This window comes from Cyprinus carpio, chromosome B25 (assembly GCF_018340385.1).
Source record: "Cyprinus carpio isolate SPL01 chromosome B25, ASM1834038v1, whole genome shotgun sequence".
Classification (NCBI taxonomy): Eukaryota; Metazoa; Chordata; class Actinopteri; order Cypriniformes; family Cyprinidae; genus Cyprinus; species Cyprinus carpio.
Window position 1 is genome coordinate 23680818 of NC_056621.1, and position 144179 is coordinate 23824996.

Genomic DNA, 144179 nt, shown 5'->3' on the forward strand with positions numbered 1-144179 from the left:
TGACACAATGGGTTGTTATCCGTAACGACCACAAATTTCGCACCCAACAGGTACCCCCTAAATTTTTCTGAGACAGCCCACTTGAGAGCTAGCAGTTCAAGCTTCATGCTACTATAATGCCTGTCGTTTTTCTCCGCATTACGTAGCCGACGACTTGCATAGGCGATCACTCTCCTAGAGTCACCTTGCTGTTGGTAAAGGACAGCACCTAAACCGTCCTTGCTAGCATCCGTCTCAACTACAAACGGAAGAGAGAAATCTTCAAAACATAAGACTGGGGCCGAAGTAAGCTTCTCCTTTAACAGTTCGAAGGCTGTGCAACACTCCTCTGTCCAAAGTGAACAAAACTCAGGTCTCTTCACCATACTCTGTTGTCTCAGACAAAAGTTCACCAGGTCATGAAGAGGACTTGCAATTTTAGAAAACCCTTCAATAAATTTCCTGTAATAACTACAGAATCCTAAAAAGGACCTTAGTTCTTTTACTGTACTTGGCGTCTTCCATTTTCTGACAGCCTCTACCTTACCTGGATCAGTTCCAATCCCTTGAGCAGAGATCTGATGACCTAAGAACTTGACCTGTTCCTGGAGAAAACTACACTTATCAGGCTTAACTTTGAGTCCAGCCTCCCTTAACCTACCGAAAACCACTTCCAGCCTCTTTAGATGTTCCTGGAAGGTAGACGAATAAACAAGGATATCGTCCAAATAGACCAGCATAGTTTGAAATATCAAATCCCCCATTACGGACTGCATGAGGCGTTGGAATGTGGACGGTCCGTTACAGACCCCAAAGGGCATACGGGAGTATATGCCAAACGGGGTGGTGAATGCAGTTTTTGGTTGGTCTTGCTTTCGCACTGCTATCTGATGGTATCCGCTAGCCAAATCAATGGTTGAAAAGAATTTCGCACCTTGCAGCGCATCAAAACTCTCATCGATGCGAGGCAAGGGGAAAGCATCTCGCTTTGTCTTTGCGTTTAAGTGCCTGTAGTCCACGCACAATCTCAAGTTCCCATCAGTTTTCCGCACAAGTACTATGGGTGACGCATACGCACTACTACTAGGCTTAATTACCCCCTTCTGGAGCAGCTTAGTAATATGCTCCCTGACTTCGCTATACTGGGTTGGTGGAATGCGACGGTAGGGCTGTGTTATTGGTACATCATCTACCAAATGGATCTCATGCTGTACTTTGTCAGAAAACCCTAATTCCTCATCACTTAATGCAAACACATCCACGTACCTCAGTAACAAAGCTTTAAGCTCAGCCTGCTGCTCGGCAGTTCCACCCAAACACAACCCATTAAGGAAGTCTGGTAAGACCTCTGTCACCACTTGCCTCTCTTCTGTGCTTACTGTAATCTCCTCCACCCCAGCCCCAACATGCTGGAACTTTACTTCACAACTCTCTCCAGAACTTAAGGATTCAACAGGAGAGAGAATACCCAGCCTGGTACGAGGCTGCAGCCATACATCTTCTGTGGAGAGATTCACAACTCGTATTGGAAATAATGGTGTTGAAGTGGAAACAAGAGAGGGTACCACTATCAAACCCTGAGGGAGGGGAAACTTCCCTGGTTCCAGCAACAGGTTGGAATAACCCCCTGAACAACTATTCCCCCTTCCCTTGACTATCAAGGTCGACATTGACCAAGCAGGAATATGCACTGTCTCCTTACCAGCTATGTGTGCAACAATCTGTTTCTTAGCTCGACTGACACTTTGCATCTGCTGGAAAACTCTAGCTCCCCACCTAAAGTAGTATCGAACTCAGCATGCACTAACTGCCTACACCTACTTATAATATTCATGCCGATGAGTGCCGGCACCGCAGAAGAATTTCGTCCATCTCTAACCACCAGGAATCCACACTCAGGCAGGGTAACACCCATAGTTTCAACTGGTAGTTCAAGATAACCCAAATATGGGATGTCTAATCCATTAGCAGCAGTAATTCTTAACCAACCGGATGTGGGAAGCATATCCTTGTCTTCACCTGCCAAGTGCTCTTTAAAGAAGTGCTCAGTAATTGTACTGACTTGGCTCCCGGTGTCAAGCAGACATGACACATTCACACTTCCAATTTTCAGGTCAACTACCGGACACCTTCCCACAGCATGTCGGAGTAATCGATCACGATTTGAATCAAGGTGAGTTGAGCCAATAGCTTGCCCTCGCATCGCCTGGCTCATAGCGACCGAGGGTGTGCATTTCCCTGCTGTAAGGAGGATGACTCATCATCCTTGGCAGCTGGTTTGTTTTTTCTCACACAATTTCTCGCTATGTGCCCGACACCATTACACTTAAAGCAAATAGGTTGGCCGTCATCAGAAAATCTAGGCTGCATTGTAGATTTAGGACGATTTAAAGACTCTGGCTTAGGGCAGTGTAGAGTCAGCCTCTGAACAGCTTGAGTTAACTCCCCTATGGCTTTGCCCTGCTCTGCTACTACTTTCAGAACATCATCAAGTGTAACAGCGCTGGCTACAGGCATCACCATAGCCGCACACTGAGCTTCTGTAGTCTCAGAGCTTACACTACAATTACTGGCTACCTTACTAGCACGTAGTTTGGTATCTTCAAGAGACCACATTAATGCTTCATCCCTGACTTCAATCAAAGTGGACTGTGGCTTGTCCCTTACCAACTTACGAAGTTCTCTTCGGAGTGCTACATCCCTGACTCCCTCAATGAACTGGTCTCGTAGAGCAACATTAGCATTAGCAATGGCATTAGAAGACTGCTTTAAAACAGTATTCAATATCTGTGAAAGGGCATGAGAGTATGTACGGAGGTCTTCACCCTCCAGCTGTTTGCGAGTGTAGAATGTCTGTAATAGCTGGGCTGGACTACGTTTTTCTCTAAAGGCTGCTCTTAAATACAAGAAGATGTCTTCTGTTCGTGGAGGCTGCCCCCCTTGCCTTAACCTAACCTCTTCTACAGCAGCACCTTTTAGCAGGGAAAGAACAAAATCACCTTGATCTTCAGGTGTCTGGTTTCTTACGAGCAGTACTCTTTCCACCTCTTCAATGAACTCATCCACATTCCTACCATCTTTGCTAAGATCGCCACTAAAGGGCTGAATGTGACGTTCTCTGGGCACATACACATAGGACCTAGTTGGTTCTCTACTCAGGTTGGCAATAGCTGCCATAGCTTCAGCATGCTTTCTACTGAGCTCTTGTATCTGTTCTTGCACATTATCGGCACTAGCCGCACCATGTATTACCGCAGCCTCTTCCTCCGGCTGTGACATGTTGATGAAAATTTAAAAGTCTTTTCACAGTCCTTTCACCAGGACAAAGTCCTTGTTAAATGCTCTTTGTTTCTCAGTTCAAAGGATATGCTGTCTGTAATGTGTATATGACACTCTCTTCCTCTTCTGCAGAAGACCCGTCACTGGCTCCAGATCCGCAGCCACACTTGTAGTTCAGCAGCAGACAGCGATGTCTCCTCTTCTTCCAGCTAGCCTGTCCCTTGGCCTCAAACCCCTCGGCCGACGTCTCCAGCAGCTGGACGAACACTACACAGTTGACCACTCCCACTGCGAGTCCTGCAACTCAAATACCAGCCACTACCGTATTCAAAAAAACAAAAATACGCTCGACTCTATACTGCTCCCGACCGTCAGATGACCCCACTCCTGGTACCAAAAATGTAACCAGGTGGTCAGGAAAAAGAAACACACACGGCAACAGATTCATTTGTTTGTATAGGGGTTTTATCTGACTGCTGTTGTTTTTTTTTTACTTAAAAGAAGTTACAGCGGTCGGCGGAAACACAGCTGAGCAAAAATAAATAAATACAAATAATACGCAAGAAAATAGGAAAAGTACGAAAAATTACTAAATTCAAATTATTACTCCAAGAGTTACACAGTGTAATGACACTGAAGACTTACAGAAAGAAAAAAAATAATAATAATGAAATGTTTCACCAGTTCCAATGTAACAAAAACAAAAATTTAGATTAACAACAGATTAACACTGATTGAAAAGCAGTAGGAGACACACACTCCCAAATAATTTACTCTGGAGTGAGCACAACCAAAAATATCTCCTACTTGATCAGGCCGTGTAGAAAAAGTGCAAAGGAACACTTAGATAAATGTTTTTAGCTTCACCAAAATCCTGAATCCTTATGCTAACATGGTCAAAAAATGAGGTACTGACACAGTAAAGAATACGGTAGTGCTATGGTACAAAGAAGAGATAAAAGAAACACATTAATAAAGTAATCTCATCTCTGCTCTCACAATAACCACCTTTTTCACATGAAAGCACATTGTTAAACATTAAAACAGGAGTTTTAACAGGACTGATAGCATTTGTACAATCCCAGATACTAACACAAGAATAGAAGAAATACTGAACTTACACTGGAAATTTCCACTATCACCCGACGCGAGGTTCACGTGGATCACACACGATCCGATCTCATCTACAGAGAATTACACATCGAAAGTTAACACAAACAGGTCTCTGGTTCTCTCGGATATCGAAGAAAGGTTTTACTGTAATATTTACCCAGAAAGACAGCATCACTTCATAATAAATCTCCCCGATGCCAACAACACGACATGGCACTCGGCAGCTACATCGGATTATGACGAAATGGCGGTTCTATTCACGCACATGCAAACAGGAAATCTTGCGGGAAAGATCGGTGATCTCTTAAAGGGGCCATACACTGTTTTAACACACATTAAAAACATGCTGTATTTATACCTCTGGCCACACCAGATTTCACCAACAACCACACATTCCCTTACGTCCTTCACCTTACAGAAGGTGGACATCCAAAACGTTACTTCTACCGCCGCTCGTACCGCCGCCGCGGCGTCTGCAAAGTGCATTTGCAGCTTTTGACCGCTGAGTGGCGCTTTAATCACAAGTTTTCAAACAAGCGCATCAAAGCACATTTTCGCAAATAGACGTCAGTTTTGCCTCGCTGATGTGTTACATTTGACGGCTGCAGTCAGGGAAAATGAAAGAAAAACACTATAGTTAAAATATTTAATATTCACAGATGAAAGTTTGGTAATTATGAAGTTATGTGCATTTCTTAGAACGAATTTAAGCAGGATAAATGTCAAGTCTGTGCTTATATTTTCTCTAAGCTACACAGTATTACACCATATTTTAGATTTGACACATTTAATAGGTGTGCAGTATTATTTATATAATATGAATTATGTGTTATATTATTCAAAAGAAATTGTGGTTTACTTTGCATCAGAGCATTAAAAGTGGCTATTTTAGTGATCTAGGCTACATGGATTTATATGCAAAATGTCAATATTATCATATATTAGGCCTATATTTTAATTTATATTTTAAAATTCCTTTAATAAAACAACATGCATTTTTGTTATTCGTTACCTGTCCTTTATTTTGACAGACAACTTCTTGGGAAAATATATTTGTCTGTAAGAAATTGTTGCGTGTTTTATAAATTATTTTCTTTATTTTAGTAAAACGTGAGGCACTGTATAATTTTGTTCCCATTTTTTAGGCCTAATTAAAACAAGAAACGAATAAATTAAACCTGCACGATTTAGCTAAATCATTGAAATTCTAAAGAATGGACTGATTAATAAAACGTCCTCACGATTAAACTCAAGTTCTCTCATTATAATCACCAAAGTGCAAATGATGTAAAAAAAGAGCTTCATTAATAGACAACTTCAGTGATTTTAAAGGGAGCCGCCGTTACTTGCTTACATAGAATTTAAGTAAAAAATAAATAAAATTGCAGCCGCATTTAAATGCAGGTGTGTAAAATGTCTGCTTGCAAGAGTGATGCTGAGTGCATGCGCAGCATTTATTCTTATTTGTTTTATCTTCATTACAAATCTTGTTTGGTTTTATTTTGGATAATTGCATGTAAAAAATAATTTACGTTGTAATGCATATGCAAAATATGAATAATTATTCATATTTAAGTGTTTGTGCGAAAATTATTAATGTGCATGCAGGACAGGGAGGCGCCCTCTAGATCACTTGAATCTTTTTCCTGATAATGAATTAACTTAAAACTGTGGTGTCTCACATACATGATAAATATATCTACAGAAAGCTTGAAATGTCTTTTAAACGAATCAATTCAGAACGAAAGCATTATGTAATCTGTGAAGGTTGTATTTCTCTTTAAAGGCGCGTTCATGTGGAGAGGGTTAGCACTGTGAATTTCATCTTGCAGCCGACAAGAAAACATTTATTAATAAATAATTAAAATGTCTCCTTTTTTTACAATTATTGGGCTACTTCTGCTAATGCATGTGCTTGAGCGCAAAATATATTAAGGCTCATTATGGATTATAGATGTAAATGTAGTATAATCCTGCGATTAGTTGAATAATGACAAATGAACGACTAGTAACTAGAAAAATCTTAAAAACAGCTGGGTTATTTTTTAACCCAAAATGCTGGGCTGAGTCTGTTGGGTCATTTTGTTGGGTTATTTTATTACTTTTTAAACACTTTTGGGTAGTTTCAATTTACCAGGTGTTGAGTTAAACCTGCTGGGTTGCAACGCTGGGTTATTTAACGCGCCTTGAAGATGTTTAAATCGCTCCCCAACTGTCATTTTGAAAGAACAACGGGGCAAAGCCACTGGTTTCAACTGTTTTAAGGTAAATTTATTAAATGTTTTCATTAATAATTATTTTAAATTGGAATTATAACTTTATTTGCGGAAACAATACTATTAAACTTCTACAGGCCAACATTAGTTATGTTAAATGATGAACAGTTTAAGTTACCTCAAACGGCCATTCTATGTGTACTCGCATAATCGTGTTAAGGTATCTGAGACGACAGATTAATACAGTTTTATTAAGTATCAGCCAGTGACGGAAGGCTGAAATATGTGAATATCTGTGAAAATAGAGGAAAGAGTGTTTCTGACACTGAAAAGCGAATTTAACATTTAAGTGAGTCAAAATAAGTGAATACGACTTTCTGCTCTAATGTAAACGCCTGCAGATGTCCATATCGACATGTAAATCATACAAATTATGTACAATGTCGCTGGACCACAGGTCTAAAAGAACCGACGATCCGGTTCAAATAAACTGGTTCATCAATTCTCGGACAAAGTGATTCCCGGAAAAGAATCGACGTCTCAGGGCCTCGATACATTTCAAAGTGCGCGCACGCACAGCGAGTGCCATAGGCCGCGTTAGTGAGGTGATTTTTGATGCCTGTGTGGTTTATAAAGTCTTTTTACATACGTAAATAAAGGTTTTTGGTAAGTCATAATTCAAAATTTTGTTTTTTTCTTGTCAGAAGAGCACATGGATACATTGAGAGAAAAACTCGTCGAATGCAGTCTTATCGAGACGTCTAACGGTAAGTTCATGTTTATTATACATTTTACATACATAATTGTTTGTCTGTGATAATCAACTAACATTTGCTTGAATTAAACGCACATATAATTTTGTTTCGTGCTATAGTTAAAGCTGCACTTTGTAACTTTGTGGTCAGAATGTACATAATTTTATAATGAGCGAATACATCATATACCCATTTTTCCAGATCGTGTTTTTGACTTGTCCTAAATCACTTTGGTACACCTATAAGTGTTTATATATGGACTATTTTAAAGCTGCGGAGTAACCCAGTACCTGCGTGACTTGTCATAGAAATTTCTGTGTGACTATGCAGTGTGATCTCACATATCTGTGTGCCAGTGACTGTGATTGTGTGTTTCGATTTAGCCAGCATATTAATATAAAACTGTGATTATACTGAATGTAACATCCTATTGATTACACAGTTTGAAAGCACACCTTTCAGCCAATCACTATAGCATATTCAGCTTCTGTAGACCTACTCATAGGTGAATTTAACTCATAATCATGAAGAACTTCACACAGTTTATTGAACTGAATCACTGCTATTAAAAATCTGTATTTTGTTTACTTTATTTTATAGGTTGGAACAAACGTGGAATTCCTTAACCGAGCAGAGTCCACAAAACCCCATCCATTTGTCATGACAATTTGAAAATGGCAGCAGATCTATCAGACATTGATCATAATCAATGGACAGGTAAGGATATTCTGGACAATTTTCAAAAGGATTTGCAAATTGTATATTTAATTGCATTTTTCCACATAAATTGTGACATAGACCAAACGCAATTGAAAAGCATTTGAATTTCAGATGCCTTACACGGAAACCTGTCAATCCGTGTCAGGGGTGGAACTATACTATGGGACATGTTTGTATTGGGAGATATTTTGTAATTTTTACCCCAAATCTCTCACTGTTTGCACTCTGATGCACATCAGCAAAACAACCTTGCAGTTCTACTCTTATTTGCCTATTTGCATCTTACCCTTTATTGTATTCCTCAGGTGAAAAGCATTTGGTTAATGGTGAATATTGACCAATAGTACCCATTGTGGCTCCCACTGTTAGCAGGGGATAGTAGCTGCATTTGGGGTTAAAATGACTAAAAAGATTATTTATTGTGTAAGTTGCCAAGAATATAGGGAGACCCGGGTTGCACTGTCTGTTCTTTAACACGCATCTCTCGGAGTGGCAGCTGCCTTTAGTAGTGTCTTTACCTCCATTGTCCAAAGCATTTGGCACAATTGTCTTTGAGTGACGTCACCTCCCAATACAAACACAACCCATAGTATGGTCCCACCCCTGACACAGATTGACAGGTTTCCATGTGAGGCATTGGAAATTCAGATGCTTAAATAATTGCGATTCCATTTCAGTTTTGGCATGTTACATGTGCGACAAAGTGAAAAAGCAGACATGGTAATTAATAACACCCGATGTACTTGTTCTTATGATGCATCTAAGCTAACTGTGCGTTTCCTTCTTATTCCGAGGTCACCATAGCCACCCAGATCCAGTCCGTTTCTAGAGCAGATGGTGAATCAGCACCTAGAGATGACCCATACAGCCTTGAATGTCAGTGGAGACCATGTCAACTACTGTAGATGAGCCCCAGAGACAGATCCCCTGTGAAGACCTTGTCTCCTAGACGGACATCGGCACAAGACATCGAGAACCAGATGAGTCCACTGCACAATCAGACTGGAATTGAACCGCTGGTTTCGTCTGGCCAGAGGAGAACTTGCCCCCCGACTGAGCCTGGTTTCTCCCAAGATTTTTTCTCCATTCTATCACCGATGGAGTTTTGGTTCCTTGCCGCTGTTGCCTCTGGCTTGCTTAGTTGGGGACACTTAATATCCAGCGATATCGTCTACTTGATTGCACAGCTGGACGATAAATCACTGAATCAATGATGAACTGACTTTAACTGAAAGTTGAGTGTTTACTGTTGTCCTTTTGCATTATTACACACTATTTTCCTATTTAATACTGTAAAGCTGCTTTGACACTGTATTTTTTAAATATAACAGGCTCATTACTCATCATACATGGAAAATACAGTTGCAAATGGACTTTGCTTTCCATCTGAAATTTGGCAGTCACTGTGCGTTCGTGAAAACGCAAACAGTAATGCAGTACTGTAATGCAATTTGTCACGTGGAAAACGCAATAGAAAATATAATTTGCAATTCCTTTTGAAAATTGTCCTTCCATAGACAGGCTCTATAGCAGAGTTCACTGCTCTCAGCTGTAGATCTTTTCTTCAAAGCTTTCTAAGCGTTTGAGAATAGTTCACCCAAAAATGAAAATTCTGTCAGTAATTATTCACCCTGGTCTGAAAGCTCTTGGATTTCATCGAAAATATCTTAACTTGTGTTCTGTAGATGAATGAAGGTCTTACGGGTTTGTAACGACATGAGGGTGAGTAATAAATGAAAGTATTTTCATTTTTGGGTGAACTATATCTTTACTACCCTAAGCAGTGTACATCTACCTAGGAGTCTTTATATACTTGTTATAAATTTTAGGACATCTTTAAATGATTTTGCATTCTCTGTCTTTTTAAATTTTAATTGTCAATGTCATTTCACTTTGTATTTAAATAGTTAAACATGTCAAAATATAATAATTAAGCAGCTAGACACAGGTCATTCAGAACTAATTTTCTTATTTATTGCAACTGTATTTCTGTGATTTTTGCATTTGTTGAAAACAAAAGAAAGAAGAAAAATGCATGTCGTTTGTCATTGGTACAAATTTTGACACATTTGTGAATGTCAGATGGCATTAAAAATAACTTTTTTACAGTCTAAATAACCTGTATTCTTCATTATTTATTAATCTATGATTGTCTTGTTAAGCATAGGCGAAATTATGAGAATAACCCAGCAAGAATAACCCAGAACCACAAAAATGCAAACACACACAATGGTAAAAATGGCTATATCTTGGGTTTTCTCAACAACCCAGCCTGCTGGGTTAAAATGTGTAAACCAGCATGCTGGGTTACTTTAACCCAGCACGTGTTCTGTCCAATATTTACCCAGCGCTGGGTTGCCAATTGGGTTATTTTTAACCCAGCCATTTTTAGAGTGTGGGAGGCAGACCTATTAAATAGCCTCTAGACATCTCTGTTAAAGTTTTTAAAGCATTTTATACGCGTTTGCATAAATTCTTCTTTCAGAACTTTCAGATTTTTCCTCTGAAACACAAAAACGAAAATTGAAATAAAATTGATTTTTTTTTTTTTTTTTTTTAGAATCGCCAACCCTTCTCTGCAGATATTGCTGCTTCTGGTTTGTGCATTGTAAATAGGCTACAATAATAATAATAATAATAATAATAATAATTATTTGGTGTTATTGATCTCCAAAAAATTTTGTCATGTCTGTAACGCATGTGTATTCCCAAATCTAAAAAAGCCTATAAAACATCATAGACGGATCATACTGATGTCTGGACTCTGTTTGGGATTTAGAAAAACATAAAGAGATGGTTCAATATATTGGTTATAGGCTACATTCTGTGAGAATTTATATTTCATAGTCTAAAAAAAATATTGTTTAGACGAAACAAAATAAAATTAAAGCAACAGTTTGCGAATTTATTTATTTATTTATTTTTGAGTTAAGGCAACTTCCTCTGAAGTTATAATAACTAATAAACTATATTGCGCAATACATTAGTCAACATTTGAAGTGGATCAAAACCTTTCTTCAAAGTTGCCCTAAAACAAAAATGACGAGTCCTATCTAAACCTGTTCTGCAAGTTTGATACCCTCAGAAGACACTGTGCATATGAAAGACCAAGAGATTCACACATTTATATCAATCCCCACAAGCTATATATAACTACCCCAAAACCCCCAACCCCCTCCAGCTGAACTGAACTCGGTCTGTTTTTGGCTGTGAGGAACGGTGTGTTGTCATTTTACTGGGCTGAAACATGTCTGCACTCACAGCAGCCCTACTCTTTTTATTCATTATTTTCCCGCAGCCCATATTATTGTTTTCACAAGACCATAATAATAACAAATTATCAATTGATAATTAATCATTATTTTATGAAAATCATTGTTATTTGTGAACGTAGAGTTTGCGGAAGGCTTTAAGACCAACCGGGGTCCTCCATCATCTGCTCCCGCTTCACAGCGCGCGTGACTCGCGCTAACTGCACACAGCTTCAAAGTCCGCAAGTAGCAAGACAGAAAAACATTCAGTCTACCTGGAGGAAGACGTATTTCATTGTCAGTTAATGCTGTTAAATAGAGAGTTAAATAGAGAGAGAGAGAAAGAGAAAGAGAGAGAGAGAGAGAGAGAGAGAGAGAGAAATAAAAAAAACCCGTGTTGGCTATTCCTAAACTTGGAGCTCATTATATTGAAGTACAAATCCAAACACCAGAAGCAACCTACACTCTCAGTGTTCTTTCACTGAAAAGTATGCATTTTGTTTATTCACAGGCTATATGGTTGAAATAATATTTTAGTTCAAAACTTTAAGTGCCATTGTTTAAAAAAATGCTTTATTGGGTAACGTTTCATAGACCTTCAGTTGTTATGCTTTAACATTTGTAATTTCACAGTTTTTTCACCTCCTAAATCACTAACTTTTAAAGTCACAATTCAATAATGGTAAAATTTACTCAGGCCGATGGCAGTTTTAATTACATTGTTTTTTTTTTTTTTTTTTTTTTTAGAATAATTGTAGCTTGCATAAATAGGGGAAGCAAAACAAATATGAATAATATTTGGATCGTCCCTTATTTTTTCCCTTATTTTCTTAAAGAATAAACACTTATTTTCTACAAGAATAAACATGATAACATATTATTAATTCATAGAAATAATTTAAGCAATTAGAACCTGATAACATATTATTAATTCATAGAAATAATTTAAGCATTTAAAAACATTTTTTTAAAAACTTGATCTTCAATACTATTAAACTGACTTTAAAATCTCAAGGAGTTTATAAGTTAAAAAGGGTAAAATGTCACAGTGCATGTTAAATAGCCTAAATGAACTTGTGTTAACAATATAATTAGATCTAACAATATAATTCGATTTTTTTTTTAAATGAACAATTCCTGTATAAAATGGGACAGCAACCTTTATATCAAACATTTTTAAATCGTCTACAACTGAGCAACGCGCGAGGCAGGTTGAGCGTGCGAAGTGAATGTGCCGCACAAAGTCATTTTCTGATGCAATGAAAATAAAAAACCCTGGATAGCCTATATTAGGCCCAGACTCTGTTCCTAAGTATATAATAATTATAATTACCCCACAGTAACAAATTTTAACCGATTAATCGCCTATTTTCGTTTGCTGCATGTTATTTTATTTTATTTATTTATTTATTTTTTAAAACAGGCTAAAAAATTTATTACGTTTGTGAGAGGAAAAAAATATATATAAGTCATGTATAGGTTGCATTTTATTACATTCAGAAATAATAACGGCTGGCCTAATAATGTTATTATGTGCCAACAGGATATTTTTAGTTCCCTTCACTTTACAACAAATCCTTTAAATTTAACAAATTTATCAGAACAGAACAATAATTACAAATATATAATTCTAATGGATAAATAAAATTGCAGTATATAATAATATAGGCTTAGCTATAAACAAACAAACAAAAAAATAAATGAATAATAATATAAAGCGAACCATAAGGTAAGGTTGGGCTCTCATTCGGGAGAAATCCAAACGTTTCCATATTCGTGATGTTGCCTATTTCAAGCTTAACTATTATTCATTAGGAAAAATAGGCTTTGTAGTTCACGCGTGTTTCAGTATCGACGTAAAAAAAAAAAAAATCATAATTAACAAAAATATGCCAAAGTGAACAGTGAACGGCTACTGTTTCCAATGAATGTGCGCGAGGCACCAGCGCGATCAAACAGCTGAAACAGAAAATGCTAAATTTTTGGTCACACAGTAAAGGCATAATTCAAAAATGCAAAGTGTTAGCAGTTTGAAAAATCAAGAATAATAACAGAATTAATAATAATTATTGCTAAATGCTGGACCGTTCTCATTTCGATCTGCATATGGAACCTGAAGGATTTTTTTTTTTAAACCAAGAATAAACCGAAATGAAAACATTTAGCTTTTTATCTGTATATATAGGCCTTATATTTAATGACTGTTTAATAACAATAGCAAGCATAAGATCCTTTGTGTAAAGGTCTTCTTTTAATTTTTGGATGAGTAGACTGTAGCCTAAGACTATCCTACATTTTGAAATTAACTCACTGTACATTTTTTTATGGTTTTTTTAAAGATGGTACAATGTTATATCATAATGTTATTGTTGTTTTACCTCCTCCTTTTATCTCATTTTACAATTACATTCAGTTCGCAATCCATCCCTTTGCGCCACCTGGTGGTAGTTTCGCGAATGAATTTAACACACGACTGACTTGCAGTTAACGCCGCGGCGGCATTACTCATTTTGGTTGTCTACCATCTGTATGGTTGACTTCCTAACGTTACACTTCCATCGCACCACCACGATAAGGATTTCCACACTAATCAAGGTTTTCACCAAACTCAGCATTTCATTTTCAGAGCATAAAACCTCAGGACCTCATACCACCATAGAGTTTTAGTAATCATCCTTGACCCATTTCAATCTCCTTCATTTCAGGCATCTCCCCCCTCTACAAAATCCTCCAAATCTCACTGCTTCTTTCCAACTCTATTAACAGATAGATGTACAAGTGTCAGCTACTTGCACTTCTAGGCAACCTCAACTATGCCATCCGGATAATTCCTCAAGGAAAATCCTTCTTGTCCAACTTTCTGTCTAAAGCAGCAGTCATCTCATCTCTCCACAACAGTCATATTAGATGAAGCATGCAAATGGAAATGCGCCTCTGGCAACAGTTCCTCCCATCCCAGAACAGCATCTTCTATCTCTATAACAACTATATCTCTCATCTCGACGACTTCCAACTATACTGCTGCAGCACCCTCAATAGGCATCGATGGCTATTATGGTGGGCGATGGTTTCCTCCAAACAACCTCCGGAGTTCAGTTCCCTCAGTCTGCATTCAAGAGCCTCTCCACCAGATTTATGAAATATACCCCATTATCACAGCATCATCCTCTGGGGGCACGAATGGTCCAGAAAATCAATACCCATCTAGTCGGCCAATGCAGTGATAATTAAAATTATAAACAAGGGAAATCATGTTCCGCTGTTGTTATGCAATCATGTGCAGGCTCACCTTATATCGGCCTGACCGCAATTCCTCCTCCAATCAGCTCATATACTGGACACGTCATTCTCATAGCCCACTCATCGTCTCATTTCTCTTTTCAGAAATCCAGAGCCTTAGCCCAGAATCAAAATTCATTCTACTCCAGCCTCTGCTGATCAAACATCTTACAAATGCTTTTCAAAAGCCATACTTTATCACATTGCCCAGAGCGTGCTTCAGTGTACCTCTCCGGCTGGAACGGCTCCAAGCTCACCATTCCCTCTATCAGTTCCTTTCCATCAACCGACATGCTGCCTTTGCAACTTAATTTCTTACACTAATTCCTTAAAAGATCTGATCGTGCTCTATCCAAGCCTACTTATCAGTAATACACTTCTTCTATAAACTAACCACAGGCAACAATTGCTCTGCCATCTCTTATTCTCACACATCCAAGCTCGTTAAAGGCTTACGAAACAAGAACCTATGCCAAACCACCAAACGCCTTCCACTAACCATCAACCTATTTAGCCTCTGCATAATCTCAAACGATCAAACTTTAGACTTCATGTTCTCATTAGCATTCTTCTGCATCCTACTATGCTCAGAACTCACTCCGACTCCTCTACATTCAATCCTTCTATCCACTCCTGTATTTACAAGATTACAATTCACTCCTCAGATACTCTCATCTTCACCCTTCAAAAAAGCAAATTGACCTATTAGGAACATCTTCTGTCCATACTCCTTCTGAGTTCTTTCAGATCTATTTCTGAATATGTCTACTCTTGACATGCAGGCCAGGTACTTCCTAAAGATCCACTCTTCCTTTGGAAATCGGAAACCAGCCACAAGATTCATAACATCAACAACCAGATGTGTCACCATTGTTGAGATTCATATGTTGGTTCTTGATGTCTGTGTGTGTCTAAATAGTACAGGAGTCCAATTTTTAATGCAATTAAAAATTTAGTCACAATAATTATTAGATTAACACTTTGTTTGTATGTTGTGGTTTTAAAGGTTTGACAATGCAAAACCTAAATATATAAATGGGAAAAAAAAGACAACAAAGAAAAAGTTAATTTGGATATATTCAGAACAGCTCACAATGACTAAATCAAGTAAAACAGCTAATGGCTGCTCACTGTTCAGCACTGCTCTCTCTGCTTTACAACACCACATGCAGTGCTACAGAGAGAAATCTATCACAAGTAATCAATGCTCAAGAGCCCAACTAAAGCAAACATCTCCATGATGGTGGCATAATTTTAAAAAATAAAACATCAGCATCCGATCCTTTGTAATTCTCAATAGCAGGTGCAGATAGCAGAACAGCAGGTGTCCATCACTAATGCCCAACTTCATTTAATTAGTCACTTAATTATCTCATTAACTTTCAGAGGTGGGTAGTAACGAGTTACATTTACTTGAGCACATTTTTTGGGTAACTAATACTTTTGGAGTATATTTAAAGATGGGTACTTTTACTCTTACTTAAGTACATTTTTAGGGGGAAATCTGTACTTTTACTTTGTTACTGTGGGCGACGCTCCTCTTGTTACTTTATCTTAATGCAATAAAAGTTATAAATACTTCAGTTTATTCCAAACGCACCATCTACTTTTCTCTGGGCAATGAGCGATGCCCATTCGCGAATGATTCATTCTTTTGAGTCAATTCTGTTCAAAAGCTTGATCAAACCAGTTGGCAAAGCAGTGATTTGGTTCGTGAATCAGTTTGAATGATTCGTTCATTTCCCGCCGCGCGCACTGAGCATCTGAAGCGGTTCACTCAGAGTTGTAACAGAAAGTTTAAGAACATCAAGAGCGTTAAAAACGTGGCTTTGGCTCTGCACTGAATTGAAAGCAAATGTGCAAAGATTATTGTTTGCTAGCGATGAAGATCTTTATTAGATGAACACCGCGTGTGCTGTCTACGGTTCAACAGGTATAACTTGATTACAGTACACGATACCACTATGACATTAGTTTGTTGTACGTGTAATTATAACAGAGGGGAGCCAAGTTGAATGCAGCTTCCAAAAGACAAAAATAGGCAATTAATATTTTCTATATTTGATACAATCACACTGACGTGAGATCGTTCAGCGAGTCATATCATCAGCTGGTAAATTCAGATCTGCGTTCGCTGGCTGGCGCTGAGCCAGAGACAGACTGCGCATTATAACCAATCACACAAGATTCTGTTGAGCTTATGAATGCAATGGCCTATCAAAGGTGTACCGATGAGTCATCGCTAAAATGCCGGTGCTTCCTTCACTTGCTCGCTGACTGAATACCTGTTCCTGGCGAATTCTCTCGTCAGAAACAACAAAGTGTGTGTGTACGAATCTGTAAATAAGTTGATTTCACAGTGTTAACAGTTTCATGATTTTAATGGGAGTTTTTGAGAGTGATTGAACTCTAGGCTGTCAGTGAAAATTTGACCATCGCATATTATCTGACATAATCAGGTGAGAATCGAGCCATTTCATGATATAGTTCATGCGTCTGGGAATGTTTCTAATAAAAATGAACATAAATAAATAATGCTTAATAATAATTTGCCAATATGCTGCTGTGTGTCACATGACGACCCCCCCCCCACTCGTGCCCTCTCAAAAATAATGAGTGCATGACTCCCCTGCTTATACATTAAATAAAATATTATTTTTACATTAAATAAGCTGTCACAGAGTATGAAACCTCCAACCTCCAAACCCGCGTTAGCTCTGTTCCAGGAGGAATGCCTTCGCCTAGACACAGTTAATATTGATTTTCCACAATATTTATGCTTGCAGAAATATACATTTGTTTACATTTTGCAGAACAGATGGAAGAAGATCCGTCAATGTGCATTTGTTCAGATGTTCGTTAACTTAACCGTCGCGTGAGGAGTTTTCACTCTTCTCTGTGTCAGAGGTTATTTATACATATATAATACATACTTTAAAATATAATTTAATTCAGTGAAGCAAATCAGAATTTTCATCTGCTGTTACTCCAGTTTTGAGTCATGATCCTTCAAAAAATAATTCTAATACAGTATATTGATTTATTACCAGTGGTGGAAACAGTTTTGCTGCTTAATATTTTTTGGAACCTATGACATTTTGTTTAGGATTCTTTGATATAAAGCTAAAAAGAACATTATTGATAGTAAATCAACATATTGGAATGATTTCTGAAGGATTATGTGACACTGAACACTGGAGTAAAGGCTGATGAAATATATATATATATATATATATATATATATATATAATATATATATATATATACACACACACACACACACACACATTACATACATTTTATATATCTAAATAAAAATAGACAATAGATAATTCAGTATATGACCCAAAGTAACTAGTAACTAACTACTTGAGTAGTTTTTTATCCAATACTTTTTTACTCTTACTCAAGTAACTCTTCAGACTAGTACTTTTACTTTTACTCGAGTAAATATTTCTATAAGTACTTTTACTTTTACTTGAGTACAGTTTTTGGGTACTCTACCCACCTCTGTTAACTTTAACTCTTTGAGGATTTGGGATTTTACCTGAGACTTGATAGGAATGACTTGGTCCCAACTCTGCTGAAAAAAAAAAAAAAAAACTGCTAATTAGCAAATCCAGGTGATTGGAACAAAATACTGAGGAGGACTTTTACTTTCTGAACCTGAACATTCTACCTCTGGATTTAATGTTTTTTATCTTCATTTGAGTTTTTGTGCTGGTTATTTCAAACAAAATGTAAAGTCTGACTAATCTGTTCAGATTGATCAAAAATAACATATAACACATCTGACGCAAGATGTGTAACTATAACAAAGCTGTGTGTAAAGGTTTCAACACATTTCTGTGTAAAGATGAATAACACATTAGTTGAGTTAAAGGTAACACAAAATATATACACAGATATGTGTTAAGAAAAACACAGGTTGTTTGTTGAATTTGACACAACATGTGTTGTTCCTGAGCACACAGACTGCATGTGTTAAATTCTGCAGAAAGTGTCATTTTCAAAGCATAATTTTTATGAGTGTGCCGACATGCACTCACCATCATAAGGGCCTTTCACACCGCTTTAGTTCCAGAACTAAATGTACAGTACTAAAGTACTAGGACAATTTTCCGCAAACTATTTCTCAGTACCATTTTAAGGGTTGCATTCACACCGACATTGTGTACTAGGAAGTGACGTAAGCCGATCGACAGCGACATCATTTGTGTGCGGCGTTCAGCAACAAAAACAAAGAAGAACAACGTTAACAACAGGAGGATGGAGGACGCTGTGATCGGAGCTGTGTTTTTGTTGTGTCTCGCAGGTTTCACAATAATCGACATAGAATGTCGATGTATACGTAAAGCGATTGAAAGAACGGAAAGGAGGACTAAGAATCTCCCACAACAACTGGCAGTGCTGCATTTGCTACAAGTGCCTGCACTTCATCGTCCGTATATTTATTGCTGTTCGTCATACTTGCGAAATAAGTTGACACAAAGTTTACTGTATGTTTACATGGCTTTTTAAATCATGGCGGGTGAGGGCGTTTTCGTACATGTTTTGCCAATCAATGTCTACTTACGTCATGGGTAGTACCAGTTGTGCTGGTTACACCCTGCTCCGGAGTAGGAGCTAATTTGGTTCTCAAAAAAGGCAGTCTGGTACTAAAATCGCACCCAGTTCCAGTGGTGCGAAATTGCCAAAGAGTGGGTAGTTCCACAATTAGTTCTGGTACTATGAAAAGGTTCCCGCGGTGCGAAAGGCCTATTGTGCATCGTATGTGCTGTTTGCTATGTACTCAAAAAAGCAGGCCTATGTAAACATACCTTATTTGCATACAAGATTTTGCCAATTGCTACATTTTAATTTAATTTAAAGTGCAAGCATTAATAACTGTTAACATTTCATGACCTTTTCACAAAAGCAGTGTTGTCAATTAGGGGTTCAAGAATGTCGATGTATACGTAAAGCGATTGAAAGAACGGAAAGGAGGACTAAGAATCTCCCACAACAACTGGCAGTGCTGCATTTGCTACAAGTGCCTGCACTTCATCGTCCGTATATTTAAGAATGAGTAAATAATGTACATCACAGTGAGTCTGTCCAGCCATCGAGAAAATTTGCAACCTTTTATTGTACTTTGTGTGCACATGCATTCTGTACTCGACTGTTGATATTTTTACATCTGCCTGTTTCAATGTAAAATCAGACCTCTGAGTATTTAATTGCCTGACATAATGTGTGTGTTAAAATGGCTTACACATCTGTTGTGTTAAATTCAACACAACATGTGTTGTCCCTGAGCACACTCAATATATGTGTTAACATTCTACACAACGTGTCATTTTTAACACATCTCTTTTTGCAGTTTATCTGCGTTTGTGCATCATTGTCTGTAATGTGTGCTGTAGGTTTGAAACTTTTAGGACTCTTATTCAAGTTGTAGGCTAGTCAATATTGGTCAGTCAGTCGTATCTTACATAAAGGATCCGCGAATGAAACTGTGACCACAAACACCATTAACTTAAGTGAATTATATGATTATAATCAGCAATATGCTTTTACACAAATAACTTTATTTTTTGAATGTTTCAATATGTGTTGACACAAATTACTTATTAGATTTTTTCATTGATACAACATGGCATTGAGTGATGCGTAGAGACGTTATTGCTTGATGACGTCAGGAACCGGTGAATCAGCTTTTTGAACCGGTTCAATGAGCCGATCTGTCGGAAGAGAACCGGTTCCCAGAAATGAATCTAACTTCATCACTAGTGCAGGTTAATGATGTCCAAAAGTGAGCAAATACACAATTAATAAAGACTTGGCATGGCATGGAGAAACAAGAACTAGAACAAGAACAAACTAACCAAACAGTGGTTACATAAAAACAATACTCAATAAGAGACAAAGGAAGACATCAGGTCTATATATCAAACAATACAGGTCACATGACACAATCCCACCAATCAGAAACAACTGTATTTTAAAACACCCATCATAAATCAACCAGTCATAACATGACATATTAGGCACATTTGACTTCATTCTCTGCTGCACAGAACGATTGGCAAGAGTTGCTGCTTGCAGTTGGGGGCGGATTTGAAAGCAGAGACATCAACTCAGACAGTTTCTGCTCCCATTAGTGACACTCGCGTGGTGTCTGCATGCTCTGTATCACAGATGAAGTGAATTAAATGCAATATTTGTCAAATACACAGATATTTCAGAAACGTTTTCATGAGCAACAGAAACACTTTTTATATACTGCTTAATACAGAGCCATCTGTAGAAGAATAACATTCAGATAGAAATAACAAGTCGGACAGAATTTCTAAGCGGCATGCAGTGCTCCAAGTCAGCCGCTGTTCATTTGTGCAGCAGTGCATGGAGTTTAATACATCTTGATTAAGGGAGTACATGGCAAGATACATGAGGGCAAGGGAATACATGACTTCAGGAAAGAGGACTAAACTACAAAATAAAATACAACACAAAAACCCACACCAACGTGACAGACACAAATGTTTTTTCAGATGTTGAATTTTCAGACTCTTCCCCTCCAGCATTTGGTCGGTGTGTTGCGACTTCTGTCAAATGACAATTATGCACAACTTAGTGTATACACTGATTTTATGAAAAAAATAAAAATAAATAAATATTGCTTTTTCAACCTGCTGTATTATAGATATTTACACAAATTTAACCCAAGACAACCATCATTATTAGTTTGACAAAGTTTTTCTTGAAACTTGTCTTCAAAACTAGTAAAACTGATGGAGCAAGTACATAATATTTATATTATTTTTAGATTTTTTTGGTATTACTTGTTTATTGTTTTTCTCCTTCAGACATAGATTTTAATAGGTACTATGGAAGTAAAAGGTAAAAAATGAAATCTTTCACCTCTCCTGGTTATGTAACACTTTAAACATCAGCAAAACAGTTATATATGTCCAGGGGGGTATTCCAGAAAGCAGGTTATGTGACATACCCGGGTATGTTTAAGAGTAAGCGGATAACCTCAACTTTCGGTTCCAAAAACGGAGGTAACTTTCAGGGTATGTTAGTAGTCATAGCAACTCACTCTCTGAACTTAACCTGCTCCGGAGCAGCTTCTGTTCCAGGGTTAGTTCACTTCAGCGAGCCTTCAGTGTGCGTGACAGATAGCGCACAACATTATATAATATTACAATATGTAATATAGCCTATTTTATATATATATATTTGATATGTTAATGAGGAAGCGCTAATATAAGTAATAAATAAAGGTAATATATTATTCTAATATGATTATTTCTTTTATTGGCATATATAAGAGTTATCTGTATAAATTATAAAACACTATGACAAGGTAATGTTTAACTTTAATATATATATTTATTTATTTTATTATGTTATATTTTGTTATGCATTTTCTATAATGTCTAAATTCTAAATCAAAATACATATCTGATATGACTTAATATATAATTAGCATAAAACAAACAATATAATTCACATTCTCAAGGATTAAAGATTAAATGGGAAAAAAATAAAAATGATTGCACAGCCATTAATTAGGTGGCGATATGCACTAATCATGTAAACAACTAATGAACAAAAGAAGAAGAAAGAAACAGCATGGCTGTAACGCCACGCCAGCAGAGGGAGCCCTCGCCCGAGTACTGACTGTGTGCCGCTCCCTCTGCTTCACCTGTCATTTCCTGTTTGGTGGACATTTAAGCATGGCCTTAGCCACGGTTACTTTGCGAAGTATTGCCAGCCTGTCTGCCTTACCGAGCGTTATTCCCATTGCCATTGTTTGCCTTCTTGTGTATGATCTTTGCCTGGTTACCCTGTTTTCTGCCTTTTGGATTGCCCACTGTTTTGTTTCCTGGATTGGACTGCCTATCTGTGTAAGTAGTAGTAATTATGATACAGCTTGTGTCAAGATGATGTACGACTTTGACCTTTGACCTTTTGACAGGTTGAACTTCCGGTGACCTTATGATGGATGGGTTGAACTTTCCGAATGAGTTCATGGGTTAACCTATGACCCCTCCCCACGCATCGATCATGTGGTTTTGACAGAAGCTTTTACCCTATTGACCTAGTTAGTTCTAAATCATGGTTTTTGATGGTTAGTTTTACGATATACGAACCCTCCCCACGCATCGATCATGTGGTTTTGACAGAAGCTATTTGCCGGTTGTTTGAACTTTGTCCCAGTTATATGGTTATGCGTGTGTGTGTGTGTATGTGTCCCACTCCCATTACATTCATGAGCAGTATATAAATGGGATCGGTGTGTTCTACATTTATATATAAAACATTCTATAATTTATATAATATAATTAATTATCATGCTAAAGTTGAAAAAACATTTTAGTTATTTCACATTCATATATAAAACATCCTATCCTTTATATAATATAATATAAATTATCATGCTAAAGTTGAAAACACACCGTTCTTTATAGTCTATCCTTTATATAATATACATAATCTAAAGCAATTTAACTAAGGTTGAAAAAAACATTCTATACTTTTAAAAGGTTATAAATGAAATGGTTATAAAAAATATACTGAAACCAATCCGCCTACCTTATTTTAGACAGAAGCTTCAGCTTTGCGAGAAACGGGCTTGCAGCTCCATCTGTCAGACTCTCTCTGAATGACCTTACCCCTGTCTCAGAATATAGGGAGCCTCCGCGCTGTCAGACAGACAGAGAGTGCGCGTGCCCGCAAGCGCGAGTTCTCAGTGTCCATGGAAGAGACCCCCTCCTTTTTTGTGCCTCATTACAACAGGTCTAAAGTTGAAAACCATGCCGTTCTTTATATTCTATCCTTTATATAATATACATAATCTAAAGCAATTTAACTAAGGTTGAAAAACATTCTGTTCTTTTAAAAAAGCTTATAAATGAAACGGTTATAAAAAATATACTGAAACCGACTGTTTCAGATAAACAAAATCATAATATCTTTAAAGACATTGTTAATTAAAACCATCGTATCACATGCAGGAGTAGCATGTTTTTGACAGTTTTCTGATGGGTACATCTATGAATCATGGTTGGTCAGCCCCTAGCATCTCTCGTGCCCACGAATTTATGATGACACGGTGCGACCCTTGCTCAGTTCCCACCTATTGAACAAGTTCATTCATAGAACAAGGATGACACCTAGCGGTCACTCAACACCGATTTCTTTCACACGGGCACCTTTATAAATTTGACGTGTTCAAACGATCAATTGAACCAGAAAACTTTCTCGGACGGCTCTCCAAGACAATTGCTCTCCAAGACAATGGATAAAAGTAGTATTTGAGTAAAATGAGTATTTTATCATTTCATGTTATCTGATGGTAGTGATATTTTAAATACTATTAATTGATCAAAGTGTGTTATGCTATTTTTACAGTATATGATGCCTTTAAACCATATTACATTTCATTCCTGTAATTTTCTTCAAGTTTTTGCTGTCTTATTTTATTTTATGGTAGTGATATTTAAATACTATTAATTGATCAAAGTATGTTATGCTATTTTTACAATCTACGATGTTATAGCGTCTTTAAACCATATTACATTTCATTCCTGTAATTTTCTTCATGTTATGCTGTTTTATTTCAACTGCTGATAGAGATATTTTAACACTATATTCATAAAGTATGTGTTATTTGACTATATCGACGCATCTAATGTCCCAATCACCGCCAGACTGTTTGTATGAAAAAAAACACTTTTATTTTGAAAAGACGGTGACATCCTGTTGAAAATACTTTTATTTTGAAAATATGACGACATCCTGTTGAAAATACTTTTATTTTGAAAAGACGAGGATATCCTGTCGACATGTGCTTAGCTTTCCGTGCTTCAATTCAGTTCGCTATGTATAGGATTTCAGAAAAACAAGAGGAAAACTCTTTGTCTGACACCACCGAACAGCCCGGCGACCAGTCCTGAGACCGAGCTGTTTTATGGTAAGACTATCCACATTATTTGCATTTAAACTCCGACGGAGTCAAACCATTAAGATTTTTATTTTTACAGCCAGCAGACTCGAGTAGAAGCCATAAGGATGACGTGACTACCTGGGGTACGTCTCAGATCGATGCTTGGGTCCAGAGTACTTGGACGAGCGAGCGTGACGAGGTGTCAACCACCAACGTGGGTCAAACACCATATCCTTCTCACTCACCGTCGTTGAAAGAAGTAGAAGTGGAAGAAGTTCCGGCGCGTCAGCCGGTTGATGAACCATTCGATGATCTGCCTCCGACTCATAGGTCCATTAATTCGATAGAATCATTTGGTCAAGAGTTTCGCAACGCGCAGGTTGACATAAACAACAAATACGTCGAACTCCGTGACGTACAAGATGATATTAACAACAAATTGATTGCGTTGCGCAGCGAGTCTCGTGACAGACAAATCGAAACCCATAGCAGATTAGACGCGTTGCACGGCGAGCTCCGTGCCTATCACCTCGAGACACGCAGTCGATTCGATGCGCAGGATCGCTTTATTCACGATCTGGCCGATGAAATATTCCGTCGCGTCAGTGCTATGAGATCAACAATTGATCAGCAGTTTGATAGAAATGATCGTATGGTGAGTCAATACCAACGGGAATTGGTGCTCATTTTGCATCACCTTATTCTCACCATCATAGATGAGACCACAGAGTCAAATTGAATATAGATGTATTCTGAGTAATTCTTATATCGCACGTCTGCTATGATTTTTTAATATTTCATGTATGCTTTTTATACTTTGTTTACATATAATCCGATATTTCATTTATACTCTGATTTTGTAACAAGTCATATATGCTTTTCATATTCTGATTTTGTAATAGTTAATTTATGATTTTTTTATGCTATATGAAATTTGTAATCATTCATGTATGCTTGTTTTAACTCTATGATTTTGTAAATAGTACGTGTTTTGGTCTGAAATCTAAAAATGGACGGGTCAGACGGCTTATGTCAATCAGACCAATCCTCCACAGAACTGACGCCGGACGAGATCGAAATGCTAAGTATACTGCCGGACTCTTTAGAACAGTATTTGTTTAATCTAGAATCCCCTGCTATTTTGGATCTTTTTGAATTAGCCGTAAATCCAAATATGAATTTGTTTGATCCTCTGCTAAGCCTAGACAACGATCCCGTTGTACAACACGGCGGTGTTTTAAACAGCCCACCGGCAGCGTGTACCAAGGCTGATCCTGACAACACAGAGCACCCCGTCGGTAATGATACTTCGCAACCGTCCGTATCAGGTAATGTCGACCCTACTACACAGACTCGATTAAGCCGTACAGACGTTGATAGGTTGATTCGCGAGGGTGAGGACGTTAACGGATATCATGTTTTACCACAACCTCGTTTCAATATCCTGACATTGAGAAGGACTACGAATCTGAGAGAGATTAACTCTACAGATTTGGCCTCTTACCACATCCGCTTACATGTCATGCTTACTGGAATTGTGAATTTCGCTAGGGAATTTGACCAAAATTCTCCGGTGATCAATATCACATTGACGGCTCCCAGTTTACAGACGCCCGTTAGTGGGATTTTAACCCACGGTAATAATTACGACGTGGATGGGTTTATGGATCAAATTGAAAGTTTTACAGAGCAACGACTGGTTACTATCTGACCAAACCGTAGAATTTGAAGCTTCCGTAGCCATGAACAGACAAGGCGGCGGTCGTCGTCGGAAACTTGTGGACTTGGCTGTTGATGAGGTGATCAAATGGAAAAAGACGAGTTTATATTGCCCGACCAATATTTCAAATAATTTGTGCTTCTCCATCTGTCTCGCCCGTTTTCTTAACCCCCAACACCCCGAGAGTGAGTTAGAAAAATTGGGTACCGTCATCCAAAACAGCGTTGGCTTCTCAATCTAAGACCGAATCGGTCTCGGCGACATAGCCTCGTTTGAACAAGTGCTAGGCATTAAAATCATCGTATTTCACAGATCTAATGCCATGATCTTAGAAACCTACAAAAATTCAGACGAACCCCATCCAAAGCGGTCTTCCTGTATCTCCACGACGACCACTACTACATGATAACGAGTTTGAAGGCATTCATCGGTTCAACATTTGTGTGTCCATTTTGCTACAAATCTTACACCAACCGCAGTGCCCATCGATGTAAGCACGCCTGCAACATCTGTTTCAATGCGGAATGTTACAGGTCCCCTGTAAGAATCATACATTGCCCTGATTGTTTGCGTTACTGTAAATCGACTTATTGTTTCGAAATGCATAAAAAAACCCACCTCCCGGTCAGGAATACCCCGCATTTGATATGATCAAATACTGCAAATTATGTAACAGACGTTACAGCGTTAAACCGGGCAACGAGAAAAGCAAACACATATGCGCCCCAGACAAATGTGTGCATTGTCGAGAGCGTCTGATGGACGATGGGGCACATCAATGCTTCATACAACCTCTAGAGCCTAAGGAACCGTGTGAAAAATACATATTTTACGATTTTGAAACACGTTACGAAAACGGCCGCCACGAGGCTAATTTTGTCTGCGCACTGACATTCAAAGGTCAGAAATTTACTGCCTACGGTACGGACTGCATCGCTAAGCTAATCAAGCACTTCAGACAACCCCGATACAAAGGCTACTGCTTCATTGCTCATTACGGCTCCAGATTTGACGCCTTTCTAATTCTGGAGTATTTTTGCAAGGCAGGGATCGTGCTTGAGGTCATAATGCAAGGGTGCAAACTACTCCTGATGTACGACGACGCATTTGCCCAACGATACATCGATAGCTACTCATTTTTCCCATTCGCTCTCGCCAAAATGCCCGCGGCGTTAGACTTGACAACGACTGAAAAAGACTACTTCCCCCATCTTTTCAACAGGGTTGAAAATGAGAACTACGTCGTACCGTACCCTGACAAAAAGTTCTACAACTACGAGAACATGTCAGATAAAGACCGAGAAAAGTTCGACACGTGGTACAGCACGGTGAAGGGTGAGTTCTTTAACTTCAAGAAAGAACTGTACGACTACGGCGTTAACAACGTCGTGTTATTGCGTGAAGGATGTAAGAAGTACAGGACGTCATTCCTACACTGCACCCAACTCGAACCTTTTGGGTTCACGACGATCGCCAGCTGCGCAACGGGGGTCTTCAAAACACATTATCTCGCCAGAAACACGCTCGCCCTGACGCATAACAAAGCGTACATCTGTCAGAATAAGTCCTACTCAAGCGGTTCGATCCAATGGCTCGAGTATATAAAAAAAGACTCAAAACGTGGACGTTCATCACGCCGTAAACCACGGCGAAGTATCGATCGGTAAGTACTTTTTAGACAGCTACTACGAGCAGGACGGCATCAGGCACGGCTTAGAATACGGGGGGTGCGTCTTCCATGGACACTGCTGTAGCTTTGAACCCAATTTAGACGCACGCCCTGTCCGGAGTACCCTACGGGGTTCTCAGGAACCAGGAACGCATACGGTTTGCAAATCGTGGTTCTGTGGGAATGCGAATGGAATCGGATGAAAAAGACGGATCCCTCTGTGATAGAATTTATGGCCGATTATTCCGCCCCAGAGAGATTGAATCCGCGTGATGCGCTTTACGGAGGCCGAACCTATAAACTACACCACAAAGTGAGCGGCGATGAGAAAATAAGATATCTGGATTTCACCAGTCTGTACCCTTTCTGTCAGGCCAGGAAAAGCTACCCGATCGGACACCCCAAAATAATTTTCGCATATTTCGAACCGATTGAAAATTATTACGGACTTATCAAAGCCACCGTGTACCCTCCCCGCAACTTACTGCACGCTGTCCTCCCTTTCAGATCCCGAGGAAAAACTCACGTTTCCGCTATGTAGAACCTATGTAGAACCAGACCTTGATCTGTACCCACACGGACCAGGAAAGATCGCTCTCGGGCTCTTGGGTCAGTATCGAGCTTTTAAAAGCCATCGAGAAGGGCTATGTGATAGCCAAGATAGACGAGGTTTGGCATTTTCCACAACGGTCAGACATGTTGTTTGCCGAATACGTAAAAACCTTCTTGCGTTTGAAACAACAAGCGTCGGGCTACCCTTCGAACGTCGTCACGGATGCTGAGAAAGAGGCTTACATTCGTGACTATTTTGAAAAAGAGGGTATTCAACTCGACCTGGAAAAAATCAAGTACAATGCCGCCCAAAGGGCAATCACTAAATTAATTCTGAATAGTTTGTGGGGACGCTTCTCTTTAAGACCGAACTTACCTCAAACGATTCTGGTGAGCGAGCCCGAAGATTTCACCAGAATCGTTTTTGGCAACACCGACTCGATGGCCTATTTCTCATTCGTCTCAGACGACTTAGCTCTAGTCCAGCATAAACCCGACAAAGACGATGTTTGCAAGGTGCACAACGTGAATGTTTTTGTAGGTGCTTTCACTACAGCACACGCCCGACTGGAATTGTACGAATTGATGGACAGACTAGGCGACCGACTGCTATACTCTGACACAGACAGCGTCATATTCATGTTTAGGAACGGCGACTGGGAACCTCCTCTGGGTGATCATTTAGGGGAGCTGACGAGCTAATTAGACCCCGATGACCATATAACGACCTTCTGTTCCAGTGGTCCCAAATCGTATGCTTTCGAGACGGTCAAAGGTAAAGTTTCCATGAAAGCTAAGGGCATAACTCTGAATGCTAAAAATTCCAAAGCTATCTGTCTCGAATCCCTGATTGGTCTGGTTGACAGCTAAGTGACATCTCATGATAGATCCAAATACATCCTGGCTCAGACGGAAAACATTGTGAGAGATAAAAAGACTCTCACATTACAAAACAAATCAGTCGTTAAAAGGTTTAAGGTCGTCTACGATAAACGTCGGCTTTTAAGCGATTATACCACGCTTCCTTACGGCTACTGATCAGATGACGATGCACAGAGGGTCTCAGGATGTGTCTGATTTTGATTTCAGACTTCAACACCCTTTCAGCTGCGTTGTATCTGGACCGTCCAATTCCGGAAAGTCTTATTTTGTAAAACTTTTGTTGTAAGAAGGTTTGAATATCATTTCAAAGAAAATTGAAAACATTGTTTGGTTGTATGATTGCTGGCAAACTTTGTACGATGATTTACTTCAATTGTATGACATTAAATTTATACAAGGAATACCACCAGAGTCTGAATGATGATGATTTACTACCTGTTACCACCGCTAACCTTCTCGTGGTCGATGATCTCATGGACCAAGCTAGCGCTAACGTCGAACTGCAGCGCGTGTTCACTCAATACTGCCACCATCGTAATCTCAGTTCTATTTACAAAAGTCGAGCCGAACCATCAGCTTAAACGCCAATTATATGATCCTGTTTAAAAACGGGACGTCCATCAAGTGGCGATGCTAGGTCGTCAAATCTACCCCGGAAACACAAAATACTTTATGGAGTGTTATCACGACGCGGTCGACCGAACTTTCGGCTATCTAATGATAGACTATAAAGCAAAAACTCCGGAGCAGTACCGTCTCAGAACAGGATTGCTTTCAGACCATCAAGTGGTTTATATCCCGAAAAAAAGAAGAGCGTGATAACCATGTCCGCCAGACTTTGTAAGCATCTTCCGGTGTTAAAACGGCTACATAAAGCCACTCCTAAACAACAACGCCTTATTTTACAATCGGCGTTCGACGAATTCATTTAAGCGCTCTGCGAAGTGGCTCTAAACATCCTCTGTGGCGTCATTCCGGTCAGCAGGCAACAGTACCAAAAACTGAAAAAGAGAAAAGTGGATATTAAATTTGTAGCTGATAAAAAAATTGGCATAGCGGCCAAGAAACGAGTCTTCAACCAGAAAGGAGGGTTCCTGTTACCGCTCCTAAGCGTCGCCGTGCTGTTTCTCACGAGCTTGATAGCGAATCGTTAGGATGGAGTATGCCGAAAAGATGTATTTAGTCCCTCACCATCAACTGGATAAGCTCACGAGTGAAAATGCTCGCGAGAACATTCAACAGACCGTGGAGAGCGATTTGGACGGCGCCATAAGAAATATTTTACGCCGCGCTGATTTGAATCCTTACGATAAAGTCAAACTTTACAGCCATACCCTGAGCAGGTTTTTGATCATCGTTAAACAAGGGGATCGTGAGAGTGGTGTTTTAACGCTTTCATTACCCGATCTTGATCCCGGTCATAAAGACGAATCGCCGACTGCCGCTAACGTTGAAGACGGTAAAGCCAAGGAGGCTCTCGTCGCTGAAGTTCTGAAGAATGTGCCATCGAGAAGTGTGAAAAACAGCAGATACATATTAGACAAGATGTCTAAAGCTAAAGGACTAAGCTTGTGGAACGAATCCGGGGAGTTTGTGTTCAGGGGTAAACACAAGGTTCGCACATGGTCGATTTGTTAAAAAATGTTACGGCCCCGCAAAACGTTAGGGATGACCGGAGACCTCCAGGATGGTCAGAGTTTCTACGTGCCTTTGGCGAATTAAACATACCTTTTTCTACGGTGCTGAATCAACAGGTCAGACGCACGATTAACTCTCTAAAGAGTAAACCAGTAGACCCCGCATCACCTCCTGATAGACCTTATAAAAAAAAAAGACCCTGAGATATTCACCTCGCACGGCTCCGCAGTTCGGACACTCGACTCTAAAGCGTAAACCTGTAGAACCCCGATCGCCGTCTGTTAGACCTTATAAAAAAAAGGGGAGGAGATATTCACCTCGCTTGGATCCAGATTTTGAAGACTCGCCGTTTAAATCGCCGGCTATCAACCGAGGGCAATGGCTGGAAATGTAACGACTCCTTAGATTTTATGTGAGCATTAATTTGTATCTTATGATTAAATAAATAAAAGACAATGAGAAATATAATGGTTTAAGCTTTTTTATTTATACGTCAAACATGTCTGCACGCAATGAACGCATGATAACATTTTATCATTACAAACATGCGGTCTCAATCTCTTCACAAAGAGGGACACCATTTTATCCTTTTTAATATAATCATTGGTGTATACTTTCATCACGTGGTTATAGTCGCAACCTCTGGCTAAATGATATAGAAAAACACACAGTGCTGTCCGCAGGTATCCGATGAATAATCCTGGACGCGTCTGTCGGAATATAATACGTCGACGTCGTTGACGTCTAGAAAGTTATTGATGCTGATTGGAAAGTGGGGGCTGTTGGGCGGATTGCCGAAGCTGTCGAAAAAACAAGCGGTCCCCTCTCAGGCTAAATAAATGGCGATCCAATGCTCACCCGGCAATCGAGCAGGGTGGGTATTAACGACGCAGAACGACGGTAAGATCCTCACTGGTTTTTTGGGTAGCTGATCGCTCGGTAGAACCCCGAGAAAATGAGTCCCGCATGCTATTTTATCCACGGACTTGATGCACTCCCCCGACATGCGGTGCAATAACGCCATGTCAGAAAATGTTTTTTTTCGACTCTCTTGATTGACGCCTTTCGACTAACAGACATCTTACGCTTTCTGCGTACGACTGAGCGTTTCTTTGGTCCAAGTGTTGTTTTCTTCTTTCCCCACTGACCACGCCCTACTCATACCCGGTGGTTTAGACATCCTCTTACGCGCCATGACCATCAGACCGGATCCGTCTTGAGCTTTATCGTTATGAGATCGCGTCAATACGTTTGAGACGACGTCGGATACTATATTTTTAGCAGCCGATTTTAGATGGGGTTTCGCAATGCTAAATCCTCTTTTTAACAGAGGTATAGCCATCCTGAACAGGCCTCTGAAAAGACCCCCTAAGCCTGCTCTGTACATAACCCCTCCCCCGGCATAGCCCGACAAATCCCCGCCGGCCTGATTTCGGTAGTAGCTGACATAGTTGGCGGTCTCTCCGGGTCTATAATAAACCATTTTTTGGTTTAAAGTGTAGTTTTACAATGACTTTCCCGTAAGAAAATGGTACTCGGTGGTTTTGATCATCCTTCAACTCTATGGTGATGTCGGTGATGTGATCCTTGCTGATCGATGCGTAATGCGGGGTGTCATATCTAGCAATGACCGAGTCGTTGCTTTTACCCGATATATGTACGCATTTCAAAAGAGGGACGTAAGAATCACTGACCGCTTGATATTGGATAATGTCCGTGTAGACGTACATCGTGTAGAACCCCCCATTGATATCGCATTGATGAGGGGCGTACATGACGGCGTTTACGGTAAAATCTGTTTTTTTATGATACTTTAAACCTCTGAGAGGTTTTAGCGTCGTTCCGAAAGTAGTGGCTAGTCTCCCGCGAAAACTCACCGAAATGTTGGGTTTTGCGGTCAGAATCACCTTGTTTTTTAATTCGTCGTGACTCAATACGGCCGCTGGTGTGATAAGTTGATTTATAGCACGCAGGATTGTACGAATGTTTGCGTAGTACCCACCGCTTATGTGTAATTTCATAATTACAGAAAAACCGATATACGAGTCTTTGGAGGTCTAGCTATCCGGGGGTTCCGGGGCCGTATGTAGGATGAAATGACCGTCTTCGTCATCAAAGTTGTACCAACTTCTAGGATATTCGATTTCGGCGAGTCCGACTTCCCATTGTCCTTTCAAGTCTATAGCTTTTGCTAACCTGGTCGTATAGGAGGATATGCGATTTTCAGGATAAACCGACGATGACGCATTGCACGGCAACGTGACATAGAACCCGTGATCGTCCATGGTGGTCCTTCGCTGGTATGATCTCATTCGTTAAATGTCGGGGTGTTTTAAGTCCAGCAGAGTTTTTTTTATCTATGTAACTATTAAATTTTGAAGGCCACCCTAGCCATTTCACTAAAACAAGCGTAGATTTCCCTTGTTTTTTCTGACCTAAAATCTTTTCCACCTTAAAAGATTTGTTTTTACTCAAAATTATTTTTTGCAGCTCTTTTTCGTAAAAAACCCCCTCGATGACATCGCCGTCATAATCTGTGAGTCTGTAGACCGGGGGTTGACGCGGAATACGCGAGGATACTGTGAAAAATTCCTCCGTGTAGTTCTGCTCATAACCTTTGGCGAACAGGCCTCTCACTTTAGAAATTCTGACGACGTCGCCGACTTTGAAATTAAATACGGGTCTCTTGGTCTTCTTAATATCGCCGTACAAGTTTTGAAACACTTGATCCTCGTTTACTTTACCGTCGTCCACGGGTCTCATTCTGATACTTCGATGATAACTGGTGTTGTACCCCTGCATGATGTCTTGTAAAACATCTATGTATCGATGGGAATTTGTAGCTGTTAAAAATCTCCACATACGACTTTTTAACGTTCTGTTAAATCGTTCCACGACGCTGGCTTTCAAATCGGTAGCGGTAGCGAAATGATTAATGTTGTGCTTTTTCATCACATCTTGAAATTGTTTGTTAAAAAATTCCTTTCCTTGATCCGTCTGCAATTTCTGCGGCACACGGCCCTCTTCGAGGATAGACTCGAACGCTCTAGTGACCTCGAGACCGCTCTTATTCTTCAACACACGAGCCCAGGCGTACTTGCTAAATACGTCTATGCATGTCAGCAGATATTTATGACCGCCATTATCCTTGGCGTAGGCGATCATGTCGACGAGATCGGCCTGGAACTGAGTATCGACCCCGTACACGACCACTCTGTTTCGTTTGTATTTTATAGGCGCTGTTTTGTGTAATGTGTAAGCATCCTCACCAGCCAGCCATTCTGAAACCTGTTTATCGCTTAGACGGACCCCGCTGTCTTTCAAGACGGTGTCTTTTAATCGTTTTTTACCACCTAAAGAGCCCGGGTTGGAGGGCGTATAATAAGCCTCTTTCATGAGCTCCGACATGCTGCCGTCGCAACCGTTGGAAAAGAATGACGCGTACAAGCGGTTTGAATCAATCTTTTATTAAAAGACGTTACAGGATATAATACAAGTAAAATGGATATAATAAAAGATAGTAAACATGGATATAATAGAAGATAGAAATACTATAAGTAAAATGGATATAATAGAGGATAGAAAACATACATACTGTAAGTAAAAATGGATATAATACAAAACATAATGGATGTAGCAGAGATTAATATAATACAACATGCAAAAGGGATATAATGACGTTACATACACAGACTAAAAAGTAAAATGGTTATAACAGCGATGTTACAGGATACAAAATGGATTAATAATACCGTCAGTGGTAATCTAACCAGAAAAGAAAATCGCGGCAGGCCATCATGTTTTTGTCTAGGATGTAATCGACGTACATTACGACAATTTTTTCTACGTTTTTAATCACTTCGACGATTTTGACAACGTCGTCCTGATCATGGGAGTCATATTCTTTTGATTTCTTCATTAGCTCGGTACAGACATCGGCCATGTACGTACAAGTACACAGCAGATCAGTGATCCCGAGCGGGGATTGTGATTCACACAGCATATCTAGAACCATCATTACGATGGGTGGATCGTTACCGTCAACACATTTGTCCGTCATATAGTCCCATGAGCTAGCCAGTCCTCTTATATAAGCCATATTTTTCTTTAGATTTGCCTCGCGCGCAGTATTGTGACACAGAGTATCGGGGTGGGAAGCGTCCATAATAATCTTGCTCATGAGATCGGTCATCTGGTCTCTGTAATGCTCTTTAAACAATAATTCCATACAGCACTTTAGGCTACAGGCTACACCCATGTTGGAGATGGTTTGGTCACTGGCCATTCGCGTTGGGGAAATTTTCCCAGAGATCAACGACGTCGCAGACTATTTCCTTGCAGGGTTTGTCCAGAAGTCTCGCCCTGATTTCTTCCACCTTGGCGACGATGAATAAGGTTTAATGCAAGCTAAACTGTCAGCACTTTCCGAAAATTGCCAGTTCTATGCTGATTTTTCGTGACAGAAGCTCCGCAGTGCAACAGAATGACAACGACAGAACAAAAAACACACAATTAAAGAATAAAAAATACAAAAAATACAAATCAGTAGGTAAGGAATGACAATATACAAATTGACAATTGTATGGCAGATATATTACAATGAGCAGTTATGTATGCACAGGTATATTATGTGCAAAAAAATAATAATTTAAGTGTACACTAAGTATGTGTGTTAGATAATAAGTGTATGTGTCTGTAAATATAAATAGTGTAATGTGTTCCACAGTTATTATCAAGTGTTCATTAGATGGATTGCCTGAGGGAAGAAACTGTTCCTGTGTCTGGTCGTTCTGGTGCTCAGAGCTCTGTAGCGTCGACCAGATGGCAACAGTTCAAACAGGGAGTGTGCTGGATGTGAGGGGTCCAGAGTGATTTTGCCAGCCCTTTTGCTCACTCTCGATAAGTACCGATGATTCTCTCAGCAGTCCGGACTACCCTCTGTAGTCTTCTGAGGTCAGATTTAGAAGCTGAGCTGAACCAGACAGTTACTGAAGTGCAGAGGACGGATTCAATGATGGCGGAGTAGAACTGTTTAAGCAGCTCCTGTGGCAGGTTAAACTCCCTCAGCTGGTGAAGGAAGTACAACCTCTGCTGGGCCTTTTTTTTACAATGGAGTCAATGTGAATGTCCCACTTCAGGTCCTGAGAGATAGTGGTGCCCAGGAACCTGAATGACTCCACTGCAGTCACAGTGCTGTTCATGATGGTTAGTGGGGGGGAGAGCAGGGGGGTTTTCTCCTGAAGTCCACGATCATCTCCACTGTTTTGAGCGTGTTAAGCTCCAGGTTGTTGAGAGTACACCAGACAGCCAGCTCTTTAACCTCCTGTCTGTAAGCAGACTCGTCACCGTCCTGAATGAGGCCGATGAGTGTGGTTTCATCTGCAAACTTCAGGAGCTTGACAGAGGGGTCTTTAGATTGGCAATCGTTAGTGTACAGGGAGAAGAGCAGTGGGGAGAGAACGCAGCCCTGGGGAGCTCTGGTGCTGATTGTACGGGTGCTGGATGTGTATTTTCCCAGCCTCACTAGCTGTTGCCTGTCTGTCAGGAAGCTGTTGATCCACTGACAGACGGAGGTGGGCAAAGAGAGCTGAGTTAGTTTGGGCAGGAGGAGGTTTGGGATGATCGTGTTAAAGGCCGAGCTGAAGTCCACAAACAGGATTCTCACATAAGTCCCTGGTCTGTCTAGGTGTTGCAGAACATAATGCAGTCCAATGTTTACTGCATCGTCCACAGACCTGTTTTATTTGTTGGAGAACTTAATGGGGTCCAGTGTTTGTTGAGTGGTGTACTTCAGGTGGGCCAGCACCAGTTTTTCAAATGACTTCATGACCACAGACGTTAAAGCCACAGGCCTATAGTCATTTAGTCCTGTAATTTTGGATTTCTTTGGGATGGGGATGATGGTGGAGCGTTTTTTTAGGCATGAAGGGACTTCACACAGCTCCAGTGATCTGTTGAAGATCTGTGTGAAGATGGGGGCCAGCTGGTCAGCTGGTTCCTCTTTTAATTCGCCCAGAATAGTCCCGACTGTTCCTTGAATACGATGGGGTTGAGATTTTAACCCGCACCACTCCAAGAGGGTAGTGATGATGGAATGAAAAGAGGGTTTAAACAGCTTGCCTGAAAGTTCGTCAAAGTGTGTGTCGAAGTAGTAGTTGGGAGGGTCAAACAGACAGGAATGTTGCAGCTGGCTAGGATGGTTAATCGCATAGCCCTCGCACTCATCCTTCTGCTTGTCGTTGATGAGATGTTGCAGCAAAACCACGGTCGCGGCTTTTATGATTTTGAATCCGACGTCGCTGAAACATACGAAATTTCATGGAGAAAACTTGTCAAATGGATGTGTCCGAAAGGTTTTCTTGGCGCCATAGCCAGGCTATCCGCCATCCTGTTGCTCACCCCCCTCGTCCACAGGGTCTCATTCTGATACTTCGATGATAACTGGTGTTGTACCCCTGCATGCATGTCTTGTAAAACTCTATGTATCGACGGGATGAATTGTAGCCGTTAAAAATCTCTCCACATACGACTTTTTAACGTTCTGGTTAAATCGTTCCACGACGCTGGCTTTTAAATCAGGTAGGTAGCGGTAGCGAAATGATTAATGTTGTGCTTTTTCATCACATCTTGAAATTGTTTTGTAAAAAAAAAATTCCTTTCCTTGATCCGTCTACAATTTCTGCAGCTACACACGCCCTCTTCGAGGATAGACTCGAACGCTCTAGTGACCTCGAGACCGCTCTTATATTCTTCAACACACGAGCCCAGGCGTACTTGCTAAATACGTCTATGCATGTCAGCAGATATTTATGACCGCCATTATCCTTGGCGTAGGCGATCATGTCGACTAGATCGGCCTGGAACTGAGTATCGACCCCGTACACGACCACTCTGTTTCGTTTTGTATTTTATAGGCGCTGTTTGTGTAATGTGTAAGCATCCTCACCATCCAGCCATTCTGAAACCTGTTTATCGCTTAGACGGACCCCGCTGTCTTTCAAGACGGCGTCTTTTAATCGTTTTTTACCACCTAAAGAGCCCGGGTTGGAGGGCGTATAATAAGCCTCTTTTCATGAGCTCCGACATGCTGCCGTCGCGCAACCGTTGGAAAAGAATGACGCGTACAAGCGGTTTGAATCAATCTTTTATTAAAGACGTGACAGGATATAATACAAGTAAAATGGATATAATAAAAGATAGTAAACATGGATATAATAGAAGATAGAAATACTATAAGTAAAAGGGATATAATAGAGGATAGAAAACATACATACTGTAAGTAAAAATGGATATTAATACAAAAAACATAATGGAGTTGTAGCAGAGATTAATATAATACAACATGCAAAAAGGGATTAATGACGTTACATACACAGACTAAAAAGTAAAATGGTTACAGCGTTGTTACAGGATACAAAATGGATTAATAATACCGTCAGTGGTAATCTAACCAGAAAAGAAAATCGCGGCAGGCCATCATGTTTTTGTCTAGGATGTAATCGATGTACATTACGACAATTTTTTTCTACTACTTTTTTAATCACTTCGACGATTTTGACAACGTCGTCCTGATCATGGGAGTCATATTCTTTTGATTTTCTTTCATTAGCTCGGTACAGACATCGGCCATGTACGTACAAGTACACAGCAGATCAGTGATCCCGAGCGGGGATTGTGATTCACACAGCATATCTAGAACCATCATTACGATGGGTGGATCGTTACCGTCAACACATTTGTCCGTCATATAGTCCCATGAGCTAGCCAGTCCTCTTATATAAGCCATATTTTTCTTTAGATTTGCCTCGCGCGCAGTATTGTGACATGGAGTATCGGGGTGGGATGCGTCCATAATAATCTTGCTCATGAGATCGGTTCATCATCTGGTCTCTGTAATGCTCTTTAAACAATAATTCCATAGAGCACTTTAGGCTACAGGCTACACCCATCTTGGAGATGGTTTGGTCACTGGCCATTCGCGTTGGGGAGATTTTCCCAGAGATCAACGACGTCGCAGACTATTTCCTTGCAGGGTTTGTCCAGAAGTCTCGCCCTGATTTCTTCCACCTTGGCGACGATGAATCAGAATCAGAATCAGAATGAGCTTTATTGCCAGGTATGTTTACACATACAAGGAATTTGTTTTCGTGACAGAAGCTCCGCAGTGCAACAGAATGACAGCGACAGACAAAAAAAACACACAATTAAAGAATAAAAATACAAAAAATACAAATCAGTAGGTAAGGAATGACAATATACAAATTGACAATTGTATGGCAGATATATTACAATGAGCAGTTATGTATGTACAGGTATATACAAATTGAAAAAAATAATAATTTAAGTGTACACTAAGTATGTGTGTTAGATAATAAGTGTATGTGTCTGTAAATATAAATAGTGTAATGTGTTCCACAGTTATTGTCAAGTGTTCATTAGATGGATTGCCTGAGGGAAGAAACTGTTCCTGTGTCTGGTCGTTCTGGTGCTCAGAGCTCTGTAGCGTCGACCAGATGGCAACAGTTCAACAGGGAGTGTGCTGGATGTGAGGGGTCCAGAGTGATTTTTGCCAGCCCTTTTGCTCACTCTCGATAAGTACCGATGATTCTCTCAGCAGTCCGGACTACCCTCTGTAGTCTTCTGAGGTCAGATTTAGAAGCTGAGCTGAACCAGACAGTTACTGAAGTGCAGAGGACGGATTCAATGATGGCGGAGTAGAACTGTTTAAGCAGCTCCTGTGGCAGGTTAAACTCCCTCAGCTGGTGAAGGAAGTACAACCTCTGCTGGGCCTTTTTTTTACAATGGAGTCAATGTGAATGTCCCACTTCAGGTCCTGAGAGATGGTGGTTCCCAGGAACCTGAATGACTCCAACTGCAGTCACCAGTGCTGTTCATGATGGTTAGTGGGGGGAGAGCAGGGGGTTTTCTCCTGAAGTCCACGATCATCTCCACTGTTTTGAGCGTGTTAAGCTCCAGGTTGTTGAGAGTACACCAGACAGCCAGCTCTTTAACCTTCTGTCTGTAAGCAGACTCGTCACCCGTCCTGAATGAGGCCGATGAGTGTGGTTTCATCTGCAAACTTCAGGAGCTTGACAGAGGGGTCTTTAGATTGGCAATCGTTAGTGTACAGGGAGAAGAGCAGTGGGGAGAGAACGCAGCCCTGGGGAGCTCTGGTGCTGATTGTACGGGTGCTGGATGTGTATTTTCCCAGCCTCACTAGCTGTTGCCTGTCTGTCAGAAGCTGTTGATCCACTGACAGACGGAGGTGGGCAAAGAGAGCTGAGTTAGTTTTGGGCAGGAGGAGGTTTGGGATGATCGTGTTAAAGGCCGAGCTGAAGTCCACAAACAGGATTCTCACATAAGTCCCTGGTCTGTCTAGGTGTTGCAGAACATAATGCAGTCCAATGTTTACTGCATCGTCCACAGACCTGTTTGCTTTGTAGGGGTGTTGAAGAGGATAATGTAGTGGTATGTTTATTTCATTGTGGTGGGACATGTTTGGTTTGTAGGTGGAATGCTCAAAATAAGACGTTTAAAGCCACAGGCCTATAGTCATTTAGTCCTGTAATTTTGGATTTCTTTGGGATGGGGATGATGGTGGAGCGCGTTTTTTTTAGGCATGAAGGGACTTCACACAGCTCCAGTGATCTGTTGAAGATCTGTGTGAAGATGGGGGGCCAGCTGGTCAGCTGGTTCCTCTTTTAATTCGCCCAGAATAGTCCCGACTGTTTCCTTGAATACGATGGGGTTGAGATTTTAACCCGCACCACTCCAAGAGGGTAGTGATGATGGAATGAAAAGAGGGTTTAAACAGCTTGCCTGAAAGTTCGTCAAAGTGTGTGTCGAAGTAGTAGCTGGGAGGGTCAAACAGACAGGAATGTTGCAGCTGGCTAGGATGGTTAATCGCACAGCCCTCGCACTCATCCTTCTGCTTGTCGTTGATGAGATGTTGCAGCAAAACCACGGTCGCGACTTTTATGATTTTGAATCCGACGTCGCTGAAACATACGAAATTTCATGGAGAAAACTTGTCAAATGGATGTGTCCGAAAGGTTTTCTTGGCGCCATAGCCAGGCTATCCGCCATCCTGTTGCTCACCCCCACATCTGGCGATTGAGGGGAGGATAAACCATCCATGCTCATGTAGCTCATGTTTCCCTTTCTGGTAGTGCATGTAGAACACACCGATCCCATTTATATACTGCTCATGAATGTAATGGGAGTGGGACACATACACACAGACACACACACACACGCATAACCATATAACTGGGACAAAGTTCAAACAACCGGCAAATAGCTTCTGTCAAAACCACATGATCGATGCGTGGGGAGGGTTCGTATACCGTAAAACTACCCGTCAAAAACCATGATTTAGAACTAACTAGGTCAATAGGGTAAAAGCTTCTGTCAAAACCACATGATCGATGTGTGGGGAGGGGTCATAGGGTTAACCCATGAACTCATTCGGAAAGTTCAACCCATCCATCATAAGGTCACCGGAAGTTCATCCTGTCAAAAGGTCAAAGTCGTAAATCATCTTGACACAAGCTGTATCATAATTACTACTTGTGTATGTACCCCGGCCTGCCTCACGTTTCTGATTCACTGTCTGCTGTTTTGGATTTGTTTGCTGTGGATTTCATTAAAACACTGCACATGGATTCTAACGCTGCCTCAGCGTCCTTACAATGGCATGCTTTTTCTTAGCGTCCGTTTCCATAGTGACTCGTGGATTCTTCGCTCTGTTGAGAATGTCTTGAGTCTTAATCAGGAACATACTCAGAGTTGAATGAACTTACTCCCGGACGCGTTTTTGGAACCACATACCTCGAGTAAGCAAGGTTTGGGGTTTATTCAACTGAGAGTTCAGGGTTTAGTTCACGGTAAGTTAACCCTGCTTTCTGGAATACACCCCTGATCTCCAATTTTGCAGCCAAAATAAACATGATAGGCTTTCTTAACAATTTCTCAACTGTGCTTTTTGAATGCTAAGTAACTTCACCACTTTTCACACCTTTTATAGCTCACTTATCCTTCACCATTCCCAATTCAAGGGTCATATATACTGACTCAATAGTATATCTTGAAAATTAGAGCCAATCAACAATCTTAAGCATCATTTTGATTCTCAGTGACTTAAATATAATTAAATATAAAAGTGAACATTAAATCTAAACATCCTGTTGCACACCTTGAATATACTTTTTTTTTCATTCAAAAGTGTCTTCCAAATGCCTACATTTAAAATGTTATTCCTTGGCATCTGTCGTACCTGTAAATGCTGAGACATCTGTTTTGTTTAAACCATCAGGGTCAATCATAGCTGTGCAGTTCTTCTCTGACGTATCTGATTAAAATGCAATGCTTCATTAAAAAGATGCTTGATCATGTGTTGACTAAAACTTACAGTATATGGTACAAATCAAACCTTCAGCATCATAACAGAAGGCATCATATTTTTCACTGTCTTGAGTTATTGTGATGATCCCGGTTTGGTTGCCAGCACAAATTATATGTGGCGTGTGACGGAGTATCACCACCTCTGAGCTGTTTATCCATCCGTACCTGCAGACAAAATGTACATATTTAGGTGGAGCGCAAGGTATTAGGGAGTCTGTATGTTTAATTGGCATTTGGTTATGTTTAGCTGAATATAAGAACCTGCACGTCTCTAGTCCTTTATTGTAGGCTTTTTCCACCTGCTCCAGACTGGCTAATGAAGAGGCTAAATGCTCACACAAGCTCCTGGCCTCCTCAAACGTCAGACTATAGCGTTCTCTCCCCTCCACGTGAAACACTCCAGCATAGCTGCAGCTCCGTGAACGCACTGCTACAGGAGAAACAGGGCATTAACGATAATAATAAGTCAATATTATTCATACAGTCCCACTCTAGAAGATTGTTAAAATACTAAATGGAGAAATAGAAAACAGTGTCATGAATCAAGCCTCTGTGGTTCCTCCAGATTGGCACCAGAGGGCCCCATCACCTGAGTATTACCCTTTTCCGAAATCACCCCCATACCCATAAATAGGGCACTATTTGAGGGGACAGACATTTTTAGTGCTTTCCAAAATCTTAGTGAACATTATCAAATGAATCCATTCAATCCCACAATGCAGAGCAATAACGAGTGTACAACTGATGTACACTCAACGGCTAGAGAATACGCATAATGCACTGTGTGAGTCATGTGCCGATTAAATTGCCAGAAGATCTCGCCATTAGATGGTTGAAATGTATTAATGACCAGTGTCGGGAAAGTTACTTTGGAAATGTAATAGGTTACAGATTACAAGTCACCCTATTTAAAATGTAATAGTAGTGTTACTTTTTCAATCACTTAAAGTAATGTTACTGATTACTTTTGATTACTTTTGATTACTTTTCTAAATTTCTAATGAATGTTTATTTTCAACTGTAAGTCATTTTCAAACATTTACACCATGCAGGGTTAACCTTACAGTAGTGCTCAACACTGTCAAACTTTCACAATCCTTCATCACTAGAATTAAGATGATTAAATTTGAACACATCCACCACAAAATCAGACTTTAGTACCGCCTTTTACTTTGAGATTGATCTGAAGTTCAATGCAGATTAAAAATCATAAGAAACCGTTTACTGATACTGATTTTATAACCAAATATTTGCATAACTACAGGAAACACTGCTTCTAACAATGGTTTGGGAAAAAATAGTTAATTAAAAAATAATAATAAATAAAAGCACATACATCAGCTCAGATATGGTTATCTAATAAGCACGTGTCCTATTCTGTGTACTAAACTCCTGAAACATTGGTGTCTTTTTGAAACATTGCTGATACTTTGTATATGATATGAAAGATAGTTTTCTCAAAATAAGTAAAATGCTCATGAAGTGACTCAGAGCAGTTCTAAAGATGATGTTTATTTGTTCATGTACTCATATATTGAGGCTGTAGAGGCTGAAAACACAGTGAGCTTCAGTAGGCCTATGTGTAGTAAATGAAACCGCATGTCTGCGTCATTAATTTCCATGAGGGGCGGACTAAGAAAAAAAAAAAAAATTAATTTGTGGTTACCATGGTTTAACAATATTAAACACTGTCTTTGGATTTATAGTAAAATCATCGTTAATTTTCATTGTCTGCCCTAGCTCCCCCTAAACCTATAATACAATATGATTATTTGTCTGCTAAATTACTACTGTAACATTACACTAGATAATAATGATGTCCTTTATACAGTATTTTGAGTGATGACTGATGAGCAATATGCTGCTGCTGCTTAACTAAGTAAACAAAGACAAAACTACAATAGCATCTTTACAGATGAAACTGACCTGCACTTGAAACCCTGAACAGTAGTTTTTCTCTTCTGCTCCACCTGTGCGCTTCATTCTCTCTCTCGCATTGATTACTCTGAGTCTGATCCAAACCGTTTGGAGGAGCCGCGGAGAGCGCGCGAGCCGAAGCATTGCAGTCACGACTAACCGATTCATGATTTATTCGAGATTTAATTATCGAATGGCGGATTCGGAAATAATTGCTTTAGTACATTCGGCATGCAATTATACAATAATAATATTAAAATAGTGGGCCAATCGTCTGCCAGGCCAGCGGGAATTGTCCCGGTTCTCCCAATGGTCAGTCCACGCCTGATTTCCACAGACACGCAGAAAGTGCAGGATTCATATATTTTTTTTTGCGGTTTAATATTCAGACACGTTTTGATTCAAGTGTACTAACCTACTTTTCATTTATTCATCCAAAATGTGGCATATTCCATCTGCGTTAGGCAACAGGAATTCCGTTTTTTATGACTGGATTCTACGAACCAGACTCCCCAACACTGTTAATGACCTAATGTGGGGAACAGTGAATGATGGTCTAGAAGGCGATTTTGGATTCAGTCTTTTAGGCATAGTCCACACGTACACAGATATTTTTAGAAACTGAGTTTTTCCTTCCGTTTTAAAAAAAAATCTCTGTCCACATGAACACGCAAAAGCATGCTATGAAGTACTGTCAAGAGCATGCCAAGCCAACAGGTGGCGATATAATCTCAACTGTGAAGCCATGTTGGCCAATCAAAAGCCTGAAAAAGTTTCCAGTAGGTGGAGATAACAGCGCATGCTTCGTCACAAGCCAAAATCTCCGGTTTTGCTGTCTACATGATAACACTGCAACTGGAGTTTTTGAAAATCTTCACCCTGGCAGGAGTTTTCAAAAAGGTTCAGTTTTAGTGATCTGGTGTTGCGTTTGCATGTGGACGAATGGCCAAACCTTATAGAAAAACCTGCAATTTTGAAAATACCCGCGTTCGTTTGGACAGGGCCTTAGTTTCTCGCTGATTTTTCACAACCCCGGTACCTGGCGCTGATTTCTAATGCACCTGATGCTAATTCCCTGGACTATTTAAGCACCACACTCACGCCTGTTTAGTGCAAAGTCTTGTTGCTCCCTGGCTGACATTTCCCAGTGGTATGACCCTGGACTGTTTATGGATCTACAAAGTATTGCTGCCTGCCAGTGTGATTCCATCTTGAATTTTTGATCCTCCTGTGAGCTGTCTGCTGCCTGCCCTGTGACTTTGCTGTTTTTGCCTCTGGTATACCTGTTTTGCCTGAGATTGACCCTTGACTGATTGTACCTTGTCTTGTATTATTAATAAAGGTGCACCCTGATCCCAGCCCCGTAGACCCATCATAACTCAGTAATAGCAATCATACTTTTAGTGCAGATTCGAGGTTAAATCTTAAAGAGAGAAAGATGCTGACAACAAGCTGATCAAGAGCTTGGGTACCAATTAATAACACTTCACATCTGACTGGCAAATTTAGGTGTCACGCTGCCGGGGTGGATGGAGCAGGTGAGGCATGAATCTAATCGCAGACTGATTTATTTATACAAAACAACATGAGGACACTTTAGATAACACAGGAAGATGAAGCCAATACAACCATCAGTGTAGAAATACAAAACTATTTAACAAATGTTACAACATGATTTGACAAATGACAACTGAAATTAAGGGGTAAACACATAGATATGTATACATAGATGCCTCAATTAACCACTGCTTCTATGGACAAAACCAGTGGCTTTATTTGATGTTTGATTCATCGTGGGTTCCCTCTTACTCAAGCTGAAAACAGAGCCATCAAGTCGGACACTTTCTGCTCCCATTAGTAATGCTTGCGCGATGTTTGCATGCTCTGCCACAGATGAAATGAATAAAATGGAATATTTCTTAAATACACAGATGTTTCAGAAACGTTTTAATGAGTAACAGAAACACTTTTTATATACTGCTTAATACAGTGCCATCTGTTCAAGAATAAAGTTCAACATAATCATATACTATTTAAATATAATAAATTGGGGGTATATATGCATTTATCAGTGTTGTATGATAAACCTGACTCAATATAACAGTGCGACTACAGTAAAAAAAAATAAAAAAAAAAAAAAAATTTTTTACCATTCTAAAAACAGATTTGTGATTATTGGAATTGAAAAGGTTAGAATAAACCTGAAACACGTGATCATTGTCAGGCAGTGAATCTGGTTAATTGTAAAACAACTGTGTCGTCATCAGTCCTCCTGTAGCCGCTCTGGAGAAACTACGGCGGCTGAGTCTCATGGCACTTTGATGCCACACGCAGGGGCAGACTGGCCATCTGAAGAAATCCAAAATGGCCGTCAGCCTGGCTGGTTCATCATTAAAGAAAAAGTAGGGGCAGAATTGACGTTTTGGGGTTATGGAAGGTGTCGCTAATGTAATCAATTTTTGCTTCTAAGAAACCAAAACTGACACGAAGGAGAGTGGGCTCATGATCAGTGGCAGCCCGGCAGGGGATGCACAGCTTCCCCAAAATTTTGTGGTGAAAATGGGAGGAGGACGATTTAATGTTAATAAAATTCACAATTCATTTCAGTGCATGTCACAGAATGTGTATTTTTGTTTGTAATTTCACAGCTGTAATACCATAACACGTTACTGAAGTTGGATAGTGCCACTTTTCTATTGCGAATGTGCCAAATCTGGGGTCTCATTTATAAAACTCTCCATAGATTTCATCCTAAAAGTGTACGTAGGCACAAACGCCAGAACCTGCGCAAAAATCCCTTTATAAATCCCAGTCAGGGGAAGATTGTGTGTATGTGCATCTCCACCTCGTCTCCTCCCCGAAATCACCATATATGGAGCTTACAACGCCTAGTTTTACTATGCATAACCTCATCTGTATATCATTTCCATGCATATTCCCATGCACGTGATACCATGTTTAACACAGAGGCATTAAGGAAATATGAGATGGGGACTAAGCCATTTGTGCCATACACATTCATTTTTATTGCTAAAAATTATCCAGTATCCTTGTTACGTTTTATAATAAATATTTGGTAACACTTTACAATAAGGTTGTATTAGTTAACGTTAGTTAATGCATTAGTTAACATGAACTAACAATGAACAACGCATCTGTTCAGCATTAATTAATCTTTGTTCATGTTAACATTCATATACTAATGTAATAGTTAATGCATTAGTTAACATGAACTAACAATGAACAACTCCACTCTTCAGGATTACTTAATGTTTTGTTAATGTTAACTTACACATTTACTAATGCATCTCTTCACATTAACAGATTAACTAGTTAATGATGTGGTTAATGCATTAGTTCAAATGAACTAAAAAATTAACAACACATCTGTTCAGCATTATTTTATCTTTGTTAATGTTTAATTATTCGTATACTAATGCATTAGTTCATACAGTAGGTGGCCATCCAAAACGTTGCTTCTACCGCCGCTCGTACCGCCGCCGCGGCGTCTGTAAAGTGCATTTGCAGCTTTTGACCGCTGAGTGGCACTTTAACCACAAGTTATCAAACAAGCGCATCAAAGCACATTTTTGCAAATAGACGTAAGTTTTGCCTCACTGATGTGTTACATTTGACAACTGCAGTCAGGAAAAATGAAAGAAAAACACTGTAGTTAAAATATTTAATATTCACAGATGAAAGTTTGGTACTTTTGAAGTTATGTGCATTTCTTAGAACGAATTCAAGCAGGATAAATGTCAAGCCTGTTCCTGTGCTTATATTTTCCCCAAGCTACACAGTATTACACCATATTTTAGATCTGACACATTTAATAGGTGTGCAGTATTATTTATATAATATGAATTATGTGTTATATTATTCAAAAGAAATTGTGGTTTACATTGCATTGGAGCAATAAAAGTGGTGGCCTATTGTGAGCTAGGCTACATGGATTAATATGCAAAATGTCAATATTCTCATATATTAGGCCTATATTTTAATTTTATATTTTAAAATTCCTTTAATAAAACAACATGCATTTTTGTTATTTGTTACCTGTCCGTTATTTTGACAGACAAATTCTTGGGAAAATATATTTGTCTGTACACTGATTAAGAAATTGTTGCGTGTTTTATAAATTATTTTCTTTATTTTAGTAAAACGTGAGGCACGGTATAATTTCATTCCCATTATTTAGGCCTAATTAAAACAAGAAACTAATAAATTAAACCTGCACGATTTAGCTAAATCATTGAAAGTTTAAAGAATGGACGGATTAATAAAACGTTCTCATGTTTAAACTAAAGTTCTCTCATTATAATCAACAAAATACACACGATGTAAATAAGAGCTTCATTAATTGACAACTTCAGTGATTTTAAAGGGAGCCTTCTTTACTTGTGTTCATATAATTTAAGTTAAAAAATAAAATTGCAGCCGCATTTAAATGCAGGTGTGTAAATTTGTCTGTGTGCAAGATTTCTGCGGCGCGAGTGATGCTGAGTGCACGCGCAGCATTTATCCTTATTTGTTTTATCTTCATTACAAATTTTGTTTGGTTTTATTTTGGATAATTGCTTTTAAAAATAATTTACGTTGTAATGCATATGCAAAATGTGAATTATTATTCATATTCAAGTGTTTGTGCGAAAATTATTAATGCGCATGCAGGACAGGGAGGCGCCCTCTAGATCACTTGAATTTTTTCCTGATATTGAAATAACTTAAAATTGTGGTGTCTCACATACATGAGTAATATATCTACAGAAAGCTTGAAATGTCTACTTTTAAACGAATCAATTCGGAACAAAAGCATTATGTAATCTGTGAAGGTTGTATTTCTCTTTAAAGCCGCATTCATGTGGAGAGAGTCAGCACTGTGAATTTCATCTTGCAGCCGACAAGAAAACAATTATTTATTAATAAACAAATAAAATGTCTCCTTTTTTACAATTATTGGGCTACTTCTGCCTGTGCTTTGTGGCAAACTTAATGCATGTGCTTGAGCGCAGAATATATTAAGGTTCATTATGGATTATAGATGTAAATTTAATATAAACCTGCGATTAGTTGAATAATGACAAATGAACGAGTCTGGGCCTAATCTAGGCTATCCAGGGTTTTTTATTTTTTTTATTTTCATTGCATCTGAAAATGACTTTGTGCAGCACATTCACTTCGCACGCTCAACCTGCCTCGCGCGTTGCTCAGCTGTGGACGATTTCAAAATGTTTAATATAAAGGTTGATGTCCCATTTTATACAGGAATTGTTCATTTAAAAAAAAAAAATCGAATTATACTGTTAGTCTAAATGAACTTGTTGACAATATAATTAGAACTATTTAACATGCATTGTGACATTTTACCCTTTTTAACTTATAAACTCCTTGAGATTTTAAAGTCAGTTTAATAGTATTGAAGTTCAATAAAAAAAAAAAAAAGGTTTTAATTGCTTAAATTATTTCTATGAATTGATAATATGTTATCAGGTTTTAATTGCTTAAATTATTTCTATGAATTAATAATATGTTATGTTTATTCTTGTAGAAAATAAGTGTTTATTCTTTAAGAAAATAAGGGAAAAAATAAGGGACGATCCAAATATTATTCATATTTGTTTTGCTTCACCTATTTATGTAGGCTACAATTATTCAAAATAATAATAAATAAATAAATAAATAAATAAATAAATAAAATAACAAATAATGTCATTAAAAGTGCCATAGGCCTGAGTAAATTTGACCATTATAGAATCGTGACTTTAAAGGTTAGTGATTTAGGAGGTGAAAATACTGTGAAATTACAAATGGTATGGGATTTTAAAGCATAACAACTGAAGGTCTATGAAACGTTAGCCAATAATGCATTTTTTTTAAACAATGGCACTTAAAGTTTTGAACTAAAAATATTATTTCAACCATATAGCCTGTGAATAAACAAAAAAACATAGTTTTCAATGAAAGAACACTGAGAGAGTATAGGTTGCTTCTGGTGTTTGGATTTGTACTTCAATATAATGAGCTCCAAGTTTAGGAATAGCAACACGTTTTTTTTTTTTTTTTTTCTCTCTCTCTCTCTCTCTCTCTCTATTAAACTCTCTATTTAACAGCATTAAATTACAATGAAATACGTCTTCCTTCAGGCAGACTGAATGTTTTTCTGTCTTGCTAAATGTTGGGCTCATGATCAGTAAGTTGTATTCGCTCAAACTGATTTAGTTAAATCAAAACTTGCGGACTTTGAAGCTGGGTCAGTTATCGCGAGTCACGCGCGCTGTGAAGCGGGAGCAGCTGGCAGAGGACTCCGCTTGGTCTTAAAGCCTTCCGCAAACGCTACGTTCACAAATAACAATGATTTTCATAAAATAATGATTAATTATCAATTGATAATTTGTTATTATTTTGGTCTAGTGATAATAATAATATGGGCTGCGGGAAAATAATGAATAAAAAGAGTAAGGCTGCTGTGAGTGCAGGCATGTTTCAACCCAGTAACATGACAACACACCGTTCTTCACAGCCAACAAACAGACTGAGTTCAGTTCAGCTGGAGGGGGTTTTGGGGTAGTTCTGTATAGCTTGTGGGGGTTGATATAAATGTGTGAATCTCTTGGTCTTTCATATGGACAGTGTCTTATGAGGGTATCAAACTTGCAGAACAGGTGTAGATAGGACGATTGCCTCGTTATTTTGGTTTTAGGGCAACTTTGAAGAAAGGTTTTGATCCACTTCAAATGTTTACTACTGTATAGCGCAATATAGTTTATTGGTTATTATAACTTAATTCAGAGGTAGTTGCCTTAACTCAAAAAAATAAATAAATAAAATAAAATAAATTCGCAAACTGTTGCATTAATTTTATTTTGTTTCGTCTAAACAATATTTTTTAGACTATGAAATATAAATTCTCACAGAATGTAGCCTTTTCATAACCAATATATTGAACCATCTCTTTATGTTTTTCTAAATCCCAAACAGAGTCCAGACATCAGTATGATCCGTCTATGATGTTCTATAGGCTTTTTTAGATTTGGGAATACACATGCGTTACAGACATGGCAAAAACATTTTTTGGAGTTTTTGGAGACATTATTATTATTATTATTATTATTATTATTATTATTATTATTATTATTTAATTTTTTTGTAGCCTATTTACAATGCACAAACCAGAAGCAACAATATCTGCAGAGAAGGGTTGGCCATTCTCAAAACATAAAATATAAATTTTATTTCAATTTTCTTTTTGTGTTTCAGAGGAAAAAACAGTGTTAAAGCATCTCTCCATTACAGACCGTTCTGAAAGAAGAATTTATGCAAACGCGCATAAAATGCTTTAAAAACTTTAACAGAGATGTCTAGAGGCTATTTAATAGATCTGCCGCCCACGTAAGATTTTTCTAGTTACTAGCCATTCATTTGTCATTATTCAACTTATTGCAGGTTTATATTAAATTTACATCTATAATCCATAATGAACCTTAATATATTCTGTGCTCAAGCACATGCATTAAGTTTGCCACAAAGCACAGGCAGAAGTAGCCTAATAATTTTGAAAAAGGAGACAATATAATTTTTTTATTAATAAACAAATGTTTTCTTGTCGGCTGCAAGATGAAATTCACAGTGCTGACTCTCTCCACATGAACGTGGCTTTAAAGAGAAATACAACCTTCACAGATTACATAATGCTTTTGTTCTGAATTGATTCATTTAAAAGACATTTCAAGCTTTCTGTAGATATATTTCTCATGTATGTGAGACACCACAATTTTAAGTTAATTCATTATCAGGAAAAAATTCAAGTGATCTAGAGGGCGCCTCCCTGTCATGAATGCGCATAAATAATTTTCGCACAAACACTTGAATGTGAATAATAATTCACATTTTGCATATGCATTACAACGTAAATTATTTTTAAATGCAATTATCCAAAATAAAACCAAACAAGATTTGAAATGAAGATAAAACAAATAAGGATAAATGCTGCGCGTACACTCAGCATCACTCGCGCCGCGCAAATCTTGCACGCAGACAAATTTACACACCTGCATTTAAATGCGGCTGCAATTTTATTTTTTTACTTAAATTATATGAACGCAAGTAAAGAAGGCTCCCTTTAAAATCACTGAAGTTGTCAATTAATGAAGCTCTTATTTACATCGTGTGTATTTTGTTGATTATAATGAGAGAACTTTAGTTTAAACATGAGAACGTTTTATTAATCCGTCCATTCTTTAGACTTTCAATGATTTAGCTAAATCTTGCAGGTTTAATTTATTCGGTTTCTTGTTTTAATTAGGCCTAAATAATGGAAACGAAATTATACAGTGCCTCACGTTTTACTAAAATAAAGAAAATAATTTATAAAACACGCAACAATTTCTTAATCAGTGTACAGACAAATATATTTTCCCAAGAAGTTGTCTGTCAAAATAAAGGACAGGTAACGAATAACAAAAATGCATGTTGTTTAATTAAAGGAATTTTAAAATATAAAGTAAAATATAGGCCTAATATATGAGAATATTGATATTTTGCATATAAATCCTTTTTTTTTTTTAACTTGAACTTCAATACTATTAAACTGACTTTAAAATCTCAAGGAGTTTATAAGTTAAAAAGGGTAAAATGTCACAGTGCATGTTTAATAGTTCTAATTATATTGTTAACAAGTTCATTTAGACTAACAATATAATTCGATTTTTTTTTTAAATGAACAATTCCTGTATAAAATGGGCCATCAACCTTTATATCAAACATTTTGAAATCGTCCAAAGCTGAGCAACGCGCGAGGCAGGTTGAGCGTGCGAAGTGAATGTGCTGCACAAAGTCATTTTCAGATGCAATGAAAATAAAAAAAATAAAAAACCCTGGATAGCCTAGATTAGGCCCAGACTCTGTTCCTAAGTATATAATAATTATAATTACTACTGTTAACCCACAGTAACAAATTTTAACCGATTAATCGCCTATTTTCGTTTGCTGCATGTTTTTTATTTTTATTTATTTATTTATTTATTTTTTTAAACAGGCTAAAAAATAAATTAAGTTTGTGAGAGGGAAAAAAAAAGTAATGTATAAGTTGCATTTTATTACATTCAGAAATAATAACGGCTGGCATAATAATGTTATAATGTGCCAACAGGGTATTTTTAGTTCACTTTACAACAAATCCTTTAAATTTAACAAATTTATCAGAACAGAACAAGAATTAAAAATATATAATTCTAATGGATAAATAAAATTGCAGTATATAATAATATAGGCTTAGCTATAAACAAATAAAAAAATAAATGAATAATAATTTAAAGCGAACCATAAGGTAAGGTTGGGCTCCCATTCGGGAGAAATCCAAACGTTTCCATATTCGTGATGTTGCCTATTTCAAGCTTAACTATTATTCATGAGGTAAAATAGGCTTTGTAGTTCACGCATTTTTCAGTATCAACGAAAAAAAATAAAAAAATCATAATTAGCAAAAATATGCCAAAGTGGACCGCTGCTCGCGCCGAATGGCACGGTGAACGGCTACTGTTTCCAATGAATGTGCACGAGGCACCAGCGCGATCAAACAGTTGAAACAGAAAATACTCAATTTTTGGTCACACAGTAAAGGCATAATTCAAAAATGCAAAGTGTTAGCAGTTTGAAAAATCAAGAATAATAACAGAATTGATAATAATTATTGCTAAATGCTGGACCGTTCTCATTTCCATCTGCAAATGGAACCTGAAGGATTTTTTTTAAACCAAGAATGAACCGAAATGAAAACATTTAGCTTTTTATCCATATATACAGGTCCTTCTCAAAAAATTAGCATATTGTGATAAAAGTTCATTATTTTCCATAATGTAATGATAAAAATTAAACTTTCATATATTTTAGATTCATTGCACACCAACTGAAATATTTCAGGTCTTTTATTGTTTTAATAGTGATGATTTTGGCATACAGCTCATGAAAACCCAAAATTCCTATCTCAAAAAATTAGCATATCATGAAAAGGTTCTCTAAACGAGCTATTAACCTAATCATCTGAATCAACTAATTAACTCTAAACACCTGCAAAAGATTCCTGAGGCTTTTAAAAACTCCCAGCCTGGTTCATTACTCAAAACCGCAATCATGGGTAAGACTGCCGACCTGACTGCTGTCCAGAAGGCCATCATTGACAACCTCAAGTGAGAGGGTAAGACACAGAAAGAAATTTCTGAACGAATAGGCTGTTCCCAGAGTGCTGTATCAAGGCACCTCAGTGGGAAGTCTGTGGGAAGGAAAAAGTGTGGCAAAAAACCCTGCACAATGAGAAGAGGTGACCGGACCCTGAGGAAGATTGTGGAAAAGGACCGATTCCAGACCTTGGGGGACCTGCGGAAGCAGTGGACTGAGTCTGGAGTAGAAACATCCAGAGCCACCGTGCACAGGCGTGTGCAGGAAATGGGCTACAGGTGCCGCATTCCCCAGGTCAAGCCACTTTTGAACCAGAAAAGCTCATGTTTAATTATTCGTATACTAATGCATTAGTTCATATATTAGTTAACATGAACTAACAATGAATAACTCTACTGTTCAGGATTACTTAATATTTTGTTAATGCATCTCTTCACATTAACAGATTAATTAGTTAACGTTGTGGTTAAAACATTAGTTAAAACGAACTAAAAATGAACAACGCATCTGTTCAGCATTACTTAACCTTTGCTCATGTTTAATTATTCATATACTAATGCATTAGTTCATGCATTAGTTAACATGAACTAACAATGATTTATGCCTGTCGATAGCTTTATTTAATAAGCTTTATTTTATTATAATACATTATAAACACGTTTATTTAGCAGCTAACACACACAATGGATAAACAATACTAACTCCTGATTTGGGAATTGATTTGGGCTATTGGTAAACTTGGAAACTATCTAAACATCAACTGATAATGTTTCTCATGTTTGTAGACTGTTTATTAACATGTCTTACCATTAACTGATCATTTATTAAGGGAATTTGTGAACCTTATTGTAAAGTGTGCATTAGTTCAACATTGACTGATGTGTTACTAATATTTGTTTATTAACAAGATTTAGGCATACCACTAACAACAACAACAAAAAACATAGATTTAACAGGTTTGTTCCTATAGTGTGACAGGTTTAAAAAAAAATGTATTATTTTTTTTTTTTTACAGTCCATGGTGACAGCACACCACACACTTCCCAGCCAACACGTATATGTGGGGCCCATATGGGTTACAAATGGGCTTCAGGGGTACAGAGTGGGCATTGGCTCAAAATGGGCATCTTATCTGGGGCCCACTTGGGTAAACTAAGTAGGTCCCACATGGGCAAACCCAGTTTGGCTCCCCATGTGGGACCTACTTGGTTCACTAATGGGAAATGAGTACATGGGCTGAAAATGGGCTACTAATTCAGTTTAGCAAGAAAACAAGTGCAAACACAGTCAATCCCAAAGGCTGATTACATGGGTAGATAGTACACAAATATTTTCCTTTAAAATTATTTTTTATTGTTAGTTTGACAGTTTTGACACAATGTGACTTTTATCAAAATTTTTAAATGTCAAAACTGCTATTTTACCCAAATTTATGTAATTTAAAATTTGACACTTAGAATTTGACAATTAAAACACTTGCTGTTTTTAAATCTAGCCTAAAGACTCATTTATATAGCCTGGCATTTGACGCTACATAAGAGCTGCTTCCTTTTATTGTCCTTATGGTGTCTTATTGTCTTCCTACACGTTGTTGACTGTTGTATCATTGATATTTTTGTGTGTACAGCACTTTGATAAACACTTGCTGTTTTTAAAAAAGGGCTTTATAAATAAACTTTGACTTTAAAAGGATTAAGTGCTTGCATACAAAGAAAACATGCTAAAAAAAAAAAAAAAAAAAAAACGAATTAAACAAGAGTTTACAAAAGTTTGGCAAGATGGATCTCGCAAGATTTTATTCAGCAATACCCATCCCCCACCCCTCCTGAATCGCGCCATCGCTGCAGCGCCATCACTCACTGTCTGTCATTCAGCTGTAAGCTTTCGGACACTTTTGCTGTCAGTTTTTTCAAGGTAAGAACCTAATAATTTCATACAATATATACTAAAGTGAACTTTTTAATTAAAATACATTGTTTACAAATCATAATGTTTAACAAAATCTTGTCAAGTTAGAATTTCAATTACACGTCCACTTCCCTAAGATCGCGCCATTTTCCCCCTTATTTATGACCAAATCGATAAGAATTACTGTATGCTATCATTTTAACATTGTTATTTACTACAAACAGTGTCCCAATTGATTGGATTTGAGAATCTAGCTTTAATATTTTACCATTGTTTTACGATATCCGACAATGGCAGTCATTTCTTAATTTGTGTAAGGTGTACATTTCAAACACCCAAAATGAAAGCAGGATTTTTGGAATATAATTACGAGACAAGACTGTTTTATATCGTGTCTGCTCCTGTTTATTTTGTGATCACAGAACAGCGACCACTTTAGCTTTAATTCTAAAAGTGTTCACATTCAGTGAAATATTTGCATTCTCAAATGTTTAATTTGACATTTTTAATTTTTATAAATGTCTATTTCATCACAGAACAACAAGTTTCCACTGAATCACGAGACCCTTTCCTGTGCTCTTAACCCCCTTCAGAAATGTGTGAGCCCTCGCTCATGTCACGATTGAGTTCATCCGAAAATATACAAACCCAATAACCAGAAGAGAGGCAGAAAAAGCAGTGTCAAAGTGTCTAATCAGTGCCAGGGATGGGAGGAAATCGTACTGCAAGGGCACGTGTTGGAGAGCAAGATAGGTAAAAGTCTTAAGATTTAAGTTTTAAATGGGAATACAAACTTTAAAAAGACAAGAATGATTCTAAAATGTTTTACAATTTGTGTGTGCTATTACATACAGTGACCGGGAGGGGACATGTTCACTTAGTTTTGTCGTGGCCACTATTAACTTGTGGGAACATCATATGATCATAGCCAAACAATATTGAATCATGGGTTTTCAAACTTGTCCTGGGAACCCACAGCACTACACACCTACTTCCAATCTTACAGTTTGTACTTATGAGCTAATAAAATTAATTGGGTGTATTCGATTAGGGAGACATACAAAGGCTGCATCTGAAAACTGACTTGTTTGCCTCGCTGTCCTATCAGGGGCAACAACATAACAGTGTTTATACCCTAATGCAAAGTTCATACTGCACAATTTTAGGCCCGATCGTCAGCCTCCGGCAGGTTTTGCAAAATTGCAAATGCACGTAATCATAGGCATATCGGTGCTCGTTCACGCGAGTGACAATCACACAGTGTGAATTATCAGATGTGATTTGAGAAAAATTGTGAGATATTTGGCATGCTAAATATGTGGACCTTTCGGCGATTTAAAATCATGATGTGTGAAATGTGTTCTGACTGAAAACTACATTGGCAATGACCAGGGAGGCGAGAAGTTCGGAGAGGAGTTATAGACCAGGGGCCGTATTCACAAAACATTTTGTCTTACCACTAAGAATTCTCCTAAATAACAGTAAAAGTTCTTAGCTAAGAGTTTTCCCTTAAAACCTATTCACAAAGCCGCTGAGACAAACTTTTACTAAGGAATAGACTGAAGTCTTAAGCTAAGAGTAAGGGCGGGGTTGACCTCGTTGCTATGGAGTATACATACAGTGATTGGCTGATGGGGGAGGAGTCAGCAATTTAATCATAGAAATATTGTAGAATGAGGTGTCAGGTTTCCATATTAAAATAAAGGTTTTAAAATACAAATGTTGCCCTATTCAAATAAATATTTATTTAATAAAAAATGTTGCCATATTCAAATAAAGGTTTTAAAATGTAGGCTAAGTGTCACTAATTAAACTAGTAAATACAGTTAATTGTCCAACATGATGTTTTATAAACAAAGTTTAGGAACATTCAAATGGTCTTTCTAATCAGCTGGAGAGGAGGTCTAGCCTATATACCCGGGCTGGAGCCGACTCGCCACCACTCGCTCCTCACTCTCGGCTGGGGATACGGGGAGAACTTTGGGTTTGGGCTAAATTCCAAGCTCGGAGCCCTCAATCCCCTTGGACAGCACACCAAATACGCTTATTATATATATTTTTACTCTATTCAATCATTTGTAAGTGTGAACTCATGAAAGCCACTGCCACAGGTAATCGGACAATATTAATTATTGTGTATGTATCTATACATGTATCTATAAATCAAAATGTATTGCATTTATGAAGAAAAAGTTCAGCACCTAAGGCTCTATCACTATTCCCTCAATGGTGTACAGTGTCTTTGGGTGGATTAGGACTGTTTGTGATTTGGTATTAGTGTGACTTAGGAATCCTCTTCACTACTCCTAAAGTTTTACAGGTTTAGGAGCTAGTTTTAGCACTAAAATGCTTTGTGAAATACTCTTAGAGCAAAAATGTAGGACTCCTAAAATTAGGACTGACACGCCCATTATTTTAAGAGTCTCTCCTAAATCGTCAATTTAAGAACTATTAAGATGTTTTGTGAATACTGCCCCAGAATATCAGTATTTTAATAGAGATATTTACAATTATATCAAATGTATACAAAGCAGAAACATTTGCTTGACCAGCTGCAACAGCAGCACATTGCAAAATTATTTACTTACCTCCAACTCTTGCAAGAACACAATGCTTTGCTTTTGCTCTCTGCATCTCCCCAATCAATTCCTCCTGGACAATTGTTCTAAAAAAAGTATAAACACTCTAAAATAGAGAGACTATCACTTAATTTTCATAATGTTTTTTTCTTTTTATACTTTTCACAAATCAGCGCACAGACTATGTGGTCTAACGTGAGAACTCCGGTCACACAGTCGTGATCTTGTTATTTCCTTGTCATTTCTCACATCTTTTGTTGTGAAACATAGTTTGCGGACAGGACAGAGTTGTCAGCGATTGTTCCTCTTGAAAAGTCATGCAATATGTAACCCCTGTCCATCATGCAGAGTGAACACAGCAGTGTCTGAACGATACCCCAGATAGTCATGCAGTCTGAAAGGAGCTGTGTTCTGACTACTTTAAAAATCGTGCAGTGTGAACTTGGCATAAGGTACCTCACAAAACTGATTTTGGACAGACTAATGAGGTAATAGTTTAATGATCTACAACAAAAGAGAGAAATCATTGGTGACAAAGTGAATATTTAATTAGTACAATACTAATTTCTCAATGGAAATGACTTCAAAAGTGCTAAAAGTTTGTTAAAATGTACATTTTGCACAGCCTGTATGTGCAGTGCTGGGAGGGTTCCAGGAAACCCCTGATCTATATCGACTTGATGTGGGGCACCACAGGGTAACCTGACACATCTGTTTGAACTGTGAAAAAGGAAAAAAAAAAAAAGTGGCACAATGATTGTTCATTAATTTTTTTTCTTTTCAAAGGGCCGTTGGGAGAGCGAGGAGTGAGGTGCTGCGCTAATGTTGTTTTGTTTGTGAAAACCTTTATTTTAGAGATTTCAGATATGCATATAAAATAACCAAATTTACCAAATAACGTTTTTCAGGAGTTTTAAAGGGCTAGTTCACCCAAAAATTTAAATTCTGTCATTAATATCTCACCCATACGTTGTTCCAAACCCCTCAAGACCTTTGTTCACCTTCGGAACACAAATCTAAAAATTTTTTTTTTGTATTTGATATCTCTCTGATAAGTTGTTGAAAGCAATTTAGCTAACATTTTCAAATCCTAGAACGTTAGTAAAAGCATCCTTAAAATAGTCCATGTGACTACAGTGGTCAGAGAGCTCTCTGATTTCATCAAAACTATTTTAATTTGTGTTCTGAAGATGTACGAAGGTCTTATGAGTTTGGAACAACATGAGGGTGAGTAATTAATGACAGAAATTTTATTTTGGGGTGAACTAACCCTTTTAAAAGTTTACTTTTTTTTTTCTTTCTTTAGATAGTTGTGTTTTCTAAAGTTGTAAATGTACAAGTCCTAATAGTCATGTTCAAATTATTATTAAACATTGCTTAATAAAGTAAAGCATGAACTACTGATTTCTGTTCATTGAATACCTTTACCATTTAGTGGATTACATGGAATGTTTGTATGTAGGGGGTTTACTGTAAAATAAGGTAACCCAAACCAAAAAATATGGTAGCCCATGTATATACTCGTTGTGACCCATAAAAGCCCTAGATAAGTACGATCTGGGCCCCATCATTAACCCATGTGGGTGGACCCATGTGGGTCCTAAATGGGATCTACCTGGGCTACCCATATGGGCTTGATATGGAGCCCACCAAGAGCCCATCATCAACACATTTGGGCTAACCCATGTGGGGCCACCATGGAAACTGAGAACAAAATTAGGTGGTTGCCAGGGTAGCCCAGGTGGGCCCCAGATATCAGCCCGGGTGCAACCCCTTTGGGCCCCACATGGGTGTGTTGGCTGGGTAACAGATTCCGTTCACATCAAAATCACAAATCACGACTGTATGTAGACGGGCTCTGTCACGAATGTGAATTTGGGGTATATAGATGGCGGACGACTTGCAAGAAGAAATGACGATTATAATATTTGGATATCTTTTTACCTAAAGTTTGCGGGGAAAAAAGAAAAAGGTCTGGATGAAGTCGTGGAGACGGTGTGAACATGAACTTTATATATTACAGCACGAGCTGGAGGAGAGTAATGCTTCCGGTTTCCTTTGGAAATCGCCTCGTTCCACGTGACGATCTACTGAGCGCGCGCACATGTTCTCTTCTCGGGGTTCGGCGGGAACAGGGCGGACTGGACCTACAAAAACATTGTCTGATGGAGTGGATTAACTGACTTGGAAAGCGGGATAGAAATTGTCCTCTTGGAAGACTTTTCAGTGACATTCATCGTAAATAGCAGCTTTAAAACGCAAAGGTGATTACCAGCTGTTTGTCCATCATCCTGACCATGGTTGCTCACTTCCAGTGAACGTTAGGAAAAACACCTTCTTCTTCTCTAAGTTTGTTTCTTTATTTATTAAATGCATTGATTATATAATATAAATGTATATAATGTATACCACTGTTATTTTATAATATAATATGTAACAAAGTTTCTGAAAATGTAAGAGATGCATGAATGGCTTTCACTCATTTATGGTCCAGTAAAATCAAAAATGACTGCTTTGTTAATGCTGGACTAGTGCACTCTTTACAATAAGGTTCACAAATCTCCTTAGTAAATGCTTAGTTAATGGTAAGTCATGTTAATAAACTGTCTAAAAACATGAGAAACATTATCAGTTGATGTTTAGATAGTTTCCAAGTTTACCAATAGCCCAAATCAATTCCCAAATGGGGAGTTAGTATTGTTTATCCATTGTGTGTGTTAGCTGCTCAATAAACGTGTGTTTATACTGTATGTAGTATAATTAAATAAAGCTTATTAAATAAAGCTGTCTACAGGCATAGTTCATTGTTAGTTCATGGTTACTAATGCATTAACCAGCGTTAACTAATTAAGCTGTTAATGTGAAGAGAAGTATTAGTATATAAATAATTAAACATGAGCAAAGATTAAGTAATACTGAACAGATGTATTGTTAATTTTTAGTTCATTTTAACTAATGCATTAACCACATCATTAACTAGTTAATCTGTTAATGTGAAGAGATGCATCAGTAAATGTGTAAGTTAACATTTACAAAACATTAAGTAATCCTGAAGAGTGGAGTTGTTCATTGTTAATTCATGTTAACTAATGCATTAACTAACGTTAACTAGATAACTAGATACTTGTTTTTAAAATTACTTAAGTATCAAAAGTAAATGTCAATACATTGTTTTATTATTGTTACATTGTTGTATGTAATACTTACAGTACCATATGCCTCTGAATCTATGCCTGCCTTCCCTCATATCAATATCAAATATATTTCTAGAACACAGTTCCAGTAGTGGGATTGAATGTGAGATTAATGCACTCAATAACATCCACAATGGTTCCCTCAAATAGTGCCCTATTTTTATATTTATTTATTTATTTATTGCGGCTTTTAGTATGAATATGTTAGCCTTACTGTTACCTAAAAGCTAGTGTGCTCCAAAACAATTACCGATTACAGCAGTTCACAATACAGCAATACTGAACCATTTTCCAAAAAATAACCAAAATTAATGACCAAATGACCAACGTTAGCTACTGCCTATTGTGGCCTAATGGTTAAAGAGTCGGACTTGCAATCCAAGGGTTGTGAGTTCGAGTCTCGGGCCTGCAGGAATTGTAGGTGGGGGGAGTGAATGTACAGCGCTCTCTCCTCCTTCAATACCACGACTGAGGTGCACTTGAGCAAGACACCGAACCCCCAACTGCTCCCCGGGCACCGCAGCATAAATGATACCCACTGCTCCGGGTGTGTGTTCACGGTGTGTGTGTGTTCACTGCTGTGTGTGTGTGCACTTTGTATGGGTTAAAAGCAGAGCACGGATTCCGAGTATGGGTCACCATACTTGGCTGTATGTCATGTCACGTCACTACAGTACATCTACTACCGTACCGTGATTCCCACAATGCATTGCGACGTGACGTAACGATCCAGACCTCTATAGGCTACAGCAGTCTGCTTAATTAAACAGCACAACAGACAGCTCTCTTTTAACACAGATTTTAAGAAAGGATGGATGTTTGCTTCAAGTGAAATTATATTTTCTTGCTGTATGTTTTTTTTTTTTTTCCTTGACGTGTTCTGACTAAAAGCAACCAAAAAGCCATTTTAAAGTAGTTAAGCAAATAATAATAATAATAATAATAATAATAATCGGTAGGGATCCCCAGACCAATAAAATTAGTGTGCCTCCTCTATTTTAAAACCCACGAGCCACCACTGCTTGTGATGGCAAGCAAAAGACGTGAAGATAAATGCGGTTGGGAGAAGCTAAAAGGAAAAAAAGCGAACAGTTACTTCAGGTTACCTTTGCCCACCTCTCTCACTATAAAGCATAAATACCTAATAATAAAAGGTTGATGAAATGGGGTGTACTGATTTTGAAAAAAGTTTAGTATAATATTAAGCTTAATATTATTGCTGTTTACAATTTTATAAAATTATTTAAATAGTTAAAAATAGTATAAACAATGTATAAAAAAGTGAAATTGCTCAATATATGCATCCTGTTATGACACATTGTGATAGAGCTTAAAACATTCATCCTGTGAAAAATGTGAGAATGTAATAGTTTTGAATGTTTAATAAATGTGATAAACAGCATTCTGGCCTTTTTAATGTGCTGTATGGAGTACAAATTTGTGACCATAAGGTACAAAAGGCTTGTCACTGAGGCAGTAACCTTAAAAGGACAAATCTGCACCTTTTTTAAAGGTACATTATGGTACCGTAGCACTATAAGGTAGTTTAGTCAGCAGAGGTACATATTTGCCTTTGAAAGGTACATACTGCAAGGGTACAGACATGTACCCATGTGAAGGAGTACAAAGGGTGTACTCTTGAGTGTACTGCCCCAGTGACAAGCCGTTGTACCCCTGAAGGTACAAATATGGCACTTTTTTTTCTGAAAGTGTACATGTGACAAACTTCAAAACAAAATGATAGAACAGTAACTGGTTACAAAAACAGAGGGTGCATTTTGGGGGTACAACACAGAGATGCTTCAACACAAGTTGAATATTTTTAAGTGAGGGGAAAAAAAAAACAGCTTAAACCCCTCTGGCTCTTTACTGGTTTGTTTTTTGTAATGCTGAAATGTACAACTGCCCAGCATCACAGCAAAATCTCCAGAGTTAAATCAGCTCTGCTCAGAGTGCATATTGTCCCAATCTACAGGGAGTTAAAATAACACTGAAGCAGTGTTGAAGTTAATAAGATAATTAAGTGACTAATTAAATGATGATTTTGCATGAGTAATGAAGACCTGCTGTTATTGAGAATTACAGAGGATCAGATGTTGATATTTTATTGGTTAAAATGATCCCATCATCATGGAGATCAGTGTTTGCTTTAGTGTTTTTTTGTTGTGCTCTTGACCCTTGATTTCCTGTGTTAGATCTCTCTCTGTAATACTGCAGGGCTCCAGACCGCGACCAAAACTCATAAGTGCTTTGGCGCTGCACAGCTGAAACGTGGCGCGGTTTTGTTTAGCTTTCTTTTGCCGTTTGATGTCTCTCAGATGCAACAGACCATTTCTCAGCTCGGATTGCGACACAAACAAACTTGTCTGAGCTCAGAACAGCTTTACTCGGGAGCTAAAGTTGATTTCTCAACACTGTTACTGCACAGATGCAACAATGCTGCGAGATCCGGTAAGAAGAGTTTGAATTCGCCGCACAGTGACAAGGTTGCTTCAAGAGTTACTGAGAAGCATTCAAATTCTGCACAGAAATCTGTCATGAACAGCGCTGACATAGGCCAGGAAACCAGAAGCGGTAACTGTAACCATGGTTGTGGTAGAAATACTCGAATGTATTACATAATTAATTTCAGGGTTTGTACAACCTTTTGAGATTTTCAAGCATTTCACACAACTGTTTCCAGCACTTTAAAGCTCTAAAATTATCAGTTTGAATGTTATTTTTAATGGATGAACAAAATATACTTTGTGATAAACAAACACTTATGTAAAATGTAAAAAAATACATCAAATCACAATTATAAGTCAGCAGCAGAGGAGCACTTATTGGCTTATTAGTCATTCATTTATGCTTTTTCTCTATATTTTGAAATGATAAAATCACTATTATAAAATATCAAATCAGATTTTGTCAGAATTACAAAAAAATCTGAGTCACAAACTTTTCTTCAGTTTGCTACTAAATCACACATAATCACTGAACTTGGTCAGTTCCATATGCTAAAAGAATAATGGTACATTAAATATGAGTGTAATATATAAAGTTTCTGTATATAAAAAGTAGATTTTGCACCTGTTACTGTTGTTAATAAATGTACATTTTGTATGCATATTAACTCAAGCTTAGTGCTTTACTGTCAAATCTGTATAAACAATAAATAAGAAATGAACATAAAATGTTATTAGTAACCGCACTTATTAATGCAAAACAATAGTAGTTTTATGATTAAACGATCTTTATTTCGAATACCCCCATACCACCTCCAGCTCTACCAAATCTGCTCCTGGCGCCACCATCTGGAGAACTTAGTAGCGCTGGTGCCACTGCTCTCAGATGTTAGTCTGGAGCCCTGCACTGCATGAGATGTTGTAAAACAGAGATCAGACAATCATCATGAGCTGGCCTGATTGCAATCAAAATAACTTTTTTCGTTTATATGTGTAGGTTTTGCATAATCAATCCTGTCAATCTACAGCATGCAAGCAAAGTGTTCCTCTAATAATTACAGTAAATGCATTTTAAATCTATGTAATACATATAAATATTTGAAGTCCAGCCCAGACACACACAGACATCAAGAACCAGCATATGAATCTCAACAAGGGTGACAATCAACAACATGCTTCATGCTGCAATTCATGCTGGGTAACACCATAGTAAAATCTCCCATCATGCACTGCAGTATAAAAAATTACTGTAACCACTGTTGAGGATCACAAGTTTATGTCTAAAAGCCTTTTTTCTTTTCTTTTTCAATATCGAAGCATTAAGATGATGTTTGTTTAATGGGACTTGGTTTTTCAGATCAGTAATAGCTGAGAGAGACCACTTCATGATGTTCATTTATCACGAGTTATTGGCAGAAAGTATAAGCTAATCTGCTACTTCAAGAGTTGATTCAGCAATGCACAAATGTTTATTGTGAAACAATATTGCAATTTCTTATAAACAAATTACTTTGAATTAGTATAAGGGTCAAGAGACTTTCTAAAGCAAACCTTGACCACAATTTCATCTAAGGCTGTGGCTAAAGTCAGATGCAGTTCTTGTGTTTCTTTCATTCAGTGATTCTGCTTGTTACCAGCAGCTGTTCATCACTAATGCTCAATCAGCACTTAATTAATCACTTAATTATCTCATGAACTTCTACACTGCTTCAGTGGCTATGCTTCTATGTTTACATGCAACCAAATAATCAATTTGTAATCGGATTGACGGCTCAATCGGACTGAAAAGCCTTCATGTAAACACCTTAATCGATCCGATTGACAGAGGTGGAAAGAGTACAAAAATATTCTACTCAATTAAAGTACCATTACATTAATGAAATTTTACTTAAGTACAAGAAAAAGTACCAGTCTAAAAATCTACTCAAGTAAAAGTAAAAAGTAGCTCATTAAAAATGTACTAAATTGCTTGGTTACATTTTAACAGTGGGAGGGAAGCAAAAATGGGACAGGCCAAGGGTGTCAAACTGAGTTCCTGGAGGGCCACAGTCCTGCACAGTTTAGATATAACCCTAATTAAACACACCTGATCCAGCTAATCTAATCATTTAAGCTTATTTAAAAAAAAAAATAATCTATTCCGATTTGAAGCTTGTGACATATAAACGTGCACATGAAGCCGATCACTTTATTTAGCGTTCATGTAAACACTACATTCAGATTCATCAATCGGAATGAATTCAGTCCAAAAATTGTGCATGTAAAAGTAGCCAGTGTTATTTTAACTCTCTGTTGATTGGGACAATATGCACTCTGAGCAGAGTTGATTTAACTCTAGAGGTGATTTTGCTGTATATCTCCCCTTCCTCTGTAATAAACAAGTGAGCACTGTTTATCTGTCCTCAGACACACACTTAGCGCTGCTCCATTCATACTCAAATTCAAAGAAAGATGTGTATTGTTCCTCTGACGAGTCTTCTTACCTGTGGTAGCTTCTGATCTCGAGGAGGCCAGTAATGCAGAGGTGAGACCCAACAGTATAATCCACATCCTGATGCTGGTGAGGGATCTGTATGTGAATCCAGATGATGTATAGTAGAGCTTAGAGTCTGCTGCAAGTTTGGAGATTTGAGTGTCTGAACTAATAAAGATCAGAGGAAAGGGAAGTGCATGTATAACCACACCCTTCTACATCTGCCTTCACTCTCTCTCTGGTGTTTGTTTGGTAAGAGATTGACATCCCTCACCTCCAAATCACCCTGCTACTGCTTCTCGTCACCGTTAACATGTTTTATTCATTTATTTATTTTCATATTTGAAACTTTTGTTGGTCATTTTGTGTGAGTAGCTGCAAAGATGATAAAATAATTTTGGCAAGTTGAATATCAAAGTTTCCAAGAACTGCATGTGACAGCTTCTGTGAGCTCACAAAGAGCCTCTGCACCCAGTGAATCACATAAAATATCCAGGCATAAATCAAAAGAAAATATACATAAAGCCTATTTAAGCATGATCAAGATTTGTTTCACTGTGACATTATTTTAAACACATTTCCTCACAAATTCTCATGACTGGTTTACACTGACAAACACAACTGACAATATTAGCTGCATTTCAAGTTTCTCATGAAAAACAGAATCTGCATTTTGAAAACAGGACAAATGCTTCATTTGTCACTGCTGTTGTGTTCACGTTTATGTTGTCATTATTAATTATGTAATGAACAGAATAAACAAGACGCCTTCTGGAAATTCAGATCTTCGAGAGTTCTCTCCTCTCACTTCCTGTGTAGAGCTGTTACTTTAAATACTGCTATGTTTCTGTCCTTTGCTATGGTGATGCACACAAACAAATGTACTGTAAGCTACACAAACTCCTGAACACCCGATTCAGTAAAGACGAGTCTGCACAAACTGAATTTCACTGTAACAAAAAAAAAAAAAAAAAAAAGCTATCATTTAAATTCACAATAAAGACATTTAAACAGGGGCGTAGGTTTGATTTTGAAATTGGTGGGGACATCCACGGAATATGTTAATGTCTTATTAAATAGGATAATATATTAAGGTTTTTAATTTATACTGACCTCATAAATGTCTTAACTAATGAATTCTGTAATGTTACAGGTAATTAATAATGACAAGGAGACAGTTTAACAGATTGATTTTAACTCAGAACTTTGTTCACAGTGCAATGCAATTGTCAACGTCAATGTGTCTACTGTCTTTTTCCTTGCTATTTAAAGAATCCAAATACATGTCTGTGCCTGACAGAAATGAACTGTTGACATATTTGATTGATGTCAGTGTTGTCCAGTTTGTCCTGGTGGACATGGCCCACAGCAATACTGTTTAGTCTCACTTGTGCCATTGTTGTTCTGAGCCATGTTTTCAGTCTCCTTAGGAGCACTGAAACTTGTTTCAGCCTCAGCTGATGAGACTGGAACGACTAAAAGAAGCCTTAGAGTTTCAACTTGATCAAACAGGCCTCTTACTTCAACTGGCATTCCTCTCATGATATCAGTCACTTCAGAACTGGATTTGAAAATGTTTTTGGACCGAAACATGGCTAACTGGACTTTTAGGCTCTCCTTGTTCAGTTCTGGGTACAGATCAACAGTGTCATTCACTTCTCCAGTCAGTAGAGTTTCCTCTAGCTTCTGCAAGACATCTAGATCAGACTGGTTGAAGAACCTGTCCTGAAGCTGAGCATCAACACTATCTAGCATTTTATAGAACTCTGTTCTGTAATGCTCCTCGGCTGATTTGGGAGTGTGCTGGCTTGCCCCGCCAGTGTATCATTTTGGCGGCTGTCTTTGGTGAGGAACCTGAATGGACTCAAAGCAGTGGAAATGGTTGACTCCCTTGGGATTATCAAAAACCTCCTGAAAGCTTTTCTCATTCCTTTTGCTTTGTAGAGTGGACCTGTCCCACTCTGTTGCACTTCTCATTCTTGCAATAGTTTCTGCAGGGACTTGTTGAGATACTTTAACTCATCAATCACTTCTAATGCCATAAAAAGTCCAAGCAAGGTTTTACCCTTTTCTAACCTCTCTCGCAGTCCATTTGCCCTCACACCTGTGTTGGAGCCTTTTGATGCCATCTGCTCCAAGCTAGATAAAACAATCTCGTATTGAGACAGCACTGCTTTGATAGCTTTTCCTCGCACTGTCCACCTTGTTGGGCACAGTGGTTTGAGTGATATCGATGGTCCTTCTGAACCTGCTGCTACTGCTGAAAATATGGTTTTGAATTTTCCAGACTGGTGGTTTAATGTCCCTAGCTCATGGACCCACTGCAAGGCATCATGTATCACAGGACTGGCTAGGCAAGCTGACTGTGTAATCAAGTTAAGACAGTGTGTAAAATTTTGTTTGGCTGGTATAACTGAGTTATAACAAACAGACAAGCCAAAAGCAAAAGTCACTGGGTGGTGATGATTATGTTTTAATGTAATCATTGTTTGACTTCAATCACTGAACTCATTTAGAGTCTGTACTCTGAGTTATATTTCCTTTATTTATTATAACAGCTTTGATTCCACAGTGAAAGAGTCTGTATTTTCTACACATTTTGTAAGGGTCTCTTGCAATCTGTTCTGATTTTTTTTTTTTTAAGAAGTTTTTATTTTAGGCACACACAGACATCAAGAATCAGTGTACTAATCTCAACAACAGTGACAAACAGCATATTCAGATAAACAGATCAACTCTGAACATCACAAAACTAGATACTAAAGTGTCACATAAAAACAGCAAAAATAAAAGAATATAGTAAGAATAAAAGAAGTTACAAAGACAATTCAGCTCATAATTTATTCATGCCACAATGCATGATGGGAGCCATTGATGAGTTTTTATTGGCTACAGCATGCTTTTTTGATGGTCACAATTGTTGTGATGCTCACGCTGATTCTTGATGGATATGTGTCTAAATTAATTAATTAAATTATGTGTCTTTATTTATTTAGAAGTAACTTTTAAAAACATCTGTCTGATTATGCCAAAAATGCAAGATCCCACATTTTTTTCATCTAATTTATGTAATCAATAAAGAAAACCCAACTGAGGTATTCAGGTCACTGATTAGTTAAAAACAAGATCAATACAACATGATTGCCTTTCCTCTGGTTTGTTTGTCTGTTATAACTCAGTTACCACAGCCACACAAAACCTAAAGTTAACCACTTAAGGGTCAAGATCACAACTAAAGCTAATACTGACCACTATAATGGTGACACACAAATTGTGATTGTATTCTTTGGTGATTCTGCTTGTTATTATCAGGTGTCTTCATTAATGGTCAATCATCACTCAATCAATCACCTAATTATCTCATAAACTTTAACACTGCTTCAGTGTTACTTTTAACACTACTTCAGTGTTTATATGAGTCCACACTCAGAGTGTTAAATTAACACTGGAGATTTTACTGTGTTGGCTTTGAATTTCAAAAGATTTCCCATCTTGCATCTCATGGCCTCACAGTGCCAGACCCTGCCTAGCAAGATACAGTATTGAACTTACAATATTTTGCAGACAGTGCCTAGCATTATCTTGTTGTTTTGCCCAGGCTCTTGAAAGTTGTGAATCAACTGAGGTTGCTTCTTGAGCACTAACTGTGACTGCATGATGGTGGGATTTAGAATTCTGGTGGCGTTCGAAGCTAACAAGAGCATTCTTTCAGTTACAGAATCCTTTTGAGGAGAATGAAGGGTCTGCCTTTTTAGGCAGTGTATTTTTCTTTATTGTGTATGTTTTCACACAGTGAAAACACAGAATTCCCTTCACCATGGGGCTATAGTGAAGCCATGGATACTGCTTGTACAAACTATCCTGAAAATGGAGGGCCCTATTCGACAGCTTTTGAACTGCAATGTCCTTAGGGTGAGGTTGGTTTGGCTTGATGTCAAAGTCCAGAATATCTCCAATTCTATGTCCTTCTTCATTGTTGTCACTCTGTTCTTTGTTGTCATCAGTCTCACTGCAACTCTGTCTATTGCTGTTTCCTTAAAAATACCCCACAATACAAAGTTAACCACTCTGTAGCAACCCCGTTATGCCTACATTATTAAATCCATTTATGATGAGTGCTTAACAGATCTCTTAATATACCAGTGCAACCTCAATGTAATACAAAACAAATAAATTATATCTATATTTATTCTTATTATCACATTGTTACCAGCCAAGGCCTTACCTGTGACCCTGCTCCTCCACGTGCCTCTCTTCCTGAACTACAACCTGGGAGGACTGTTTCTGTCACCTGATAAATTGAACAGTGACAAAATAACTTGTGCCTATTCAAAGCTCTCAATTCAAATGCACAATAAGGAACTTTACAGTAGTTCATCATCCTAATATCTGTCACAATACTAATCTCACTAATAACGTCATGTCACATCATTGTTGACCTCACCTGTGACCCTGCTCCACCTGCCTCTCTTCCTGAACTACAGCCTGGAAGAACTGTTTCTGTCACCTGATAAATTGAACAATGAACAACTTGTGCCTATTCAAAGCTGTCATTTCAAACACACAATTAAGTACTGTACAATAGATCATCAGCTTAATATTGTCACAATACTGAATCTCACTACCCTCACTAAATATCACCATGCTACTGTTCAGCCTCACCTGTGACCCTGCTCCTCCACGTGCCTCTCTTCCTGAGCTACAGCCTGGCAGGCTTCAACTGACAAAATAACACATTGATGCATATCATATGATCAGTGAAGAAAAACATCTATGGCTAAGTATTGTTTAAATATAACAAGTGACTTACTTGTACTTACTTGTACTTGTTTTGAAGTAGCTCCTAATGTCTACCTTTCTTTTTTTAGCTGCAATCCTGACTCTAAGGTCACAATTAGCCTAATTGACAAACACACACAGGTTTTTTTTTTCTTCACTATATTAGTAAGGTTAAAATGTCTCAGAATTCCACTTTTTAATATCAGGTTCATGATTCATATTTTATATATGGCCTAAACCAATCCCCATATCAAAACCCTTATTGAAACCTGTGCAAAAGACTGCATTTAAACAGAAACCTGATTTGGTTGATTTATAAGTGTTTTTAAAAAGTGAGCACACAAACATAAATGATCTTTCAATATGAGTGTACCCCTAATAAAGAAGTGTACACACAAATACAGTACTAGGTTTGTCACTCACCCTGTCAGTACGGGATTGTAACAATGAAAAACTTGACTGTCCCTGAATCAACATGATGCGATTGGTCTCATATTTTCACACACAGAACTGTTGATTTCTCCTTCACTTACCACATCTAGGTTTGAGCTTTGCCGCCTCGCACAACCAAATATAGCTACAGCCTCTCACAAATAGAAAAGAATAGGTAAAAGTCAATACTATTAGCGACGTGGGAACGGGAGGCGGGACTAAACAGTAGAGAGCGTTAACATTAACCATTTGTGTACATGGAATTGCGCTGTTTTCACAAAACACCCTCGTTTCCTGGCTTAATAAAGATTAAATTAAATAAGTAATACATAAACACCACAGGAAACAGTCGAACACCAGTGGTTATACTAATATATTTACATTTTTATTGAAATTTTGATTGAATAATGTGGCTACTACAATGCTCATACAGATCTGACAAAGTAAAAAAAAAAAAGGATTTGAAAGTGTTTGTTTTTTTTGCGGTGTTGCAATCTGCAAAAAGCAGAGAAAAGTACGCACATTAATCTCAACTGGGTGCTCGACCAAGAAACAAGCGGAAAAATATTTAAATGCAAAGTCGGCAACACCAAAGCTCCAGGTGCAGATTGCAACATGCAATGGTGCAGATGCATATGGGAAAAGGTATTTTTTCTCCTGAACTGAAGCCTTTCTTTTTTCACGCAGTGTATTAAAAATGAACCAATGGCTAGACAGTGGAGCTGCACGAGCCTGTGGCGATCGGGAGATCGATGGCCAGCCTTATGGTGCTCGAGCGCCACTTGTGGCTGACGCTGGATGAGATCAAGGACATGGATAAGATCCCTTTCCTCGATGCTCCAATCTCTCCCAAGGGTCTCTTCGGCTCATCAGTTGAAGGATTCGTTGAGTTTTTCACTGAGGAACAAAAATCGTCCCAGGCTATGCAACATTTCTTGCCCAAGCACTCCAGCTCTGCTGCTGCCCCTGCTCACAAGTCTAACCCACCTCAGCAGCCCACAAAGCCAGCACCTACTGCCCCCGCTGTTCAGCCTGCTAAAGCGCAGCAGACACGGGGAGGCTCTCGCTTGGCCAAGTGCTACCCTGTTCTGAAGCACCAGTGACCCAGACCCAAGACTGCGTTTGACCCGGTGCCTCAGACTTCATCCTGATCTGCGGGACAGGAAGAGGACAGGGTCAGATCTCGCTACGGCCAGACCACCCCTCAAGCAGCCTCTCTTAGGCCTCGTTTACACTGCAGGTCTTGATGCCCAATTCTGATTTGTTGCCTATATCTGATTTACGTGTTTACACTTGCTATACCACCTGAAACATCGCGCATGCGTTGTTGTCATTTACCACCTCCACATGTGCTTCCTCATAAGAATAATGTGACCTGTGCTGACAAAACGATTCACAATGAGCGATTAAAAAAAACAAAAAAAAAACAGTACAAGTAGACTAAAAAGAAAAAAAAAATGCATTACCTTTATCAATGTATTTCTAAACTAAAGCATTCATGTACGAAAAACAATCAAATGTAAAAATAACTTGTATGTTCATTACAAATAAATTGAAATAATAAATAATAATAATAAATAAATCCGTTTACACAGTCTTTCAGTTGTGACCCATATCCAATTCATGTGTTTACACTTGCCATACTGACTGAATGCATGTGCTGTTGTCATTTACCTCCTCCACATGTGCTTCCTCACGAGAATAATGTGACCTGTGCTGACAAAACCAGTCACAATGAGCGATAAAAAAAAAAAAAACATTCTCCATTAAAAGACCTTCAAAATTATTTATGATTTGTTGGACTCGGACAAAAAAACAACCCATGAGTCACACCCATTTTAAGTCGATATGTGAAGTCCTCCGTCTTTTATTATTATTAATTACTATATTTATAATCACAATACAGATTTTTCTTTGCTATTATAAATAAGAACATATGCAAAACAACAACAACAACAACGGTAGAACAAATAAAAAACAAATAATCAAACGTAAAAATAACTTAAGCATGTTCATTACAAATAAATTGATTATTAAAATTACAAAAGCAGTTCAATGAAGTGCAGTGAGTCATGCCCTCTTTTCTTTTATTGTTAGATTAACATTATGATAATATTAAAGTAAATTTATACTGTAATGCATGGATCTAATATAATGTTACACATCAGATGTTTTCCCCCAACAGTTCCCCAAGCGTTCACTTAAGACAGAGCAGATTGTGTTTGCGTGAATTCTGAAATACTGTAATTCTGTATATGACTCATTCCTGGAATTCGGTAATATTTCTAGACTTGTCATTATTTTCATTTTTTTTTTTTTTCAGATTTGTACACCTTTTATTCTCAACCCTGTAAGGGACAAAATTGAATTAGTTTAAACAGGATTTTACACAAAACTTCTTATAAAACAAACATTTACCTACTGCTCATGTGTACCTCATACCAATTCAATGACTTCAAATGTAACATTTATGATAGTTTTCACATTTGTATGTGATGGAAGTTACAAATATCCAAATTGTTTGTCCATGGTCTCTTTATTTTAGTAAGAAAAAAAATAATTTAGATGTTTCACTAAAACCACAATTTTACTGTGTTAGCCCTTAACATGTCGGGTGGTAATCAGCAAGAAATGCTCTAATTTTTAACTGTCTTCCTTATTTTATTTTCCAAAAATATTAATGTGACAGGGTTGAGAATACTGTGATGGGGTTGAATACTGTAACAGGGTTGAAAGGACACATTGGCCTACTTTTAATTTGTATTTGTTTAATACAAAAATCCCTCTTTGAGACTCAAACAAAACACTATTTTATTTTAGGCAACCATGTAATAAAGACATAGTCATATTTAGTTTTTTAGTTTTTACTTTGTTATCTGAACTGCAGTGAGAATTTAAACAAAGAAAACTACTGCAGACAGTATGGTCTTTAGTAACTTTCAAATATTTTTGGTAAGAAAAAGCAAAAATAGATTACCAAACAGAACCTTTTATCAAATGGGCACAATAGGTAAATTCACTAATTCACTGTTAATTCAGTCTAAAACATTCCTCAGTTCTAGAACATAAAACAAAACTGCAGCAGATAAAAGTTCATAATAACATAAGTAACAATCAGTGGGTCATTACAAAAGAAAATGCCATGTTAACACAAAAACTCAACATAAACAGGACTCTTGCATGCACTCAACAATTCCAGCATTTTAAAATAGTTACTTTATGAACATTTGCATAAAATACCTGAACAAATGTAAAGAAATAAAAGGTCTGATCCATATTTATTCATAGAGGTCCCACAGTGCTGAGCTACCAAAAAATCAGTTTGGTCCAACACGATGCATACACTTGACTTGAACACTTGTTTCGTCTGTGTCAAGGACAATGCCTGGGTACAGGTCATCATCATATTTCAGTATGCACCACTGTCCAACATCTGGATGTACAAATTTCTCCACTTCCATGGGTTGTGGATTTTCCTGATTGTCTGCTGGCTGTGCAGGCATTGGTATGTTCTGACCAAAACTGAAGTGCTGTGTGTTAAAGCATGTACAGTTTAGGTCTTTCTTTGTTGAACAAAAGCAGCTTAGACCTCTTGACACCCCGTTCAGTTCTGGGTACATCTGCTTATTTCCTTTCTATGTGGGAAGCTGGGTATCATGCTCCTAAATGCTTTGAATACGGTTTGGATGTCGTTTGGGAAAATGTATGCTAAAGATACACGCCCATGTCTCCTATGATTAAAAATAATAGCTAGTGTGGTGGCTGCGATATACGTAAACCTACCAACATCCATCGCCATGACTTGTCAAGAGATGAAAAAAAAAAAAAGGTTTTAGTTGCATAGCATCGGTTAATGGAAACGCCGTCAGCTGATGCACAAAAAGCATATTTATTTCTATTCCTGTTTATTTCTTCCCTGTAAAGTCCTGGAACATTAAAGGAGTCATGAACTGAGAAATCAATTCAAGAGCAAGGGGTCACTGTACTATAAAAACATACTGCCAGTTTCTCAAACTCACAACAGCTTTTACTGGAAACCAAGCTGTTGTTTTCTACTTCCTCTTTTTCCTTGTGTAACAGAGAAAATGTGAACGTCCAGCCCTCCCCCATCTAGAAATGTTTCATGTTCTGAAAATGTTTTCAGCAGCAAGTTTTATTTTAGTTCCCAGTACTGTTGTTTTTGGCAGCCTGTTTTAATTTTAGTTTTAGTGTGGTGTTGTCCTTTTAGTTTTTATTAGTTTTAGTCACGTTCATGCTCTTTTTAGTCTAGTCTAGTTTTAGTCAATGAAAACTGATGACATTTTTGTCTTGTTTTAGTCGATGAAAACTGATGACGTTTTAGTGTAGTTTTAGTCAATGAAAATTGTATTTTAGTCTCTTTTTAGTAATGCCATTCTATTTAACCCAGTCAATAGAGTGCAAGTACCTAGTAGTATATACGAAACCAAAACTATCTTATTATATTATTGTTACCTTATAGACTCAAGAATACATCCATTCCAGACACGGAAGACTTTCTGATTTGAATTTACAACATTTATTTTAACAACCAAACATCTTAGAAGTATACACAAATAAATTTAAATAAATGTTATATAAATTAAAAAAAACTCCAAAAAAAATCTGCGAATTTTTCTCCTAAAGACGAACCCCGGCTGGCCAGCCATCAGTCCCTTTCTGTGTCAAAGCTGATTTATACTTGACGCGTCCGCAAGTTCGCTTTGGTGAGTGCAGAAAATATGACGTCATCGCAGTGTTGCCGGAAGTTCGCTTTGAGTGCACGCACGCAAACTCATTTCGTGTGGAGGAGTGCACAGCATTTTTTGTAACTTTCCTCACAGCTCCGCATCCGAACATGCACGAGTTCAGGCCGATTCTACCCTAACATGCACGTCTGTATCGCCGTTTGTGTGAAACAGAAGCAGTTTAATATGAAGTTCAAACTCCATCAGGTGCTTTTTGATGGAAAAGGTTTTTTGTTTTTTTTTGGAAAACATTTTTTTGCTTAGTTTGTCCAAGGCTTCTTATTTGAAGTACATTTTATTTTTATTGTATAAAATAGAATAAGAATTAATTTAGAGTTAATTCATTTAATTAATTTAACTCATTCATCACAAGACTTGTACTGGCAAATGACTTCTCACCGGTGATTCCCAGCGGTTTTAGGGGACAATTACTCCTCGTTGCTCCCCTGTCGTTTCAAAAAGTAGTACAATGGCAAATGCAACAAGTATAGAAGCCTCGTCTGTTTGGGAAGGTGCGCTTCGCAGTCAGCAGAGGCTTGCGAAGCGGAGCCAGGCGAAAGTATAAATCCCGCTCAAGTTTGTTTGTTGTCGTCTTCTAAATAATGCCGCAAGTGGGGCTTGAGGAAGTGACGTTGTCTGCGTCTGTGCAGTGCGACCTGATGCAGACCCTGAAGTGAGACACAGGAAACAGAAATACTGCAAAATAATAATAACGTGACTAAACGAGACTAAATAACGTTTTGTTTCGTCTCATTTTGGTCAACGAAAATGAAGAGACATTTTAGCATAGTTTTTATTTTGTAAACCACATTTAGTCTCATTTTTATTCGTCAACAATATTGCATTATACACTTAATTATAGTCATCGTCACATGACCAGAATTTACGTTGGGTCTCATCTCATTTTCGTAAAGGTTCGTTGACGATGATATTTAGTCATAATTTTCACTGATGAAAGCAACACTAGTTCCCAGAATTTTCTAATAAAAGGTAGGATAACATTGTTAGAACATTAACTTCTAACATTCTAATAAAGCTTCCATCACACTAGATGTGAACTTACATTGCTCAGAAAACAAATTTTGGTTACATAAAACCCTAGCCTTTTTAAAAATGTGAAGTCCAGCTCTACTTACACACACAGAGACATCAAGAACCAGCATATGTATCTCAACAATGGTGACAATCAACAAAAAGCTTAATGCTGCAATGCATGATGGGTAACACCATAGTAAAAACTTGATAAGTGTTCATGTATAAAAGCATGCGCTAATACAGTCTTCTTTTTTCTTTCTTTTATTCTCCCAATATTGAAGCATTACAGTGGCATGTTTAATAGGACTTTTTTTTCTTCAGTGATAGTTGGATGTCAGACAATAAACAAAAGAAAGAACACTTCATGACATTCATGAGTTATAGGCAGAAAGTGTAAGCTCACCTTCTACATCAAGCTTTGATTCAACAGTGCACAAATGCTTGCTGTAAAACAACATGGGTGCGTTTAAACTTGGCATTAACATGCGACCTGTATCCGGATGTTGTCCCCATACACATTGAAAAGACAAGTGTAAACGCACTTGTGAACAGAATGTTATCCGACATGTTGTTTTGCAAATTTTTAAAGTGCGGGACGCATTGTGATCAGATCTCAGTGTAATGTAAATGCAATCCAGCCATCGTTTCTGCATTCACAGGTGGACGTCACGCAAACGCTGCCCCCTCTCTTGCAAACTGTCAGAAACAAAAGATGGGGAACACCTGTGTAGTGCACTAATGAGATTCCTAGACTTATCTTTGATTTGTAAAATGACCAAAAATGCTTTTCAAAAGAAAACCCAGCACTTAAGGTTGATTTTGCAATGGGATATTCTCCACAGACTTATTTAAATATTGCACAGGAAAGACAGATCTGATCAGTTATCCAGACAGAAAAGTCAGTTGAGGTTGCCAAGTGTAAACGCAACGTGTTCTGATTACCTGATGATCCGATCTGCTTGATCACATGTTAATGCCAAGTGTAAACACAGCCACTGTAATTACTTAAAAGCAAATTACTTTGAATTAGTAAAAGGGTCAAGAGCCCAACTAAAGCAAACACTGATCTTCATGATGGTGGCATCATTTTAACCAATAAAACAGCAGGTGTTCATCACTAATGCACAGTCATCATTTAATTAGTCACTTAATTATCTCATTAACTTTAACTTTTTAAGGACTTGGGATATGACATGAAGACTTGCTTGTGAAAGTTCCATCTCTGATATGTACAGCACATAAACTGACAGTCACCACTGATAAGCTACTATTAAATATTGTAGAAACTTAATTTTCTGTTAAGTTGCTTTGCAACGATTTGTATCGTAAAAAACACTATACAAATAAACTTGAATTTAATTGAATTGAATATTCTTGAATATTGGAGTGTTCTGTGGGTATACAATATGGTCTGGTGAAAAACACACTGAAATTTAACATGTTATTTAGCAATTATCCTGACTTGGCTGTTGGTCTCTGCACATTAATGAGACTCCATTAGCACCGCAGTTCACTCAGATTCACTCAGGAAATGCACACAATCAGGGGCGTAAATGTGCTTCCTCATGAGAATACTGTGACCTCGTCCGCCTTGCTCTGATGTCATGCTGACAATGTGTACTACATAACAATGTTACAGGGTTTAGATCCTGAGTACTGTTCCTGCCCAGAAGGGGGCACTGGGGGTTGGTTGAATAAATGCGAGGCTTAGAAGAGTTCACTGAGGTGTGTGGCTGTTAGTACTCACGCAATAAACTAAGAAATACGACATGGTGTCAGAGTAGGATACTCAAATAAGCTTGCGGAAGAAGTTTTGTTTCGGGGGAGAGTGAAGTTTTATAAGCAGAAAGTCTCAAAGTCATGGAACAAGCGGCAGGAGGACAACCCGCTTGTGGTGATACAGCTGCCGGGGGGAGAGAGCCGCCCGCGCCGAGCCCGTGTGCTACGTTTAGCATCCAGCCACCCGAGCCATTTAACTTCTCCAAACCTACCGAATGGGAAAAATGGATCCGACGGTTCGAACGTTTCCGTCAGGCCAGTAATCTCCATACTTCCACGCAAGCCAATCAAATAAATACACTCATGTACTGTATGGGTGATGAAGCGGACGACATTTTGAAGGGGCTAAATTTGACGAGCGAAAACAGTGAGCGTTACGACGCAGTGAAAGAGGGTTTTCATGCGTTCTTTGTTGTGAAGAAAAACGTCATTTATGAAAGAGCACGTTTCAACATGAGAAAACAAGGAGAAAACGAACCAGTCGACTCCTTTGTGACTGCACTGTATTCCTTGGCTGAGCACTGCAAATATGGGACACTGCACGACGAATTAATCAGAGACAGGTTAGTCGTTGGTTTAAATGATATACGTCTGTCAGAGCGAATGCAGTTAGATAAAGATCTAACGCTGGAAAAGGCCATTGATATGGCGAGACAGACTGAGGCAGTGAAGCAGCAGCAGAATAACTTGCGTGGTGAATGCTTTAATGCCAAAACGTCTGATTCTGTCGATAGAGTCATAAGTAAAAGCAAGCCATTTCAGAGCAGGCAGAGAGTCAAAAATGCTCATGGAGCAAAAGAAAAATTTAAACAGTCACAGTCAAGATGTCACAAGTGTGGAAAAAAAAAGCCCATTTCATCCGAAAGCGCACTGCCCTGCAAATACTGTACTCTGTCATGCCTGTGGGAAAAGGGGACATTATCAAAAAGTGTGTGCTTCATCCAGAAAGGTGAATGAGATTCAAGAACAAGACACTGGCATATTTTTGGGCACTGTGGTTGCCGAGGGTGACCCCTGGATGATCGATATTAAAATAAAAGACTGTGAAGTACAGTTCAAAATCGACACAGGCGCTGACGTCACTGTTATGCCAGACCATGTGTTCCATAAGATATTTAAAGAAGGCAACAAACCAGCACTCCAGAGTGTGACCAAGCCTTTACTTGGACCTGGATGTTCACCACTTAGCGTGATTGGAGTATCAAACATGCTGCTTCTGAAAGGAGACAAGCACATATTAGAGGACGTGTATGTTGTTAAGGGTCTTCATTCACCACTATTAGGTAGACCCGCCATCACAAAACTGGGTCTTGTCACACGTGTTGATGATGTAAGCATTCACACACTACAGGAACGCTATCCAAAGCTGTGCAGTGGGCTAGGACTGTTACAGAGGCCTTACACCATTGAACTGAGCCCAGGAGCAGTTCCATTTTCCCTCAAAACTCCACGACGCATCGCTCTTCCACTCATGCCGAAAGTAAAAGATGAACTGCAACGCATGGAGCGAATGGGGGTCATAAGCAGGGTGGAAGAACCCACAGAGTGGTGTGCAGGCATTGTCGTGGTGCCTAAAAAGTCAGGGGATCCACGCATTTGTGTTGACCTAACAAAGCTCAACAAATCAGTGCGAAGGGAGAAATTCATACTTCCTTCAGTTGAACAGACTCTTGGATTGTTAGCGGGAGCCTGTGTTTTTAGCAAGTTAGACGCAAACATGGGATTTTGGCAAATACCTCTAGCAAAACAGTCTGCCAAGTTGACGACTTTTTTATCACACCGTTTGGGCGGTATTTCTTCAATCGTTTGCCCTTCGGTATCACATCGGCACCTGAGCACTTCCAAAATCGTATGGTAACTGAAGTCACTGAGGGCCTGGATGGTGTGGTCTGCCACATGGACGATGTGCTGGTGTGGGGACGTTCTCAAGAGGAGCATGATGTGCGCCTTCACGCAGTGCTCCAAAGGATGGAAAGTGCTGGCGTCACCCTTAACTTAGACAAATGTGCTTTGTCACAGAGCGTAGTCAAGTTTCTTGGCCACATTATCTCAGGTAGAGGAGTGCAACCAGACCCAGCCAAGACCGCAGCGGTCCAGGAGATGCCAGAGCCAACAAACGTCAGTGAGCTAAGGAGTTTTCTTGGTATGGTCAACCAGCTGGGAAAATTCATTCCCCATCTGGCGGAAAAAGATAAACTACTCAGAGATCTCCTGTCCAAGAAAAATTGTTGGTTCTGGTGGGGAAGAACAAGTTAAAGCTTTTAAAAACTTGAAAGAAGACTTGTCATCTGCTCCAGTGCTGGCCTTGTATGATGCAAACAAGCAACTCAAAGTATCTGCAGACGCATCATCGTACGGACTGGGAGCAGTCCTGCTGCAAAAGATGGTGTCGATTGGAGACCTGTTGCCTACGCATCACGCTCTCTTACTCCTATTGAGCAAAGATATGCACAAGTGGAAAAGGAGGCACTTGGGCTGACCTGGGCATGTGAGAGATTTCGTGACTTTTTGATTGGTCAACATTTTGATATGGAAACCGATCACAAACCACTGTTGAATCTCCTTGGTGGCCAGGACTTGGATGCCCTACCTCCCCGCATCCAGCGTTTCCGTATGAGACTGATGCGCTATTCATACAAGATTTCTCATGTTCCTGGAAAGAGCTTATGGACTGCCGACACTCTGTCACGTGCTCCGCTACCTGCTCATAAAGAAATCATGGATGACGAGTTTATGGAGAGCACTAACATTTATGTGGACAGCATTGTGGAGCATCTCCCAGCAAGTCAATCTTTCCTGGACAACCTGAGAGAACACCTCAAATCAGACAGTGTTTGCTCAAATGTGATGAAAATGTGTCAGGATGGATGGCCTGAGTCAGGTTGTTGTACAGGGATTGAGAGGCTTTACTGGTCCGAGCGAGCTTACCTATCTGTTCATGACGGTCTTCTTCTGAAAGGTACAAGACTTGTCATTCCCTCTGCATTGCGAAATGATGTCCTCGACAGACTCCACGAAGGGCATCAAGGTGTAGTTAAGTGCAGAGCACGTGCACGGCAAAGTGTGTGGTGGCCGGGACTTAGCCAACAGTTGAATGAGCTGGTTCTGAAATGCCATGCTTGCATTAAAGAGCGCACTAATCACACTGAACCGTTGATCCCATCGGATCTTCCTGAGAGGCCCTGGCAAAAGCTAGGGACAGATCTGTTTGTCCTTAAGGGGAAAACTTATCTTTTAGTTGTGGATTACTATTCACGTTATGTTGAGGTGGCAAATCTTTCACTCACCAGCTCTGCAGATGTCACTACGCACCTAAAGTCTATCTTTGCACGCCACGGCATCCCGGAGACATTAGTGAGTGATAATGGGCCACAGTTCTCATCCAGCACTTTCTCAGAGTTCGCAGGTGCTTATGGATTCAGACATGTCACCAGTAGCCCAAAGCATCCACGCAGCAACGGAGAAGCTGAGCGGGCTGTACAGACCGTAAAAAACCTCCTTAAAAAAGAGCAGGACCCCTACCTTGCCTTACTGTCATATAGGTCAACTCCACTTCACAATGGGTACAGCCCAGCCCAGTTACTCATGGGACGCCGTCTTCGTACTACGGTACCAACCCTCCCAAGACTGCTGGACCCTTTTGTTACCTGATGGCACTGGCATAAGTGTTCGAGAGAGAGAGAAAAGAAGTGCAGATACGAGATATTTCAACAAACGGCATAGAGTGTATGACCTGAATAAACTCTCACCTGGCGAGAAGGTGTGGGTCACTGATCAAAAGGTAACTGGAACTGTGGTGGGGGAACATCCAACACCCCGTTCTTACCAGGTTGAGGTGCCTCATGGAACTGTTCGCAGGAACCGACATTTCCTCTCTCTCCTATGGATGTAAAGGAGGGTGGGTGTGACACCCATGCTGGTTCCCAGTTGTCCAAGAACAGTACAGAGACACAAAATGCACTGGCACCCCAAACGTATTCTGTCAGTCCAACAGGAATAGTAACCAGAACCAGATCTGGGAGGCCAGTCATAAAACCTAAAAGACTGGATTTATAGTCACTCCATTGTAGCCTTAGGGGACTGTTCTTACAGGAATCAAGCATTTTACCCCCCCCCCTAAAAAAAAAAAAAAAAAAAAAAAAAAAGAAGGGGAAGTGAAAGGAGAAATGTTGTTGATGTATGTTTAAAAAAATATATATACATGTGTATCTGTTGATGATGTGTTTTCATAACTTTTCGTAGGCTGGAATGAACAGTTTTTTCAGGTAATGTTCATCTTTACAAAAGATATTGTTTATTGCTCATTGTTGAGTTGTTTCCTAAGCAATGTCTACTAAGGAAAATATATCATTGTGTTTTATTATTGTTTCCGTTAAAAGGGGGAGAAAGATGGTTTTATTTATTTTTTTATTGCTTGGCCCTATAATCCTTTTCCATACGGTTTAGATCCTGAGTACTGTTCCTGCCCAGAAGGGGGCACTGGGGGTGGGTGGAATAAATGCGAGGCTTAGAAGAGTTCACTGAGGTGTGTGGCTGTTTGTACTCACGCAATAAACTAAGAAATACGACACTGTGTTGCATTTAAAGAGACAGGCACCAAAAACGGTGACGTCATGTACGTACGTCACGTATGTGTTTACCGCACATGCGCAAAGTGACGTAAGGTATGTCTTTAGCACGCATGCGTGTGTAATTTGCATTGCATGATGACGTTAGTTGTTTTCGCGTCTTGCGTGCATTAAAATGCATGCGTGTACTTAAAAGAATACTCTAATAAAATGTTAAAGTATTAAAGAACATTAAGGTGTAAAAAAAGACGGGAAAAACAACAGTAAAATATAATACAGCAAACAGCACATATCCATTATTTTAACAATGTTTCATCTGAGGTAAAATTAAACGGAATTACAGAGTTTATTCTGTAATATCTGTGTAGTATTTTATTTACAATATATTAACATTATGTTGCACTTTACTTCACTGTGTGTATTGTAATATTACACTTTAATAACACCTCATATATATGTCTTATTGAGCTATTCAAGAGTAAAACAGATGAAAATCAGTCGTCAGCTCTAGTGGTGCAGATGATAAAATGTGTGTTGTTTACAGTTTGATGCAATCGACCTGGGTTCGAGTGTTCCTTTTGACTTAAGTTTTTTTCCCTCCTTTTTCAAATTTTAAATCACATCAGAAAAGCATGTATTTTCAATAAAAATGAAGGAAATAATCAAAAAGTTGTGAGGGAGGGCTTTATTGTCCCAATAAGGTGGCATCCATATAATAATAATTTGAATTAAAATTATAATTTACGCTCAATAAGTTATTATTGCATACTGTTTTATAATGTACTACAATACTGAGGTGCAGATACTTGCTACTATTTGCAATAAGTATAAGTTGCAACCTGGAACTCAGGTTGTATTGTGCAGAAAATGCACTCCAGTTCTCGACACCCAATTTACATAAAAGAACAAACGATATTAAAGCAATATTAAATCATTTTGAAGAAAGGCAGAAGAGCCATACAAGGAAAAGATTTTAAATGTATTTTTAAATATATTATAGGATGGTGTTAGTAAAAGTGTTATTTGCTTTTTCTGTAAAGTGATTTAATTTATAACCAGCATTAACATCAACTAAATTAATAAAGTTTGTCAGGTTGAGGGCAATTTTATTTTATTTTTTTAGATTAGATTAGATTAGATTCAACTTTATTGTCATTGCAACTTAATGCAGTAAGCATCTAGCTAGAAGTGCAGTAAGCAGTAAGAACAGGATATACAGTGTCTACAATATGTTACAAATGTACAATAAATCTACAAATAAGGCAGTATTATGGACAAAATTTACAGATTTTAAATACTATCAGCATGATATACAGATAGGTGTGCTATGAACATACTATACAGATGGATTATGTAAGTGTATGTACACTATAAGCAGAAACTATGAACATATGAACATCATTTACACAAGTGCAATGGACAGTAAAAAAGTGCATAGAAAATATTTCAGTGTGCAAATGGATTATTCAGTATTCTGGATGAACAGACAGTAGTTCAAGTAATAACAAGCTACTGTTTTTTGCTTGTTTGTAAACCAGATGTAGTGATGAAGTGGGGGGGGGGTTCTGTGTGTATGGTGTGGGGGGTGTCAGAGGGCAGAGTTCAGTCAGGAGACAGCTGTAGGGAAAAAGCTGTTCCTGGATCTGCTGGTCCTTGTCCGGAGGGTCCTGAAGCGCCTCTCGGAGGGCAGGAGGTTAAACAGTCTGTGGTCAGGGTGAGAGGAGTCCTTAAGAATGCTGCGAGCTCGACGTAGACAGCGTTTCCTCTGGATGTCCTCAATAGCAGGAAGTGGTGTCCCTGTGATGTGTTGGCCAGTTTTCACCACCCTCTGCAGTGCTTTGCGGTCAGCCACTGAGCAGTCCCCATACCAGACTGTGATACAACTGGTCAGGATGCTCTCGATCACACACCGGTAGAAGTTCACCAGGATGGCTGAAGACAGCTGGTTCTTCTTCAGTGTCCTGAGGAAGAAGAGGCGCTGGTGAGCCTGTGAGCCTCTGATACAGTCTATCAGAGAAAAACAAAAACAGATAGTTGAGAGGAGACAGACAGAGAGATGAAAAGAGACAGATAATTTTTACAGTACTCACTACATGGTAAGGAGTTAAAGAACTATCTAGCCACATGAAGTGGGTCTCTTCTCTGAATTTCTTCTCACTGACAGTGTCCCTAAAAAGTCATATGAAGTCACATGAAGGTACATTTGAGAGGTAACACTTTACAATAAGGTGTCATTGGTAAACAATAGTTAATGTATTAATTAACATGAACTAACAATGAACAATACATTTGTTACAGTATCTATTAATCTTTGATAATGTTAGTTAATGAAAAAGATTACAAATATGTTCAAAAAAATTGTTTTTGTTTGTTTGTTTTTTTAAATGCATGCAACCATCAGTGGCATTACTTACATTAATAAAGTCTTTCTGCTCTATTTTAAGACATCTTTAAAGGCTCATTTTAGGCGAAATAAGACTTTTAAAGACCCTTTAAAGAGCAGCAGAATCCCTGTCACTTCGAATAATATATCATGAGACATGTCATAAATGTTTGAAATCGCACACATTTCTATGATTATGACCAAAGCATCCTTACAATTAAAAGCCATTAACACAAACTCACATTTTTAAGAAAACAAAAGTAATTAAATGTTTTTTTTACTTTACTGCCACCGAATCTCAAATCCACCATACCTTACGAACATCCGGAAGTGAATGAACCTGGATATGCGCATTAATGCCAGTCAGTAGGGCGCGCACGCGTATTTACGGTAAATACATAATCGTGACGTCACCACGTTACTGCGCATGCGTTTCATAGGCATACCTTACGTCACTTTGCGCATGCGCGGTAAACACATACGTGACGTCACCGTGCTACAGTCTGCAGTGAGGAGTACTTGGACCTGTGCTGACGACGAGTCAGACCCATTTTAAGTCGATATGTGAAGTCCTCCGTCTTTTCTTATTATTAATTACTATATTTATAATCACACTACAGATTTTTTTTTATTTTATCTTTGCTATTATAAATAAGAACATATGCAAAAAAAAAACCTGTAAAACAAATAATGCATTACCTTTATCATTTTATATCTAAAGCATTCATGTATGTAAAACAAATAATCAAACATAAAAATAACTTAAGCATGTTCATTACAAATAAATTGATTATTCAAACTACAAAAGCAGTTCAATGAAGTGCAGTGAGTGATGCCCTCTTTTCTTTTATTGTTAGATTAACATTATGATAATAATACAGACACCCTATACTGTAATGCATGGATCTAATATAATGTTACACATCAGATGTTTTCCCCCAACAGTTCCCTAAGCATTCAAGACAGAGCAGAAGATGTTTGAGTGAATTCTGAAATACTGTAATTCTGTATATGTGTGTATTTAATGGGATTGTGCGCCGTCAGAAGCGCTGTTAAATGCACGCACTTCGGATGACAGTCAGCACGAGCGGAGAAAAGGTAGCTACTGTAACGTTAATCCTCTCAGAAAATGTACAAATAAAGGTAACTTTAGATGTTTAATTACTACTTGGTGCATTTTTCCCTTTTTTTTTGCCTGTAGCTCAAAATAGCCCGTTTGAATTTACACTCATTTTGCCAGCACAGGTCACACATGACGTCATTAAACCACGGAGAAGTACCAAATTGTCGCCGCTTTCTTGACGTACAGAACGCAATGACTCAGAAAATCCGATCTGCCTGTTTACATGACAGTCGCATTGGCACATATCTGATTTAGATCCGATTTATTTCCACATATGAATGAGGCCCGAAACTGATCTTGAAATATCTGAATGCATGCGCTTTTTTACTGTTTACACTGTCATAGAACAGATCCGATTTGTGTCACATATGAGCAAAAATCGGGATTGGGTCACATTTACAGTAGGTGGACAACCAGAATGGGTAATACCACCACGTGTACCACCGCCACAGGGCCGCAGCGTTAACTGCAAGTCAGTCACGTGTTAAAATCATTCGCAAAACTACCACCAGGTGGCACAAAGGGACAGATTACAAACTGACTGTAATTGTGTAACAGCAAAATAGGAGCGGAAGCAAATGCAAGTGCAATGAAGTTTAATGAACTAAGTTCACACAGAACATCAGAGAATAAACAGAAAGCCACACAATGAATATGGGGCAGATCCTGAGGTGAGTGAGGAGGTGAAGAATTCACGGTGATTTCAGGAGTGAAGCGAGCTGTCTTGAGTGAAACAGGAAACTATGAAGGACGAAAAGACCAGGCGCGGACACGGGAGACTGCAAACAACGATCTGACAAGCACAAGACGAAAGAAAGGGCAATAAATAGAGAGCTGGAATGCATCGCAATCAGTGATAACGAGACACACACATAACCCTACCCACACAAGATCAAAATGAGACAACGGTTCTACCAACTGGGGTTGGTGGATTAATACAGGAGTAAAACATGGGTTTGATTTTTGATACATGAAAGGCTGGATGAATTATCCTGTACGCCGGAGGAAGTTTGAGTCGGACTGTCACCGGACTAATAATCTTGGTTACAGGGAACGGGCCAATAAATTTGGGAGCTAACTTGTTGGAAACGGACCGGAGCGGAATGTTGTTGGTAGAAAGCCACACTTTTTGACCCATGACGTATACGGGAGGCCTAGACCGGTGGTGATCGGCTTTAGCCTTAGTGCGCGCCCTCACCTGGAGCAGAGTCTCACGGGCTGTGGTCCATGTGCGGTGGCACCTCTGGATGAAGGCGTGAGCGGAGGAGACCGCGACTTCAGATTCCAGACTATACTACACTCAAACGGAGAGAGGCCCGTGGATGACACTGGTAACGAGTTATTATCAATTACAGTAACCGCTGTCTCCTTGGCTGAAGGTAATTTGGGCAAGGGAATGAAATTTGCCACCTTTGAGAACTGGTCCACTATGGTCAAAAAAACCGTCATGCCATTAGAGGGCGGTAACAAAATCTAGCGCGATGTGGGACCAGGGTCTCGAAGGAACAGACAGCGGTTGGAGTAACCCATCCGGAGGTCGGTTAGACATCTTACCACTGGCACAAACTGATCAAGCCAAAACAAAATCGTGAATATTGCGAGCCATTAATGGCCACCAGAATCGTAGCTTTACTAAGCAGCTAGTAAGGCTTACTCCTGGATGACAAGCCACGTTGGAGCAATGACCCCATCGAATAACATCGGACCGTAACCCCTCCGGAACAAACAATCGATTCGGTGGGCAACCGGGTGGAGGTGTTACCCCTTCTAAGGCCGTCTTGACCTTCAATTCGACCTCCCATATGAGTGTGGAGATAACTACTTTCTCGGGTAAAATGCACTCAGGAGTAACCGGGCATTTGGATGGATCAAAAATGAGAGATAAGGAATCGGGTTTGACGTTTTTGGAACCTGGGCAGTACAAAAGAGAAAAATCAAAATGTCAGAAAAAAAAGTGCCCACCGAACCTGCCTGGAGTTGAGTCTTTTAGCAGATCTAATATATACGAGATTCTTATGGTTGGTCCAAACGATAAAAGGTACCCCCGACCCTTCTAACTAATGACGCCATAACTCCACTGCTAACTTGACGGCCAACAATTCTCTGTTACCAATAGTTGTCATAGTTACGTTTGGCAGGTGATAGACGATGGGAAAAAAATGTGCAAGGATGCATCTTGTCATCTGAGGAAGCGCGTTGGAAAAGAACTGCACCTACCCCCACCTCTGATGCGTCGACCTCCACCACGAACTGACATGGGGGATCAGGGGGTGGGTAGGATGGGATGGGAGCCGAAGAGGAGGGTCTTTTGGTTTTTGTATATAAAAATGTGCACTCTCACAGAGGAGAGGATATGTAACCTAGAAAAGAAACAGACTGTGCATGAAAAACACATTTCTCCACCTTGACAAAAAGCCCATTCTCTAGCAACCTCTGAAGCACTCACCTGACCTGTTGAATGTGTTCCTGGAGAGACGAAGAAAAAAATCAATATGTCATCCAGGTAAACATATATGAATTGATCTACCATGTCTCTCAACACGTCATTCACGAGTGCCTGAAAAACCGCTGGGGAGTTGGAAAGCCCAAATGGCATAACCAAATATTCAAAATGCCCTTTGGGGGTGTTAAAAGCGGTTTTCCATTCATCCCCCTTCCTGATGTGAACTAAATGATATGCGTTACGTAAATCCAATTTTGTAAAAAAATGGATGCTCCTTGCAACCTCTCGAAAGCTGAAGACATCAACGGCAAAGGATACGTATTCTTCACCGTGATGTTGTTCAGCTCTCGGTAATCAATACAAGGTGGCAGAGAACCATCCTTCTTACCAACAATAAAGAAACCCGCCCCCGCAGGAGAAGAGGAAGTTTGGATGAACCCCATTGCTAGAGAATCAGAAATATATTTCTCCATAGCCTCCCTCTCAGGGATAGAAAAAGAGAAAAGTTTGCCTTCAGACGGAGACTTACCTGGTAACAACTGTATAGCACAGTCATAGGGACAATGCGGAGGAAGAGAAGCAGAAGGTGATGAGGTTATGGGACCAGTAGTAAGTGTGATGTCGGGGCGCACTTGACCATTTAGAGCTTTGACGGAGATCTGGTGGGAGAGAGGCGTGATAGGAAGTTTTAACTGGTGTGTCAGATATGAGTCTATAAAATTATCCTCAGCTCCGGAGTCCAGGAGTGCCTGACAGGGGTAGGTGTCGTTGGCCCATCTCAGTCTCACCGGAGGGAGAGTAGATGATGAGGACTTCACGGTGGAGATCCCACCCGGTAGTAGCCTCAACCTTACTACCGGGCTTGCTCTTTTACCGGGCAAGAGTGTAAGAAATGTCCAGAGCCACCACAGTAAGGCAGAGTCCACAGGACCTCCGCCTCTCTCACTCCTCCCGGGACAGCCGAGCTCTTCCCACCTGCATGGGACTAGGGCTGTGCGATTAATCGAAATCATAATAAAATCACGATTTGAGCGTGCGTGATTTCTAAATCGCTTTATAGCACGATTTTCCGCAGTCCAGACCTCCTGCAGTCTGCTATCTGATCCAATCAGAATGCAGCGCACCTAAGTGGAGCGCGAGAACAGAACAGACTGGGCATATGCCTAACGCCAGGTTCACACACTCTGTCTGTGATGCGTATTTTTTCCGAGCCCATGTTAATGGATCAGAGCGCTCACACTGCCCACGGTAAAAGATGTCAACAGAAAAGGTTAGAAATCAAAAGGTGCGAAAAGAATGAATATCTAGCGCATGAGCATAGAGAGAGTTGTGAGTGAGTGAGTGAGTGAGAGGAGACCTGTTTTAAGTGTGCAGCGTGTATCTGAGCACGCGTGTCTGGTTTTGTGACAAAGCAAAGGAAATATGCGTGCAAACGGAGAGATTCACGCTCACGCATTATTTTAATGTGCTTTCGCATTACAATAACGCACTCTCGCTGCTGCTTCTGAACCGCATACACATACTTTATACACACTGCAGACGGAGTACGTGTGAACCTTGGGCAATAAATATATTTCAGCACCTGAGGCACCGCTACAATGAGCTCTATGACCAATGCATGGCAAAAAAAATAAAATAAATAAAGCTCTGGACACGGGTTTTATTTTATTTTATTTATTTCAATTTTTATAAAAAAAATTTTTTACCATATGTCTAGACATTTTGTTTGACATCTTTACTTAGTGATTATTTTGACTCATGTCTGTTCTAGAGGCATGTTACAACTTTTTGATAAAGCTCTCATTGGTTTTCTTTTGGAAATATGTTTAAAATTTATACTGAATGCATTTATGACTGTAAAGCATGTCTGTGTGTGTAAAAATCGTGATTAAAATCGAAATCGCAAAATTGATCAAAAAATCGTGATAGGTTTTTTTTGTCCATATCGCACAGCCCTAGACGGGACCGACCGTGTTCTCCATACTGCTGTGTTGATCGAGCGTGTTGCTCCAGCCGATCAATGCGGGCATCCACCCGTATAGCCAAGTCAATTAATCCATCGAGTCTAGGAGGTAAATCCAGCATGTAAATCTCTCTCTGAACACGGTCGGCCAGCCCATGCAGGGACATATCCCACTCCCACATAGCCTCCTCGTTCCATTTGCACTCTGCTGCCAGCGTGAGGAATTCGATCGAGTAGTCCGCAACGGAACAGTCACTTTGCCTAAGATCCAAGAGTCTTCTGGCAGCCTCCTTGCAGGCTACAGCTCGGTCAAAGACCCTCTTCATCTCCGTGGCAAGTGCGTGGAACGAGGCGCAGCATGGGTCTCGGTTCGCCCACACCGCTGTTCCCCACAAGGCTGCCCGTCCCGTAAGTAGCTTGAGAACGAAAGCCACCTTAGACTCCTCCGTCTCGAATGTTCGGGGCTGCAATGAGAAATGCATGGAACATCTGGTAAGGAATGCTCTACATAAGTTTGGCTCACCGGCATAACTCTCGGGAACGGGTAGGCGGGGCTCCAGGCGCTGACTCGTCTCTGGTACAGTGCGGGGAACAGTCAGTGTGGGCGGCGCAGCAGGAATGCTTAATTGTTGGTTCTGCTGGGTGAGCTCGGACACCTGCGTCACGATCGCTTGAACTGCACATCCGGTGTTGGTAATGCTCTCCTGCTGCTGATCAACCCGGGAGACACTGTGATGGATGAAATGTTGGTACATTATAACATTATTATGCCTGCTGTTATTATTTCTGAATGTAATAAAATGCGACTTAGCCTATACATGACTTACATATTTTTTTCCTCTTTTAAAAAACATGTAGCCAACGAAAATAGGCGATTAATCGGTTAAAATTTGTTACTGTCGGTTAACAAATTTACATTATAGTATAATTAGCCTAGATTAGGCCCAGACTCCGTTGCTATGTTGTTAACTATTTACAAGTTTCGTGTATGTTTTTATCCATTTTTTCAATCAATTGATTAATTATCAATTGAGAATTTGTTATTATTATGGTCTGGTGAAAATAATAATATAGGCTGCGAGAAAAAATTGAATAAATAGAGTACGGCTGCTGTGAGTGCAGGCATGTTTCATCCCCATAGCATGACAACACACGGCCCTCGCTGCCAAAAAACAGACCGAATTCAGTAGTTATGTATAGCTTGTGGGGGTTTAAATAAAGGTGTGAATCTCTTGCTCTTTCATATGAACAGTGTCTTATGAGGGTTTCAAACTTGCAGAGCAGGTTTAGGCCTCGTTTGGTTTGGCTTTTTGTAATTTTTGCAACTGCATACAGAGTATTACATGCAATATAAAAAAAGGTTGTTTTTGTTTTTTTTCTCAGGAGAGATGAGGCGTCTCTGAGAGAGAGAGACAAAGAAACTGCCGAAAGAGACCCACATCTGCCAAAGAGATAAAAACATTTGTTCTTAATGTATATGTTGCTTTGTAGCTACTATTTTCAGTTCTGCACTGTTTTAATTGTACGGGGAAAAGCTGCAGTCTTTTGGCAAATCAAATTTAAAAAATATACTGCAGTAATAAGAAACTGTCCCGAGACATAATGTAGGCCTAATTATTTTTAGTTTCATTACTTGGCAATTCGTTACTGATGTGACATCCGCAATCAAAACCTTTCTTATCTGAATGAATACATGACGCACAGATAAACTCAAACTTTATAGTCTTTTTGCACTTCCTGAAGATTACCCTAATAATCGAAAACAAGCAAACTATTTTCATCGCGACTTTGACGCTCAGCTTCACGTTTTTAATGCTGCGTGTTTTTAAACAGTTACTTTTAAAATAGCCTGTCTTAAGCTGCAGCAATATGTTTCATTCATTTTTGTGCTTTCATCTGAGTGAACTATGTGTGTCCGGACTTCTACAGCAAATGCGTCCTGCGCATCCATATGCGCTGTATACTGCCAGAGATTATGTCATATTTATAAGCTAAATTTAAAAGCGTTCAATTAAAGCTCCCTATCTGACTTGTTTTAGAGTTGCTACTGAGTTTTGAAGTCAATAAAAAGTAGTCACACATAGGCTAATCATGACCGATCATTGTTTATATTATCAGTCATCGCTGTCACTTCAGAAAACTTGTGCTCATCCCTATTAATAGTCCTACTATGTATTATATAAAGCTAGTGTTGTAATGCTTAAATGTAACAATTAATGTGAATCGTTTTTGTGTTTCAGAGGAAAAATCAATGTTAAGGCATCTCTCCATTACAGACCATTCTGAAAGCAGAATTTATGCAAACGCGTATAAAATGCTTTAAAAACTTTGTACTTATGTCTAAAGGGTATTTAATAGGTCTGCCCCCCACCTAAGATTTTTCTAGTTACTAGTCGTTCACTTAAGTCATTATTCAACTAATCGCATGTTTATATTAAATTAACATTTATAATCCATAATGAGCCTTAATATATTAAGCACACGCATTCAGTTTTCCACAAAGCACAGGCAGAAGTAGCCTAATAATTTTGAAAACATTTAAATTATTTATTAATAAACTAATGTTTACTTGTCGGCTGCAAGATGAAATTCACAGTGCTGACTCTCATATCCACAGTATACTGTAGGCGCCTTAAAAGAGAAATGCAACCTTCACAGATTACATAATGCTTTCGTTTTGAATTGGTTAATTTAAAAGTAGACATTTTAAGCTTTCTGTACATTTATTTCTCATGTATGTAAGACAACACAATTTTAAGTTATTTCATTATCAGGAAAAATTTCAAGTGATCGAGAGGGCGCCTCCCTGTCATGCATGCGCATTAAGAATAAGATGGCATTTTTGCATATGCATTACAAAGTAAATAATTTTTACATGCGAATGTAGCGTGAGGAATGACGTAATGGTCACCTTTTGGTTACGTGTAGAGGGCCAAATCAGGAAGAGAATATTTAAATGAATGGCGCTTGCTGCGTAATGCGCTTGGTTGTAATACCCGCCCCGTTGTTGGCATTTTGTGGGCTCGACGTGCTGCAGGTCAAAGGTATGTCAAAATGATTGTGTTTTATCTGTTGAATGTGTTTGGACTGGAGGTAACACGCTAACTATTGGACTACTTCAAAACCAAATAGATTGGGGTTGGCTAGTTATTCATTCATGTGAGTGGAGTTCTCATTGACTGACTCATGCTGGGTGTGCGTGTGTTTTATAATGTGTATGGTTTCAGCGATCGGACGCGTTGGCCGCTTAGTGGCGTCTGTGCACCAGTTGCAGTTCACTTATGCAAGGAAAATCCTCATATCATCGGCCAGGCATGACGTGCCCGGATATCTAAACAAGCTAGGATATTGTGCACCAGTGTGAACCGCGTGTGTAGTCCGGGCGGCTCTGTTGCTTTGTTTCATTTTGTTTTTGTTGTTTTATTTATTTATTTATTTATTTATTTTTGGCAGTTATTTCGTTTCTTTTTGTTGATCTTCAATTAATCTTTAATAATTGTGACCTTGAATTTGTTATTGGTTTATATTGTCTTCCACTCTATGTTTAGCCGAGCCCTATTTGGGTTTGGTGCATGTGTGTGTGACTAAGGGAGATTTTTCCCGTGTTGGATTCAGTGAGTTCTTTTGTGTGTGTATTTTTCTTTGGAAGTGTTATGTATGAGACTATGGGAGTCTGTTTCTCCCGTTCTTGAATACTGCTTCTCTGTATTTTCATGCAGGAGCTGAGGGCCATTCACGTGGGTGTCCTGGTGCTGTGGTAGTGGGTCTTCGTTCACCTGAGAGTGCTGTGTTTCACTTGTGTTGTGTGGTGGGGTGTAAGTATGGAGTGATTTGGTGCTTTCCCTTTAGGCCACTCTCAGCAGGGGTGTCCGAGGGTGTGCTTCAGCCCTGCATGGTTGTGTATTTGTTTTTTTGTGTGTATTTGAATGGTGTGACTTATTGATGATACATTCTTTCAACCTTTTTTTATTGTGGTGTTAATGACCTGTGCTGAACCAAGCATTAAATTCTGTGCTTTATTGAAAGGGTGGGTGTTTTATGGGAAAATTTTGAAGTTTTTTTAATTAATAAAAGTAATTTTATGGGGAACTCAAGACTCAGACCATTTCTTTGTCAATGACGAACCTGTGTGCTTTTGAGTTGGTACAAGTCTGTGGCTTATAGGGAGTTCCTGGGGTGAAAGTCCCTAAGTGGCGTAGTCGACACTGAAAAATTCAGTTCTTTCTGAAAATAAGCTGACTTTTGAATTGTCGGCAACCGCTTAGCCACACAATTATCCAAAATAAAACCAAACAAGATTTGTAATGAAGATAAAATATGTAGACAAATAAGAATAAATGCTGTGCATTGCACTAAGCTTCATACGCGCCACGCAAATCTTGCACTCTGATATTTTTAGGAATAGATACACACCTGCATTTAAATGCCGCTGCATTTTAATATATATATTTTTTTTTACTTAAATTGTGTGAAAGCAAGTAAGGGCGGCTTCCTTTAAAATCACTGAAGTTGTCAATTAATGAAGCTCTTTTTTACATCGTGTGCACTTTGTTGATTATAATGAGAGAACTTGAGTTTAATCGTGAGGACGTTTTATTAATCAGTCCATTCTTTAGAGTTTCAATGATTTAGCTAAATCGTGCAGGTTTAATTTATTCATTTCTTGTTTTAATTAGGCCTAGATAATGGGAGTGAAAGGACAGGTAACGAATAAAGTATATGCGTGACAAATGCATGCTGTTTTATTAAAGGAATTTTAAAATATAAATTAAAAATGTATTTGTGACAAATATATGCCTAATATGTGAGAATACTGACATTTTGCATATAAATCCATGTAGCCTAGCTCACTAAAATAGGCTACCACTTTTAATGCTCTGATGCAAAGTAAACCACCATTTCTTATGGAAAATATATAACATAATTCATATTATATAAATAATACTGCACACCTATTAAATGTTTCAAATCTAAAATATGGTGTAATACTGTGTACCTTAGAGAAAATATAAGCACAGGCTCTTAGGCTTGACATTTATCCTGCTAGAATTCGTTCTAAGAAATGCACATAACTTCAAGTAATAAACTTTTCTGTGAATATTAAATATTTTAACTATGGTGTCTTTCTTTCTTTTTTGTTAACTGCAGCTGTCAATTGTAACACATCGGTGAGGCAAAGCTGACGGCTGTTTGTGAAAATGTGCTTTGATGCGTTTGTTTGAAAACTTGTGATTAAAGCACCACCCAGCAGTCAAAAGCTGCAAATACACTTTGCATACGGCAAAAGCGGCAAAAGCTCATTTTAGTTGGCCACCTACTGTAACTGGCAGTGTAAACGAGGCCTTAGATCTCTTGACACCCCATTCAGTTCTGGGTACGTCTGCTTATTTCCTTTCTATGCGGGAAGCTGGGTATAATGCTCCTAAATGCTTTGAATACTGTTTGGATGTCGTTTGGGAAAATGTATGCTAAAGATACACGCCCATGTCTCCTATGATTAAAAATAATAGCTAGTGTGGTGGCTGCGATATACGTAAACCTACCAACATCCATCGCCATGACTTGTCGAGAGATGAAAAAAAAAGTTTTATTTCCATAGCATCGGTTAATGGAAACGCCGTCAGCTGATGCACAAAAAGCATATTTATTTCTATTCCTGTTTATTTCTTCCCTGTAAAGTCCTGGAACATTAAAGGAGTCATGAACTGAGAAATCAATTCAAGAGCAAGAGGTCACTGTACTATAAAAACATACTGCCAGTTTCTCAAACTCACAACAGCTTTTACTGAAACCAAGCTGCTGTTTTCTAATTCCTCTTTTTCCTTGTGTAACAGAGAAAATGTGAACGTCCAGCCCTCCCCCATCTAGAAATGTTTCATGTTCTGAAAATGTTTTCAGCTGCAAGTTTTATTTTAGTTCCCAAAATGTTCTTCTAAAAGGTAGGATAACATTCTCTAAAAATGTGTATCTATAACATTGTTAGAACATTAACTTCTAACATTCTAATAAAGCTTCCATCACACTAGATGTGAACTTACATTGCTCAGAAATCAAATTTTGGTTACGTGAAACCCTAGCCTTTTAAAAAATTTGAAGTTCAGTGTTACATAGGCCATGTCCACACTAATACGGTTTCGTTTGAAAACGCATCTTTTTCTCTCCGTTTTGGCCTTCCGTCCACACTGAGATGACGTTTTTATCAAGGAAAACAGAGCTTTTTAAAAACGCTCTCCAAAGTGGATAAATTTGAAAACGCCGTTTTCGCGTTAGGGTTAGGGTTAGGGTTTCACACTATTGCTATAGATGTGTTACTTTGTACACTCTTCAAATCACAGTCCTGCAAAGATGAAAGCAAATTTACTCGCGATTGTGAGTTGCGTTATAGATCAGACGTACAATCGTGAGTGTGTGCAACCTGGACCCGTCAATGAATGGTGAGTTATTTTTGTAAATAAAAGATATAAAATTTCCTGTCAGAAAAACTGCATGAAAACTTTTCATGTCTGTTCCATGTGTATAATCTGCAGTGAGCTTTTTTTGAGGCTTTACACACGCGCAGAAAGCGAATGTAACTTTTTCTGATGTTTCTGTGTGGATAAGACACTTTTGGAAAATGCTTGAAAACGCTAATGTGGACGGAAAGCGTTTTAAAACGAAAACGCCATTTTCAAACGTATCCGGATTAATGTAGACATAGCCTTAGATAATAGGTTTAGTGAGTAAACATCAAATGTAATTAATAAGTTTTTGATTCTAGAATATGGTGACAATTGAAATGATTGTTGGGTGAATGCATAGTTAAAAACCCCCATCATGCACTGCAGTATGAATAATTATTGTCACCACTGTTGAGGATCACATAAGTGTTCATGTATAAAGGCCTGCACTAATACAGTTTTCTTTTTTCTTTCATTTATTCTCCCAATATTGAAGCATTACAGTGGCATGTTTAATAGGACTTTTTTTTCTTCAGTGATAGTTGGATGTCAGACAATAAACAAAAGAAAGAACACTTCATGACATTCATGAGTTATAGGCAGAAAGTGTAAGCTCACCTTCTACATCAAGCTTTGATTCAACAGTGCACAAATGCTTGCTGTAAAACAACATTGGGTGCGTTTAAACTTGGCATTAACATGCGACCTGTATCCGGATGTTGTCCCCATACACATTGAAAAGACAAGTGTAAACGCACTTGTGAACAGAATGTTATCCGATCAGCGTGTACTGGTCCAGAGGTAGTCGAGGACGCATTGTGATCAGATCTCAGTGTAATGTAAATGCAATCCAGCCATCGTTTCTGCATTCACAGGTGGACGTCACGCAAACGCTGCCCCCTCTCTTGCAAACTGTCAGAAACAAAAGATGGGGAACACCTGTGTAGAGCACTAATGAGATTCCTAGACTTATCTTTGATTTGTAAAATGTCCCATGACCAAAAATGCTTTTCAAAAGAAAACCCAGCACTTAAGGTTGATTTTGCAATGGGATATTCTCCACAGACTTATTTAAATATTGCACAGGAAAGACAGTTATCCAGACAGAAAAGTCAGTTGAGGTTGCCAAGTGTAAACACAACGTGTTCTGATTAACTGATGATCCGATCTGCTTGATCACATGTTAATGCCAAGTGTAAACACAGCCACTGTAATTACTTTAAAGCAAATTACTTTTGAATTAGTAAAAGCGTCAAGAGCCCCACTAAAGCAAACACTGATCTCCATGATGGTGGCATCATTTTAACCAATAAAACATCAACATCTGATCCTCTGTAATTCTCAATAACAGCAGGTGTTCATCACTAATGCACAATCATCATTTAATTAGTCACTTACTTATGTCATTAACTTTAACTCTTTGAGGACTTGGGATATGACTTGAAGACTTGCTTGTGACTTGAAAGTCCCACCTCTGATACAGTAGGTGGCCAACCAAAATGATAGTTCTACCGCTGCGTCTGCAGAGTGCATTTGCAGCTTTGACTGCTGAATGGCGCTTTAACCACAAGTTATCAAACAAGCGCATCAAAGCACATTTTCGCAAATAGACATCAGCTTTGCCTCACTGATGTGTTACATTTGACGGCTGCAGTCAGGGAAAATGAAAGAAAAACACTGTATTTAAAATATATAATTCACAGATGAAAGTTTAGTACTTATGAAGTTATGTTCGTTTCTTAGAACGAATTCAAGCAGAATAAATGTGTTTGTGTTATATTATTCTAAAGAAATTGTGGTTTACTTTGCATCAAAGCATTAAAAGTGGTCTATTTTAGTGAGCATGGGTTTATATGCAAAATGTCAATATTCTCACATATTTAGCCTATATTTTAATTTATATTTTAAAATTCCTTCAATAAAACAGCATGCATTTTTGTTACGCACTACTTTGTTATTTGTTACCTGTCCTTTATTTTGACAGATAACTTCTTGGGAAATAGATTTTTGTCTGTACACTGATTAAGAAATTGTTGCTTGTTTTATAAATTATTTTTATTTTAGTAAAACTTATAATTTCGCTCCCATTATTTAGGCCTACTTAAAACAAGAAACGAATAAATTAAACCTGCACGATTTGGTTAAATCATTGAAACTCTAAAGAATGGACTGATTAATAAAACGTCCTCACATTTAAACTCAAGTTCTCTCATTATAATCAACAAAATACACACGATGTAAAAAAGAGCTTCAATAATTGACAACTTCAGTGATTTTAAAGGGAGCCTTCTTTACTTGCTTTCATATAATTTAAGTAAAGTAAAAAAATAAATAAATTGCAGCCACATTTAAATGCAGGTGTGTAAAATATCAGTGCATGATTTGCGCGGCGCGCTTGATGCTGAGTGCACAAGCATTTATTCTTATTTGTCTACATATTTTATCTTCATTACAAACCTTGTTTGGTTTTATTTTTGATAATTGCATGTAAAAATGATTTACTTTGTAATGCATATGCAAAATGTGAATTATTATTCATATTCAAGTGTTTGTGCGAAAATTATTAATGCGCATGCATGACAGGGAGGCGCCCTCTCGATCACTTGAATTTTTTCCTGATAATGAATTAACTGAAAATTGGGGTGTCTCACATAAATGAGAAATATACCTACAGAAAGCTTGAAATGTCTTTTAAACGAATCAATTCAGAACGAAAGCATTATGTAATCTGTGAAGGTTGTATTTCTCTTTAAAGGCGAGTCCATGTGGAGAGACCCAGCACTGTGAATTTCATCTTGCAGCTGACAAGAAAACATTTGTTTATTGTTAAATAATTACAATGTCTCCTTTTTCACAATTATAAGACTACTTCTGCCTGTGCTTTGTGGCAAACTTAATGCATGTGCTTGAGCGCAGAATATATTAAGGCTCATTATGGATTATAGATGTAAATTTAATATAAACCTGCGATTAGTTGAATAATGACAAATGAACGACTAGTACCTAGAAAAATCTTATGTGGGGACAGTTCTATTAAATACTCTCTAGACATCTCTGTTAGAGTTTTTAATGCATTTTATACACATTTGCATAAATTTTGCTTTCAGAATGGTCTGTAATAGAGAGATGCCTTAACACTGATTTTTCCTCTGTAACACAAAAACGAAAATTGAATTAAAATTGATATTTTATGTTTTGAGAATGGCCAACACTTCTCTGAAGATAATCTTGCTTCTGGTTTGTGCATTGTAAATACATTCATATATATATATATATATATATATATATATTATATATATATATATATATATATATATATGTCTCCAAAAACTCAAATGTTTTTTGTCATGTCTGAAACGCATGTGTATTTACCAAATCTAAAACAGCCTATAAAACATGTTCATAGACGGATACTTTACTGATGTCTGGACTCTGTTTGGGATTTAGAAAAACATAAAGAGATGGTTCAATATATTCGTAATGAATAGGCTACATTCTGAGAGAATTTATATTTCATAGTCTAAAAAATATTGTATGGATGTGTAGCCGCACTGGGTAGTACGTTAACGTTAGCTCAAATGATATATAGGGAATTTTAATAATTAATCAGGAATATGATTAATATATATATCTCGCGTAACAGTTACATTAAAATTATTGAAGATGAAAAATAGGTCAATTGTATATATCAATAACTCATTACAAGGCACTGTAATTTACTCATTAATATCTCAATATTCCATTCTTCATATCAATTAACGTGATATCTTTTACTGGGAATTAATGCAAATCAAACAGTGGTTTGTCCAGCAAACGGCCGTAAGATTAACTTATCAACTTCAATAAAGTTATCACTTCTTATAATTCCAGGAAAAATAGTTTCTGGCCATGAAACCATTCTCCCGTCCTTATAAAATTTAGGTTACTGGAAAGTAACAAATAAGCTTTGTAGCTAAGATCAAACATTTCATTGACTTCATAATGTGAGCATTTTAGACAGAAGCAATCATGAATATATTGGCTTTTAATAATTGAACTAATAATACATCAAACTATGATTCACACAGAGTAAATATGCGTATAACAATACAAACAGTAAAAACAAATACAATACAAAACGAATAACAAAATGAGAGAGAGTGAGTGAGAGAGAGAGAGAGAGAGAGAGAGAGAGTGAAAGGGTGAGCGAGAGAAGGTGAGAGAGAGAGGCAGAATCATGCAGAATGATCGCGCAGTATGGCAAAATCACATACAGTAACCTTTTTGAAAGACAACAAGGAATCAGATCACCTTGAAAAGGGAATAGACAACCTTAAGCAGCGTTTTAAATCTTTATAGAAAATAATACTTGCATGTGGGTATCTTTGTGCCTGCTAAGAGGAGCGTGCGTCGTCCTTTTAGAGCTGGGCTGGTGTTCTCTCGTGTCTTCCGGGGCGAGCAGACTCGCGCGAAGTTTCAAAGGTTCAACGAACGTGGAGTTACCAAAGAAATAATTCAGAGTTCGTCTCCCTCGTGTAGTGAGAGGCGAATATAAGAATAAAACTTAGTAAAGAAAACAAAAAAGAAAAACGGAGATGAAAGCTCCCTAAGGAGCCATCGCGACAGACGTTCTCTCGACGAAGTGCCGAAACAAAAGTGCAACGAGAAAGTTCTGTGTCAGTCTCTTATGGAGCGACTGGATTCACGCCTCTGTTTGCGCGAACAACCAATGAACGTCCACGATCTGAAGCGGGAAAAAGTTCCTTTGTCTCTGGGGAGACACCCACTCGAGTGAGTTATGGTGTTGTCAGAATTCAGCAATTATATTCCAGCAAGATGGTAATTCCAGAATAATACATTTTACTGTAATTTCCTATGTATGAGTGGTTCGGTCAAGGCAAGACGGTTAAACAGATACCAAAAATGACAGGTAAAGGTAGGAGAAACATGAAGTTACATTCATATGCAGAATTACACACATTTAAAGTTTGATTAACACAATAAAATTGTAGATACTCCAATTTGATATGGAAGACATCTAAGCACAAAAAGGAAATACAGTCAATACATTTAGAATATATTTACTTTCCTTTTTCCTTACAAGAATTCCTAGCGAGCTGGGCTTTTTCTGTTTCTCCCAGTTTGGGGTAATAAAGTTTTACGATCTGGTCAGGAATTTAAACCCAGCCATGCTGGCACCAGGCCGGCCATTCAGCCAGCAGAGAGTTTGATTTACCTGCATGAGTTCAGGGGCTAAAAGCTTTGGGTTTTAGCCAAGGAATGTGCATTGTTTTAGATTCAACGAGCCATGATTCATTAATTCAGAACCAATGAATGAATGAACTGCTCATACGCTACAGTCCCCCTTTCCGTCGGATGAAGTCCCTGTGTGGACATCATCGGACGGCAATCATCACGATGGGTAGATGACAGGTGAATCATGATGGTCGTGTAGCAGGTGGATCATAATGGCAGGTGGTTCCTGGAGCTGAGGATCCAGCTTGATGAGGTTCGGCGTTGTCTCGGACTTGGCACCCCCCCTTTCCGGGGATTCTGTCTGAGACCTGTAGAGATGCACAGTGCAATGTCGGCAGCGGTCCAGGCTTGGACCGCAGATGATGGGTTCAGAACGTGCCGTCGAGACAGTGCTTGGAGGGCTGTGTCGACGGGAGCAATGTCAATGTGTCGGGACCCCCTTTTCTCAATCCAGAGTTCCAGTTCTGGATCTAAGATGAAGTTGTAATTCTTGAAGGATGGGAGTTCCAGTGCTGTCTGGTACTCTTCACTCAGAAAATGGTATAAGGCCAGGTCGTGAAGGTAGGGCGTGGCACCTTTCGGTACTTGAATCCCCCTATTCGGGTTGGGCACGTTGACACGGCTGGTTGTGTCATTCTGGTCGTAAGTGAGAGTAGCTGTACGCACGGGAGTGTTGATGAGCCATCTGTCACCTACAATCTCTGCTTGCGTCTCTGTGACTTGTGTACGAGGCTTGGATTCGGCAGGGCAGTGTGTGTCGCTGACCAGGGTTTGCAACCCGCAGATTCCTTCAGTGTTGTTTTCTGAGGAAGGGTTTGCTAAGGCAGAGATAATGAATGTCTTTGGTCAAAGTACACATGTGCAGGTTTGGGGCCAGGTACAGCTGTGTGTCGCTGTCGTGGTAGGCCACCACATCTGGAATGTGTGTCTTGGTGTGGGTGTTGCTTTTTCAAAACCTGACATTGACAATGTCTTTAAGTCTGTAGACTTGGCTTGACTCACTGATGGGTTGGTTCAGGAGCACATCTACTTCCCTCTGCTCGGGATTGGCGTGCAGTAGGATGGCGCTACCCAGAGAGTAGGCCAGGTGTATTTGTAGCGGGTCAGCTGGCGTGGTGATGGCTGAAGCCAGCACAGTTAGCACAAGGCTTAAGGGTATCATGTATGGTGGGATTCTACCCGTGGTTAGGCTGTCATTGGAGGAGTTAACCTCCCACAGCATGTCTGTCGTTAGCGCTGTAACCAGCTGAGTCTTGGCAAAGTAATTCTGGAAGGCAGTAACAGCGGTTTCATGGAGTTCACGCCCTGGTTCGCTGCATTGACACTGGACATACCAATGTTAAACAGAGTTCTGGCGGCAGCGGCGGCTCCGAGCAAAGCTCCCAGGAACCGTTTGGAGTGGTGGTTGTGTCCAACTAACTCCACTTGTGTAACAGTAATTTTCTCACGTTGGCTGAACACGTGTTTGACATCGGCCTCAGCGTGAGTGAGGGAGTTCTCTGTCCATCGGGCACCTGCCCAGCTGTATTGGGCTACGGTGCTGGGGTAGTGTGGTCTGTAGTCGGTGGTCAGGAGTCTCAGTTGTTCTCTCGGTGGCAGCCGTCCTCTGGTTGGCTGACAGCACAGCATGGCGAACCACAGCAGCATCCTGGTACAGACAACAGGGAGAGAGAGACAAAAAGGGGAGGAAGAAACAAGCGAGGGTTGTCTTTGGTTGGATAGGGCAGTCTCTTTACTTTGTGGGCGGCGACTGGGGATTAGCTCGCCTTGGCCCATGTTTTGCCACATCTTGCTGTTGGCATGACGCTTGCTTCAGTGTCTCGTCAGTGGCTCTGGTGCTGCGTTGTGCAGCACATGATGCGTCATGGAAATACATTGGCATTATCCCCCTTTTGCGCCGTGGCAGTACAAGCCTTGGCATTGTGATGTCAGATGGTGCACAACCCACAGTGTTGTTCTGTGCACGCAGCATGTGCTCTGTTTCATGCAGTGGTCTGAGGCACTGGTTGTCACTGAGTGTAGACAGCGTGCAGGGGTGGATGGAGGGGTTTGAGAGGTGGTTAAGCAAAGTCTTTATGGAGGTGTCAGAAACCCGCTCGTCTGCTATGTTGGTATTTGTAAACAGCGGAGCCAGCGTAAGCGGCTCTGAGGTAGGCAGTCTAGTTTGTAAAGTTCTTATGCTGTGTGTAATCACTTTAACCTTGAAAGTGGGTGGGTGGGTTGGGAGTGACCACAGCCTGTTGTTTAGTGCGCCAGTTTTGGCGAGGGTGTCAGTTTGAACATTTAAGTCCTTGTCTAGACGTGGTAGCTTCGAGTGTCCTTTTACCTTCTTCCAGTACACAGTCACATTGTGTGTTTTTGTGATGTTATCACGTTCCTGGAACAGGTGTTGGTGTTTGACTGGCTTGTTGTTTGCAGTTTTGAAACCATTCTGTTTCCAGCTCGGAAGATGGCACACAAAACTGAGTCTGGCATAGTTAGAGTCTGTACATGCTTTGTTCAGAAAGATGTTGAATTCAGCTGGTGAGTTGGCGTAGCTGAACGGGCAGCTGTTGAAGGTGAACTGTCGGTTGCCAAATGTGAATGCCAGCTTGTGTTGGTTTTCCAGGTGCACCGGAATGGTCCAGAATCCAGAGGCCACATCAAGTGTAGAGAAGATTGTGGCTCCTCTGATTCGGGGTATTTCTTGTTCTAGCTGGGTCATGGGCCGTTGTGACAGCGGCACCTGTTGATTCAATTTCCTGTAGTCAATGGTGGGTCGCCATTCGCCTTTAGGTTTGAGGACGGGCCAGATGGGGGCCGAGTAGGTGCTGTTGCGTGGACGGATGACACCTTTCTCAAGCATAGATTCGATGATCTCCTGCACTGGTTCGTGTGAGGCCATGGGAATCTTGTACTGTTTGACAAAAGTGGGAGGAGCATCAGGGTGCGTAGGGATGTGCACCATGTGGAGGTTGGTAAGACCACAGTCTAAAGAGTCTTTGGCACAGGATTCTTTGAATTCATAAAGAAATTGTCTGAGTCCTTGATGAGCTGTATCGCTCTGAAGTGCATTAGTGTCTTGTAGAATTTGCTGCACTTGAGATTCAAAACCTGGGTATGGCTCCTCCATCGGTGTGTCATCAGTCGGTTTGGTATTAAGAGGTGTAGCAGGTTCATCAGTCTCACCGACGCTCTGGTGGGAGACTGTGTATACTGCGAGGTGTTGGTCCTCGGTCAGCTCCGTTCTGCACACCTGGTCTTTGGTCACTGACATGACAGATGTGATGGCGATGAATTTGAAGGGTGCAGTGAACAATGTGTTGTCTGTATTCCCTTCGGGTATCAGTGCAGGTGAAATGGGCCCTATGACAGGTCGTACACGTTCAAAGTCATGAAAGTCATGGCTCACTAGCCATCCCAGCCGGTAGGCCTTGGGAATGTTGATGTCAGTTACCGTGCAGTTGTTGAAAAGGATGTAGACAACACGAGATGCCACTTCAGTGAGGGGTGTGGCTTCCAGTGTGACTCCGAGTTCCACACATTCAGGTGAAGGTTGGAAGAAACCCAGCGTGTGGTTTAAGGTTTGACCACATCGCATGTTGAGCCGAATAGTGACCCCTTTGGTGTAAGCTGGTACCACCGTTTCCTGTTCGTTGACTAAGGTGCAGACCTCTGGGATGGTCTGCCCTGACATGAGGTTGTCATGGTTGATGGAAACGCGTGGCTGCAAAGTCAATGGGGCCCATACAACTTCATTAAGGATGTCCACATGAGCCTTGAGGCGAATCAAGATGTCTGCTCCAATGTAAACATCGTGGGGCAGGTCCGGAAGGACCAGGAAATAATGAGTCAGGCACCGGTAATTCCATTTCACGTACAAAGCGCAGATTCCTCTGGCAGACACCATAGAGGATGGGTGTGGGTTCAAGGGGAAACGGGTGTGCTTGCTGGCATACGGAAGGTCCGGTGTCTTCTCAATGATTGCGTTGTATAGTGAGAGACTAATGGCTGAGTTGTCTGCCCATATGGCCAGAATAATGTCCGTTGTTGGTTACATCATGCAGCTGCAGTTCGGTCTTGACCTTGGGGCCGTAGGTATCAGAGTCTTTGGTGGCCTTGAAGGTGCAGAGGAGCGAACTTGAGCCTTGGCTTGTAGTTGAGGCTGCGTACCCATGGCTGACTGCTGGGGTTCCCGTGAGCTCTGTGACCTGGCAGTCTGGCTCTGTGGGAGTTCCCGTGACCTCTGTGACCTGGCAGTCTGGCTTTGTGGGAGTTCCCGTGACCTCTGTGACCTGACAGTCTGTCACCGGCGACATGTGTGGCTGGAGGGGAAGAGTTTCTCGCACTTGAGCCCAGACTTTTAGCTGTTTGAAGTCCAGTAAAGGTTCAAAGCGATCTAGCAGGTCTTTGCCGATGAGAAGTGGGTAAGTGTCCATTGGTGAAATGTACACAGGATGTACTAGACTCATAGGACCAATCGTCAGGTGAATGGAAGCTACCTTGTCAAACCGGATGTCATTCTGGCTGTATGACTGTACATTCAGTTCACAAGTTTGAGGTGTAAGAGTTCGATCTTGTCTCTTAGCTTCAAATTGGAATTTTTTTGAAAAGTTGAGATGAGATCACCGTAAGGTGTGATCCTGTGTCGATCAGGGCTTCCATGCGCACTCCTTTTCCTAACATGATGTTCAGGTGGAGTTTTCGGCTTACCCCCTTTTCGACAAGGTTGCCCAGGAATGTTGGCATCGGGGCAGGTGTGACGATCGATGGGTGGTTAGGACCGGTCTCGTGTAGCTCGCTGCGGAGGCAGGTAGCCAAAACAGCATTTTCTGGTACCTTGGCAATGTGGTACCTGGTGTGAGGAACTGTGCTGTCTCGTTCAGGGTGTGCAGCTGTCAGCTGTGGAGCTTGGGTGATGCTGTCACCTTGTGATGTGACAGTTAGCTCTGTGGTCTGTGGATGACGAGCAGTGTTCGGGGTGCTTGGCTCAGTCAGATGGCAGTTAGACAGGGTGTTGGTTTCAGTTCTTATGCTTAGACATAAGATGTCTGGTTCGTCTTTCTTGTCTTCCTTGCGAGTTTTCATGTAAAGAAGCTCTTTCAGCACCCTCAGGATCTCTGCTGTCTCAGACGTGGCTGCCCTGTGTTTTTCTGATGTGTGCTCAGGATTGAGCTTACCAGTGTCGTGTCGAGAGTGGTTCCACTGCCGGCTGTCGGGGCTTTGTGTCCTGGACGGTGGGGATCGGCTCTTTTTGGGTTGCCGGTCCCAGAATCTTTCATAGCGCTTGCTCTGGTGCTTTGGACGAGCACCACCACGATTGTGTGGCCCTCTGGTGGCTTGGAACGGTCTTGACTCTCTGTAAAAAGGTCTGTGACTGTGGTATTGTGGGGCGCCCTCTAGGGTCAACTCCGAGCAGTGCTCAGAGACAGAGTAGATTGTGGGTTGTTTTTCACAGTCTTTTCAGAAATAAGCTTTTGCTTGGTGTAAGCTTTGTGGGCTAAGTCCCGTAACTCTTGTGTAGACATGCTACACGGACACGCTGAGACTCTGAGATGAAAACTCCAACTGGCATGTAGGTTTCGGAGGAACAAAGTTTTAAAGTTGACATTCTGTTCCATACCTGGTTCGTTGCGTGCTCCGAAGTAGGCTTTCCGTAGTTGACTGTAGAAAGTCTGTGGGTTTTCAAGTCGGCCCTGTTTGAGGTCTATAGTGTTAAGGAGCCCGTGGTCTGAGTCAGGATCAGAGAATTCAAGAATCAAAGTTTTTCTCAGTTGCTGGTAGTCCACTTTGACAGTCTCTGGTTGACGATCCAGAATCCTATGCACATCACGGCGGGACGTGATTCTTAACAGGTACAATTTGTCCAAAGCTGTCACATTGGCGACAGTTTGTAAGTGAAAGTCAATGTCTTGTAAATAAGCGTGAACGTCATGACCTCCTGCAGGATCTGGATTGAATGTAGGGATGTTTCTGGCTAGCTTGTCAAGTTCTCGGGGAGCCGTGCAGGGTTTAGTGGCATGCGGTTCTCTGGAAGGGCTCTCCCCCCTCCGTTGCTGACAGGTATTCTTGGAAGCTGGCTGGTGATGTCTTGAGCCGTGGGCTAAAACCCCCCTTTTCAGCTCTGGGTTCTTGGCTGAAAGGGTTGGAGTGGCGGGCTGGGAGAAACTCTATGGTGTGTGTTTCTCTGTTGCAGCCACTATGTAATCTGTAAGAATGTTTCAGTTCAGCGTGAACAGTATCAAGTTCATCTTGGAGCTCTTCTCTCTGCAGATTAAGCTTGTCGATTTTAGCTCGGGCCGCTTGCAAGTGTTTTTCACAGGCCCTGGCTTTATAGTCTCTTTCTTTCAGTTCAGTCTTTGCTCTCTCTAGGAGAGTGTCACATTGCTGGAGTTTTTCGTTGAGTTCCTTTTGGGCTTCTCTCTCCAACTGTACTCTTTGGTCTGTGTCGAGGCGAAGATCTTGCAGGGCATTTTGAAGTCTTTCTACTTCTTTCTTTAGCTCTGGATCTGTGGCCGTCCTCTTTCTCGGGCTGGTTCTGGGTCTCGAGGAGGAGCTGATCAAGGTGACTCTGGGTTCGGGCCTGGTCCTTCCAGGCCTCCTCCGCTTGAAGCATAAGTGTTGCTGCTTGCTGTTCCAGGTCGATGTTGCTCCATTCGCTGAGCCGTGCCTGGGTGACGAGAATGTGAACTAGGCTTCCGAGGATCCTAGCGAGCTCTTTGTAGTTGTAGCTTTGGGTTGGATCGTGTGCCATCAGTTCATCTGGCTCGGTGTCCAGTTGCTCTTGGTTTAGGTGCTGCAGGTTACTGGCGTCCTTGGGCAGGAAGGGGGTCGTCACTGCTTTCAACCATGTCGAGAGGTTGCCCCCGTGGACTGCTGGACTGGATGAACGGAACATCCTGGCTCACTGTAGGTGAGAGAAACACAGCATACACACAAAGAGACCAATGAAAGTTTGTTCTACAGTTAACGAGCTATACCCATACGGGCTATGCCGTTTATGAGAATTTTGGGGCTAACTGATGCAAACAGTCAGACAGTTCGCGGAGCCAATTAACTTGGGTCAACGGAGGACCTGAAATGGAGATTTGACAGGCAGTAGCCTAGCGGGTCACGTGATGACCCCGGCTGCTGGTTGTCACTCTACTGTTTAGCTTTCCTTGGTGGCTCTCATAGGTTACTGTCTTTCTGTGAAATGAAAGAAACAAATCACAACAGAACAAAGGACAGAAAAGATCAAAGTGAAACAAAACACTTGAAATGAGATAAATCAGTAGTAACACGATGTGTGTTAGGGAGAATAAGGAGGCCTAAGCCTACTGCTAGGTTTTACGATAGGGCCAACAGGTGAGTGGGGCTATCGGGGGGTAGGAAACCTAGGAAGATGGTGTGGCTTGGAGAAGAAATGGGCCAAAACACTTCCTGACGAGTTCTTTGTAGTAGTTGCTTTGGTTTGGATCACATGCCATCAGATAAATGGCACGTGATCCAGTAACGCTGGTCGGGCAACCTTGGTCAATCACCAAGGGAGTTCTACAATCAAATACACAAAGGATGAACAAGGGAAACTTAAAGAGAATTAAGGCTTGTTTGTTTAAAATCAATTGAGTAAATATAAATGTAGAAATGAGAGGTAACAGCTTTACCTAATAAGAATAAAACAAAAAAAGAATTATGATAGTGATGGTAATTATCAAAATAACCTAACCCAAAAGAGAGAAGAAAAAAGAATAAAAAATCAAAATAGAAATAGACAGGATGAAACACGGGAGAAGGCCGCAGTAGCTGGTTTTCACCACAAGGGGGTGAAACTCCCTCTCTGTGCTTCACCTGGTAAACAGAAAACTTAATTCAAATTAAAAATTCAAAACTGGTTTAAACTGAAATTTAAAAATAAGCAAGAAGAGAGCTGAAAGCTATGAACCGACTTAACAGGAGAAGGCCACTAGATGGCTCACTTCCTTCTAAGTGGGTCATCAGTGGTTAACCTGAGACACTTAATTTACACTATTAAACAATTAAATTTTAATTCAAATCATGTTTGAACCAAACTCAAAGTAAGTGTGAACAGTCAAAGGCAGGAAAATTTGTCTAACATAAAATAATATTCGCACAAGCAAAGCTGTAAATGCAAATAATTATTGAGAATTTAGACGGGCTAATTCAACAACCACAGGAAAAAAAAAATTAGCATTATCTGAAACGGCCACGAGATGGCGTAATTGCACTCATGCAGACTGAAGTCAGAAGGCAGGGCGCAATTTGAGACTACTAAACCCTTAAAGGACGCCCTCTGGTGTTTAGTTAGCGGAATTACACTCTACTTCAGTGTGACTTAGAATCTGAGCGTTTGTCAGCGCTGATTCTCCAACAGACAAAGGTTTGTACCTTTAAGGTGCTATACTGCACAAGAGCGTGAGGCAGGATTTTCTTCGCTGCAAAACACGCAAATGTGAACAACAGGAATTGTCCGTCTGTTGCACTTCCATACACATTTATCAAAATAGCACTTATGATTTAAATGTTTTAGGTTTAAAATTGGGTAGCTAAGCCAATTTTTCGACCAGGAGGTTTTATCGTTTATTTTTGAATATCACTGTGGTTAACCACGAATTCAATAACGATATGTAATTACAAGGCCCTTTTAACTACTGAATCAAAGGAACGTCGCTCTGATCAGATTTACGTCTCGTCCTAAAAAAAGATATTTCTTCGTCTTTAATAGGCGGGTTACTAATATTAAAATGTTCTCACTGCAGAGAGATCTTGATCTTCTCTTAACAGGACATTTAACATTATACTGCAGTGTACTTTCAGCAAAATAAGAGTGACTATACTGTTAGGTATTTCTAGAAATTGTTAATGTGCTGACTGATCAGCTTTTTTTTTTTTCAGTCAGTTAGGAGTGAGTTCGCGTCTTGCGACTTATCTCACAATCTCATAATTTCATAGCGCGCGTGCAGAAATTATTAATAACTGACAGTTTGATTTACCTGCATGAGTTCAGGGGCTAAAAGCTTTGGGTTTTAGCCAAGGAATGTGCATTGTTTTAGATTCAGCGAGCCATGATTCTTTAATTCAGAACCAATGAATGAATGAACTGCTCATACGCTTCAAATTCAACAAATAAAATTAATGCATCTTTTTTTTTTTTTTTTGAGTTAAGGCAACTTCCTCGGAAAATAAGTTATAATAACTAATAAACTATATTGCGCTATACAGTAGTCAACATTTGAAGTGGATCAAAACCTTTCTTCAGAGTTGTCCTAAAACCAATATGACGAGGAATTGTCCTATCTAAACCTGTTCTGCAAGTTTGAAACCCTCATAAGACACTGTCCATATAAAAGAGCAAGAGATTCACACCTTTATTTTCAACCCCCACAAGCTATACATAACTACCCACACAAAACCCCCTCCACCTGAACTGAATTTGGTCTGTTTTTTGGCCACGAGGGCCATGTGTTGTCATGTTACTGGGTTGAAACATGCCTGCACTCACAGCAGCCGTACTCTATTTATTCATTATTTTCTCGCAGCCCATATTATTATTTTCACTAGACCATAATAATAACAAATTATCAATTGATAATTAATCACTATTTTTGTGAAAATCTTTGTTATTTGTGAACGTAGGCATTTGAGGAAGGCTTTAAGACCAAGCGGAGTCCTCCATCAGCTACGCCCACTTCACAGCACGCGTCTCGCGCTCACTGACGCAGGTTCATCGTCAGCAAGTTTTGATTTTACAAAATCAGTTTGAGGCGAATACAACTCATTGATCATGAGCCCAACATTTAGCAAGGCAGGAAAACATTCAGTCTACCTGAAGCAAGACATATTTCATTTTAAGTTAATGCTTTTAAATAGAGAGTTAAAAAAATAATAATAAAAAAACTAGTGTAGGCTATTCTTAAACTTGGAGCTCATTATATGGAAGTACAAATCCAAACACCAGAAGCAACCTACACTCTTTAAGTGTTCTTTCATTGAAAAGTATGTTTTTTTTTTGTTTATTCACAGGCTATATGGTTGAAATAATATTTTAGTTGAAAACTTTAAGTGCCATTGTTAAAAAAAATGCTTTATTGACTAACATTTCATAGGCCTTAAGTTGTTATGCTTTAAAATCTCATGCCATTTGTAATTTCACAGTATTTTCACCTCCTAGATTACTACCTTTTTATGACATTATTATTTTTTTTTTTTTGAATAATTGTAGCCTACATAAATTGTTGAAGCAAAACAAATATAATACATTTTTAACTGCAGGCAGATATAGGCCTATATTATTAAAAATATATTATCATTATAAATATTTGGATCGTTCCTTATTTTGTACTTTATTTTCTTAAAGAATAAACACTTACTTTTATACAAGAATAAACATTATAAATAAAGAATAAAAGAAAGAATCTCAATTAGCCCTTATTTTCCATTTCTGAAGTTAACTGGCAACTATAATGATGATGTAATTATCTTTTGACTCTCTGACAGCGGCACCTTGCTCAAAAAACAAACAAACACACAAAAATTCCTTTCTTTTTTTTAAATGAACAATTCCTGTATAAAATGGGACAGCAACCTTTATCAAACATTTTTAAATCATCCACAGCTGAGCAACGAGGAAAGCAGGTTCTCCGTCAGAGCGCGCGAGTGAATCATTTTCAGATGCAATGGAAAAAAATAAAAAAATAAAATGCCTATTAATCGCCTACTTTCGTTTGTTGCATGTTTTTTTTTTTTTTTTTTTTTGTGAGAGGAAAAAAAGTCACAAGTCACATAAGTTGCATTTTATTACATTCAGAAATTATAACAGCAGGCCTAATAATGTTATAGGCGCCAACAGGATATTTTTAGTTCCCCTCACTTTACAACAAATCCTTTACATTTAACAAATTTATCAGAACAGAACAATAATCAAAAATTAATAATTCTAATGGATAAATATTATTGCAGTATATGATGCTTAGTTATAAAAAATTTTTTAATTATAATTTAAAGGAAACATAAGGTAAGTTTGGGCTCTCTCATTCTGGAGAAATCCAAATGTTTCCATATTCGTGATGTTGCCCATTTGAAAATAGGCTTTGTAGTTCACGCATGTTTCAGTATTCGACGGAAAAAAATCATAATGAACAAAATATGCCAAAGTGGAACGCTGCTCGTGCCGGAAAACACGGTGTATGGCTGCACTGTTTCCAATGAATATGTGCGCGTGAGGCTCCAGCGCGATCAATCAGCTGAAACAGAAAATCAGGGGCGTCGGACTGGGGGTAAAACCAGTACTGATTACCAGGGCCCCAAAGGAAGAGAGGGCCCTTGAAAATATATTTTATTTTACCTGGATATTTTCATGGGGGCCCATCAGGACTGCCTATGCATAGGGCCCGGGATCTTGTGCAACGCCCCTGCAGAAAATACTACATTTTTGGTCACACAGTAAAGGCATAATTCGAAAATGCAAACTGTTACTATCAAGAATAATAACAGTTCATAAAAATTATTTCTAAATGCTGGACTGGTCTCATTTCGCTCTGCTCTGCATATGGAACCTGAGGGCTTTTTTTTTTTTTTTTTTTTAACCAAGAATGAACCAAAATGAGCCTGAGACTATCCCACGTTTTGAAATTAACTCACTGTAAATTTTCTAATGGTTTTTAAGGATGTTACAATGTTATATTATAATCTTGTTGTTTTACTTCCTCCTTTCATCTCCATTAACAAACCAACATTTTACAATTACATTCAGTTCGCAATCCGTCCCTTTGCGCCACCTGGCGGTAGTTTCGCAAATGATTTTAACACGCGACTGACTTGCAGTTAACGCCGCGGCCCTGCAGCGGTGGGTATTCTGTGGGTCTGGTGAAAAACATATTTATAACATATATTATTTAGCAAATATCCTGACTTGGCTGTTGATCTCTGCACATTAATGAGACTCCATTAGCACCGCAGTTCACTCAGATTCACTCAGGAAATGCACACAATCAGGGGTGTAAATTTTGTGTAACAGAGTGGGAGGAACAGTAAACATAAAAAGGCGACACAAATAATACGGCTATGGAGGTAAATCAGTAGCTAAACTCGAGAGGTTGAAAATCTGAATGTGAGAAACATTCATATTTGTAAGTTAAAATTTACACACAGCTCTGATGTGAAAAGCTGAATCTTTCAATTTGCACACACAGACAATGATCAAAACACCCGTGTTTTACATTTACATTTAATCATTTAGCAGACGCTTTTATCCAAAGCGACTTACAAATGAGAACAGTAGAAACAATCAGATCAACGAGAGAACAACAACGGTATACAAGTGCTATGACAAGTCTCAGTTAGTCTAGTACAGAACACGTAGCCAGGTTTTTTTTTTTGTATTTTGTTTTTGTTTTTTTTGTTGAATATGAAAGACAAGAAAAAGAAAAGGTAAGTACTAGTATTAGTTGGTTAAGTGCAGGCGAAAAAGATGAGTCTTTAGATGTTCTTTGAAAATGAGTAAAGACTCAGCTGTTCGAATTGAGATCGGGAGGTCATTCCACCAGCTGGGCGCAGTCCAGGAAAAAGTCCGTGAGAGTGATTTTGAACCTCTTTGGGATGGCACCACAAGATGTCATTCACTTGCAGAGTGCAAACTTCTGGAGGGTGCATAAGATTGAACTAGTGAGTTTAGGTATGTTGGCGCCATGCCAGTGGTCGTTTTGTAGGCAAGCATCAGTACCTTGAATTTGATGCGAGCGGCTACTGGTAGCCAGTGTAACTTGATGAGGAGAGGAGTAACATGAGCTGTTTTTGGCTCATTGAAGACAACCCTCACTGCTGCATTCTGGATCAGTTGTAGAGGCTTGATAGTTCATGCAGGAAGGCCCGCCAGGAGAGCATTACAATAGTCCAGTCTGGAGAGAACAAGAGCTTGGACAAGAAGTTGGGTGGCTTGCTCTGACAGGAGGGTCTAATCTTCCTAATGTTGTATAAGGCAAATCTGCAGGACCGGGTCGTTGTAGCAATATGGTCTGTGAAGCTTAACTGATGATCCATCACAACTCCTAGGTTTCTGGCTGTCCTGGAAGGAGTTATGGTTGACGAACCGAGCTGTATAGAGAAGTTGTGATGAAACGATGGGTTAGCTGGAACCACCAGCAGTTCAGTCTTAGTAAGGCTGAAGGTGATGGTCATTCATCCAGCTAGAAATGTCACTCAGACAGGCTGAAATGCGAGCAACTACCGTCGGGTCATCTGGTTGGAATGAGAAGTAGAGTTGAGTGTCATCAGCGTAGCAGTGATAGGAAAAGCCATGCTTCTGAATGACAGATCCTAATGACGTCATGTAGATGGAGAAGAGAAGCGGTCCAAGTACTGAGCCTTGAGGAACCCCAGTAGCAAGTTGTTGTGACTTAGAGACTTCACCCCTCCAAGACACCATGAAGGATCTATCAGAAAGGTAGGAGTTAAGCCACTGGAGTGCGGTTCCAGAGATGCCCCATCTTGGACAGGGTGGACAGGAGAATCTGGTGATTAACAGTGTAAAAGCAGCAGACAGGTCCAGCAAAATGAGTACTGAGGATTTTGAAGCTGCTCTTGCCAGTCGCAGGGTTTTAGTAACCGAGAGCAGGGCAGTCTCAGTTGAGTGGCTGCTTTTGAAGACAGATTGGTTGCTGTCCAGGAGTTTGTTCTGTACAAGAAACATAGATAGCTGGTTGAACACAGCTCGTTCAAGTGTCTTTTCAATGAATGGAAGAAGGGATACCGGTCTGTAGTTTTCTAGAAGTGCTGGATTTAGAGATGGTTTCTTCAGCAGTGGGCTTACCCGAGCCTGCTTAAATGCTGAGGGAAATGTTCCAGAGTGAAGAGAGGAGTTGATAATGTGAGTAAGTGAAGGTATGACTGAAGAAGAAATTGCTTGAAGGAGGTGAGTGGGATCGGATCAAGTGGGCAAGTAGTAGGATGACTGGACAGGATAAGTTTGGAAACGTCCGTCTCTGAGAGTGGAGAGAAGGAGGAGAACGAGTGAGCATTAGTCGTTGTGAAGTTATCCTCAGTCTGCGGTGTGGAGAATTGGTCACTGATGGTTCTTGTCTTATTTGTGAAAGAAAACTGCAAAGTCGTCAGCTGTAAGAGTCGATAGAGGAGGAGGTGGAGGCGGATTAAGAAGAGAAGAGAAGGTTTTGAAGCATGTCCGAGCGTCACAACAGTTGTTAATTTTGTCGTGGTAATATGATGTTTTAGCAGTGAAGACTTTTGCAGAAAAGGAAGAGAGGAGAGACTGATACACACTGAGGTCGGTAGAGTTTCTTGATTTATGCCATTTCCTCTCTTCAGCCCTGAGTTTAGAGCGATGTTCACGGAGTACATTGGACAGCCAGGGGGCAGATGGGGTGGTGCGTGCTGGTCTATGAGTTTAGAGTGATGTTCACGGAGTAGATTGAGGTTAGAGTGGAGCAAAAAGTGTCCGTAGCACTGTTCGTGTCCAGAGCTGAAAACTGCGAGAGTGAAGGAAGTGAGGATGAAACCACAGAGGATAGGCGAGATGGAGAGAGTGAGCGTAGGTTCCGTCGAAAGGTGACCTGCATTGGAGCGTGTGCCGTTTCAGGAGTAAGTGCTAGGTTAGCAGTAATGAGGAAGTGGTCTGAGGTGTGCAGTGGAGCAACTAAAGTGTTGTCCAATGAGCAACAGCGCGTGTAGATGAGGTCCAGTTGGTTGCCTGATTTGTGAGTCGCTGTAGTAGACACTCGCTTGAGATCAAATGAGGCGAGCAGAGTGTTGAAGTCAGCAGCCTGGGGTTTATCTAGGTGGATGTTGAAGTCACCAAGTAGTTCCAGAGGAGTACCATCTTCAGGATAGTTTGATAGCAGCACGTCCAACTCCTCCAAGAAGTTTCCCAATTGACCTGGGGGACGATAAATGACCACAAAGTGGATTTTAACAGGGTGGGTTACAGTAACAGCATGTGATTCAAATGAACCGTTACCTGTAGGTGGTGGTTGAAGATCAAATGTCCAATCTTTCGATATAAGGAGACCAGTACCTCCACCCCTCCTAGTCGTACGAGGGGTGTGGGAACAAGTGAAATTAGTGGAGAGGGCTGCGGGAGTGGCAGTGTCTTCAGGTTTGATCCAAGTCTCAGTCAGTGCCATGAGGCTGAGACCGGAATGAGTAGCAATAGAAGAAATGAAGTCTGCTTTGTTAACAGCGGACTGGCAGTTCCAGAGACCAACTGGAATAGAGAGCGTTGTAGTAGAGGTCAGAGGGACAGGCCTTAGATTTGTCAGGCAGGCCTTCCTTCGACGTACATAGCGTGCTCTCCGAGTGTTAGTAGTGATAGTAGAGATCTGAAAGCACATAGTGAATACAAGTGACCAAAATAAGTATTTGAGGATGAGCTGTACAAAAATTGAAGGGGAGAAAAGCAATACTCAAGTGCCTTGTCTGTGTCCTTGCTCAGTGGAGTCGCGCAGGTAGAGTCGATGGTCTTTACACTCGTCGGTCTTCACACAAGGAGGCTTCACACACGGGCTGCCGCGACCGCTGCCGCGGTGACACCTACCACTTATATATTTGCCTGATTACCTGTGATTGAAGTCAGCTGGCCACGCCTCTCTATTTAGCAGACCGAAACTGTCCAGTCCCGCGATAGGCAAACGCAAAACCAAACGCCACTTCAGCACGTATTTACCAGGGTAAGACACACAGTAAATAAAGCAAAGTTTCCCTAGCAACGATGATCACGCAGTAGTCTAATGAGAAAACGAGGCTAAAACACTTACAAACTGCTGTCCTTATCTGTCGCTCGACTGTTTCTTCTGACAAGCGCTTACAAAACAGCTCTTTAAGTAGTGCTTACTGGCTATGGTCACGCCTCCCTATTTAGCAGACCGAAACTGTCCAGTCCCGCGATAGGCAAACGCAAAACCAAATGCCACTTCACACGTATTTACCAGGGTAAGACACACAGTAATTAAAGCAATGTTTCCCTAGCAACGATGATCAGTAGTCTAATGAGAAAACGAGGCTAAAACACTTACAAACTGCTGTCCTTATCTATCGCTCGACTGTTTCTTCTGTTTTGAATTGGAAGTTCTAGATTAATAGTTACAAATGTGTAAAATGACATTCACACAAAGAAAATGACATACACAAATGTTTACGACATATTTACTTTTGCACTTTACTTCAGTTTCGTTGCACAACGTCAAGTCGGTACTTACAACCCTCTTAGATCTGGCAGTACAAGTTTAAATCCTAGCGCTCTGACTTTTGCTACTCCTTTTGCGGTATTCCTGTTGCAAAACTCACTTGTGCACTTGTATATGCAGATGTGGGAGAGCAGAGCCGGGGGCGGGGCTTTGGTGCGAATGAAGACATTTTATTGGTCGATGTCCGACCAATGAACAACGCCAGCCATCGCTACTTGCCAAGAAAAAATTTGTGTTTTATGCATATGTATTAGTTATTTGTAAAACACTGCAAACTATTTTCACTGAATATCCTTTTTTAATAAGCTTTTACAGGATTTTAAGACACTGCATTCATTTTGTCATTCAGGTATTATCTGGTAGACAAATAATGCAACATCTTTAATATGTATATCCTATTGCATATTTCAGAGTAATATCGCTGTACCAGTGCAGCTGGGAAACTGTTGTGACATGCTTTGAACTCACCGCCACGTGGTCACGTGCTTCATGGAGCTATCAATAGTAGGCTACTAAACATCTCGCACTGTCAATCTGTTTGAATGGGATTAATCAGGACAGACAGCAGTTTCACTATAGTTGCAGAAATTTCTAGTAATTATTAACACATAATGTGCATTGATTGTGCATGGATAACTACGCGGACTATGCTTTACAATAGCATTTTATTCTGGCGAATGAAACCGCATTATATCTCATACTCCTTGGCAGTCAAATGTGATCAAACACCTTAAGTGTAACTTTTAACCAATAAAATAACTGTACTACATTTTAGCTCAGTCCTGTTTAGTTAATTTGAAGAGATTATGGTACTAAATAATATGCACAATAATTAGGATCCATGAATGACATAACATTTTCTAATATGCTTATTATTTATATTACAATAAGTGTAGTATTTAGAGTTAAAATAAAGAAAATGTTTTTAAATTCCAGTGCAAAGAGGCAAATTAGAGGCATTTGGTGTCCAGAAAGATAATATTCATATGTAATGCCATTGTTTAACCACTAGATGGCCTTATTGACGTTTAATAAATACATGTAGTTAGGTCTACTCTAGTTGCTACAAAGAGTATTGCCGGTCATAATTGCTTACTTATTTTTTTTAGGTTTGGAATTTTTAATGTATATTTAGACATTATCAAACACTCGATTTTTATAAGCTTTTATTTATGTTGCATTTAAAAAGGTTCATTACTGACAAGCAAATTAGGAATTTAATCCAATGAAGATGTTTAAATTATTTTACAAAACATAAAAATAATAAAAACAACAGAGTTATGTTGCAATTCTGGTACAGCGATATGCAGTGGGATATACATATATACATATGAAAGATGTTGCATTATTTGTCTACCAGATAATACCTGAATGGTAAAATGAATGCAGTGTCTTAAAATCCTGTAAAAGCTTATTAAAAAAGGATATTCAGTGAAAATAGTTTGCAGTGTTTTACAAATAACTGATACATATGCATAAAACACAAATTTCTTTCTTGGCAAGTCGCGATGGCTGGCGTTGTTCATTGGTCAGGCATCGACCAATAAAATGTCTCCATTCGCACCAAAGCCCCACCCCCGGCTCTGCTCTCTCACATCTGCATATACAAGTGCACAAGTGAGTTTTGCAACAGGAATAAGGATATTGGGTTAGAATAGTTTGGAGTGTTTTGATTTTAACTTTTTAATATGCATAAAACACAATGTAGGTGAAGGATTGGCGTTGTGCAGCGAAACTGAAGTAAAGTGCATAAGTAAATATGTCGTAAACACTTGTCATTTTCTTTGTGTGAATGTTATTCTACACACTTGTAACTATTAATCTACAACTTCCAATTCAAAACACGGGTGTTTTGATCATTGTCTGTGTGTGCAAATTGAAAGATACAGCTTTTCACATCAGAGCTGTAAGTGTAAATTTCAACTTACAAATACGATATGGCGTTATTTCCCTGTCAAATGTCGAGAGCGCATTATTGTAGCGCGAAAGTACATTGATATAATGTGCGGAGCGCGAATCTCTCTGCTCGCGTGCGCTCTCAGATACACGTTGCTCTTGTAAAAATTTTCTCTGGGCAAAAATCTTTGAATTTAGCAGTTGATCTCGCTACGTACTTAATGTTTAATCGCTGGTGTGATTGCACGAGACAATGTGTTAATTATCAGACGTAAAATATTATTTTTGCCTTTTGGAATCGGCTTTCAAATATATTTGGCTAAAAAATCTAACCTTCAATGGGCATGGCACGTAGTGTGAACAATGTGGTTGACAGTCTAGGTAATTTAAATGTAAAATAATCAAATTGCCCTCTTCCCAGACATTTCTAAGATACATTTGACATATTTAACATCAAAACAAATAAAACTGGTTACCTGAGATCATTGATTCGGCGGATCCATCTCGGCTCGTCTTGATTGAACTTCAGTGAACTTATTCCATGTGTTCCATGTGCGGTTCAATATCAACCAATAAGATTCCATGTACGATGTCGCGTTTTCATTGGTCAGTCGTTGAAGCCTATTTCTGATTGGTTGTTGCCGTTTTGACAGCGTTTATGCCAAGAGCAAAGAGAAAGAATTCAAAGAGAAGAGTACTTGGCCATGCGCGAATGCACGGGACACAGTCTGCACATACACGCTTACTTTAAGCGAAGAGGAGAGATTCGCGATTGCACTGAACATGTTTTAAGTGCAGGCATACTCTCTGAGCGAGCCCAGAGAAAATTCTTACAAGAGCAACGTGTATCTGAGAGCGCGCGCCCAGTTCTCGCGCGTGAGCAGAGAGATTCGCGCTTGCACATTATATTAATGTACTTTTGCGCTACAATAATGCGCTCTCGACATTTGACAGGGAAATAACGCCATAATACGAATGTTAATATGACAAGTTCTCACATTCAGATTTTCAACCTCTCGAGTTTAGCTACTGATTTAGCTCCATAAATGGCTTACTACTATTAGTGTGCCAAATTGGACAACTTCAAGCTGTTGTGGTTGTGCAGTGACAGCATTCGAGTCCGTTGTAGACATTATTACTATCCGTCACACTGTTGCCAAGTCTGCGGTTTTCTCGTGGAACTGGGCTTCTTTATCACTGTTGCTGCTGGTTGTTTTTTATGTCCGCAGGTTGAAGCAACCCCAATTCCGATTATTTTAGTCTCCGAAATGTGTTTTTTTTTTTTTTTTTTTTTTGGGGGGACCCCCTCGAAACACGGTCAGTTTGGGCTAGTTTTGAGTACCAACTGGGCGGGTTTTGTCATGAAAACCTGGCAACCCTTTTCCTCAAGCAGGTAATGTTATTATTGGTAACATACAGTAGGTAGACAACCAAAATGGGTAATACCGCCGCGGCGTTAACTGCAAGTCAATCGCGTGTTAAATTCATTCGCGAAACTACCGCCAGGTGGCGCAAAGGGACAGATTGCGAAATGAATGTAATTGTAAAATGAAAGGAAGACGTAAAACAACAATAACATTATAATATACATTATAACATCCTTAAAAGCCATTAAAAATAGGATAGTTTTAGGCTACAGTCTACTCATCAAAAATTTTAAATTTACAAATAATTCAAATTTAGAATACAAATATTCACTCTGTTATTATTCTTGATTTTTCAAACTGCTAACACTTTGCATTTTTTAATTATGCCTTTACTGTGTGACCAATAATTGTGAATTGTGACTTTGATCGCGCTGGTGCCTCATGCGCACATATTCATTGGAAACAGCAGTCGTTCACCGAGCCATGAGGCGCGAGCAGCGGGCCACTTTGGCATAATTTTACTCATTATGATTTTTTTTTCCATGGATACTGAAACACGTGTGAAATCCAAAGCCTATTTTACCTAATGAATAAGAGTTTAGCTTCAAATGGGCAACATGTTTGGATTTGTCCCGAATGAGAGAGATAAGCCCAACCTTATGTATCGCATTAAATTAATTATTATTTTTGTTTTGTTTATAAATCTATATTATTATATACTGCAATTATGTTTATCCATTAGAATTATATATTTGTAATTCTTGTTCTGTTCTGATAAATTTGTTAAATTTAAAGGATGTGTTGTAAAGTGAAGGGAACTAAAAATATCCTGTTGGTACATTAGCCTGTAGCATTATTAGGCCTGCCGTTATTATTTCTGAATGTAATAAAATGCAACTCTCACAAATGTAATTTCTTTTTTAGCGTGTTTAAAAAAAATGCAGGAAACGAAAATAGGCGATTAATCGGTTAAAATGTGTTATTGTGGGTTGACAAATATACATTATATACTTAGGAACAGAGTATGGGCCTAATCTAAGCTATGTTGTTAACGATTTACAAGTTTCGTGTAGCTATAATTTTATCCAGCTTTATTTTTCCATTGCATCCAAAAATGCATCCGCGATGCTCAGCTGTGGAAGATTTCAAAATGTTTGATATAAAGGTTGCTGTCACATATTTTATACAGGAATTGTTCATTTAAAAAAAGGCAAAATATATTGTTAGTTTTATGCTAACATGCAATCAAGGTCTTCAGATACTATAAAAGACAAAGTTAATTTAGACTATTTAACATGCACTGTGACATTTTACCGTTTCAACTTATAAACTCCTTGAGATTTTAAAGTCAGTTTAATAGTATTAAAATTCAAGTTGAATATGGTATTTAAAAAAGAAAAAGGTTTTAATTGCTTAAATTATTTTTATGAATTAATAATATGTTTTCATGACTTTTTCATCATATCATTTTTTACGAGCTGTATTCATTTTCCATTTCGGAAACCAAGCACACACTTTTTTTCTTTCTTTTTTAAAACAATTAATCGCTCACATAGCTCTAACAAGGTTTTATTTTTATTTTTTTTATTTTTTTGAGGAACGAGTCACTGTCAGGGGAGTCACATCATCATTAGAGTTGCAAATTAACTTCAGAAATGGAAAATAAGGGCTAATAGAGGTTCTTTATTTTATTCTTTATTTATAATGTTTATTGTTAATATAGGCCTATGTCTGTCCATTGAATTTTAAAGCATAACAACTGAAGGTCTATGATGCATTTTTTTTTAAACAATGGCACTTAAAGTTTTCAACTAAAATATTATTTCAACCATATAGCCTGTGAATAAATAAAATGCATACTTTTCAATGAAAGAACACAGAGAGTGTAGGTTGATCTGGTGTTTGGATTTGTACTTCAATATAATGAGCTCCAAGTTTAAAAATAGCCTACAAAGTTTTTTTTTTTTTTTTTACTCTCTATTTAACAGCATTAGCTCAATGAGATACGTCTTTCTTCAGGCAGACTGAATGTTTTCCTGCCTTGCTAAATGTTGGGCTCATGATCAGTAAGTTGTATTCGCCTCAAACTGATTTAGTAAAATTCAAACCGTGGACGGTGAAGCTGGATCAGTTAAAGCTCGTGCTCGCTGTGAAGCGGGAGCAGCTGACGGAGGATTCCGCATGGTCTTAAAGCCTGACTCAAACGTCTACATTCACAAATGTCTACGATTGATAATTTGTTATTATTATGGTCTAGTGATAATAATAATATGGGCTGCGAGAAAATAATGAATAAAAAGAGTAAGGCTGCTGTGAGTGCAGGCATGTTTCAACCCAGTAACATGAAAACACACCGTTCCTCACAGACCAAAAACAGACTGATTTCAGTTCAGCTGGAGGGGGTTGGGGGTTTTGGGGTAGTTCTGTATAGCTTGTGGGGGTCGAGATAAATGTGTGAATCTCTTGGTCTTTCATATGCACAGTGTCTTATGAGGGTTTCAAACTTGCAGAACAGGTTTTAGGACATATTGGTTTTAAAACAACTTTAAAGAAAGATTTGATCCACTTCAAATGTTGACTACTGTATAGTGCAATAAAGTTTATTAGTTATTAATTTATTTTATTAGTTATTAGTAATTTCAGAGGAAGTTGCCTTAACTAAAAAAAAAAAAAAAAAAACTGTTGCATTAGGGCTGGCCGATGGCCTAAAAAATCCCAGATTTTTTTTTTCACAAAAAATCAGATTTACGATTTTAGTTCAAAACAAGTTTTAATAAAATTCTTTATCATTTACTAGTCAAATTTATAACTGAAACACAATTATTAAAAAAGCAGTATTGTTATTACCTTAATGCTGGAAAGACCTTTATTTTATTTATTAATTCATTTATTTTTTTAATACTAGCCCATCATGCATCTAACCATCCACTCGGCGTTAAGAGCTTTTCAGATTAAAACTGGCAGCTCTGCAGTGAGTCAGTGTCATGGACGTAGGACAGAGCAAGTGTAAATATATTTTCTAGTCTATATTTTCATCTCGTTTTGCCGCTGGTTTAGGTTATGTATTTATTTTTATTTCTTATATCAATTATTTGTAAATATAGCAGACACCGTCTAACCGTGTTTATTAAACATCTCTCTCACTCGGCAGCAGAGTATGTGAGAGTGGAGCAGCAACAATTTCCCTCCGCGCTCCGAGCATTTAATAATCACTCCACTCCACGTTTATTGATACCAGAACACTGCTCCGCACTCGCTCCGTGGATAAAGTTGAAATGTTATGTTCATAACGTAGCCTATAAAAATAAAATAAATAAATAAATAAAATAACAGAAGAGTTTCAAATGTGTTTATGGTTTAATTTTTTTTTTGATATTGTGTGTTATAAAATTTTTTTATTAATCATAAATGCCAAACTAATAACATTGTCAGCATTAAAAGGTATAACTGCTGCTTTCTGCTGTGCAAATTTTGTTTGTGATGAAAATAACAGTACATTTTCGTCAGTTATTTTATCTACAGATCGATGCATTTCTTACAGATTTCAAAATCAGTTACAGATGAAGCAGCACTATAAAATTACATTAGTTTGAATGCATTATTATAGTGCTGTATCTGTTTAAATCATGCTTTAACCCAAAAATAATCAGTAAAAGGGAGACAAACTCCTTGAGAACTAGCCTGCAACGCTCGACTATTACTGTCATTATAGTCTTCTGGTCGGAGAGATTATGTGTATCAAGCTAAATATGTTTATCATGTGAATTATTGCTAAATATGCAGTTATATTATGGGCTGTTGGCATGAATTGTACTCGTGATGGAGCGGTGCTGGAGAGAGTGAAAACCACGACGCTCCGACTTTTAAAGAATCCGCTCCTCGCTCCAGTCAGAATCACTCCGCTCCACTCATACTTTGCTCGGCAGCGTGTCTAAGACGTGTGGGGGAGGGTTGAGCCCAATCTCAACTATGAGCCCTGAGTGGAGCGTCAGAGTCCAGACATCAGTAAAGTATCCGTTTATGAACATGTTTTATAGGCTTGACAAAAAACACAACACTTACAGACGTGACAAAAACACAAGATTTTTTATATATTTTGTAGACTTTATGTGATTTAAAATGCACAAACCAGAAGCACAATATCTGCAGAGAAGGGCTGGCCATTCTCAAAACATAAAACATCAATTTTATTTAAATTTTTCGTTTTTGTGTTTCAGAGGAAAAATCAGTGTTAAGGCATCTCTTCATTACAGACCTTTCTGAAAGAAGAATTTATGCAAACGCGTATAAAATGCTTTAAAAACTTTAACAGAGATGTCTAGAGGGTATTTAATAGATCTGCCTCCCACATAAGATTTTTCTAGTTACTAGTCGTTCATTTGTCATTATTCAACTAATCGCAGGTTTATATTAAATTTACATCTATAATCCATAATAAGCCTTAATATATTCCACACTCAAGAACATGCATTAAGTTTGCCACAAAGCACAGGCAGAAGTAGCCCAATAATTGTGAAAAAGGAGACATTTTAATTATTTATTACTAAACAAATGTTTTCTTGTCGGCTGCAAGATGAAATTCACAGTGCTAACTCTCTCCACATGGACACGCCTTTAAAGAGAAATACAACCTTCACAGATTACATAATGCTTTCGTTCTGTATTGATTCGTTTTAAAGACATTTCAAGCTTTCTGTAGATATATTTCTCATGTATGGGAGACACCACAATTTTCAGTTATTTCATTATTAGGAAAAAAATCACGTGATCGAGAGGGCGCCTCCCTGTCATGCACGCATAATAATTTTCGCACAAACACTTGAATATGAATAATAATTCACATTTTGCATATGCATTACAAAGCAAATATTTTTTTTTACATGCAATTATCCAAAATAAAACCAAACAAGATTTGTAATGAAGATGAAATATGTAGACAAATAAGAATAAATGCTGCACGTGCACTCAATATTATACAAACCTGCATTTAAATGCGGCTACAATGTATTTATTTGTTTTTTTTTTATTTATTTATTTATTTATTTTTTACTTAAATTACATGAAAGCAAGTAAAGAAGACTGAAGTTGTCAATTAATGAAGCTCTTTTTTACATCGTGTGTATTTTGTTGATTATAATGAGAGAACTTGAGTTTAATCATGAGGACGTTTTATTAATCAGTCCATTCTTTAGAGTTTCAGTGATTTAGTCAAATCGTGCAGGTTTAATTTATTCGTTTCTTGTTTTAATTAGGCCTAAATAATGGGAGCGAAATTATTCAGTGCCTCACGTTTTACTAAAATAAAGAAAATAATTTATAAAACATCAGTCAGCTTTGATTGTTCCTAATAAACTGTTTAACTGCACTCACAAGTGAATATTAAATTATGTTGTGGGATAATTAAATATATTCTAAATAAACTACAAACATAAAATTATATACATTTATTTTGTCCTCACATTCTTTCTTGTAACTCATCCCCTCTCAGTGACACAGCTGACTGAATGGCTCATTAATGCAGCTCATTATGCAGGCCTTTGTCTTTTCAGGTGTGAATTCATGATAGTTGACGCCTACTCGCATATGACTTTTACCAACAAAAAGTGTTTTAGAAAATTTAAATCAATATATTGTTTTCTGTAAGTGAGTAAACAAGATGATTTTCACATCATTTAGAAAAAAAAATTCTAGGCTACAAGCTGCAGTTCTCAAAAGTCCCGGGAACCAATTTTCTGTATGTGTTTTTATTGCCTTATTCAAGTGATTTAACATTTTTAGTTTTTCACTAACCACGCATAACATTTTTTTTTCTCAAAAACACAATCATGTACATACATGCTGCTCACATATTATTATAGCCTAGTTTGTGCTGATTACAGTGAGATTAGACTTTAGCCATTTAGATATTTATAAGAAACTGAAAAAAGCACAAATGTCAGGGCATGACAAAACTTCTCCAGGCCCCAAAAATACCCTTAGACTCCAGAGGGTTAAATGAAAGCTAGATACAACAACAACAACAAGTTGAAAATGAACTTATTTGTGCTGTTTTTTTTTTTTTTGGTAGTTTTACGAGGCTTTTTTAATTGTGTTCACATCGATATCAGAATTATATCGTATCGACCGAAATTAAGAAATATATAATGATAGAAATTTTAGCCATATCGTCCAGCCCTATGCTTTAGCATTAATTGTGAGTTTATGATGTCACTAGATTGGATTTGAATGCTGTTTTCAGTTAATTAATTTGAAAATTCTAAAATATTATAATTCTATTCTATAAAAAAACGTCCCTTTTAGACTTGCACTCTATTCATTTACTGCTTGTTTTCTTTAAAAAAAAGTAACACTAGTTTTTCTAATCTTTTTGTATTCTTTAGTTTTCTTTTTATTTATTATACAGGTAACAAAAGCAAAAAAAAAAGGAATTTAACACTAGCTTGCTCTATTCTTTTACTATTCTATCTGTTTTCTTTTTATTTATTATATAAATAAAAAATAATTATTATGTTACTGCATTAAGCTAACTGAGACTTGTTATAGCGCTCGTATATCATTGCTCTATTGTTGATTGCTTCCATTGTCCTCGTTTTTAAGTCGCTTTGGATAAAAGCATCTGCTAAATGACTAAATGTAAATGTCAAATGCCTTGATGGCGATATTCAGTATGGGGGTGGTGGCCAACTTGAAAAGATGCCATTTAAAGCTACCCCTTTGTATAATATGTTAATATAATAACAATAATAATAATAATAATAATAATAATTATTATTATATTATATATATAAAGCTACCCCTTTGTATAATATGTTAATATAATATATATATATATATATATATATATTTATATATATATATGTGTGTGTGTGTGTGTGTGTGTGTGTGTGTTAATATATTAATATACTATGTGATTCAAGGTAATTTTGGCCTTAAGACATTCAAAAAAAAAAAAAAAAAAAAAAAAAAAAAAAAACTTCTTGTTTCTTGTCTATTATATATATCATTTTTATTGTTACCCTTTATCTATTCAGGGGACATTCTCTAAAAGCCTCTCTGTCTTTATGAGAAGTGTCCTGTTAACTTGACACTTCTAACAGAGTCACACCTAGTTTAGGGTCTTTCTCAAGGACACCACAGTAGTATTGATGAGGGAGCGGATAAAATGCTGTTTCTAACACACATTTAATGCATAATATCTTTTACTTGCATAAGATTATTCTAGAGTAAAATAACATGTAATACATGTTGATTACCTTTTACTAATGCTTAATTTATGAAACGGACGCAATCTTGTTCCATTTTATTTTAAACTTAATTGTAGGACCATAAAGACATTTTCAAAATAAGCAGGTGCATATTATTGTGGATTTTATTATTATTTTTAATTCTTAATCTTTCCTCAGATGCTGTGAAGTGGTGAAGCCGATACAGTGATCCACAGTACAATGTTGATGTACAGTAGGTGGCCATCCAAAACATTACTTCTACCGCCGCTCGTACCACCGCCGTGGCGTCTGCAAAGTGCATTTGCAGCTTTTGACCGCTGAGTGGCGCTTTAATCACAAGTTTTCAAACAAGCACATCAAAGCACATTTTCGCAAATAGACGTCAGTTTTGCCTCGCTGATGTGTTACATTTGACAGCTGCAGTCAGGGAAAATGAAAGAAAAACACTATAGTTAAAATATTTAATATTCACAGATGAAAGTTTGGTAATTATGAAGTTATGTGCATTTCTTAGAACGAATTCCAGCAGGATAAATGTCAAGCCTGTGCCTGAGCCTGTGCTTATATTTTCTCTAAGCTACACAGTATTACACCATATTTTAGATTTGACACATTTAATAGGTGTGCAGTATTATTTATATAATATGAATTATGTGTTATATTATTCAAAAGAAATTGTGGTTTACTTTGCATCGGAGCATTAAAAGTGGTAGCCTATTTCAGTGAGCTAGGCTACATGGATTTATATGCAAAATGTCAATATTCTCATATATTAGGCCTATATTTTAATTTATATTTTAAAATTCTTTTAATAAAAACAACATGTATTTTTGTTATCGTTACCTGTCCTTTATTTTGACAGACAACTTCTTGGGAAAATATATTTGTCTGTAAGAAATTGTTGCGTGTTTTATAGATTATTTTCTTTATTTTAGTAAAACGTGAGGTACTGTATAATTTCGTTCCCATTATTTAGGCCTAATTAAAACAAGAAACGAATAAATTAAACCTGCACGATTTAGCTAAATCATTGAAACTCTAAAGAGTGGACGGATTAATAAAATGTCCTCACGTTTAAACTCAAGTTCTCTCATTATAATCACCAAAGTGCAAATAATGTAAAAAAAGAGCTTCATTAATAGACAACTTCAGTGATTGTAATGCATATGCAAAATGTGAATAATTATTCATATTTAAGTGTTTGTGCGAAAATTATTAATGTGCATGCAGGACAGGGAGGCGCCCTCTAGATCACTTTAATTTTTTCCTGATAATGAATTAACTTAAAATTGTGGTGTCTCACATACATGAGAAATATATCTACAGAAAGCTTGAAATGTCTTTTAAACGAATCAATTCAGAACGAAAGCATTATGTAATCTGTGAAGGTTGTAATATGGCGTTATTTTTTAGTCAAAAGTTATGAGCGTGTAAGACATGCTCACGAGCACATTATGTTATTTCACACGCGCAAAAATGAACCTTCAGCTGGCATGATAAAAGTACTGGTGCACAAATTCATCAAACCGAGAGGTGTACATGTAGCTGCGAGCGAGCGCCTGGCATACTCTCATAGGTTAACTCTGCTTGTACAGTGGAATCCTGCTCGCGCGCAGCGGGCTTCTGCTCGCGGAGTGCTGTTTTGCTCGCGCAGTGGATTTCTGCTCGCTCAGCTGATTTCTGCTCCCTCGAGTCTACAGGACTTTTGACAATTTGGGGGCAGAAACCAAGGAGGGCACTGACCCTCTTATGATTGGTCACTTTCACACACGGGACATCCTTGTACCTTGATTGACAGCTCTCATTACAGGAAGCACGGAGTCAAAGTATCTAACGGAGTTCAGTCATTCAGTTAACACTGCACAGTTATGGAAGCAGATTAGTCTTAAATATAATTCACGCAAAACACACAGTGGACGGAATGGCGGCGACACCTACTTAACAAAACGTAGGCTTCATCGTTCGCAAATATATACATCGATGGTAATTGATTTATCTATGATCTGCGCAGCATTTTATACGTGCAGAGACATTTTATGTATATTAGAAAACTCGTTCTAATTCATTCCCACTCTTCTTCGGTGGTAACTAAACCCAACTCCTGTGCTTCCTGTAATGAGAGCTGTCAATCAAGGTACAAGGATGTCCCTGTGTGAAAGTGACCAATCATAAGAGGGTCAGTGCCCTCCTTGGTTTCCGCCCCCAAATTGTCAAAAGTCCTGTAGACTCGAGGGAGCAGAAATCAGCTGAGGGAGCAGAAATCAGCTGAGCGAGCAAAACAGCACTCCGCGAGCAGAAGCCCGCTGCGCGCGAGCAGGATTCCACTGTACAAGCAGAGTTAACCTATGAGAGTATGCCAGGCGCTCGCTCGCAGCTACATGTACACCTCTCGGTTGTTGAATTTGTGCGCGAGTACTTTTATCATGCCAGCTGAAGGTTAATTTTTGCGCGTGTGAAATAACATAATGTGCTCGTGAGCATGTCTTACACGCTCATAACTTTTGACTAAAAAATAACGCCATAGTTGTATTTCTCTTTAAAGGCGAGTCCATGTGGAGAGAGTCAGCACTGTGAATTTCATCTTGCAGCCGACAAGAAAACATTTGTTTATTAATAAATAATTAAAATGTCTCCTTTTTTACAATTATTGGGCTACTTCTGCCTGTGCTTTGGGGCAAACTTAATGCATGTGCTTGAGCGCGGAATATATTAAGGCTCATTATGGATTATAGATGTAAATATAATCCTGCGATTAGTTGAATAATGACAAATGAAGACTAGTAACTAGAAAAATCTTACATGGGAGGTAGACCTATTAAATAGCCTCTAGACATCTCTGTTAAAGTTTTTAAAGCATTTTATACGCGTTTGCATAAATTCTTCTTTCAGAACGGTCTGTAATGGAGAGATGTCTTAACACTGATTTTTCCTCTTAAACACAAAAACGAAAATTGAAATAAAATTGTTTTTTTTTTTTTTTTTTTGAGAATGGCCAGCCCTTCTCTGCAGATATTGTTGCTTCTGGTTTGTGCATTGTAAATAGGCTACAAAAAAAAAAAATTCTAATAATAATGTCTCCAAAAACTCCAAAATGTCTGTAACGCATGTGTATTCCCAAATCTAAAAAAACCTATAAAACATCATAGACGGATCATACTGATGTCTGGACTGGTCTGGATGTCGTTTGCGAATTTATTTATTTATTTTTTTGAGTTAAGGCAACTTCCTCTGAAGTTATAATAACTAATAAACTATTGTCGGGTCTCGGGCCTAATCACCTGCCTTTTTTGGTGTGTGTGTGTGTGTGTGTGTTGGATGGTTTGACAGCTCACCGCGTCTGCCTGTTTGAGTTTTCCCCGCCTTCCTTGTTTCCCCGTTGTTAACCTTAATTGCTCGCCACCTGTTCTCTATGTTCTTCTAATTTTTGTCCCTTTATTATTCCCTGTGTGTCTCTGTCTATTGTCAGACTGTTGTTACTCGTTCCAATAGCTTCGATCTTCGTACTCACCTTGTCGTGTCTTGTCCTCAGGCTCCAGTGTGTTTAGCTGTTTTTTTCTCTGCCCCTCTGTTCTTACAAGCGCAGAGCTCCTAGAAGCTTCCAGCTGTCAACCCTCCGGTCTCGGCGGTCATACCTACTAAACTGTGGAACGTTACTCATCTGCTTCGACTTCTCGTCCTCTCACTACGAGCGAGACTGTGGAACTTTACTCATCTGCTCTGCCTTCTCTGCTTAAATAAAGCTCTATGTAAACCCGCATCTGAATCCAGCCTGTTTCTCCTGACAGAACAGTCTGACCATATTATGGATTCAGCGGGATCTGATCCACTTCGCTCGGCTCTCGTACAGCAGGGAGTTTTGTTAGGGCAGCATGCCACCCAGCTCAACACCACCGCGCAGGATGTGGATGCTCTTAGTGCCCGAGTCTCCGAACTCCTCACACGGGTGGATGGCCTTCAGCGAGAGGCAACGAGCCGGGGGTCCGTTCCTCACACCGGTATGTCCCACGATTCCGAACCCCATGCCAACAATCCGCCGGTCTACGATGGCGATCCTAATGCCTGTCAAGCGTTTCTCTCCCAATGCTCGCTGGTGTTTTCTCTGCAACCCCCGGCGTTACGCAAATGAAGAGGCCAAAGTTGCTTACGTCCTTACACTTCTTTCGGGCCGTGCCCGCGAATGGGGAATTGCCGTGTGGAGATCGCGGGCTCCCTGTTGTGCCACCTTCGCGGATTTTAGTCAAGAGATGGGCAAATTGTTCGATCGCTCAGCTCAGGGTGACGAGGCGGCGGCCCAGTTATCGCGACTGTCACAGGGGAGGAGCTCTGTCACTGATTATGCGATCCAGTTCCAGACTTTAGCTGCGGCGTGTGGCTGGAATGAGAAGCGCGCTGCGCGCTCGTTTTCTTGAGGGGTTGGACTTTGCCATTGCTGATGAACTCGCGGCCATAGAGCTCCCGCGGGAATTTGATAATCTAATTAATCTCGCACTCCGCATTGAGGGCCGTCTCAGCCGCCACCGCACCACCGCAAACAACGGCAGACTTCCGCTCCGTGGCGCCACCTAGAGTCCCCTTCAGCCAGTTCAGCCAGCCGACAGCTCTCGGAGGAGGAGCCCATGCAGTTGGGTCGTCTACGGCTTACACCACAACAGAAGCAGGAGCGTCTGTCGTCGGGGGCGTGTCTATACTGCGGCAAGGGAGGCCACTTCGCCCTTCAGTGCCCGTTTAAAAGCCAGGGCCCACCAGTGAGGCGGAGAGTCCTGGTGGGCACGGTTCTCAGTTCAAGCTCTCCTGCAGCACGCACTCAGCTGCCGTTCCAACTCTCTTTCCAGAGTCGTTCTCACGCTGGACTCGCCCTTGTGGATTCAGGGGCTGAGGGGAACTTCCTCGATGCTGCTTCTGCTCAACGTTGGAGAATACCGCCGCTTATTCCTTTGGTTAGTCCCGTATCAGCATGGTCATTAGCTGGCCGTCCCCTTACCACCATCACCCATGTCACACCCAAGATAAACCTTCATATTGCTGGCAGCCATTGTGAGCTGATTGAACTGTTTATTATTGATTCCCCTAAGGCTCCCTTAATTCTGGGACACCCGTGGTTACATAAGGACAATCCACACATTGACTGGGTCAGTAATTCAGTTTTATCCTGGAGTCAGTCTTGTCACGTGTGTCGTGTTTGGGTGCTGCTTTTCCTCCTGTCTCTGTGTCTTGTGTTCCTCAGGAGGATCCCTCTGACCTGACTGGTGTTCCGGCGGAGTACCATGATCTTCGGGCGGTCTTCAGTAGGGCCCGGGCCACCTCGCTACCTCCGCATCGCCCCTATGACTGTGCCATTGATCTTCTCCGGGCTCTTCTCCGCCTAAGGGTCGTTTATATTCCCTTTCGGGTCCTGAGAGAGAGAGGCCATGGACAAATATATACGTGAGTCACTTCAAGCTGGGCTCATCCGCCATTCCTCCTCTCCCGCTGGTGCAGGTTTTTTCTTTGTTCAGAAGAAGGACGGCTCCCTGCGCCCTTGTATTGATTACAGAGGTTTGAATGACATTACTATTAAGAACAGGTACCCCCTACCTTTAATGTCTTCTGCTTTTGAATTATTGCAGGGAGCTCGGGTCTTCACCAAGTTAGACCTGCGCAACGCCTACCACTTGGTGCGCATTCGGGAGGGGGATGAGTGGAAGACGGCGTTTAACACCCCTTCGGGACACTACGAGTACTTGGTTCTTCCGTTTGGTCTTACCAATGCTCCAGCCGTTTTCCAGGGACTCGTCAACAGCGTGTTGGGTGACATGATTAATCAATTTGTCTTTGTGTATTTGGATGATATCTTGATTTTCTCCTCTTCTCTCCAATCACACACCCAGCATGTCAGACGGGTTCTCCAGCGATTGCTAGAAAACCAGTTGTTTGTCAAGGCGGAGAAGTGCGAATTCCACGCTGAGTCAGTTACGTTCCTTGGCCACATTATTTCTACGGAGGGGATCAAGCCTGATCCCGCTAAGATTGAAGCTGTCGCCCAGTGGCCGGTCCCTGACTCCCGGAAGGCTCTGCAGCGTTTCCTGGGTTTTGCCAACTTCTACCGGCGATACATCAGGAAATTTTGGTCAGATCGCTGCACCGCTCACAGCCTTAACCTCCACTAAGGTGTCTTTCAGATGGAACCGGGAGGCGCAGGTAGCCTTTGACATTTTAAAGTCCCGTTTTGTCTCTGCACCTGTCCTGCTGGTTCCAGATCCTGAGGCCCAGTTCATTGTCGAGGTTGATGCTTCGGACGTTGGGGTTGGCGCAGTTCTATCTCAGCGTTCCCTCCATGACGGGAAGCTCCACCCCTGTGCATTCTTCTCTCGTCGTCTCAGCCCTGCAGAACGTAACTACGACATCGGCAATAGAGAACTGTTGGCGGTACGATTGGCCTTGGGTGAGTGGCGTCACTGGTTGGAGGGGTCAGTGCAGCCCTTCTTGGTCTGGACGGATCACAAGAACCTTGAATACATCCGTTCGGCCAAGAGGCTGAGCTCGCGTCAGGTCCGCTGGGCGCTCTTCTTTGCCAGATTCAACTTCACCCTCTCGTACTGGCCGGGATCTAAAAACACCAAACCCGATGCCCTCTCTCGCCTGTTCGGTGCTCCGGGGAGGGAGTTTGCGGCCGAGGCCATCCTTCCTGAGGGGGTGGTGGTCGGGGCTCTTTCATGGGGTATCGAGCAGCGAGTTGAAGAGGCCGGTCGAGGGGTGCAGGTGCCGGGAGAGTGCCCGGCGGGCAGGTTGCCGGTGCCGGCTGCGCTGCGCTCTGAGGTCTTTGAGTGGGGTCACGCATCCAGGTTAGTCTGCCATCCAGGTATTCGGCGAACGTTGTCTGCCATCCGACAGCGCTTCTGGTGGCCTACTATGGCCGCAGATGTTAGACAGTTTGTGTTGGCCTGCCCCACATGTGCCCAAAGTAAGCCTGTCAATCGCCCTCCTGATGGTCTACTGAATCCTCTCCCTATCCCTTCCCGCCCTTGGTCACACATTGCCCTTGATTTCGTCTCTGGGCTTCCTCCGTCGAAGGTTAACACCGTAATTCTCACGGTGGTGGATCGCTTTTCCAAAGCGGTTCATTTTATCCCCCTGTCCAAGCTGCCCTCCGCCCGGGAGACCGCCCAACTGGTGGTGGATCACGTCTTCCGTCTCCACGGGTTACCGGTGGATGTGGTTTCAGATAGGGGTCCCCAGTTCGTCTCCCGGTTCTGGAGGGAATTTTGTAGACAGATTGGGGCCTCTGCAAGTCTGTCTTCAGGGTTTCATCCCCAGACCAATGGGCAGTGTGAACGGGCCAACCAGGATCTAGGAAGAATGCTCCGCTGTCTAGCATCCAACAATCCGAGTTCCTGGTGCCAGCAGCTCTCCTGGGCAGAATACGCTCATAACACCCTTCCTGTGGCCGCATCAGGTATGTCCCCTTTTGAGTGTGCTGTTGGTTATAACCCACCTCTGTTCCCGTCACAGGAACCCGACGCAGCGGTTCCATCCACCCTGGCTTTCGTCCAGCGCTGCCGTCGCACCTGGGAGAAAGTCAGGAGGATTTTGATCCAAACCTCTGGCCGAACCAAGACTGCAGCTGATCGTCGCCGGTCCTCTCCTCCTGCCTATGTGTGTGGTCAGCGGGTTTGGCTCTCTACCAAGGATCTGCCTCTCCGGGCGCCTTCTCGTAAGCTGGCACCCAGATTCATTGGGCCATTCCGCATCACCAAGGTGGTTAGTCCGGTGGCGATCAGGCTCAAGCTCCCTCCTACTCTTGGTCGGGTTCACCCGGTGTTTCATGTTTCCAGGGTCAAGCCTGTGTTCTCTTCCCCCCTTAATCCTGCTTGTAGTCGGCCCACCCCCCCACCCCCTCGTCTTGTGGATGGATCTCCTACCTATACGGTTAAGAGATTACTCGATGAGCGGCGCCGTGGCAGGGGGTTTCAGTATCTTGTGGACTGGGAGGGGTATGGTCCAGAGGAGAGGTGCTGGGTGCTGTCCCGGGACATTCTGGACCGCTCGTTGATTGAGGACTTCCGGCGGCATCGAGGTAGGCCCCTTCCTAGAGCGTCAGGTGACGCTCCTGGGAGGGGGGGTACTGTCGGGTCTCGGGCCTAATCACCTGCCTTTTTTGGTGTGTGTGTGTATTTGTGTGTGTGTGTGTGTGTGTGTGTGTTGGATGGTTTGACAGCTCACCGCGTCTGCCTGTTTGAGTTTTCCCCCCCGCCTTCCTTGTTTCCCCGTTGTTAACCTTAATTGCTCGCCACCTGTTCTCTATGTTCTTCTAATTTTTTCCCTTTATTATTCCCTGTGTGTCTCTGTCTATTGTCAGACTGTTGTTACTCATTCCAATAGCTCCGATCTTCGTACTCACCTTGTCGTGTCTTGTCCTCAGGCTCCAGTGTGTTTAGCTGTTTTTTCTGCCCCTCTGTTCTTACAAGCACAGAGCTCCTAGAAGCTTCCAGCTGTCAACCCTCCGGTCTCGGCGGTCATATACTACTAAACTGTGGAACGTTACTCATCTGCTTCGACTTCTCGTCCTCTCACTACGAGCGAGACTGTGGAACTTTACTCATCTGCTCTGCCTCCTCTGCTTAAATAAAGCTCTGTGTAAACCCGCATCTGAATCCAGCCTGTTTCTCCTGACAACTATATTGCGCTAGTAGTCAACATTTGAAGTGGATCAAAACCTTTCTTCAAAGTTGCCCTAAAACCAAAATGACGAGTCCTATCTAAACCTGTTCTGCAAGTTTGATGCCCTCAGAAGACACTGTGCATATGAAAGACCAAGAGATTCACACCTTTATCTCGACCCCCACAAGCTATACATAACTACCCCCAGCCCCCTCCAGCTGAACTGAACTTGGTCTGTTTTTTGGCTGAGGAACGGTGTGTTGTCATGTTACTGGGTTGAAACATGCCTGCACTCACAGCAGCCCCTACACTTTTTATTCATTATTTTCCCGCAGCCCATATTATCGTTTTCACAAGACCATAATAATAACAAATTATCAACTGATAATTAATCATTATTTTACGAAAATCATTGTTATTTGTGAACGTAGCGTTTGCGGAAGGCTTTAAGACCAAGCGGAGTCCCGCTTCACAGCGCGCGGGACTCGCGCTAACTGCACCCAGCTTCAAAGTCCGCAAATTTTGATTTAACTAAATCAGTTTGAGCGAATACAACTTACTGATCATGAGCCCGACATTTAGCAAGACAGGAAAACATTCAGTCTACCTGGAGGAAGACGTATTTCATTGTAAGTTAATGCTGTTAAATAGAGAGTTAAATAGAGAGAGAGAGAGAGAGATAAAAAAAAAAACCCGTGTTGGCTATTCCTAAACTTGGAGCTCATTATTGAAGTACAAATCCAAACACCAGAAGCAAACTCTAAGTGTTCTTTCATTGAAAAGTATTAATTTTGTTTATTCACAGGCTATATGGTTGAAATAATATTTTAGTTCAAAACTTTAAGTGCCATTGTTTTATTGTTTTTGTTTTTATTGGCTAACGTTTCATAGACCTTCAGTTGTTATGCTTTAAAATCCCATACCATTTGTAATTTCACAGTATTTTCACCTCCTAAATCACTAACCTTTAAAAGTCACAATTCTATAATGGTCAAATTTACTCAGGCCGATGGCACTTTTAATTACATTATTATTATTATTTTTTTTTAATATAATAATTGTAGCTTACATAAATAGGTGAAGCAAAACAAATATGAATAATATTTGGATCGTCCCTTATTTTTTCCCTTATTTTCTTAAAGAATAAACACTTATTTTCTACAAGAATAAACATGATAACATATTATTAATTCATAGAAATAATTTAAGCATTTAAAACCTTTTTTTAAAAACTTGAACTTCAATACAATCAACTGACTTCTCAAGGAGTTTATAAGTTAAAAAGGGTAAAATGTCAAAGTGCATGTTAAATAGTCTAAATGAACTTGTGTTAACAATATAATAAGAACTAAGAATATAATTCGATTTTTTTTTTTTTTTATGAACAATTCCTGTATAAAATGGGACAGCAACCTTTATATCAAACATTTTGAAATCATCCACAGCTGAGCAACGCGCGAGGCAGGTTGAGCGTGTGAAGTGAATGTGCCGCACAAAGTCATTTTCAGATGCAATGAAAATAAAAAAATAAAAAACCCTGGATAGCCTAGATTAGGCCCAGACTCTGTTCCTAAGTATATAATAATTATAATTACCCCACAGTAACAAATTTTAACCGATTAATCACCTATTTTCGTTTGCTGCATGTTATTTTATTTTATTTATTTTTTTATTTTTTAAAACAGGCTAAAAAATAAATTAAGTTTGTGAGAGGAAAAAAATATATATAAGTCATGTATAAGTTACATTTTATTACATTCAGAAATAATAACGGCTGGCCTAATAATGTTATTATGTGCCAACAGGATATTTTTAGTTCTCTTCACTTTACAACAAATCCTTTAAATGTAACAAATTTATCAGAACCGAACAATAATTACAAATATATAATTCTAATGGATAAATAAAATTGCAGTATATAATAATATAGGCTTAGCTATAAACAAAAAAAAAAAAAAAATGAATAATAATTTAAAGCGAACCATAAGGTAAGGTTGGGCTCTCATTCGGGAGAAATCCAAACGTTTCCATATTCGTGATGTTGCCTATTTCAAGCTTAACTATTATCCATTAGGAAAAATAGGCTTTGTAGTTCACGCGTGTTTCAGTATCGACGGAAAAAAAAATAAAAAATCATAATTAACAAAAATATGCCAAAGTGAACAGTGAACGGCTACTGTTTCCAATGAATGTGCGCGAGGCACCAGCGCGATCAAACAGCTGAAACAGAAAATACTAAATTTTTGGTCACACAGTAAAGGCATAATTCAAAAATGCAAAGTGTTAGCAGTTTGAAAAATCAAGATTAATAACAGAATTAATCATAATTATTGCTAAATGCTGGACCGTTCTCATTTCGATCTGCAAATGGAACCTGAAGGATTTTTTTTTTAAACCAAGAATGAACCGAAATGAAAACATTTAGCTTTTTATCCGTATATATAGGCCTTATATTTAATGACTGTTTAATAACAATAGCAAGCATAAGATCCTTTGTGTAAAGGTCTTCTTTTAATTTTTGATGAGTAGACTGTAGCCTAAAACTATCCTACATTTTGAAATTAACTCACTGTAAATTTTTTAATGGTTTTTAAAGATGGTACAATGTTATATCATAATGTTATTATTGTTTTACCTCCTCCTTTTATCTCATTTTACAATTACATTCAGTTCGCAATCCGTCCCTTTGCGGGACATAATTTAACACGCGACTGACTTGCAGTTAACGCCGCGGCCCTGCGGCGGCGGTATTACCCATTTTGGTTGTCTACCATCTGTATATCCTCAGCGACCAGCGTGGATCAGCTACAGGCATGACGGAGCGTGGATATCGTCCTCTTTCTTTAAAGGCCAAACAAAGTTGTTTTGCTTTCACGATGAAACACAGCGTCTCCACAACATGGCGGCAACAACAAAACTAGAGTGAGAGTAAAAGTTACGCCTTCTTTCTTTGCGTGAACATTTGGGCGGTGTTATGCAAATCTACCCACACAGTGATGCAGAGATGTTAGAACAAGCCGTTTTAGGAGGGCTTGGACGAGTGTTAACTTTTATAAGGAATATCTCTTTGGATTTGAGACTTTAGTCTTTACAACTTTACAGATCTTCTTTATGCACCAAGAGCTTGTAACACTCCAAAGAGAAAGAAAAACATCTAATGTTATATCAGTAAAAACTATGAATAAAAGTAGATTTATAGTGCTTACCTTTTCCTCCATGTCCATCCGCTATGACAGGCACGCGAGCTGCTGGTTTAAATGTTAATTTGTCCCGTTCCCGCTTTCAATAAATATCTGTCATTCACAAACATCATCACCATTTGCTAAGCAAACTATTTTTTTGTCCTTAATTTGATGACAAATATTTTATATATCTACAAATATAATAATTCATGCCATCTTTTAAAATGCTTGATGAATTCAGTATATTTCCCAAATATTAGGCTATCCAAATGATATCTTAACAAAGATAATAATACATGTAGTGCAATAATATGAAAAGTTATCTGGAGACCAGCTTACCACGTCGCTACAATGCTCTCCATGGGACTAACTAGTGACGTCATTTGAGGATGTGCCCACAACGTTTCTGGGAAACTGATCAAAACTGGCCACTTCAAAGGGCCCTGAGGAATAAAGGATTTCGAAGAGTACAACTGATGGACACTTCGGGCTCCCATGATCCTTTTCACAGATTCTTTGCATGATGCACATGGAACACACAACACTATTATACATTATTTAACACAGATACTTATTTACATTTCAAATTTGCACATATCATACGTGTACATACATAATTGTGTATATTATATATTGTGTTTTTGCTTTTTTGTCCATTGTCTATTTTGTTTATTTTTATATTATATCTTTTTATTATTATCTGTGTCCTGTCTTGTCAGAGTCAGTCTGTTGCACTGTGGAGCTTCTGTCACTAAAACAAATTCATAGTATGTGTAAACATACCTGGCAATAAAGCTCTGATTCTGATTTTGATGATGACGGCGCCTCTGTGTGGGCACATGATGATGACGCAGAAGGGCACTTCAAGAAACAGTTGTTTGGTCCCCTACACCCTTCCCTTTGAAGTGATTAGAGCATAGGGATTCCCTTCCGAATGGAATGCAGGGCTTCTCATTCGTGAACTAAATGTATGTGTACTGAGTCAGTTGGCCATTAGCATGTCAGTCTAATCAGAAATTTAGCAGAAAGCAGATGCAAAGTGCACACACCAGTGGCGTAGCATCGGGGTATGCAGGTGCATATGGACCCGGGCAGTTTGGGGGCGCGCTGATCCCAGGGGAACTTATATTTGAAACGAGGGAATGATTAGAGCACTGCACGGGCTGGACCTTGTCCGACAGCTTATCAGAATTTTAGTCCCAAGTTCGACTGGATCCCGTCTTTTTTCTCTCTCTCTTTCCCATACACAGCTGCTGTTGCAGCCGTTGCAGCCTTTACGATATTTCAGTTTTGGTTTTTAATGGCAAAGTGGGCATATTTCTTTTCATTTCTTTATTAAGTTAATTTAGAAATATGTTTGGAACATTCTTTTTGTTAAATTCAAGTTTTTGTTTTTTAAATGTAAATACAGTAAGATTGTTATTCACGCCGGTGCTAATGATGTTCGACTTCGCCAGTCGGAGATCACTAAAAATAACATTAAAGAGGTGTGTGAACTTGCAAGCATGATGTCAGACACTGTAATATGCTCTGGTCTCCTCCCTGCTTACCGTGGTGATGAGATACATAGCAGACTGTCGTCACTCAGTGGCTGGATGTCTAAGTGGTGCCCTCAGAATAACATAGGTTTCATAGACAATTGGACAAGCTTTTGGGGCAGACCTGACCTGTTGAAAAGAGATGGTCTTCATCC

At 39.3% G+C, this 144179-nt stretch overlaps 1 protein-coding gene across 4 annotated transcripts; it reads right to left on the bottom strand.

Moving 5' to 3' along the window:
* Positions 1 to 20142: 20142 nt before the first annotated feature.
* On the bottom strand, positions 20143 to 72464 carry LOC109074181 (CD44 antigen-like). Of its 4 annotated transcripts, XM_042752899.1 has the most exons (6): positions 72397 to 72464; positions 67095 to 67180; positions 42655 to 42823; positions 42422 to 42558; positions 42266 to 42340; positions 20143 to 21179 (listed from the first exon to the last, which is right to left on the bottom strand). In XM_042752899.1, exons 2-6 carry the CDS (start codon positions 67159 to 67161, stop codon positions 21064 to 21066), a joined length of 564 nt encoding a protein of 187 aa, XP_042608833.1. In that variant the 5' UTR covers positions 67162 to 67180; positions 72397 to 72464; the 3' UTR covers positions 20143 to 21063. The 4 variants fall into 4 exon arrangements, with proteins under 4 accessions (XP_042608833.1, XP_042608834.1, XP_042608832.1 ...); XM_042752900.1 differs by lacking the exon at positions 72397 to 72464 and having other exon boundaries at positions 42655 to 42820; positions 67095 to 67284; XM_042752898.1 differs by lacking the exon at positions 72397 to 72464 and having other exon boundaries at positions 67095 to 67279.
* Between the last annotated feature and the right edge of the window lie 71715 nt (positions 72465 to 144179).

Coding starts and splice junctions, on each gene's coding strand:
- LOC109074181 (XM_042752899.1), bottom strand. CDS start 67,161: ATGTGGATTATACTGTTGGGTCTCACCTCTGCATTACTGGCCTCCTCG. Junction 42,824..67,094: donor GAGATCAGAAGCTACCACAG/GTAAGAAGACTC, acceptor TTTCTCCTGTAG/CAGTGCGTTCACGGAGCTGC. Junction 42,559..42,654: donor AAAGGACTAGAGACGTGCAG/GTTCTTATATTC, acceptor TTTTGTCTGCAG/GTACGGATGGATAAACAGCT.